This window comes from Hemiscyllium ocellatum, chromosome 13 (genome assembly GCF_020745735.1).
Source record: "Hemiscyllium ocellatum isolate sHemOce1 chromosome 13, sHemOce1.pat.X.cur, whole genome shotgun sequence".
In the NCBI taxonomy this organism is placed as follows: domain Eukaryota; kingdom Metazoa; phylum Chordata; class Chondrichthyes; order Orectolobiformes; family Hemiscylliidae; genus Hemiscyllium; species Hemiscyllium ocellatum.
This window is the reverse complement of record NC_083413.1, coordinates 74,418,043-74,562,221: the sequence shown is the minus strand read 5'-3', so window position 1 is coordinate 74,562,221 and position 144,179 is coordinate 74,418,043. Positions and strand designations below refer to the sequence as shown.

General features: G+C 43.1%; 3 protein-coding genes across 6 annotated transcripts; 1 reads left to right on the top strand and 2 right to left on the bottom strand.

Moving 5' to 3' along the window:
• Positions 1-23,957: 23,957 nt before the first annotated feature.
• LOC132821364 (probable G-protein coupled receptor 148) lies at positions 23,958-24,977 on the bottom strand. Its single transcript, XM_060833947.1, has one exon. It carries the CDS (start codon positions 24,975-24,977, stop codon positions 23,958-23,960), a length of 1,020 nt encoding a protein of 339 aa, XP_060689930.1.
• Positions 24,978-34,137: 9,160 nt separating this feature from the next.
• Positions 34,138-130,213, bottom strand: klhl6 (kelch-like family member 6). 4 transcript variants are annotated; one of them, XM_060834950.1, is made up of 7 exons: positions 130,130-130,213; positions 72,411-72,576; positions 63,859-64,308; positions 53,831-54,068; positions 49,278-49,480; positions 45,268-45,481; positions 34,138-35,911 (listed from the first exon to the last, which is right to left on the bottom strand). In XM_060834950.1, exons 1-7 carry the CDS (start codon positions 130,207-130,209, stop codon positions 35,610-35,612), a joined length of 1,653 nt encoding a protein of 550 aa, XP_060690933.1. In that variant the 5' UTR covers positions 130,210-130,213; the 3' UTR covers positions 34,138-35,609. The 4 variants fall into 4 exon arrangements, with proteins under 4 accessions (XP_060690933.1, XP_060690934.1, XP_060690931.1 ...); XM_060834951.1 differs by lacking the exon at positions 130,130-130,213 and adding an exon at positions 128,533-128,680; XM_060834948.1 differs by lacking the exon at positions 130,130-130,213 and adding an exon at positions 83,122-83,452.
• klhl24a (kelch-like family member 24a) lies at positions 113,466-143,903 on the top strand. The gene is made up of 7 exons (XM_060834952.1): positions 113,466-113,699; positions 118,302-119,240; positions 120,135-120,319; positions 124,622-124,740; positions 131,789-131,977; positions 133,973-134,161; positions 136,023-143,903. The coding sequence occupies exons 2-7, from the start codon at positions 118,321-118,323 to the stop codon at positions 136,218-136,220; spliced, it is 1,800 nt and encodes a 599-aa protein (XP_060690935.1). The 5' UTR covers positions 113,466-113,699; positions 118,302-118,320; the 3' UTR covers positions 136,221-143,903.
• The last annotated feature ends 276 nt before the right edge of the window (positions 143,904-144,179 follow it).

The window sequence follows — 144,179 nt, the reverse complement described above, 5'->3', positions numbered from 1 at the left end:
ATTGGGAATACGGGATGGCATTTTTGCAAGAGGTAGGGTGGGAAGAGGTGTAATCCAGGTAGCTGTGGGAGTCGGTGGGTTTGTAAAAAAATGTCCGTGTCAAGTCGGTCGTCATTAATGGAGATGGAGAGGTCCAGGAAGTGGAGGGAATGGAGATGGAAAGGTCCAGGAAAGGGAGGGATGATCCATCTGGTGAAACCTCCTGGCCTGACAAGAGCCAACAGCATCTCATAGACAATTATCCCATTTGTTTTCAGGCAACCATGGTCTTCATCCACTTACAAGTCTGTCTAAAAATTGGTGGATATTCAGAATCAATGTGTCAGCATGGAAATAAGTCAAGTAAGCTCAGAAATAGAATAACCATTAACAGAGAAGAAATGCAATACATAAACTTATGATTAAGAGCAGAAGTCAGCCATATAGCACATTGAGCTTGTTTCATCATTCAGTAAGGCCATGGTTGATTTGATTGAACCCCTGATAACCTTTCACTGTCTTGCATAACAAGAATCTATCTACCTCCAAATATTACAAACATTCGAGGCTTCCATCACCTTTTAAGTGAGAAAATTCCAAAGAATCATGACCCATTGTGAGAAAACAACTCTCTTTATCTCTGTGTTAAATGGGCAATCTCCTATTTTCAATGTTTTCAATTCTCCCATTAAAGGAAACGTCATTCTCCATTTCCCGCCCTCAAGACCTTAAACGTTTCAATGAAATCATTTCTACCTCTTAAGCTCGAGCATATATTAGCCTAGCCTGCCCATTATTTCCTCAGAGGACAACCTGCTCATTTCTGGTATTAGTGTGGTAAGCCTCTCTGAACTGCTCCCAAAACAGTAGCATCTTCCTTAAACAAGAAGACCAATGCAGTGCACTGTGCTCCAGATGCAGTCTCACCAGTATAACTTGCAGCATAACCTCCATTCTTCTCTTCACAATAAATAATATTATTTTATTAATATTCCTGATGACTTGCTATATTTCCATGCTATCTTTTTGTGATTCATGGACACCCAGATCCCTCTGAGCTACAGAAAAAGGCTCCTGTCATGGTGAGACATACTGTGGTGTCTGGCTTTCATCCTAGCTTCCTGAAGCACCATGAGACTGGATTGTGATGGAGTACCATTTACAACTCAGATACCGAAGCACTCCAACTCTAAATGTAGCAAGACTTGGACAATATCGAGGCTGAAAAGTGGCAAGTAACATTTGTGCCATGCAAATACCAGGCAATAACTATCTCAAAATAAAGACAATCTAGCCACAACCCTTCGACATTCAATGGTTTTGACGTCAATAAATCCGCCATCATCAACATCCAGGGGTTAGCATTAACTAGCAGAGACAAGGAAGAATGAATTGTCAATTTGTTACGATCCTGATCACAATAATTTATGTCATGATTTAGCTAGGGGCCAACATATTTCATATTTAAAGCAGACAAAGGGTGAGATCAAAGTACTTGCTGAGAGAATGAAGTGGCACAATTCCAGGTTTTAAACAAACAATAATAAACGTTACTATACAAAGTTAGAACAGTATTTCTACTATTTATATAACTTATATTCCAATATTGAGAATTAACTTGAAGCAAATTAGGGGAACCTAACAAAATCCGCTGAATAAGCAAACACACAGATTCCTCAGTAAACCCCTATGTAACTGGACATGTTCTGGTGGTTCATCTTACTTTCCCATAACTACACTGCTCTGGATGTTTGACACTACACTCCAACACTTACTCTTTTGCTCGAGTCCAGTATTCCTAAAACCAGCCAGCTTCACAAAGCTAGTACCATCCTTGTATTCTGTTCCCTGAGCTCCAACCTGACTGATTTACCCCAAGTAAATATTGTTTGAGGACTTTTGAGTGTCACTCTTGAGTAACTGAACTGTTAGTGGTGCACACCCTGATCCTAACACCTAGCTCCCTATTGACTCAGAACTTCCCTGTGAATTTGGACTGAGCCAAACTATTTAACTGCTCTGAGACTGCTTGCTGAGTCCCAACCACACAGAGACAGTGTATTCATTTATCTTCTCAGCTATCCAGTAAATTATTTCTTTTCTTCAGGGAGTTTGCTTCTGTCTTCTAACTCTAACTGTGGAATTTGAGCTACTGTTCATGGCCATTGAACTGTTTTCACTAACCGATGAGAAACAGAGCTACCTCATTGCTATGAAGGATTCAGTGTAAATAACATATCTTGGAACATTAGGTTCCCTGAGTGTTACATTGTTCATAGGTTTCTGGCATTCACAGTATGAATTGGATCCAAAGAGACAAAAATTCCCTCACTTCTGTTCCCTTGGATGAAAGAAAGTTTTACTATAGTGAAGGTTTCTTTACAGTGGCTTTGAAAATACAACAGTCCTTATTATCGTAATCTTTCAGCAAACTGCTTGCAGGTTGTACAGATAAGGCTTTCATTTATATATTTGCGTATAGCAAATTAACAAACTTCCAAAAACTTAACGCAAATAAAACCATATACAGGTGGTTCTGCTATTAAGCGATAGTTGTGTTCTTTGCAACCTCGCATTAAATAAAAATCGCACCATAAAAATAGCACTTACAGAGTTAGCAATGCAATCGCGTTATAGCCAAGATGTGTTTTAAAAGTTTGTGCTTTAGAAACAGCATCGCCTATTGATCAATCTCATTACAGCCAATTTACATCGATGAAACATGCATTATAGCAGAATGACTTATATGTGTAACAAGTCGGATGAGCAAGATTTCAACATCACAATATGAATATAACTCAATGCCTGCATTCTTTTTCTTACACCCTTTCCTGGAACACGGACAGAGCATCAACAATTAAATTGACTTTCTAGCTATGAGTTATTTTTAGTCGCCTATATCTAGAACGGTACAATGAAAAGTAATTTATCACTGCAACCTGGTGCAATTTTGAGTTGCAAGAAAAGAAAGAAGTTGCACAAACAGAGTTCATCTTCTGTACAAGAGGTCCTCAAGAATAGTTCTAAGACTTCTGCAAGGTCCCTGCGAGGATGTCCCAATCTTAAAGGAGTCCCCACCCTTCAGACATGCCACAGCCAGGAGTCCCCACTCTGGGCACCATCACTGCTGCAGCCAATGACCCACTGAGCACAGCCTCGGCTTCCCCACCATGTCAGAAGACAAAAGAAAAGAAAGATTAAAAAAAAGACAAGGAAGAGGATACGGCCAGCCTGGAGCAGACAGTTTGAGGAGCCTAAATACTGCTCCTGCAGGTCCGTTCCACCAACAACAAAAAGGGGTTAGTTTGATCAGCATGATGTAGAGCTAATGATGTTCACCCTGGCTGATAACCGCCCGATGACATACAGGTTTGCTCGCTGTCCAAAAGTAGATTGTTCCTATGAAGCCTTTCAAAAGCTGAAATGGCGTGAAGCAAAGAAACAATTGCTTTTTTCGTACAAGCAAAAATCCTCTACGGATTTCTTTCGGTTAGTGAAAACAAATACTAATGTAGGTCTTTTATAAAAGTGAACTGGCGTAAAGTGAACTTTCGAAAAGCAGGGGATACCTGTATATGTCATAAGCAGTTCAGCTGTGTGTCCCCAGCACTTCTCTGGAATGTGTTGCAACACCTTGTGTCAATTTCCTAACACCCTCATACTGGCTAATGTTGTTTTGGAGGATGGTGGTTTGATTTGTGAATGAGAACTCTCCAGCTGCTAAAGGAAAGATGTTGTGAAGCTTGAAAGGGTTCAGAAAAGATTTACAAGGATGTTGCCAGGGTTGGAGGGTTTGAGGGAAAAGGAGAGGCTGAATAGGCTGGGACTGTTTTCCCTGGAGTGTCGGAGGCTGAGGGGTGACTTTATAGAGGTTTATAATATCATGAAGGACACAGATAGGATAAATAGACAAAGCCTTTTCCCTGGGGTGGGGGAGTCCAGAACTAGAGGGCATAGATTTAAGTTGAGAAGGGAAAAATATAAAAGGGACCTAAGGGACAACTTTTTCACACAGAGGGTGGTACATGTATGGAATGAGCTGCCAGAGGAAGTGGTGGAGGCTGGTACAATTAAAACATTTAAATGACATCTGGATGGGTATATGAACCGGAATGGTTTAGACGGATGTTGGACAAATGTTGGCAAATGGGACTAGGTTTATTTAGGATATCTGGTCGACATGGACATTTTGGAACAAAGAGTCTGTTTCCATGATGTACGTCTCTATGACTTTATGACTATGACTCTGTCTCCTCATGTGACATCTCATTGTGTTCTTATTATCATCTTTCCTTTTTAATAACTGAAATATGTTCACTGATGTACAAGCTTCCTGGTCACAATGGGTTTTCAACATTTTTAAATGACAATCCCATTGACATTTACTTCTGTCAGCAGCAGTAATTATATAATTTATCTCCTGGAGACTCCTTTAGGTCCACTAAACCTAGCCTTCTGGGACTCCACAAACAGAGTGATAGAGATAACAATTTATCCTCAAACAGAACAGTTTGTGGTTTGGCTCAGCTACCTGTTTAGACAGTCATTATTAACAAACTGTAAAATGTTTCTACACTAAAGTGTAAGCTTTCAAAAGTCTTTCTTGAATGTTGGACACATAATCCAAAGAAATATTATTTTTTCTGGGCGTGATTCCTTCTTTATTGAGCTTTAATGGTTACAGCACTTAACGCCTATGGACTGGCTCGAAGGGACTAACTTATTAAATGTAGAACAGTACAGCATAGGTATAGGCCCTTCAGCCACCATGTCCGTGCTGATCGTGATGCCGTATCAAATGTTGTGATTGGAACCAGGTGGATTTTATTGACTTTGAGATCCTGACAGGGCTGTTAACCTAGGCTAATCAGGGAGCCCTGGCTGATAGATATAAACAGTGGCTTCAGAGTCTCCTCACTTCGGAGACTGACTCTAAGCTGGCTGGACACATGTAAATAAAGGGTGTGCACGTGTAAATAAAGGATGACTTGGTGACGGGATACCAGACTGTGCAATTATTTCACCAAACTAGTCCCATCTGCCTGCCCATGGACTGTGTCTGTCATTCCTTGCTTGTTCATGTGTCTATCTAAATGCCTCTTAAATGTTGCTACCTGATCTGTTCCTACCACCTCTTCTGACAGTACGATGCAAGTACTTACCACCCTCTATATAAAAAAAATTGCCATGCACATCTCCTTTAAACTTTCCCCTCTCACCTTGAAACTATGTCGCCTAGGTTTTAGCAAATCCAGCCTGGGAAAAGGACTCAGAATATCATTCCCATCCATGTCCCATTTACCTTTTCCATTCACAATAGGATTACCCCTCACTTTATTAAATACAAATGTGATTTAGACTATAGCATTTCATGATCAGCTATAAAGGAAGCAAGACCATTTTTCTCATCGTTTATGCTGTTCCAGCCTACAATCTATTGTTCAGGCCTCTATTCCACAGTTGTGCTTAAGAAATGTTTCCAAAATATGTCAGTCAAGATTTGGTGTTGCAGAACGTCAGAAATGAGCACTCGCAGGGCATTCCAATTCATGTGATTTCACAGGACACTGGTTTCCTAGTCTGCCCACAAACCTGTGATGGTAAAAATATCTGATGCTGGAAATGAGGGTAGGACTTCCACATCCAGTTTATTTTGAGACATTAAATTCCAACCTTTAGTCTTCATCTGAAGTGGGCAATAATTAATCAGGGTGCATGGTCATAATTCCATGTCTTTACTAAAATCTCACAATATCCTGATTGATATTATGTCATTAAGTATTAAATATTAAATCATATGATAGTTTGGTAAACAGAGACTAAGCTTTAGAGCACTTTTCCTATAGTACAGGTTGAGGATTATTGAGATACAAACTGAGATGTTACAGTGTTGGCAAAGGCAGAAAGCTGTAATTGTAAGTGTGAAATTATTATTAAAGTGGTATTGTTGCCAAACTAGTAGTTCAATGACCGAGGTAAATGCCAGTCCAGTCAGCATCACCCACATCCCATGAGTGCATTAAAAATATCCAACAGTAGATGAGCAGTGACTTTCCTAACAGTGTTTCAGAGAATGAAGTGGAACTGCACCAGCACCTTGTGGCCACATTCTGTGTTTAGCATGTAACTGGGCTCTGCTTAGAGAGAGAAGTCCAATCATAACTCATTACATCGAGCATAGAACATTACAGTGCAGTACCAGCCCTTCAGCCCTCGATGTTGCGCCGACCTGTGAAACCAATCTAACCAGCACTATTCCATTATCATTCATATGTTTATCCAATGACATTTAAATGCCCTTAAAGTTGACGAGTTTACTACTGTTGCAGGCAGGGCATTCCACACCCCTACTACTCTCTGAGTAAAGAAACTCCCTCTGACATCTGTCCGATATCTATCACCCCTCAATTTAAAGCTATGTCCCCTCGTGCTAGCCATCACCAATCAAAGAAAAAGGCTCTCACTATCCACCCTATTTAATCCTCTGATCATCTTGTCTGTCTCTATTATGTAACCTCTCAGCCTTCTTCTCTCTAATGAAAACAGCCTCAAGTTCCTCAGCTTTTCCTCATAAGACCTTCCCTCCATACCAGGCAACATCCTAGTAAATCTCCTCTGAATCCTTTCCAAAGCTTCCACATCCTTCCTATAATGCGGTGACCAGAACTGTACACCATACTCCAAGTGCAGTCGCACCAGAGTTTCGTACAGCTGCAGCATGACCTCATGGTTTCGAAACACAATCTCTCTATCAATAAAAGCTAACTCACCGTATGTCCTCTTAGCAACCCTATCAACCTGGGTAGCAACTTTCAAGGATCTATGCACATAGACTCTGAGATCTCTCTGTTCATCCACACCACCAGGAATCTTACCATTAGCCCAGTACTCTGCATTCCTGTTACTCCTTCCAAAGTGAATCACCTCAAACTTTTCTGCATTAAACTCCATTTGCCATCTTTTGGCCCCGCTCTGCAACTTATCCATGTCCCTTTGTAACCTGTAATATTCTTCCAAACCGTCCACACCTCCAACCTTGGTGTCATCCTCAAATTTATTAACACATCCTTCTATGCCCTCATCCAGATCATTTATGAAAATGGCAAGCAGCAGTGGCCCCAAACAGATTATATAATGTACTGGCTTTCCCTGTTAAAGATTTGCATAAAAATTATGACCGCTGATCACAACAAAAAACAAACTTGCAGGGCATGAAATGCAACGTTTTTAGTATAATAAATGACAAAACACCATTTAAGTATTTGAATTTAGTGCCTAATTTAGACTGAGGCTCTAATGTCTAATATATCTAACTTTTTATCAAATGCTGATGGAGTTTGGATATTTTTACAAATGTGGCTCTTCAATAAATGCCCTCTGGAGCTCAACACTATTTGTCACTTCCACAATGTTCAGAGTTAAAAACTGCACAACATCAGGTTATAGTCCAACAGGTTTAATTGGAAGCAGTAGCTTTCGGAGCGCCACTCCTTCATCAGGTGGTGTGGACAGGGCATTTTACATTAGGTGAGGTGGTTGGTCTATTTCTACCAGCAGAGTATCATTATCTGGTGGGTGGAACAATAGAACCTCATTTCAATCGGAGCCTGATACTTATGTCTCAACATGTTCTTCAATCTCTCTTGGAAGAGACTCAGCAAACACTTGATGAGATGAGGCTTGAAAAGAACTTGTAAACTGGTTTAATTTGCAGAGAATGAACATGCAAAATAACAATCATGGTCCGAATCACATGGTCCAACTCGTACAATTTTCTAGTGATTTTTCTTTTAACGAACTTCAGCTTTTGAAGAGAGCGGCAGCACTGAGGCAGCTGAAAGCCTGGAGAGGGACAGCCAGCTGTCAACGGACTGGTGTGGAGTGGGACGGTCAGTGGTCAGTGTGCTGGTGTGGAGTAGGATGGTCAGCAGGCTGGTGTGCAGTGGGATGGTCAGTGGTCAGTGGGCTGGTGTGGACTGGGATGGTCAGTGATCAGTGGAATGGTGTGCAGTGGGATGGTAGGTGGGCAGTGGGCTGGTGTGGAGTGGGATGGTCAGTGATCAGTGGGCTGGTGTGAAGTGGGATGGTCAGTGGGCTGGGTGTGAAGTGGGATGGTCAGCGGTCAATGGACTGGTATGCAGTGGGATGGTCAGCGGTCTGGTGTGCAGTGGGATAGTAAGCGGTCAGTGTGCTGGTGTGGAGTGGGATGATCAGTGGGCTGGTGTGGAGTGGGATGGTCAGCGGTCAGTGTGCTGGTGTGGAGTGGGATGGTCAGTGGTCACTGTGCTGGTCTGTAATGGGATGGTCAGCAGTCAGCGGGCTGGTGCAGAGAGGGATGGTCAGCGGTTATTGGGCTGGTGTGGAGTGGGATGGTCAGCAGTCAGCGGGCTGGTGTTGAGTAGGATGGTTAGCGGTCAGTGGACTGGGCGGAGTAGGATGGTCAGTGGTCAGTATGTTGGTGTGGAGGGGGATGGTCAGCGGTCAGTGTGCTCGTGTGGAGTTGGCTGGTCAGTGGGCTGGTGTGGAGTGGGATGGTCAGTGGGCTGGTGTAGAGTGGGATGGTCAGCAGTCAGTGTGCTAGTGTGGAGTGGGATGGTCAGCGGTCAGTGTGCTGGTGTGGAGTGGGATGGTCAGCAGGCTGGTGTGGAGTGGGATGGTCAGCAGTCAATGTGCTGGTGTTGAGTAGGATGGTTAGCGGTCAGTGGACTGGGCGGAGTAGGATGGTCAGTGGTCAGTATGTTGGTGTGGAGGGGGATGGTCAGCGGTCAGTGTGCTCGTGTGGAGTTGGCTGGTCAGTGTGCTGGTGTGAAGTGGGATGGTCAGTGGGCTGGTGTAGAGTGGGATGGTCAGCAGTCAGTGTGCTAGTGTGGAGTGGGATGGTCAGCGGTCAGTGTGCTGGTGTGGAGTGGGATGGTCAGCAGGCTGGTGTGGAGTGGGATGGTCAGCAGTCAATGTGCTGGTGTGAAGTGGGATGGTCATTGGGCTGGTGTGGAGAAGGATGGTCAGCGGTTACTGTGCTGGTGTGGAGTGGGATGGTCAGTGGTCACTGTGCTGGTCTGTAATGGGATGGTCAGCAGTCAGCGGGCTGGTGCAGAGAGGGATGGTCAGCGGTTATTGGGCTGGTGTGGAGTGGGATGGTCAGCAGTCAGCGGGCTGGTGTTGAGTAGGATGGTTAGCGGTCAGTGGACTGGGCGGAGTAGGATGGTCAGTGGTCAGTATGTTGGTGTGGAGGGGGATGGTCAGCGGTCAGTGTGCTCGTGTGGAGTTGGCTGGTCAGTGGGCTGGTGTGGAGTGGGATGCTCAGTTGTCAGTGTGCTGGTGTGAAGTGGGATGGTCAGTGGGCTGGTGTAGAGTGGGATGGTCAGCAGTCAGTGTGCTAGTGTGGAGTGGGATGGTCAGCGGTCAGTGTGCTGGTGTGGAGTGGGATGGTCAGCAGGCTGGTGTGGAGTGGGATGGTCAGCAGTCAATGTGCTGGTGTGAAGTGGGATGGTCATTGGGCTGGTGTGGAGAAGGATGGTCAGCGGTTACTGTGCTGGTGTGGAGTGGGATGGTCAGCAGTCAGTGGGCTGGTGCAGAGAGGGATGGTCAGCGGTCAATGGGCTGGTGTGGAGTGGGATGGTCAGCAGTCAGCGGGCTGGTGAAGAGTGGGATGGCTAGCGGTCAGTGGTCTGGGGCGGAGTGGGATGGCTAGCGGTCAGTATGCTGGTGTGGAGTGGGATGGTCAGCAGGCTGGTGTGGAGTGGGATGGTCAACGGTCAGTGGGCTGGTGTGGAGTGGGATGGTCAGCGGTCAGTGTGCTAGTGTTGAGTGGGATGGTCATCGGGCTGGTGTGGAGTGCGGTGGTCAGCGGTCACTGTGCTGGTGTGGAGTGGGATGGTCAGAAGTCAGCGGGCTGGTGTGGAGTGAGATGGACAGTGGTCAGTGAGCTGTTGTGGAGTGGGATGGTCAGCGGTCAGTGGGCTGGTGTGGAGCGGGATGGTCTGATGCGGCGTGGGATGGTCTGTGGGCAGTGGGTTGGTGTGGTGTGGGATGGTCAGTGGTCAGTGGGTTGGTGTGGAGTGGGATGGTCAGTGAGCTGATGTGGAGTCGGATGGTCAGAAGTCAGCGGGCTGGTGTGGAGTGAGATGGTCAGTGGTCAGTGAGCTGTTGTGGAGTGGGATGGTCAGTGGTCAGTGGGTTGGTGTGGAGTGGGATTATCAGTGAGCTGATGTGGAGTTGGATGGTCAGTGGTCAGAGGGCTGGTGTGGAGTGGGATGATCAGTGGGCAGCGGGCTTGTGTGCAGTGGGATGGTCAGTGGGCAACAGGCTGGTGTGGAGTGGGATGGTCAGTGGGCAGTGGGCTTGTGTGCAGTGGGATGGTCAGTGGGCAACAGGCTGGTGTGGAGTGGGATGGTCAGTGGTCAATGGGCTGGTGTGGAGTCGAATGGTCAATGGTCAGAGGTTTGGTGTGGTGTGGAATGGTCGGTGGGCTGGTGTGGAGTGGGATGGTCAGTGGTCAGAGGGCTGTTGTGGAGTGGGATGGTCAGTGGTCAGAGGGCTGGTATGCAGTGGGATGGTCAGTGGGCAACAGGCTGGTGTGGAGTGGGATAGTCAGTGGGCTGGTGTGGAGTTGGATGGGCAGTGGTCAGAGGGCTGGCGTGGAGTGGGATGGTCAGTGGTCAGAGGGCTGACGTGGAGTGGGATGGTCAGTGGTCAGAGGGCTGGTGTGGATTGGGATGGTCAGAGGGCTGGTGTGGAGTGGGATGGGCAGTGAACAGTGGGCTGGTGTGGAGTGGGATGGTCAGCGGTCAGAGGGCTGGTGTGGAGCGGGATAGTCAGTGGGCTGGTGTGGAGCGGGATGGTCACTGGGTAGCGGGCTGATGTGGAGTGGGATGGTCAGCGGTCAGTGAGCTGGTGTGGAGTGGGATGGTCAGCGGTCAGTGAGCTGGTGTGCAGTGGGATGGTCACTGGGTAGCGGGCTGATGGGGAGTGGGATGGTAAGCGGTCAGTGGGCTGATGTGGGGTGGGATGGTAAGCGGTCAGTGGGCTGATGTGGAGTTAGATGGTCAGTGGTTGGTAGGCCCAAGCTTAGCGAAGCTGCCAGCGGTTGCAGGGCGGGGATGTAACAGCCAGCAGGCTGTGGACCTACTTGGATGGCCAATGGACAAGTGACCCAATGTGGTCAGTCTATCTCAGCTCTCGAGCCCGGCAATGCTGGGAGAGTGAGAACACGTGTGGAAAGCCAACAGCATGAAGAGACTGCAGACTATGGTAGGACTGTAAGCTTTACCTTTTACCTTGATTTCTTTATCTTCCTAATTTACATTATGAAGAATTGTAATGGAGAACGTTTTAGCTTTTCTCTTTACTTCACTATTTTTGTACCTAATCTATAGTCGGTTCTGCTATGAAGCGTTTCTTCAACGCAAATTGGCTTTAACGCGATTGAAGAATTTATATTGCTATTTGTAGAATGTGAACCTCCCTACCTGTACTGGCTATAATGTGATTATGGCCCCATTAGTTTAAATGGGGTGACTATTGCGTGATTTTCTTATAGCGTGAGATTGCATGTGAAGGGAACTGTTGCATAATATCAGGACCAAGATTTGTACCTAAGATTTGTACCTAGGTACTTTGTATCTAAGATGATGCCTTGGGTGGTAACATATGTCACTGTACTTGTACTTGAGCACACATAACAGTAAACCTAATTCTAATTCTAATTCTACAATTTGTCTTTTGACTAACAGTGGAACAGTAATTAAAACCATGCTTCATGTGAGTAGATCACTTTGTTCAACTTAAATTAACTTTGAATTGTCCAGATCATGTATCCTGGACACAATTATCATATGGCCACTCAATTCTTCTCAGTTTTACCTTTCAAAATCCAGTCTAAATGGTCAAATACCTGCATTTTATCTCAGGCTGTTACTTTGCCAAAAGACAACAAACAGCTTTCCATTGCACCGGAAGTGAAGGGATTGCTAGTATTTACATTTACCAAAACACACTGATGGGTCTCCTATCTCCAGTTTATGATGCTACACAATTAAAGTCAACTCATTAGAATTCTAATAGCTTTTATCTCCGTATTTTTTAATGTGCATTGAAGAACATTTAATACAAAACATTTCCAATACCTTCTTGCCAAATCCATCTTGTGGAAAACTAGTCAAAAGATCCAAAAACCTAACATTGATATACCGTGTATTTAGTCAACACTTACCATATGCGCAGCGTCAATTATGTAATACTCCTTAACTGAGTACTTAAGATGCACTGGGCTTGTGTCTGCATGGCACAATATAGTCCAATTTTATTTGCATAATCACATAATGAGGCCGTTTAAAAGATATTCTGACTGAGTAATCAATACATAATGTACTCTATTGTACCATACATCTTTGACTCTCACTACCCAATATGTTTTGATCCAATGCTGTATAACAAGTTGATCAATAACAAACTTAACGTTGAAGAAAACAATGTTGTTGGTTGTCAAGTGGTAAATCTGTAATAGCTGTATCATTGATGTCTTTATATTAGTATAATGTCTGCCAGAAATGTCACAACCTGGAAAAGAATAACACAGAACTAAACCTTTCCTTTGAAGTTTGCAATCTATTTTAAACAAAACAAAATCTTGAGGTGGGTTTCAGATTTTAGACAGATGGTATCCCTGAGATTTCCCTCTCAGGTATTGTAGCATAATCCAAGTAAGTCACTTTTATTACCACCTCATGATCACTCCAATCTTTTCAATTTCTGTCTGGAATTACAAATGGAATCTTTTAGAAAGGCAAAATTCTAAACCTTTCAAAGGTTTCAAAGACTAAAAATAGACAAAGAAAACCTCTCCAATGAGGCAGGAATGGAAATACCACAGTGTTGTAATAAAGATACATGGAAGAGAAAGACATTCAGCCGACTGTAATTGTCTGATCTTAGAAAGAGTTATTTTATTTATCTCACTCTCCTAAACTTTCCACACAGGTGTGAAATGTTTCCTTTTAAAGAATCTATTCAATTCCTTTTTGAATCTGCTTCCAGAAATTCCAGATCATAACCAGATAGTTAATAAGAATATTTCTCATTATTTTGCCCCTGGTTATTTTGCCAATTACCATAAAACTGTATCTCCTGGTTATCAAGACCCTGTTCTCTCCACATCGCTGGAATCCCTTCATCCCTTGCACCATCTTCTCTTCAGCCACTTAGATTACCCCTCAGTTGTCTAACATCAAAGGGATACTAGCCACGTTTATGAAAACTTTCCTCAGAATATAACCTTTACATTCTGGTACCAGTTCATGCTGAATCCCCCTATGGGTAACAATACCATAACGGCCTTCCTCAGGGAATGCTCAAAACTGAACACAGCACTCCAAGTCTGGCCAACGCTCTGTGAAACTGAAGCATAGCTTCCTCCCTTTTGTGTTGTGGTTCCTTAAAGTAAAGATTCTGGCGATAAAATGAGAATGAAGGAGAATCATTTTAATATATGAATAATTGTGAAGGTGGTTTAACCCACAAATTCAGATGAAGTAGCGTGCACTCTCATCCTGCTGTCATGGAGGACATTCAGCCATCATCATGATTACAGAGCACAAAATTTCTTTAGCCTTCTCCGCCTCTCTAGGGATTTTGAATCTGACAGCCCAGTTACCAAGAGAATGGTGCTTAGTGAATAGTTAACTGGACAAGAATCCAGCTACAGTTAGCTCACACACTGTGTGATTTAAAGGCTGCAGCGCAAGGTCTCTTTGTGCAGACAAAATGTGCACTAAACACTAAATAATGCAGAGATACTTCTAATGAACAAATAAACAGCTCAAGTAATCTTAATTATCTTCTTATCAGCCTGTTTTCCAGCAAAATAATAAAGATTTCAGTTTCAACCCAGGTGTGCTGCAATGTATGTCTCTCCTTTTTCTATAGATCATCTAGTCAGCCATGAAATGTGATGGCCAGACTGCTAGGAAAGAAGGGAACTTGCTTTAAAGTGAGACAATGAAGGAAGATATTTGGAATAACAAAGACAAAATGACCCTAATGAGAGTACACCCGTCTAAAAGAGACATGAATAACAGAGTGACCCTGGGATAATGGAAAGAACAGAGAATCTGAGATAACGAAGCACACAGAGAGTGTTGGATAACAGAGAGAGAGAGAAAGAGAGAGAGAGAGAATGCACATGGGATAAGAGTGAAAGAACGGGTTTGAAATAATGGAGCAAAAAGGCTGTGGTAAAATAGGGTCTGTGATCATGACATGCAGAGTTTGAGATGATAGCAGAGATAGAATGAATCTGGGATGATAGAGAGTGTGAACTCAGGGTCAAAGAACTAGATGAACCATCACAGCAGGAAAATTGAAATTGGAGTGACAGCAAAACAGATAGCAGACTGATCTCAGAAAAGAAGAGGCAAAAAGCAGAATAATCCTGAAACAACAGAGAAATTAGCAGAGGTGAATCCAGAATAACAGGTAGCTGCACAAACCTGGAATAAAAACAACAAACTTGGGTTTATATTGTGTCTTTAATTAAAACAAAGGCCTCCAGGATGCTTCACAGAATTCAGGACTGAGACACTTACAGTGATATTAAAGAGTTGAACATACTTCAAGTTAGGCAGTAACTGTCAAGAGAAACTGAGTGAACATCTTCTTTTAACAATGACATTTCACCAGAACTAGTTAGGATGATATTAAGTCAGATAGCAAAACATTTGTTGAAAGAGATTGTTATTATTAGATTAGACTTACAGTGTGGAAACAGGCCCTTCGGCCCAACAAGTCCACACCGACCTGCCAAAGCGCAACCCACCCATATCCCTACATCCACCCCTTACCTAACACTACGGGCAATTTAGCTTGGCCAATTCACCTGACCCACACATCTTTGGACTGTGGGAGGAAACCGGAGCACCCGGAGGAAACCCACGCAGACACGGGGAGAACGTGCAAACTCCACACAGTCAGTCGCCTGAGTCGGGAATTGAACCCGGGTCTACAGGCGCTGTGAGGCAGCAGTGCTAACCACTGTGCCACCGTGCCGCCCACTTTAATGCAGTACTTTAACACCCACAAAGGGAGATGGAGATTCAAGGAAGAAATTTCAGAACTAAAGGAACTGATGGCATTGCTGCCACTGTGGAAGCAATTAAAAATCAAAGGGTCAGAAATATAGAAGCCCAGACAACTTCGAGGATTGTGAGACTGGAGGATATCATGGAGGATCATGATGGTAATGGAAAGATTTGAAAATGAGGATGAAAACTTTAAAACTGAGATATTGCTTAACTTGGGAGCCAGTATTGATGAGCGTGCACAGGAATGATTATTTGAGTTGTTGTTCATTGTTCGAGGTGAACGTCCTCTGGGATGTTTGGTTGGGGGGGTTCGGTCAGTACTTGGATGACTTCTGAGGTCAATTTGTGCCCACAAGGTAATGCTGCTAATAGTACACGCGATTGAGCTGGGGCTTTCCGCACCTTGTATTTTCTCTCTGCCTCTGATAGAATTTGCTTTTGTAAGAAGCTGCATCATTTTTATTTGGTTATGCAATGTGCAATAATGAACCTCTCCCAGCACTTGGGGTAAATATCAAAATTCCTACGTGAAGCCTTCAGAATGTTTTTGGTTTACTCATTCATGGGATGTGGGTTTGGCCTAGTGCGCCAGCATTTAGTTTCTGCCTTTAGTTGCCTTTGAGAAGGTGGTGTTGGGCTGTCCTCCTGAACTACTGCAGTGTCGGTGGACCCACAAAACCATAAGGAAGGGGGTTCCAGGATTCTGACTCAGTGACACTGCAAGAACAGAGATGCATTTCTGAGTCAGGATGGTGAGCAGTTTGGAATGAATGTGAAGGTGGTGGTGTTACTATGTGTCTGCTGCCTTTGTACTTCAAGATGAATGTGGTCATGGTTTTGGAAGGTGTTCTCATAGCACGTCCTGTGGCTGCCATGTAAATCTGAAACCCATGCTTAAGTTTTCCACAGTGGCTTTACTTTGGTAAGTAAGTGTTAGGTATTCTGGATACTGAATCCGTTGTGACTGTCTCAGTGGGGTGGAGGGAACAGTTGAAATGAATACCTCAGTTATTTTGTCCTGGCATCTGATCTTCAAAAAGCACCTCAAATGTAAGCGTAAGAGCTTCTCAGCTTCACATACACAGTCCAAGTCTCATGTGTGTATAGCACAGTGGGCAGGACTGTTGCACTACAGACTTACAGCTAAAATGACAGATTTAATCCTCCTTGTTCCACTGAGGTTCAAAGTCTGCCAAGAACTGTACTTATTTTGACCATTCTTGCAAGGTATTCCCTATGGTACAGACAGCTCGAGAGATAATGGTGCCCAGAGAAGTGAACGCAATGAACACCTGCCCAGCAACAGAACTCCAGAAGCTGATGGTTGCTCACCTTGGGTCTACAGGGTCAGTGGCCTGCAGTGTGAATTAAGACACAGTCATCAAAGGTTTGTGATGACCTTGCACTTACGTAAAGAAGAATGTAGCAACAGACCTGGACTCTATTGAGTTAGTCAAGTCCACAGCTGACTCCATTCTCACAGAGCAGCGAGGAGAGAGGGCGGAGAGAACCGAGGGCTGCTGGGAAGGGAGAGTGCGAGAAATGTTTTTAAAGGAGCAGCTGAAGGAGAGGCCACAGCGAGGGGCAGAGGGCAGCCGGGTATATATTTGGGCAACAGCTGAATCCCGAGACACTACACGTGTCTCCCACCCGGCCTCCTCCGCTAACCAAACAAAAGGACTTTTGTTGTTAAGATAAGGCATTTCAATTGATATTTCTTGTGTATCGTGTGATTGATTAGAAGTTTACTGTTAATTGGTTCTTTGAATAAGACCATAGAGAAGTACTTGAAATTATTTAACTTTTACATTTGTATGAATTAATTAAATAAGTAGAGATGGCTGGTCAGATGATGTGCAGTAGCTGTATGAGGTGGGAGCTGGCTGAACCCATTGTGAACGGCAGTGACCACATCTGCAGCAAGTGTTGGTTGCTGGAGGAACTCCGACTCAGAGTTGATGAGCTGGTATCTGAGATTCAAACACTGCGGCACATCCGGGAGTGGGAGAGTTACCTGGACATTTTGTTTCAGGAGGCAGTCACACCCAGTAGACTAAGTAATTCAAATTCAGTTATCTGGGACAACAGGGTGTATCTGTAAGTGAGGCAGATAGGGGGTTCTCAGTTCAGGAGTGGAGGAGCCTCAGCCCTTGACCTTGTCTAACAGGTATGAGATTCTTGCTCCCTGTATGGATGAGGAAAAGAGTTGTGGACAGGATGAGCTGAAAATGTGTTGCTGGAAAAGTGCAGCATGTCAGGCAGCATCCAAGGAACAGGAGATTCGATGTTTCGGGCATAAGCCCTTCTTCAGGAATTCTTGAAGAAGGGCTTATGCCCGAAACATCGAATCTCCTGTTCCTTGGATGCTGCCTGACCTGCTGCACTTTTCCAGCAACACATTTTCAGCTCTGATCTCCAGCATCTGCAGAACTCACTTTCTCCAGTGGACAGGATGAGCCAGCTGACCACGGCACCATGGTGCAAAAGGCCATTCAAAAGGGGGGAGCAAAAAGACAAGTAATTGTTATAGGGGAGTCCATAATTAGGGGGACAGATAGTATCCTTTGTGAGCCGGATCAGGAGTCCCGCATGGTGGGTTGCCTGTCCGATGCCAGAATGCAGGACATCTCCAATCGGCCTGAAAGGATACTGGAGTGGGAGGGCGAGGATCCAGTTGTTGTGGTCCACGTTGGCATTAACAACATAGGAAAGGCTAGGAAGGAGGACATGTATGGGAACTAGGAGAAAGTGAGGACTGCAGATGCTGGAGATCAGAGCTTAAAAATGGTGTTGCTGGAAAAGTGCAGCAGGTCAGGCAGCATCAAAGGAGCAGGAGATTCAACATGAAGAAGGGCTTATGTCCGAAATGTCGATTCTCCTGCTCCTTTGATGCTGCCTGACCTGCTGCGCTTTTCCAGCAACACATTTTTAAGCTTTGTATGGGAACTATCAAGCACTAGGAAAGAAATTGAAGAATAGATCCTTGGGGGTCATAAACTCTGGATTACTGCCCGAGCTACGTGTTAGTTGACAAAGAGATAAGAAAGTTAGGGAAGTAAACACGTGGCTCGGGCAGTAATCCAGAGTTTATGACCCCCAAGGATCTATTCTTCAATTTCTTTCCTAGTGCTTGATAGTTCCCATACAAAGCTTAAAAATGTGTTGCTGGAAAAGCGCAGCAGGTCAGGCAGCATCAAAGGAGCAGGAGAATCGACATTTCGGACATAAGCCCTTCTTCATGTTGAATATCTTGCTCCTTTGATGCTGCCTGACCTGCTGCGCTTTTCCAGCAACACATTTTTAAGCTCTGATCTCCAGCATCTGCAGTCCTCACTTTCTCCTAGTTCCCATACATGTCCTCCTTCCTAGCCTTTCCTATGTTGTTAATGCCAACGTGGACCACAACAACTGGATCCTCGCCCTCCCACTCCAGTATCCTTTCAGGCCGATTGGAGAGCCACGTGTTAGTTGACAAAGAGATAAGAAAGTTAGGGAAGTAAACACGTGGCTAAGAGATTGGTGTGGGAAAGAGGGATTCCATTTCATGGGACATTGGCATCAGTTTTGGAACCAGGGGTGATCTGTAACGATGGATGGATATTCCAGCGAAAAGGATAAATAGGGTGGTCACTAGGACTTTAAACTTGTGAGTCAGGGGGAAAGGGAAAGGGAAAGCGACAGGGAGTATGGAGTCAAGCAGAAAGGTTACCATGTGTGTATGGTTTAAGTTCAAGGCAGACTAGGAATGAAGCAAAAAGGAAGAATAACTTAGGACATATTACTAGAGATGTTGGGAATCAAGAGGATAAGAAAATTAGCATTAAGGCGCTTTACCTGAAAGCTGGTAGTATTTGTAACAAAAGTGATGAAATAATAGCACAAATCGACGTGAATGATTATGATGTGGTAGGCGTCACAGAGACGTGATTGTAGGGCGTTCAGGACTGGCAGTTAAATATCCAAGGATTTACAACTTATCAAAAAGACAGGGAGGTGGGCAGAGGGGGCTGGGTTGCCTTGTTAGTTAAGAATGAAATTAAATCTATGGCACTGAATGACATAGGGTCAGATGATGTGGAGTCTGTGTGGGTGGTGTTGAGGAACCACAAAGGCAAAAAATCATAATGGGAGTTATGTACAGTCCTCTTAACAGTGGTCAGGACTAGGGGCGCAAGATGTACCGGGAAATAGGTAGGACATGTCAGAAAGGCAAGATCACGGTGATCATGGGGGACTTCAATGCGCAGGTGGAGGGTGAATAATGTTGCTGGTGGATCCAAAGAAAGGGAATTCGTGGAATGCTTACAGTTTGGCTTTTTTGGAACAGCTTGAGATGGAGCCCACAAGGGAGCAGGCTATGCTGGACTTAGTGCTATGTAATGAGCCAGACATTATAAAAGGGAGGCACAGTGGCTCAGTGGTTACCACTGCTGCCTCACAGCGCCAGGGACCCTGGTTCAATTTCTGCCTTGGGCAACCGTCTGTGGGAGTTTGCACATTCTCCCCGTGTCTGCGTGGGTTTCCTGCTACAGTCCAAAGTTACCTGTGCAGGTCAGGTAAATCGGCCATGATAAATTGCCCATAGTGTTAGATGTATTAGTCAGGGGGTAAGTAGGGGAGTGGGTCTGGGTGGTTAGTCTTTGGAGGGTCAGTGTGGACTTGTTGGGCCAAAGGGCCTGTTTCCACACTGTAGTTAATCTAATCTTAAAGTAAGGGAACACTTAGGAGGCAGTCATCATAATATGGTAGTGTTCAATCTGCAGATTGAAAGAGAGAAGGCAAAATCAGATGTGATAGTGTTACAGTTAAATAAATTGCATGAGAGAGGAACTAACGAAAATCGACCGGAAGCAGAGCCTAGTGGGAAGACAGTGGATCAACAATGGCAGGAGTTTCTGGGTATAATTCAGGACACAGTACAGAGGTTCATCCCAAAGAAAATAAAGATTGTCTGGGGTGGGGCGGAATTAGACAGCCATGGCTGACAAAGGAAGTCAGGAAATATATCAAAGGAAAAGAGAGAATCTATAAAGTGGCCAAGAGCACTGGGAAATTAGAAGATTGGGAAGACTACAAAAACAAACAGAGGATAACAAATGGAGAAATAAGGAAGGAGAGGATCAAATATGAAGGTAAGCTATCCAGTAATATTACAAATGATAGTAAAAGTTTCTTTCAATACATAAGGAACAAATGAAAGGCAAAAGTAGACATTGGGCCGCTCCAAACTGATACAGGAAGGTTAGTGCTGAAAGATAAGGCAATAGCTGAAGAACTTAAGAAGTACTTTGCATCAGTCTTCACAGTGGAAGAAATGAGTAATATCCCAACAATTAAGGAGAGTCAGGGGGCAGAGTTGAGTATGGTAGCCATTACAAAAGAGAAAGTGCTAGAAAAGCTAAAAGGTCTAAAAATTGATAAATCTCCTGGCCCTGATGGGTTATATCCTAGAGTTCTGAGGAAATAGCAGAGGCATTGGTTGTGATCTTTCAAAAGTCACTGGAATCAGGATAATTGGAAAATCACTGTTGTAACCCTCTTGTTCAAGAAAGGATCAAGTCAAAAGATTGAAAATTATAAGCCAATTAGCCTAACCTCAGTTGTTGATAAAATTCTAGAATCCATTGTTAAGGATGAGATTTCTAAATTTTTGGAAGTGCAGGTTCGGGTTAGAACAACTCATTGGATTTAGTAAGGGAAGGTCGTGCCTGACAAACCTGTTATAATTCTTTGAAGAGATAATGAGTAGGTTAGACTAGGGAAACTCAGTGGATGTTATATCGAGATTTCCAAAAGACCTTTGATAAGGTGCCTCATGGGAGGCTGCTTAGTAAGGTGAGGGCTCATGGTGTTTGAGGTGAGATACTGGCATGGATTGAGTATTGGCTGTCTGACAGAAGGCAGAGAGTTGGGATAAAAGGTTCTTTTTCAAAATGGCAGCTGGTGACAACTGGTGTCCCGCAAGGTTCAGTGTTGTGGCCGCAGCTGTTCACTTTATATATTAATGATCTGGATGAAGGGACTGGGGGCATTCTGGTAAAGTTTGCCAATGATACAAAGTTAGGTGGACAGACAGGTAATACTGAGGAGGTTAGGTTGGCTGCAGAAAGATTTAGACAGTTGAGAAAAGTGGTCCAGGAAATGGCTGATGAAATTCAATGTGAACAAATGTGAGGTCTTGCAGTTTTGAAAAAAGGATACAGCCATGGACTATTTTCTAAACGGTGAGAAGATTCATAAAGCCAAAGTACAGAAGAATCTGGGAATGCTGGTCCAGGTTTCTTACAAGGTTAATTTGCAGGTTGTGTCCATGATTAAGAATGTAATGTCATTTATCTCAAGAGGGTTTGGAATATAAAAGCACCAATGTGCTTCTGAGATTTTATAAAGCTCTAGTTAGGCCCCATTTAGAATACATGTCCAAACTCAGGAAGGACATGCTGGCACTGGAGCATGTCCAGCAGAGATTCGCATGAATGATTCCTGGAATGGTAGGCCTAACATAAGATGAACGGCTGAGGACCCTGGGATTGTATTCGTTAGAGTTTAGAAGGTTGAGGGGAGATCTAATAGAAACTTACAAGATAATGCATGGCTTAGAAAGGGTGGACGCTGGGAAGTTATTTCTGCTAGGTGGGGAGACTAGGACCCATGGGCACAGCCTTAGAATTAGAGGGGGTCAATTTAGAACGGAAATGAGGAGACATTCCTTCAGCCAGAGAGGGGTGGGCCTGTGGAATTCATTGCTATGGAGCGCAGTGGAGGCCGGAACGTTAAATGTCTTCAAGGCAGAGATTGATAAATTCTTGATCTCACAAGGAATTAAGGGATACGGGGAGAGTATGGGTAAGTGGATTTGAAATGCCCATCAGCCATGATTAAATGGTGGAGTCGACTCGATGGGCCGAATGGCCTTGCTTCCACTCCATGTCTTATGGTCTTATGACACAATTTAAATGAGGCTTCAAGGCTAGACAGGGGAGGCTTGTATCCTCTGGAGTTCACAAGGGTCAGAGGTGACTTAATCGAAATGTAAAGGATCCTGAAGGGACTTGACCGAATGGATGTTGAAAGGATGTTTCCTTTTTTGGGTGAATTTAGAACTAGGAATTTCAGTTTAAAAATAAGGCATGGAAAGATCATGTGGGATGTAGAGTTGAGGTTAAAATCAGATCAGTTGTGATGTTATTGAATAAAGGAGCAGGATTGAAAGGCAGAGTGGTCTACACTTGTTCCTTTGTTCATACATTTGTGAGGTTGATGTCGGATAATGCTGTGGAGGTGAAAATAAGCAGTCTTGGCGACGGCGTGCAAATATGGTTGAAAGCTTGTCACGGGATAAAACATAGAATTGGAGTTGCAAACAATTTGGTTCAGAAGCAGAGTTGTCAGAGACATGGATAGAGTCGGTGGCTAATGAATGGAGGCTCATGTGTACGATTTGGTGGCGGCACTGTGGCTCAGTGGTTAGCACTGCTGCCTTACAGCACCAGGGACCTAGGTTCGATTCCCGCCTTGGGTGACTGTCTGTGTGGAGTTTGTACATTCTCCCTGTGTCTGCGTGGGTTTCCTCCCACAGTCACAAAGATGTGCAGGTCAGGTGAATTGGCCATGCTAAATTACTCATAGTGCATTAGTCAGAGGGAAATGGGTGTGAGTGGGTTACTCTTCGGTGGGTCGGTGTGGACTTGTTGGGCCAAGTGGTCTGTTCCCACACTGTAGGAAATCTAATCTAATCTGCCAGCTGGGAAATGAATATTTAGTACACAAACTTCCAAGGGAAGTGTGTGTATGAGACCTTTCAGTAGTACAGTGTAATAATGTATCAATTATTCTTATAATCTAGTAAATTCTACCTCCCATAGATCACTCTGTCTCACAGATACAATGTTAAAATGGCATGTGATTCAGCTCCCACTCTCCAACAGCATTCACATTTTATAATGTCAACAAATTCCTAATTTAATTGTCAATCAAACAAATCTAGCATTCAGATACTGTGACCTCACTGAGAAGTGACTATTATTAATTTCAGGGATGCACATTAAGTGGCCTGTTGGACATAAACCTGTACAACATGATCCAATTTTCTCACATTCACATAAAACTACTCACGTTCTAATTTGCCATGAGCATCATGACAGGTGGTTTGGAGGAAGCATGTCTACCTTTGTCTATAAACAAAATGAACCATATCTCCAGTAATTTATAAAACATATTTACATTTCAAGACCGTTCTCAACAACACTTCCAGTAAGGCATCGACTAATCTGTTCCGGACCTGGCCCCTGAGCAGAAGCACTTAAGGCAGAATGGTTTCTGAACATTTCAACCCAGTCTGAATGTTGTCCATATTGGACTTGGCAGTTGTCCCAGGTTTTAAAGGCATGTTCCAGTTTGAAGAGGAGGCAGGAACAACAATATCAATAGGCAAACAAACAAAGTTGTTGGTCTAAAATGCCACTTGAGTCAAAGTAGAATCTCAAGAACATTGAACACCATTATATGTTTAAAAACCTTTGCCATAGAAAGATAATTGATAATGGGGAATTGATCACCTGCTTTATGGGCTCACTTGCGTCATTGACTGTCGATCTGAGAAAGATGCTATTTCTTGGGCTCTAGCCAGACTTTCAGTCTCCAATTCAAGTAGCACATTGCACCTCATCATTGTGATGGTGGACCAGGCTATACACCACTGATACACATATGCAGCAATGTGCAACCCATTCACAGCCCCTTTCCTGGCATTAGTAAACTGTATGGGACACTTTGCCACCCTTGAGTCAGCAGGGGGCTAAAGGTGAGACTTCTACAAAGACAAGGACAGCAGGTGCAATGGGAACAGCATCCCTTCCAAGTCAGATAACATCGATTAATCCCTGGAGATACTTTGGGCTCCTATGTGTTTATCACATGTACGCGATGGGTTCTTATTGTAAGTAGCCTCTTGACTGCTTCTGCCAATTCCCTGTACCTCAAACCATAAAGGTAAGGGCACAGCAGTCGTGGGAGCATCATGAAAACGTAAATGTTGATGGAGTGGAGCCATATTCTATCACTGAGGCCGATGAGTTGTGAATCTCTGAACACAATCTCAAAGCTAAAAATCAAACAGGGGACGAAATACAGGAAGAGAACTATCCCATGTATTAGTAGAGTCATTCTCGCCCTGGATTTGACACTGTCCCAGATGCCTGAGCTCCTTGTTTTGACATACAGCATGACGTAGCAGTACAGTACCATTGGGAAAAAGAGCAAAATGATGCACAGAAGGAAAATGTTCACTTCTAATATCAGGTGGCGATCAAAAGAGCTCAATTCTGGGAGTGGCAGCATGAGGCACATCTTGTGACCATGAGTCAGAGCCGGTTGCTTTGCCAGGATTGCAGATAGCAAGATGAGTGGGTACATTGATGCTAGAATCCAAATCAGGATTATAAGCTTGATGGTTCGTGACGGGGATATGAGTGACAAGTAACGTAGTGGGAAGCTAACTGCCACGTAGGTATCAATCGCCATAACTGTGATGGTAATGACACTGCTCAATTCAGATACGATTCGTCCAATAACTGCAACATCACAGAGCAATGTGGGCATGCATTGCTGCACTGATACGCTTATGGATATAAGGCTGTTGAGAAGTAGGAAAATAAGGTCTGCCACCAGTATGTTGGCCAGAAGCACGTATCTTGTCTCCTGGCGAAACCGTTTTGTTAACAAAATAAGCACCACCAGCAGTGGGTTAGCCAACAATGTGCCCACGAGACACAGAGCCACAGAGATGAGAAACATGTTTAAACGCTGTTGAAGCACACTTATAACGGAGAAAGTGCAGACCTGGCTGGCATTGGTGGCATTGAAAAGCCTGCCCGGCAAGTTCACAGTGAAATTGGAAACACTGATCCCAAGGAAAGCCATTGTGATTCCAGTCTGATGGAGACAGCATTGGGAAATGCCAACTTCTCAACTTAATGCCATGATCTCCTGCAGACTTCTCTATTGCTGATTCTTAATGTATTTTCTCCCAGCTTTGGAGCTTGGGTTACAAATTGGAATTTCAGCCATTTGCCATGATGCCGTTAGATTGTTTGTTCCAGTGTGCACTATTTTCCTTTCTTCGGGGGTCAATATCCAGGTTTCATCCCATCCCAGATCGATAGGTGTATGGGCATCATCTGGCACTTGATTCTCACCTCTTGATTGCTGTAAATAAGCATTGGTTGAAATTTAACAGCAAAGTCGTAAGTCATAGAGATGTACCCTTTAGTCCAACTCATCCATGCCAACCAGATATTCTAAATTAATGTAGTCTATTTGCCAGCATTTGGCTCAAATCCCACTAACCCTTTCCTATTCATAGACCCTTTTAAATGTTGTATTTGTCCCAGCCTCCACCACTTCCACTGGCAGCTCATTCCACACATGCAATACGCTCTGCATGGAAAAGTTGCCCCTTAGATCCTTTTCAAACCTTTCCTCTCACATCTTAAACCTATGCCCTCCAGTTCTGGACTCCCTCACCCCGGGGAAAAGACCTGGTATATTGACCCTCATGCCCCTCATGATTTTATAAACCTCTACAAGGTCACTCCTCAGCCTCCAATTCTCCAGGAGAAACAGCCCCAAATCGGTACAAAATGCTCTCAAGTTTCAAATCTTGTGGAAATTTTAAAGAGAGAGACTCAAAGACAAAATGGTAATGAAAAATCAAAATTGCCTAAGTCATCTTGCCAACACATTTCAATTGATTTATGTTCACTTCTTATTTATAATTTCTGTTTAAAAAGTGCAGTGATGAATCTGTGCAGAGTACGTGACTTCAGTAGGTCTTTGAGAAAGCAAGGACTGCAGATGCTGGAGATCAGGGTTGAAAAGTGTGGTCAGGCAGGTCAGGCAGCATCCAAGCAGCAGGAGAATCGACATTTCAGGCATAAGCCCTTCATCAGGAACTTTCATCGTATAGATCCATGTTTATCAAGCGAGTTCGGGCAAACAGAGGTCAAAGTGTGCAGTGGGTGTGTCAGGACCTGATGGCCAAGGGGGGGTATGATGAAACATGTTGAGTATTAACTAGCAAATCCTTCCATCACAGGCCAGAGGTAGGTGATCAGAGTAGGAGTTTCCTGGTCGCACATGTAATAGAAAGAAATTGTACCCTCTATCCTCACTATCCATTGCTCCAGACAACAATATGCTTGTACAACTGCATGTTGCTACAGCAACTTAGACTGCCAGACAAATTATAACACATCAGTGAGAAAAGGCGAGTAAACAGAGTTACAGTGGCTCAGTAGTTAGCTCTACTGCCTCACAGCACCAGTGACCCGGGTTTGGTTTCTGCCTCAGGCGACGGTCTGTGTGGAGTTTGCACATTCTCCCCGTGTCTGCATGGATTTCCTCTGGGTGCTCCAGTTTCCTGCCACAGTCCAAAGATGTGCAGGTTAGCTGGATTGGCCATGTTAAATTGCCCATAGTGTCCAGGGATGTGCAAGCTAATTGGATTAGCCATGAAAGGTTACAGGGATGGGGGAGGTAGGCGAGATGCTCTTCAGAGGGGCAATGTGGACTCAGTGGGCTGAATGGGCTGCTTCCTCACTAGGGATTCTAAATACAGATCAACCAAGTGCTCAATGAATAATAAAACAAGCTCAAGGAGCTACATCAATGACAAAGATTTTTACCAAAGGTTAGCAGGTTGAGGGGTTATCATGGTCAGGCCAATCGAATGACTCACTGACTACTTCTGCCAGATATGACATGCATCAATCATTGGAAGCTCACTGTTTGATAAAGAGACAAGATGGACACCTGATGTGGGTAGCAGGAATTTAAACATCAGCTGTAACAATCTGGAGCAAGGTGACAGTTCACTGGCCTCAATGGCTTAGACAGGCCCCTCAATTTGCAGCAGCCGAACAGTCATTGCCAAGATGCGTTAATACTTACAGAGGGTGCTCAGGAATGTGCCAATAATGTACCTGGTCCTCAGGAGTCTGTCAGTATTTCCAGGGCATCCCAGAGATTGTCTCAGTATTTGCAATTAGTGGAAGATGCCAATATTTTAAATTAACAAAAGTAACTGTTTGTTTCTTTCTAGAGCATTTTTTTCCATACTTAGGGCATCAAAATCCCATTTGATAGTCAATGAAGATCTAAGGAAGTGTTAAGATTAGTGTAATGTATGAAAACAGCAGTCCTCAGGAGTAAATAGAAGAGTGAGTGGAACAAGCAGTCATTTATAACATGGCCAATGTTTTAAGAAACTTAAACAAGGATTGATTTAAAGGATAATATATTTAACGTTCAACAATTTTCAAGTGTAATACCGTATATGCTATACACGGCACTTCTATCTATAGATGTAGGAACAAAGTACTGCAGACGCTGGAATCTGAACTGAAAACAACAAATGCTGGAAGTCACAGTGGGTCAGATAGCATCCATGGAGAGAAAGCAAGTTAACATTTCAAGGCGATCTCTGATGAAGAGTCATCTACATTCAAAGTGTTAGTTTGCTCTCTCTCCATGGATGCTGTCTGACTCGCTGCAATCTCCAGCATTTGTTCTTGACTGTATAGATAGTTATGTTTTGAAATCACCACATTTTAGGGGTGGCAACATTTCTCTAACACTAGTTTGTTAGTTTTTCTTTAAACCTCTTCACCGTGCTGACATATGAAGTGTTTATCAATAAGCTATCGTGAATTGAAGAATTGTTTCTGGAAATGCACCATTTTCTAATTTCTCTGGATTTTGCTTTTCTTCATTTCTGGAATTCTAAAGTTTGATAGGATCCCTCTTATTTCAGTATATATAATAATTTTATGATGAATCCAAAACTGTGAAATTTCCTTCCAAAACCTCTCCACCTCTTAACCCTTTTGAGATGCTCCTTAAAATCCTCCTTTTTGACTACCTGTCCTCACATCTCTTTATTTCACTTGGTGCCCAATTTTGTTTGAACACCCTCCTGCAAAGCACCTTTGGGCATTTTATTGTGTTAATGGGCACTGTATAAATGCAACCTGTTGTTGTTGGGTCTTGTTTATTTGAATAGCTGCACAATGAGTTTAGCTGACCAGATAGACAATCTCTCTTACTTTATCCTGAGGGTTTTGACCGGGCTTAAGCGAGGAAGTGGGTGAAAGTTCAAAATGCGATTGAGTGTACACACAGGTGAATGAGAACTTTTCCAAAACTGGCTTAAGTTTTTCACCTGAATTGATAAAAACAGATTTTCTCTCAGGTAAATCTCCAACTGCAAAATATGTTTGTATGCAAGTGGAAAAGTATGTCAAACTTAAGAGGTGTTGAGAGGCATTGTCCCACTTGTGTAGCAGAAATCTAGGAGATTCTGAAAGTCATAACTTAGCAGTTGTTCATAGCAAGGGATAGTGACAGTAAAGAACTGACTCCCTCACTTCCCCCAGCACTCCCTCTCCTTCCCCATCACTTTCTGATTTCCAACTCTTAGTTAGCCTTTTCCACACAACCTTTCTGTTCTGATGAAGAGTCACCGGACTGGAAATGTTAACACTGCTTTCTTACCACAGATATTGCCAGACCACCACAATTTCTGGATTTTCATCTGCCACAGAAATTGTTGCGCTGACTGGTCCATAATTCGCACACATTCACATCTCATTCCATTTTAAGCAGTAAGGTTATTAAACAAAAAAAAAGCGAAGCCCATTAAAAATGGAATGTTTCCAGCCAGTGCAACCATGCGTTAACTGTACACAGAATAAATTAAGGTTTTCACTCACCTGACTGAACTGAGCTGGTGCTAAAGTGCTTTTAGAAATGGAGTCTTTGCTAAGTAAACCTCCCAGTAGCCAATCATCTCTTGGGTGGAAATGGGGCTACTTCAGTAAATATTGCTGCTATTGACACATTAGGAAATGAAGTGATAACACTATTGTCATCACACCTGAATAACCAGGCAAGGCTATCTCTGCCATAGTTACCAAGCAAATAAATATTACACCAGGTACCATTATGCTCATGTAAATTATTGCCACTGATAAGCACAGTTACAGGTGTGGAGGACAGCAAGGAGGAATGGGATGGGGGAATTACAGACTTTAAAGGAATTGTGCAGACCACCAGTACAGTACCAATACTGTAGGAGAAGACAACCATTGGCAGCCATCTTAAAAACTAGTCATCTGTGCAAAGGTTCCTATGAAGATTTGTCAAACATTGACCAACAGGCAGTGAATAACACTTGGCTCTTTCAGTGATATTACCATGGAAATGTGTATCCTGGGAAAAATAGATTTCAATACCTCTATTTCAACAATAACCTCGGTATTTGAATCTTTAACTTTGTGATAAATATCCCATAATCCAAATTTGAAATAGCTAATGTTGAAGGTGTGTTGATTAAGGTTAAGGATATACAAGTGGAAGGCATCGATTAAGTGCCATGAGCACATATGAAGAGCGACATGGTGGCACCGTGGTAGTGTCCCTACCTCTGAGCCAGGAGGTGCAGGTGTTTTGATGAAGGCCATCAATCTGAAAAGTTAACTCTGTTCCTTCCTTCATCAATGCTGGCTGACCTGCTGTTTATTTCCACCACTTGATGTTCTTATTTCAGATTTCCAGGCATCTGCAGTAAGGCAGATTGGTGGGTCAGGAGTGAGTTCTTACCAGTATCAGCTATGAATCAATCAGTCACTCTTGTCTCTAAATGAGCATGTTGTGTGTTCAAGTCTCACTCCAAAACTTGAGCAGAAAATGTATTCTGGTGAGAGTATTGCTCTGTTTTAGGTGCTGTTCTTACACGTGAGAAATTAAACTGAGATCCCCATCTGTCACCTCAGGAAAATATTAACAATACAATTCTACTGTTTGAAAGCAGAATAGAGGAGTTTTCCTGGTCTAATGTTTGTCCCTCAATGAGCATCACAAGAACAGATTATCCAGTCATCGTGGGATCCTGCTGTGCACAGACTCTCTGTTGGATTTCCTCTGAGTGACCGGTACTCCATTTATTGTAAATGACTTTGAGACATCACGTGGTTCTGGAAAGTTTTGGAAAAATGCAAACTTTCTTCTTTCTTTACATTGAGAATGTTCAATATGTAGAACATTCCACTGAGGCACAGAGGTCATGAGAGGTCATGGAGATGTGATGATATTCAAGTAAGATATAGAAGTAGGGAGGTCTTGCTAAAACCATACAAAACGCTATTTAGACCACAGCTAGAATACTGTGAGCAGTTTGGGACCTCTTATCTAAGAAAAGATGTGCTGACTCTGGAGGCAGTCTGAGAAGGTTCATTAAGGTTGATTTTGAATATGGAAAGACTATATTTTGAGGAGAGGTGGAGTAGATTGGGTTTGTCCTCATTGGAGTTTAAAAGAATGAGAGGCAACCTCTGGGGCTTGCCAGGATAGATGTGGAGAGGTTGTACATCCCTATGGGAGCATGTAGGACCAGAGGTCATAACCTTAGAATGAGAAGTCATCCATTTAAGCCAAGAGATGATGAGGAAATTCTTCTCTCAGAGGGTGGTGAATCTGTGGAATTCTTTACAGCAGAATACCGCTGAGACTGGGCCATTAAGTATATTCAAGCCTGGGACAGACGTCCCTAATTGCTAAGGGAAATCAAGAGTTGGGGGGAATGGCAAGTAAAGTTGTGAATTAGCAGATCAGCCATGCTCTCAGGGAATGGTGGAGTGGACTTGATGGGTCAAATGGCCTATTTCTGCCTAGTGGCCTTATTGTCTCAATAACACGCTTATCCTCCATTTTCTGTTTGCCAAGTACAGGACAAGATTCACATTTATGTTAAAAATCACACAACACCAGGTTATGGTCCAACAGGTTTAATTGGAAGCACACTAGCTTTCGGAGCGACGCTCCTTCATCAGGTGATAGTGGAGGGCTCAATCCTAATACACAGAATTTCTAGCAACAATTTATAGTGTGATGTAACTGAAATTATACATTGAAAAATTGATTGTCTGTTAAGCCTTTCATCTGTTAGAATACCGTGATAGTTTCACTTCTTTCATGTGTAAATCACAAAATCTTTTTTTAAAAAATGCTGCATTCTCGGGTTAGCTGTTAACAATGGTGATAGCTAGCCAATATGTTGAAGGTGTGGGCCCCCTGTGTTCTCTGTTTATGCCATGATGTTTAGATTGATTCTAATCTAAAAAGTGAAAAAACGGAGTTCTACATGAATGCATGCAGTTTTTGAGCAAAGTACAACGTAATCCTGCAAGTACAAATTCATCCCACAAAATATATGTGTGCATGTGGGTCTTTGTCTGTGTGTGTGTATGTGTGTTTGTCTGGGTTGGGGGTTGTGAGTGTGAGAAAGTGTATATGTGTGTATGTAGTGAGTGCAGAGCATCTTAAGTCTGTGAGGGTGGTATTACGCATGGGTTCACCTCCCACCTTGAATGGCAGGTAGTCATGTGACTCAGCCAACGTTGTCTATCTTATACGTTACAGGCAAGGATGCCCGGAGGCATGGTACATTAGGGAAACCGAGCAAAGGCTACGACAATTGATGAATGGGCACCACATGACAATCAACAGACAGGAGGGTTCCCTCCCAGTTGGGGAACACTTCAGTGATCCAGGACATTCAGCCTCAGACTTTCAGGTGACCATCCTCCAAGGTGGACTTCGGGACAGGCAGCAGAGAAACGTGGCCAAGCAGAGGCTGATAGCTAAGTTCGGTACCCATAGGGAGGGCCTCAACCGGGTTCATGTCACATTACAGGTGACCACTATTGCACTATACACACACAGATACTCCTACACACACACACACACACTCCTATACACACATACACATGGACACACATATACACAGACGCACACACAGACACCCACACACATCCTTACAGACACACACACTCCCACACTCACACATGCACCTCCTCACAGAATTAAGACACTCTGCACTCACTACACACAGACACATACACTTTCTCACACTCACAACCCCCAACCCAAACAAACATACATATACACACACACACAAAGACCCACATGCACACATATATTTTGTGGGATGAATTTGTACTTGCAGGGTTACATTGTACTTTGCTCAAAAACTGCATGCATTTATGTAAAACTCCATTTTCTCGCTTTTTACATTAGAATCAATCTAAACATCATGGCATAGACAGAGAACACAGGAGGCCCACACCTTCAACATATTGTATAGCTATCACCATTGTTAACAGCTAACCCGAGAATGCAACTTTTTTAAAAAAACGCTTTTGTGATTTACACATGAAAGAAGTGAAACTATTATGGTATTCTAACAGATGAAAGGCTTATCAGACAATCAATTTTTCAATGTGTAATTTCAGTTACATCACACTGTAAATTTTTTGCTATAAATTCTGTGTGTTAGGATTGAGCCCTCCACTATCACCTGATGAAGCAGTGTCACTCCAAAAGTTAGTGTGCTTCCAATTAAACCTGTTGGACTATAACCTGGTGTTGTGTGATTTTTAACTTTCTACACCCCAGTCCAACACCAGCATCTCCAAATCATCACATTTATGTTCATAGTGTCAGACAGCACAGAAGCAAACCTACCAGCCCATGCCAACCATGTTCCCAAACTCAACTAGTCCCACCTGTCTGTGCTTGGCCCATATCCCTCCAAACCCTTCTGATCCACAAACGTATCCAAATATCTTTTAAATGGTTGTGAGGGTATCTGCATCTGTTACTTCCTCTGGCAGTTCATTCCACACACCCTCTGTTGCCTTTCATGTCCTTTTTAAATCTTTCTCCTCTTGCCTTAAAAATATGCCCCTTAAGTTTGAACTCCCCCACCCTTGGCAAAAGACCTTATTTATGCTCCTCATGATTTTATAAACCTCTTTAATGTCATCCCTGAGCCTCCCATGCTCCAGCGAAAGAAGTTCCAGTCTGTCCAATCTCTCTTTATATCTCAAACCCGAGATATTGTTGGGAGGGGGTCCACCAGTCCCACTCTCCACTCAGCAGGAGAGTGTTAATTGTAGACGTTAATACCCAAAAGTAAGCCTGTCAGCTGGCCTTCTATTCCCAACACGCTGTTTGTATGTAGATGGTACCTAATGTGTTTCACGATGTTTTTGTTGAGGGATATCATGTGAAGAGAACTGGAAAATGCCATTTCACAGAAACAGACCCTTCGGTCCAACCAGTCCATGCTGACCATAATCCCAAACTAAACTAGTCCAACCTAATTGTGCTTGGCCCATATCCATCCAAACATTTCCTTTTCATGGACTTATCTAAATGTATTTTAACTAGAGCCGCACCTGCCACTCTCGAACCACTCTCCGTGTAGAAAAATTGTCCCCCATGTCTTTTTAATATCTTCCTCCTCTCACCTTAAAAATATATCGCCTAGTCTTGAAATCCCCCACCCTCAGGAAAAGACACCTGCCATTCACCTCATCCCATACCCCTGATGATTTTATAAACCTCTATAAGGCCACCACTCAACTTCCTATGCTCCAGTGAAAAAAGTCCCAGCCTATCCAGTCCTTCCTTATAACTAAAACCCTCCATTCCCAGCAACATCCTGGTAAATCTCTTCTGAACTTGTGAGGAAGAGTTTTGACAGGCTGGACATGCATCAGTTGGAGTCCAGATCTGATTGAAATATATATGATCCTGAGGGAACTTGACAGAGTGGATGCTGGAAGGATGTTTCCTCTTGTAGCACCAGGGAACACAGTTTTAAAATAAGGGCCTACCATTTGAGATGGTAATGACGAAAGATAATTCCTGTCAGGTTTTGGCAGCCTTTGGAACTGTTTTTCCGAGAAGGAAGCAGAGTTATCGAAATATCTAAAGGAGGGATAGTAGATTCTTAGTGAACCAGGGAAGGAGAGGGTATCAGCAGTATGAAGCTCAGTGGAGGTGAGACCATAGTCAGAGCACCCATGATCTTATCAAATGGTGAAGCAAGCTTGAGGGCCTGAATGGCCTACTCTTGTTCTTAACTCTTTGGTTCATGTGTTTGTGCATATGTCATCAGATGAAGACACAGCCGTCTCCTCAAAGGTAGGCAAGTTGTTTTCTTTATAAATACCTTTAAAAACTTTGAGCACTTTTTAAAACTTTTACAAACTTTGAAATACTTTTAAACACCATGAATACTTTGCAAAACCTTTTAAAAATTTTCACAAACGTTGATCTCTCCCGGAACTTTCCAGATGAACCCCTAATTCTTCTCTGGTAACTGCTCGTTTACCAGCCCAGTTAGATTGCCTTTGCAACTTCATTAAAATATAATGTTTTATATCTCTTGAGATGCTTGCACGCTTTAATTTTAATTCTATTCCATGCCCACGGTTTTTAAAATCTAAACTTCAGCCCAGCTGAAGTGGTTCTCTGAGGAAGCTTATCATGTCTCCCTCCTTCCTTCTCCCAGCCTCTCATCCTTTTTCCCCATGGTTGGGCTGCAATGGACCGATGAAGAGGACCAACAGCATGGGGGTCACTTTGGGCATCAAGTGCCACGAATCGGGACAAGCGGGCACAAGCAGTGGAAATGGCTGTTGCTGTTAGACCAGGGCTGAGGCTGAGCAAGAATCTAAAGAAAAGATACGACTTCAACCTATGCACCCAGACTCAACCCCACAAAGCATAACCTGTGCGATAATCTCCAGCTGGGGTCTACAAGAACAGAGCCTGCGGTGCACAAGTAAGTCAGAACTCAAATTCACTTGGAACCACATTGGTAATGTGTTATTTAAAAGGATCTGAAGTCCAATTAATCAAAAATTTAAAAACAAAAGTTTGGCAAATGGAGCCAGAGGGAACATGTCACTGAGATATCTAACATGTTACAGGGTGTTATAGTAGCTAACACATGGCTAATCCGTTCATCATCAAGTTTTACACCTGCTTATTTAAATAGCGTTAAATCCAGTGTTATTTGTGGGCAATCAGCCTAAAATCATGCCGTATAGGTCCCTGACACATTCCAAAATAACTCAGCAGGGCCATCACCAGATGCTCTAGAGGAGCTGCTGAGTCTGTACTTTCCCTTTTCCACTCTTAATAGCTTCACTCTACTTAGCGTCACATTATATTTGATCCGTACCTTTTAGTCTAATTATTTCCTCAGCTTGGTTCCTTAATACCTTGCCTACCAGCTTAGTCTATCCAACCTATCCCCATACTTTATCTCTTTTAGTCAGTGTTGACCTTCTCAATATCTCTCTGCTCCTCACATATTGACTCTACATCCCTGTTTCCAAAGTGTTTCCATTACATCATATTGTTTATCCAATGTGCATTTTCTAGATCTAGTGTGTAGCTGCTTTCCAAACCAAAAATCTGCAAAGAATCTTTTCAAATTCCCAAATATTTTGACAAGACAGTGTTTGTCCCACAGAGTTCCATTGCAAAAATGGTGGTCATTTCCCCAGTAACATCCAAAGAGAATGGACCATCAGGACAGGAAATTGGTTCTTAGAATGCATCCAAATGGTGGGGTAGAAATTCAGGACAGTGTGGATTTTTGGAAATCCTTGAGTCAAAAATTGAGTAGGTTTCCTGCTGTCATACGGAGACGGCTCCAGGAACGATGCGGCGAATGTGTGTGTAGGACTTCCGAACAGTGACACTGCCATGGTGTGAGACCCCACGGGGCAAGACACACTCCTCCGTCAGCTTCTGCTTCTCTGTGTCCCAGCACAGCACAGTGGCAATCACCTCATTCTTCTCGTCACGCCCTCCGGTAATGAAGAGCTTGTTGTTGCACGCCGCGATCCCACAGCTGGCACGTTCATGGCCAAACTGGGTGACCAGGCTCCACAGGTCATCCACAGGGTCGTAGCAGTAGAGAGCCTTCATTGCGCCACCTTGAGAAAGAAAGAGAGAGAGAGAGCAATTAAGAGCAGCATATTACAGATGACCAAGGCTGAGCTTCTGAAAACTGAGGAAGGAGACTTGCTCCACAGATACTCCAGCTCAGTATTCAATAATGACAGTGCAACGAAAACTGAAGGGAGATCAAAGGTGCCCCCTTATGTACCACTTATCCCATCCATGATTACACCAATAACTCAGCTCATTCTCCAACTACAACCCCTCATCTTCTGACCACACCTCACCTTCGCCTACCCAGTTCACCATATCCCTCACCCTCAACTACCCAGTTCACCATATCCCTCACCCTCACCTACCCAGTTCACCATGTTCCCTCACCCTCACCTACCCACTTCACTGTATCTCTCACCTTCACCTACCCAATTCACCATAACCCTGATCCCCTTTTCTCACCAGAACCATGTTAAACCCTGTCTTGACTCTATCCACACTGTCCATTTCAACGTCCTTCCAGGGTGACTTATTTATTAACATGATTGCCCTTTTTTGCTCTCTTCTGTCCTTTTGAAATTAGAAGTTACACTCCTGCCATTCAAAGTCGCCTTGTGAAAACAGTTCATACTGTCAGCTGTTTTGGTGCCCGTTTCGGGTTTACTAACCGATCCATCTGACAGTCACAAAGGAGTGAAACTGAGCCCATGACATCGTTAAGAAGAAGATTCTTCAGGGACCGGAGATTGTCCAGAGGATGGCGCTGTTGTTCACACTAAACTGAGGTCCCATAACAAAGGCCAACTTTTCCAGCACTTATGGCTAAAACTGCCATTTTCACAACTGCCGAGTTTGGAAACATGGAAAAGGTGACAAACAGCTTCAGAAAAATCTGATACAACCCAAAAGGTCTGGCAGAAGGAAATGCAGGCAACTTATTAAGACCAACACAGGCTGAATTTTACCAGTTCCCTGGCAACAAAGAGTGAGACAAGACACCTTATACAATGGGGCCAGAAGGTACTGGAGCAAGTGAGGAGCCCAATGTCTCCTCCTCCCTTACTCCAACCCCTCCACTGCGGTATGATATTCTGAAGTAAAGGGCCAGAGGTGGGTGGACCAAATCCCCCAGTACCATTTTACCATGGACAGGATGGGCTCTTATCAGATGGGAACACCACTAAGTAAGACTGGCAACACTCCAAGGTGGTATCCAGAGGATGGGGTGGGCAATGCTGAACTTCCTTAAAGACTACTCCATTGCTAATGGAGGGAAGACCGAGTTCCCCCACCCTCACCTTCTCCGAGTGACGGTGGCTATCTCTGGGGCTCCTTTCGATTTTGATGGAATTTTAGACCACCTTAATGGATTATCCCTAAACTATCTAAATGTAGGAGAGTACAAGTCAGGTTCATGAAGCCTGCCTTCACAATATCATCCTAGGATCTGGTATCTTCTAGTGGGTTCCCATTAAGTACTTTCCAAGGCTAAGATATTTATCTCAAGATGAGACATCCAGAGCTGGACCCAGTACTTCAGATGAAGTCAGATCATGGCTCCATGCAACAGAAGCATCATTTCACGCCATAAACATGGAAAGTTAACACACTGGGCCAGCAGTTAATCAGGAAAGCTAATGGAATGTTGGCCCTTATTTCAAGGGGGTTGGTGTATAAGAGTAGGGAAATCTTTCTGCAACTGTACAAGATGCTGGTGAGACCACATCTGGATTCCTGAGAAACGTTTTGTTCTCCTTATTTAAGAAAAGATATTATTTCATTGCAGGCAGTTCACAGAAGGTTCGCTAGGATGATCCCTAACATGGAAGGATTGGCTTATGAAAAAAACATGAAATGGATTTAGACTCTAATCATTGGAGTTTAGAAGAATAAGAGGTGGTCTCATTGAACTATATCAGATGTTTGTAAGGGGTTTGACAGGGCAAACGCTGAGAAGATGTTTCCCCTCATGGGACAGTTTAGGACATGAGAGCTAAGTGTCAGAACAAAAGGACACCAAATCTAAGACTGAGATGATCAGAAATTTCTTCTCCCAGAGGGTTGAGAGTCTTCAGAACCTACTTGCCACAGAGAGCTGTGCGGGCAGAGTGCAGATTGAAGACTGAGATAGATAGATTCTTGATCATTAAAGGAACCAAAGGCTATGAGGAAAGGGTGTCAAAGTGGATGTGAGGACTGGCAGATCAGCTATGACCCTACTGAATGGCAGAGCAGGCTCGAGGGGTCAATTGGCCTACCCCTGTTCCTATTTGTTCTGGTTCTACGAGTCTTTGCATTCCAGCTCCCTTGAGACAATCAGAACCGTAGAAAAGGTATGGCACAGAATGGGACCATTCAGTCCATTGTGTCTGGGTTTGTTCCAGTGGGTTGTACTTTAACACGCACATTATTTTCCTCCTTCACAATGTATCTTACCTCTCGGAAAATATTCCTGATAACATTTGTTTTTAATGGAGCCAGAATGTCATGCTTTCTCACATTGAACACCATCCGCCCAGTTCTGTCCACATCTCGAACCTGCTTCTTTCACTTTGCACCTTTTGCTTCCAATTCCCTCTGTGGCCTGGACCTACTCATAGGCAAATTGGCAGATAGCAGACCCCAGACCCATGGGCAGCTGCTCTCATCTGTCACTCAGTCCCATTTTGCTACAGCAATCTGAAAAATGTATACTATAGAGCTTGGAAACCTTAAACATGTTTAACCTTGCTTGCAATAGTCAATTAAAATATATTTCACCATATGGGTGTTCTGTTTGAGATAGTGAATTAAATTATAAGGAATTCTGTTCACTGGAGAAGTAACATATTGACAATTATATTCCACACTTTGCTTAGGACAGAGGCTCTAGTATTTTATCACAGAATACAATATCAAAGTTTCAGAGAAATGCTTACTTGACTGTTTATCAACTGCCCTTGTAGTTTTTACCAGGTTAGAGATTTAATCTCTAATCTGCATGCCTCAAGCTATCTCTATTTTCATGATCACAGTCAGTCAAATGTGATAAGAATGATGCTCCCCTTAACAAATTTGAAATTCCTTATATCAGTTCCACATCTGATACATGCAGATACAAATATCAGCAGAGGAACAGTCTGAAACCATTGTGCTGAGTAATGGCTTAAAGCCTCTAGTATTTTGACATGGATTTGTATGGGTTGTGATTTTACTTGTTATTTTAGTTAACAAGTACTTATCTACAACCCCAAGAGGTAGGACCCTTATTTGCTGAATTTGTCTGTCATTTAGTCCGTAAGGGGCACACCTTATGAAGTACAGCATTGTTTGTGTCTCTCTCCACAAGAGCAGGAATGGTTTGCACTGCGGTGCCAGGGGTGGGTCTTAAGAGGCGTGGGACCTGTGTTGTCTGCAACCTCTTTCACAAGAATCAGTCTCACCATGGGTGACCTTTGTCAAATGGGGTTCATCACAAGGAACTTGTTAGCAGCACCCTGCATTTTCCACTGTTTGATCCAAAGGGTGTGGTTATCATCACATTGCCCAGCTACGAGTCTCTATTAGCAGGAGGTAGAGAGGCCGTCCTGGGGTCTTTTCTACCACAAGCTTCAGGGTGGAAGTATGAAGGCAGTGGGGTCCCCGTAGCCAAAGTCTGTCCTGAATCAATGTCAAACCCACAACAGGGTGGAGGCCACTAATTTCTGCCCAAGATTGGAAAAATTTCCCGAGTTTGAGAATGAGTTTGCCATCAACAACTTGCATTGAAATTCACTGTCACAGAAGATTAACAAGACAGAAAGTTGGCACCGAGCAGGGAACAAAGACCCAAAGTAATGCATAGTCACAGTGATAGAGAAATATGTTTTAAGTAGCATCTTAAGGGAGAAGGAATAGACAGAGAGGTTTGGGGATACATCAGCAGAAAGCCAAGTTTAAAACCAAGAACATTGGAAGCACATCTGCTAATGGTAAGTTAAGGATGCGAGGATTAAAAAGGCTAGAGTTGGAGGACTACAGAGATCATAACGTTTGAAAACCACTTGAGATAGGACAATCCTGAGTCAGATGATTGTGCATTTTAGGAATTCTGAACCACAGAGTACTGTAAGTGCTCAGCTGTTCGATTTGGCGATGGATAGCGTTTGGGGAATGAAGGGGCATGGTTATGGGGTGACCCAGCAAAGTTAATGCAGAAATTCAGCCGTAATCTCCCTAAATAGTGAAGCAGGTTCAAAGGTCCATGTGGTTTGCTCCTGTGGCCAAATCTTCTAGTCTTACCTCCGAGGAGGAGGTCACAGGGAAAGGGTGAGATCGTGGACCAATTTTGAACCTGAGAATGAGATTTTTAAGTTCAAGATGTTGCCAGACAGGAAGTTTGCAAGTATAAGTGGTGATGGGTGAATGGACCTTGCAGTGTTAGGATACAGGCAGTAGAGATAGGGATGAAATCAAGCAAATGGAGGGGTGATGATTGGGGAGTGGGGGGAGGCCAGAGAGAAGAACATTGCTTGAACAACGCAGAGATAGGTTGGAATTATCAATCACTGGCTGATAAAATAAGCCTATGGTTGGCAAATGTGGCTTTCGAGTGTAATGGATGAACTGCTGGTGAGAGGTGATGGGAATTTCTGCATTACTAAAGGGCACTGAGGCAGAGAGGAGAAGTGAAAGTGATTGAGCAAACAATAATACGCAGAAGAAATGTGATGAGACAATAATAATGTCACCGCAAGACAGATGTCTAAAAGTATTAGTCAACTCCGGCTTTAAGGCAAGATGTTCTGCAATGAAAACTGTAGAAATTAGGAAGTGACAGATCAAAATGGCCAGAAAACAATGAGGAAGCAGAGCAATGTGACACATTTATCTTGCAATAAATGTCAAAGAGGCCTAAGTACAACTTGAAACTTTCAAACTTTTCCTATGTTTGTTATTTATTCATTCATTCACAGGATGTGGGTGTTGCTGTTTGGGCCAGTAATTGTTTCCCACTCCTAACTGACCTGTAGGAGGTGCTGCTAGGCCACACTCTTGAATTTCTATAATTTCTTTGCTGTTGGTGGTCCCACAATGCCCTTGGGGAAGGAATTCCATGATTTTGACTCAGTGACACTGAAGGAATGCCAAATATTTCCAAGTCAGGATGGTGAGTGGCTTGGAGGAGAACTTATAGGAGTGGTGTTCCCAATATTTGCTGCTCTTGTCCCTCTAGATGGTAACAGAACTTGGAACAGTACAGCACACGAATGGGCCCTTCAGCCCATGATGTTGTGCTGAACATGACACCAAATGAAACTAATCCCTTCTGCCTGCCCTTGGTCCATATCGCTGCATTCCTTGCATATTCATGTGTTTATCTAAAAGTCCCTTAAACACCCCTATTGTATCTGCCTCCACTACTTCCCTTGGCAGCACATTCCAGGCACTTAACACTCTCTGAGTAAAACACTTGCCCTCACATCTCCACTGTCTCCCTCTCATCTTAAATACCTACCCTCTAGTATTAGATATTTCAATTCTGGGCAAACAATTCTGACCATCAACCCTATCTATGCATTTCATAATTTTTTAGACTTCTATCAAGTCTCCCCTCAGCCTTTGCTGCTCCAGAAGAAACAACCTGAGTTTTTCTAGCCTCTCCTTATGGTTCACAGCCTCTAATCCAGGCAGCATCCTGGTAAACCTCTTCTGCACTCTCTCTAAAGCCTCCACATCCTTCCTGTAATGTGGCAAGCAGAATTGAATGCAACACTTTTAAGTGTGGCCTAACCAAAGTCTTATAACACTGCAACATGACATCCTGACTCTTGCATTTAGTTCCCCAACCAATAAAGGCAAGCATACCATACACTTTCTTTACCACCCTATCTACTTGAGTGGTCACTTTCAGGGATCTATGGGCTTGAACCCCATGATCCCTCTGCATATCAATGCTGTTCGAGGTCCTGCCATTAACTGTATACTTTTCCTTAACATTTGATTTCCCAAAGTGCGAAACCTCACATTTATCCAGATTGAACTCCATCTGCCATTTCTCAGCCGATATCTGCAACTGATCTATATCCCTTTGTATCCTTTGACAATGCTATCCACAATTCCACCAATTTTTATATCCTCTGCAAACTTACTAAGCCACCCATTGACATTTTCATCCAAGTCATTTATATGTATCACAAACTGCAGAGGTCCTAGTATGGATCTTGTGTTTGGAAGGTGCTGCCTTAGGAGCCTTGATGAATTTCTGCAGTGCATCTTTTAGATTGTACACTTTGCTGCTACTGAGCATTGATAATGCAAAGAATGAATGTTAAAAGTGGTAAAAGGGATGCCATTCATGCAAGCTTCTTTTTCCCGAATGGTGTTTAGTTTCTTGAGTATGATTGGAGCTGCAATCATGCAGGAGTATTCCAACACACCCCTGACTTGCATTTCACAAATGGTGGACAGATGTTAGGGAGTGAGAAGGGGCAGAATTTCCAGACTCTTGCAGCTCCAGTATTTACATGGCTGATCATGGCAAATCCAAAATATTGATAGTGGGGAAATTCAGTGATGGTGATGCCATTTAATGTCAAGGGGAAATGGTTAGATTTCCTCTTGTTGAAGATGGTCAGTCCTAGCACGTGCTTGCAGTGAATGTTACTTGCCAACTATCAGACCAAGGTTGATGACATCCAGACCTTGCTGCACATGGACAACATTGATAGCTTCAATATCTGAGGAGTTAGGAATCATGCTGAATATTGTGCAATGAACAACACTTCTGACCTTATGGAAGGTAGATTATTGATGATGATGTTTGGGCCTAGTATACTCCCCTGAGAAACACCTGCAGAGATGTCCTGGAGCTGATATCTTTGACATCCAACAACCTCAATTAGTGATGCTGATCCCTGCATGCCTGTCTGCCCCATTCATCGAACCCAGGGTTGATCCCAGGTTGATGGTAATGGTAGAGTGGGGGATATGCCACCTTGTGGCTGAACTATATTCTGTTACTGCCAATGACCCACAGCACCTCATGGATGCCCAGTTCTGAGTTGCCAGATTTGTTCAAAGTCAATTGCGTTGAGCACAGGGGTGGTGCCACACAACACGATCCTCAATGTGAAGATGGGACTTCATTTCCACAAAGACTGTGCATTGTTCATTCCCACAATTATTGTCATGGACAGATGAATCTTCAACAGGTGAGTCAGTGAGGTCAAGGTCATGCTGGTTTTTCCTTCTTGTTGATTCTCTCACCACTTGCCACAGACCCAGTCCAGCAGTTATGTACTTGAGGGACCCAGTCAATTTTTTAAGTACAGGAGCTACTGAGTCACTGTGGGGGAGTCCAGATCTAGAGGACATAGGTTTCGAGTGAGCGGGGAAACGATATAAAAGAGACCTAAGGGGCAACTTTTTCACACAGAGGGTGATACATGTATGGAATGAGCTACCAGAGCTAGTGGTGGAGGTTAGTACAATTACAACATTTAAAAAGCATCTGGCTGGGCATATGAATAGGAAGAGTTTAAAGGATGTGCCAGGTGCTGGCAAATGGGACTAAATTGGGTTAGGATATCTGGTCGGCATGGACGAGTTGAACTGAAGGGTCTGTTTCTGTGCTGTACGTCTCTATGACTCTATGACTCTAAATGGCTCACTCAGAACACATTCTGTAATCTTTCCACCACAAATGCTTCTCCCAATTGATATTCAACATGGGGAACAGATTCATCAGCCTACAGGGGCTGTGGGGGTGGGAGTGCGGGAGGTGGAACTGTAGTTGGTAATCAGGAGGTGGATTCCTTCCTATGTTTGACCTGATCTATGAAACATCATAGGATCTAAAATCAATTCTGAATACATCCCTGGGCATTTTATAGCTTTGTTTCAACTTCAGCAAGTCTGTCCTATTGGTGAGACAGGATATATCCAAGAATGGCAATGTTACTGTCTGGGATACATAGTCATAGAGTTGTACTGCAAGGAACCAGATCCTTCGGTCCAACTTGTCTGCTCTGAATAGATATATTAAATTGATCTAGTCCCATTTGCTAGCATTTGGCCCATACCCCTCAAAACTCTCCCTATTCAATATACCCATTCAGATACTTTTTCCATGCTGTAATTGTCCCAGCTTCCACCACTTCTTGTGGCAACTCATTCCATACACGCACTACCTTTTGCATGAAAATGTTATCCCTTAGGTCCCCTTTAAATCTCTCCCCCCTCACCTTAGACTATGCCCTCTAGTTTTGGAATCTCCTACCCTGGGAAAAGGACAGTGGCTATTCACCCTATCCATGCCCCTCATGATTTTATAAACCTCAATAAGGTCATCCCTCAGACTCCAACATTCCAAGGAAAACAGCCCCGGCCTGTTCAGCCTCTCCCTGTAGTTCAAACCTTCCAACCCCGGCAATATTCTTGTAAATCTCAAATGTAGTCATGCTCACAGAATCATATCTTACAGGCAATGTCAAGCTGATTATTGTTTGACTGTTTAATACAAGAGCTGCCCCCAAATTTGGCCCCTAGATGTTAATTCTGAGGGTGTTAAATGGTCAACAGGGCATTTAAGAAGGAAATCTGCTGTCCTTACCTGGCCTGGTCCACATGAGACCATCAAGTGTGATGGACTATAACCACCTTCTGAAATGGACCGCTCAGTGAAGAAGAATGACAAAAACAGGACTTGCCAGCAATGCCCATATCCCATGTAGGGATAATAAAAAACATACTGAGCATAATGTATCTGCAACATCGAACATAGAAAAGTACAGTACAGAACAGGACCTTCGGCCCACCATGTTGTGCCGAGGATTAATCCTAATCTAAAATAAAATAACCCATGCACCTCTTAATTAACTGCTGTCCATGTGCATGTCCAGCAGTCGCTTAAATATCCCTAAAGACTCTGCTTTCACCACCACCACTGGCAAAGCATTCCATGCATTCACAACTCTCTGCGTAAAGAACTTATCTCTGACATCTCCTCTGTACCTTCCTCCTAACACCTTAAAATTAGCACCCCTCGAGGCAGTCAATCCTACCCTGGGGAAAAGTCTCTGGCTATCAACTCTATCCATGCCTCACATTACCTTGTAGACCTCAATCAGGTCACCTCTCTTCCTCCTTCTCTCCAGAGAGAAAAGTCTGTCTGAAACATTTTCTTCCAGAAAGTGTCCTTTTGAATTTTAAGCTTGATAGATTTTTAATACCTAAAGGTGTCAATGCTTATGGGTCAAAGGTGGGAAAATGAAGTTCAAGTGAAGGTCAGCCATGATCTAAGTGAATGGCCAAATGCACTTTTCATCTTCTGAAACATTCTCCTTAAACATAAAGTTGCACCCAATCTCTTTATCCAGGTCCGAACACCCGCACTCACCACCCACCATCCCACAGTAAAGCAGCACAGTCCACATACCTACAACATAAATGTGATCATTGAATGTAACAGCATTGATGCATTTGGCTTCAACAGGCATCGGTGACTTGAGGCTCCATTTATTTACTGTCGGGTCATAGCATTGGGTTCTGTCAGTGGCCAACTTCCCATTAGGTCCTCCTCCAATCACATAGAGTTTCTTCTTATAGGTGGTGGCTGCAAATGAGCTCACATTTACAAGGAGTGGAACTACCTGCAGGAGAGGAAATCATTTGAGTCTTGCATAACCAATGCCCAGAATGGAATGACCCCTTTGGGAGTGAGTGTTGTAATTGCTCAAGAAAACTTAGAGATTAAAAAATATGCAATCTTTCTCTCATTCCTTCAGCTTCTTTCCATCACGCTTCTTCAGAGCCAAGTCTTTCCCTGCCAAACCTCGAGACCACTCTACCCCCTCTCTCCACTACCAGGTCTGAGCGAAGTGGAGAAACTCCACATGATAGAAAAAAAAGTTTAATGCTCTGGCACTGCAGAAGCTAGGGGCCACAAGAGAATTCTGTCCATTTGGGGCTCATGCCTTAAGTTACAGACTCAACCAAAGCCCCAGCTAAGCTGTTCCAGTACAACTGCAACACTTGACTCTAATGAACAATGGATGTAGGTTTGCTCACTGAGCTGGAAGGTTAATTTTCAGACGTTTCGTCACCATACTAGTTAATATCTTCAGTGAGCCTCCGAATGAAGCACTGATGGTGTAGCCCACTTTCTATTTACATGTTTTCCAGAAAATGGCATCACTAACCCTAGGAAACTCAAACATATAATTAGAAAGTGAGCTATACCATCAGTGCTTCATTCGGAGACTCACTGAAGATGTTAACTATCATGGTAGCGAAACATCTGAAAATGAACCTTCCAGTTCAGCGAGCAAACCTACATTCAGAACCTCAATCTGAGCTACAAATCTTCTCAAAACTCTAATGAACAATGATGAAAGCTACGTGAGTATGTTCTGTTCACAAAAAAAACAGGAAAGATCCAATTCTACAAATGCTTCATCAATTTCCTTACAAACTTTGTTTCCACGGATACTGCCTAACCTGTTATGTATTTCTATCATTCTCTGTTTTTATGACAGTACATTGTTTGGTACCAACATCTCCTGATTCTCTGATCTACCTGTTCAGCTACAGGCTCCACAGCGTGAAGTCTAGGCCTGGAAACAGACCCAAACTAAATCCTGAGAACTCCCCACCTACGTTCGGGATCCAAGAACTCCCCACCTACGTTCGGGACAACCTCATAGTCCCACAACCCCGCACCGCCCGTTTCTACCTCCTGCCCAAAATCCACAAACCTGAATGCCCCGGCCGACCCACTGTCTCAGCCTGCTCCTGCCCCACTGAACTCATCTCCGCGTACCTCGACACGGTTCTGTCCCCTTTAGTCCAAGAACTCCCCACCTACATTCGGGACACCACCCACGCCCTCCACCTCCTCCAGGATTTTCGCTTCCCCAGTCCCCAACGCCTTATTTTCACGATCCAGTCCCTGTACACCTCCATCCCCCATCACGAAGGACTCAAAGCCGTCCGCTTCTTCCTTTCCCGCCGCACCAACCAGTACCCTTCCACTGACACCCTCCTTCGACTGACTGAACTGGTCCTCACCATGAATAACTTCTCTTTTCAATCCTCCCACTTCCTCCAAACTAAAGGAGTTGCCATGGGCACCCGCATGGGCCCCAGCTATGCCTGTCTCTTCGTAGGATATGTGGAACAGTCCATCTTCCGCAACTACACTGGCACCACCCCCCACCTTTTCCTCCGCTACATCGATGACTGTATCGGCGCTGCCTCGTGCTCCCACGAGGAGGTTGAACAGTTCATCAACTTTACCAACACCTTCCATCCCGACCTCAAATTCACCTGGACTGTCTCAGACTCCTCCCTCCCCTTCCTAGACCTTTCCATTTCTATCTCAGGCGACCGACTCAACACAGACATCTACTATAAACCGACTGACTCCCACAGCTATCTGGACTACACCTCCTCCCACCCTGCCCCCTGTAAGAACTCCATCCCATATTCCCAATTCCTTCGTCTCCGCCGCATCTGCTCCCAGGAGGACCAGTTCCAACACCGCACAGCCCAGATGGCCTCCTTCTTCAAGGACCGCAGATTCCTCCCAAACGTGATCGACGATGCCCTCCACCGCATCTCCTCCACTTCCCGCTCCTCCGCCCTTGAGCCCCGCTCCTCCAACCACCACCAAGACAGAACCCCACTGGTTCTCACCCACCACCCCACGAACCTCCGTATACAATGTATCATCCGCCGTCATTTCCGCCACCTCCAAACGGACCCTACCACCAGGGATATATTTCCCTCCCCTCCCCTATCAGCGTTCCGCAAAGACCACTCCCTTCGTGACTCCCTCGTCAGGTCCACACCCCCCACCAACCCAACCTCCACTCCCGACACCTTCCCCTGCAACCGCAGGAAATGTAAAACTTGCGCCCACACCTCCTCCCTCACTTCCCTCCAAGGCCCCAAGGGATCCTTCCATATCCGCCACAAGTTCACCTGTACCTCCACACACATCATCTATTGCATCCGCTGCACCCGATGTGGCCTCCTCTATATTGGGGAGACAGGCCGCTTACTTGCGGAACGCTTCAGAGAACACCTCAGGGACGCCCGGACCAACCAACCCAACCACCTCGTGGCTCAACACTTTAACTCTCCCTCCCACTCCACCGAAGACATGCAGGTCCTTGGACTCCTCCACCGGCAAAGCATAACAACACGACGGCTGGAGGAGGAGCGCCTTATCTTCCGCCTGGGAACCCTCCAACTGCAAGGGATGAACTCAGATTTCTCCAGTTTCCTCATTTCCCCTCCCCCCACCTTGTCTCAGTCGGTTCTCTCAACTCAGCACCGCCCTCCTAACCTGCAATCTCCTTCCTGACCTCTCCGCCCCCACCCCACTCCGGCCTATCACCCTCACCTTGACCTCCTTCCATCTATCACATCTCCATTGCCCCTCCCCCAAGTCCCTCCTCCCTACCTTTTATCTTAGCCTGCTGGGCACACTCTCCTCATTCCTGATGAAGGGCTTATGCCCGAAACGTCGAATTTCCTGTTCCTTGGATGCTGCCTAACCTGCTGTGCTTTAATCAGCAACACATTTTCAACTGTGATCTCCAGCATCTGCAGACCTCATTCTTTACCCAAACTAAATCCTGACCCACATCTTGAGAAGGGGTTACAAAAGAGGAAACACTATTCTCATGTAACTCCAGTTTGTTGTCTTTCAGTGCTAGCAAATTGCTTTGGGACATCTTAAGATCACACGTAAAATACAATTATTATTCCCTGAAACTGCAAACTAGTCACAATGTGTACTTTTGAACAACTTATTGATTTTTATTTTCAAAAAACTGTTCTATTTTGTTTCAGGACAGTTGTGTTCACTCGGTCATTTCTGGGTCAAACAAATTGTAGGATCAAGTCTCTTCCCAGGATGTGTACACCTAATCTAGGCTGACACTTTGGTGCTGCATAGTCAGAGGTACTGTCTTTTGAATGAAATGTTAGACTAGGGCTTTAACTAACCTCTAAGGTGGACATAAAATATCTTGACCTACACAATTTGACTGTTGTGGCTTAAATTACTTTACAACAATGACTAAGTGGTACACCAATGGTTGTGAAGCACTCTGGCACATTTTGAGGAAGCCTTGAATCTAATGATCCAAATGCGACCAAAGTAACACAGCAGAAAAATTGTCATACCAGGTATAATGGGTGAAATAAACAGAAAGTGCACAGTCCACATTATACTCCACACTAATGTTAATATTGACAATACAGCAGAGATGAAAACAAAATACTATAGATGCGGGAGAAATGAAATAATAACAGAAATTGAGAGAGAAACTGAGCAGGTCTGGCATCATGTGAGATCAGAGAGAAATACAGTTAACTTTTTGAGTCCCGTATGACTCCTCGTCAGAATATAACACAGTTGTGGGGTTTGATAGATACCTCTGACCAGCAGTTGTGAAAGGGGTCGTATGCTTCCACACTGTTGAGGCGTGAAATGCCATCAAAACCTCCCATTGCATACACTTTGCCACTCAGAACTGCCATCTTGTGCCGCCACCTTCCAGTGTTTAAATATTCAACCTGAATCCATTTATTTAAGGAGGCGTTGTACTTCCACACTTCATGCTGTGTCTCTTTACCACCTGCAAAGTGCCACAGAAAGAGAAATTTTCAAACACTTAACTCTTGTCCTTTCTCCTTTCCCAAGATAATTTCATTTTTCTATTTTATTTGTAAGATCTGTAATACTACTTTTTTTTTCTTTATTTTTCCAACTTTTTTCCCCCTAAAATTTGGACTTAAGAATCTGTACCTGGGTACCTTGTACCTAAGATGGCACCATTATTGGCGACTTGTAAACTCTTCCCCATTTGAGTACACGTGACAGTAAAGCTAATTCTAATTTTATTTCTGATTTCTCCTGAAAGGAATCTCTGGCTGTCACAGGTCTTGAACTTGGGGCCTTGTCATTGAAAAACACATTGTATCCTCCAAAGAAAGTGAATTTCCTGGCCTGACAATCACATGCTGAGAAATATCAGGCTCCTTCAACAGTCTACCACAGTGCTCCCCAATCACTTCCCACTGCAACCTTATTATGAGGTTTGAAATTGTTGCAATCCCTCCCTGAGAGAGTGGGGACCTGTTAGAGACAGAGAGAGATAGAGAGAGAGAGAGAGAGAGGTTGTTATAACTCAGTCAAGAGCTGCATAGTGGCTATTGCTGCCTCAGAGTTCAGGACCCCAACGGTTCAAGTCTCTACCTCACTTTGGGTTAATCCAGTCCACCACCATGGTGCATCTTGAAATACCCACAATGCTGAAGACAAAAACCTAACTAATGTAGCTCAAGACAGTTGGACAACGTTTAGGATGTGGGTAATATCAGCTAAGACTTTACTGTTCAGTTGGAAAATATGCATGTTGCAGGTTGGGTCTGCGCAGATGCCTCTCCCTGTCCCCACAGGTCCTTTCCATCCACCCAACAATCAAGGAGCTAAAACTGACACAAACCCCACGACAACGAATCACAGAATCCCTGCAGTGGGCAAGCAGGCCATTCAGCCCATCAAGTCCACACTGATCCTCCGAAGAGCTTCCCACACAGACCCACCCCTGCATTTCACATGGACATCTGTAGAAAGGATGGGCAATTTAACATGGCCAATCCACCGAACCTGCACATCTTGGGGCTGTGAGAAGAAACCGGAGCAAACCCACGCAGATACAAGGGGAATGTGCAAACTCCACACAGACAGTCACCTCAGGATGGAATTGGAACCTGGGTCCCTGGAGCTGTGTGAGGCAGCAGTGTTAACCACTGAGCCACCATGGCTGAGGTGCTGGATACAGCGGCCATCAGACTGGACCCTGGTGAGTAGATAGGAGCTGCAGAGGAGTAGAGAAATTTGGGAATCCAAACACACAGGAGTGCTGCGGGATAGGTGCAAAAAGAAATCAAACAGACAAATCAGATATTGGCCTTCACCTTGGAGTGACTGGGATAGGGCAGAAAGTGATGGATGCTTCAGTCTATTGGACCCCATCTGGAATATTACGTTACATTCTGGGCACTGAGCGCCAGTTCAGCTATAGTGTATTTGAAAGGTATACAATGCAGACTCAGCAGAATGATGCTGAGACTTTGAGAGCTACATATAATGAGATATCAGGATAAAATCTATCATCTTGTGAAATAGCATGCAGCAGATGAAATTTAAAGCAGAGAAATATGTTGTGATGTGGTCCGGTAGGAAGAGTGAAGGCCAACATGAACTAACTTGTTCTAAACGTCATGCAGAATCAGGGAGACTTTGGACTGTATACGCTTAAATCTTCAAAATGGCAGGCAAAGTTGAGAAAGCCAATTAAAGAAAAGCATACTGAAACAATGATATACATACAGCACAGATGTTCTCCGGAATGTTTATAAATCACTGACTGACTCGGCCTCAGTTGGAGTGTTGCGGCCAGTACTGGATACTCTATTTCAGGAGGATGTCAAGACAGTGAAGAGGCATGAGATTGACTGGAATGGGGCCAGGGATGGAGACAGAGGAGAGACTGGGGCTATTCTCTTTTGAGCAGTGAGTGTTAGGGAGAAATTTAAATAAGGTGTTGGAAATCATCAAGCGTTTTGATAAGGTAAATAAGGAGGAACTTGCAATGACTGAAAAAGCACCAATCGGAAAATACAGAATCAAGGAGACTGGCAAATAACCAAAGGCAACAGAGGGAGAATTCTCTTCACGTAGCACCTCTCTTAGTACCCGAGCTGAAGTGTCAGCCTAAACTGATGTGTGCAAGTCTCACACATGGGACTTAAACTTTCTGATTCGGAGACAACAGTCTATGGCTGACCAGAGGGAATTTAATTTTAAAAATGTAAAGGAGAGAAGGGCTTTGGGGAAAAGTGAGGAGCTCAAGAGATAGCTATCAAAGAGTTGACACAGGCAAACTAAGCTGAATAGCTTCTTTCTGTGTTCTGTCATGCCGTGATTCAATAACGGATTGCACGGATACATAACCTCTTCAGTTTAGGAGGTTGTGAGTTGATCTGATTGAGGTGATTAAAATGATGAAAAGATTTGGTTAGAGTAGATGCAGAGAAGCTGTGGGCTGTATTTTGACGCATCCCAAATCCAGCTAATTTCGCAGAGTTAATATAACCCTCAATTTCTTCCAGTGAGAGAACGTAACCTTCAAATGAGAGCTTGGACATTCGGGAATGTAGTCAGGCAATACCACTTCACGCGAAAGGTAGTGGAAATCTGGAGCCATCTCTCCAAAAGGTTTAAATATCCAAACAATGTCAAGAATCAGAGCAATAGATTTTTATTAGGCAAGGGTGTCAAATAAGGTAGAGGTACAAATCAACCAAGATCAGATTAGCAACTGGTTGAGGCTTGGTGTCATACTTGATCTTGAGGTGAGCTTCTGGCCACTTGTACAAAATCCATCTCCAACATGCCTCTGCTCACCTATTGCTGACTCCATCACCAGGCCTATGTTGACTTTAAATCTGACCATTATAAAATATAGCTGAGTTTGAACACACTTCCTCCCTGCATAATTTGAATGTCATCTGAAATTTTCTGTGCCAAACGCTGTTCACCCATCACCCCTGTGTTCACCAGTCTACATTGGCTTCCTTTTAATCAATGCCTAACACTTAAAGTTCTTTTCCCTGTGTTCAAAACATGGCCTGACTTTTGCCTCGTCTCTACATTGTTCTCCAGTCTACTACCCTCCAACTACTGTGCACTCCTCTAACTCTTGCCTTCCTCACCATCCTGATTTTTTAAGTCCCATCACCATTGGAGAAGTTCCCTCTGGTGCATGGAATTACCTCCCGAAAGCTTTACACCACTTTTCCTCATTTTTCTACTTCGAGATTAAATCTGCCGCTTTGACCAAACCTCTGGTCATCTGCCACGATATGACTCAGTGTCATATCTCTTTTCTCTTTGAGAACCCGTCTGCGAAGAGCTTTGCAACTTTTAGAGGGCATTACGTAAATACAAGTTGTTGTTGTTGAGTAGTAGAGCCAGATCAAGGAGCGGAATGGTCTACTTCTGTTCCTGTGCATTCCAAATTATAAGGGGAAAAGAAACTAGGGGATAAAGATAACTTTGGAAATACATGGGGCCTAACAGCACGATAAAGGAGACTGTTAACAGCAAAATTCAGCTTCGGTTCATTAATATGTAAAACAGTGTCCTAAGCCACAATTTCCTTCTGTATTACCATTTTCTATGTTGCTCTCAATGTTTTCCATCTCTGGCCAATTTGTTTGGAACAGCCACTGGGTTCATTTTAAGAAGGCAGTTAAACTATTCACAGGGTTGCTGGAAACAGGAATCAAATACATGTTGCCTTTTTAATTTCTGAATCATTTTGTTTGTTGAGATGAGGGTTAATACTGGCTGATACAGAGTGCATCTCCCACTGCATTGTCCCACCAAAGACTGGTAATGGAGCAGAGAGAATGGCACTTGACTAGCAATCCATCAATTCTGGACCTATGTTCCAGGAAGATAGGTTTGAATCCTACCAAGGCACATGATGGCCTTTGAATTCAATTTTAAGAATCTGAATTTTTTTTAAAAAGTCTAAACAATTGCTTTTTCTGGTTTGTCCTTGAAAGAAGGAAACTGCCATCACTACATCTGACCTACACATGTCTCTGGACCCACAGCAATGTAGCTGACTTTTAACTGCCCTTTAGGCATTACGGATGGGCAAGTAATGCCCATATCTCTGTGAGCGATTTTTAAAAATACAAACCAAGGGAAAGTGCAGCTTAGGTACAGAGAAAAGCTCCTTCTATACATCCCATCTAATCTGCACTGAGATTGGTCACAGGTTTGGGAAGGTTGGAAACGTGAAGTGATCCTTCCCCCACGGCTCACCTTGGTGAGGACAAAATATGCAAATGCAAAGGGCCAACCCAGCAGGGGGTGATGAGCAGACGGTTTGAAGCTCATGGCTCACCTGAGATGTAGACTTCATTCCGAAATGTGATACAGGCAAACTCCACCCACTTCTTGTTGTCACTCTCTATCTCCAGCTCTGTAATGGGCAGCTTGGCTACCTCCAGGCGGCTTCGTCGGAGTGGGTCTAAACAGGTCACCTCCGACACAAACTTCTCATCCTTGGTGCAGCCACCGATTATCATGAAGACCTCTGACTGGAATTCCTGCATTCTGGGTTTCGTCCTCTCTGAGATAATCTGCAAACCATTGAGAGGAAAGGCTGAGTGTAAAAGCAGGGATATGCTTTCCTTTGTTCAGACCCAGTTACCATGAAACAGGGTCACTCTTCACTCTCCAAATCAGAGAGTGTGTAATGTATTGTGTGCGGTTTTGGTCTCCAAGTCCGAGGAAGGACATTCTCGCGATCGAGGGAGACCAGCAAAGGTTCACCAGACTGATTCCTGGGATGGCAAGGCTGACATATCAGGAAGACTGAATCTGGGCTTGTACTCGCTGGAATTTAGAAGAATGAGGAGGGGATCTCATAGAAATATATAAATCCTGATGGGACTGGGCAGTCTCGATGCAGGAAGAATGTTCCTGATATTGGGAAAGTCTGAGACTAAGTGGTAAACCATTCAGGCCTGAAATGAAGAAGAATTTCTTCTCTCAGAGAGTTTGAATTCTCTCCCACAGGAAGTTGTTAGGGATAGTTTATTAGATATATTCAAGAGGGAGCTGGACATTGTCGTTGTATCTAAAGGGACCAAGGGATATGGGGAAGAGGGTGGGAATGGGATACTGAGACTGCATGATAAACCATGATCATATTGAATGATGGTACAGGGTTGAAGGGCCAAATGGCTACTCCTGCATCTATTTTCTATGTTTCTATTTTACAAAGGTTTCACCTTTAATCCCTGAGCTGGTCACCTGAATAGCCTCAAGTATTGGCATCAGAATTGGTCTTGTGTCAAAGTCTGTTTCTGCCTCTGACCCAGAAGGCATGAGTTCATGTTCCACTCCAGAAGCTTGAACAATCTAAGCTAAAGACAATCATTTTGAGGGAGTGCTGCACTGTTGACAGTGGCATCCACAGTCAAGTACGAGACTCTACAGCAAGTCTATACCAGAGAGAGAGAGAGAGGGAGATGTGCTGCCTCACAGAATGATATGTTTTATGATGCAAATAAAAGGAACTTTGCAGAAACCTACCAGAGTCAGATCATATCATTACTCTCAGGTAAAAGTAACCTTCCTCATACAGTCCCAAGTCTGTACTACAGTTATCCCTAGAGACATCCAAATAGTGGAACCAAAGCACATATCTTTAGCCTCGCTACTGCTGACTATTCCAATGTTCCCCTCACCAACCTCACATCTAAAACTCTCTGTAAACTTCAGATCCTCCAAAACCTTTGACCATTTCCAAATGCTTTTGAAATCCTCTTGCCCATCACTCGCTGTGCTGGCTGAATTGATTGGCTCCTGCTGTATAGCGATTCTCATACTTAAATTCTCAAATTACAGGTTTTTTGTAATCCCAGCCAATTCTGAAGAAGAGTCAGACTGAAATCGAAAGATTAACTCTGTCTCTCTCTCTCTCTCTCTCCCCCTACAGGTGCTGACAGACCTGCAGATTTTCTGTTTGTTTTCTAATCCCTAAATGGCCTGGTGCTTCCCTATCTCTGTAACTGCTCAAGTCGTATCCTAGGACTCTATAGAACTCCAACAATCCTAAATTTTCCTTCTTTAATCATGTTTTGTCAAAATTCCTTCCTTTGAAGTATCTTAGGTATTTTGTGATGTTAAGGATGCTGTATACATGCAAGTTGTTGCTGTAGTATCACACTGTACCTAACAGAAAACACATCCAAGGTCTCGAAAAAGAAAAGCAATTCTCTGGTGCAATATCAATGACAGTGCAGCCTGCAGCTAGGAAAGGACAATGCTGCATTATGAAACATTTCCATCAAAAAGAGGAAATGTGTCCATCCATATCAATTATCAGTGATTACAGATGGGGCCAGAGATGGAGCTGGGTGGAAAACATCTTCAACAATTCGTATTGGTCAATAATTTAAATGATTGTGAAGTCCCATTGCACAAGATGCTTTCAGCATAATCTCCCTGTTTCTATATCTTCGCCTTCTTTTGACTGACACTCCCTCTCTCTGTCTGTCTCACAATCTTTCCATTAATTGTTGCAAGAATTCCTATCCTGGGTTTCTCTGTGGTTCTCTGTACCTTTCTGTGATTGGCTGTGCACAGGGGTTGTTTCAGGGCCACGTTTTTCGGTCTTCCTGTTGTTAAATTAAGATAAAACAAACAAAGACGCTGTGGATTCTGGAAATCGTAAACAAAAACGGAAATGGCTGCAAAAGCTCAGCAGGTCTGGCAGTGTCTGTGTGGAGAAAGCAGAGCCAACGCTACAGATCCAGCGACCCTTCTTTCAAATTTGAGAACCAGTTCTGAAGAAGGGTCACGGGACCAAAATGTTAACTCTCCTTTCTCTGTTCATGTTAAAATATCCTGTTTTTTTTAGGGCTTGCTGATTTTGAGGCTTTGAGGCGTAACACGAGGCCGTTTCAGGTCCCCACTATATTTAAGGATATGCTGGTTTTGAAGCTTTACTTCTTTTGAGACTTCTGATTGTCAGCATCACAGACTAAAACCCCTATTCCAATATAGTTTGTATCAGTTGAACAGCGTGACCTGCTGATATGGTAGTCATGCTAATGAAAATCTCATGCAGCCTTTGCTAGTAGGCCCTCAAAGTGCTGCTTTGAAATATTGTTGGTTGAACTTACTGTTTATAGGCTTTGCTGGTTTTGACGGTTTTTTTCAGGTTTGCCCATTTTGAGACATTGCTGGGTTTATTTTTTACCAAAAGTCCAGTTTTGAATAACCCCAAATTTGTGTAATTTAAAATATGTAGCTACGTATCCTAAATAACCTGTGCAACCAGATATTTGTTTACTCACTGACATCAGGAATACAAAATGGAGTCTGGTCAATACATACTGCGGCCAAACACCAAGCAGGGATTCCCTATATGAGGGAGGTCTGATGAGGAGTGAAGGCCAGCGTCCACAGGAGCACTGAACAATTGGTTTAAGAGCATCTGTGCACTCACTGGCTGAAATTAATTTAAACACAAGAATCCAACTCTGTCCCGCTGTTCCATTATTGTCCCTCAGCTGCTGGTTTTGAGCTCACATTTCATGCAGGCCATGATCCTGCCCACAATAGTTGACTCCTGCACTGCATCAGGAGTGATGTGGGTCTCCAGGGTTGCCCCTGTGTTGTTGGAAGCTCCTCTGCTTTATTGTAATCCCTCTTACAACTCCAAACAGGTTTTTAGATTTGGCCACAGATTTGGTCCAGCTAAAGGGATTGTAAAAGCTCTGAGTCTCATCACTACCTGCACCATTTTCCAAACAGGGCAGAAACAAGAATTCAGCTTCTGTTTGGTGAAATCATTGCTGTGGCATGGGAGAAGCGGTATAGTGATGTTGCAGCAAAAATAAATGTCTGATTGGATTATGGTTATCGAACTGATCTCCTTTAATGACACTTACTAACACCAAAGATTTTGCACACCCAAAAATATGAATGAAGCTGGAAACTCACATAATAAATAATTTGCTGTTGCACTAAAAAATGACCCAGTATGTTCTTTTGTCTCATTTCCACTTATTTTTAGATTAGATTCCCTACAGCATGGAATCAGGCCCTTCAGCCCAACAAGTCCACACCAACCCTCCAAAGAGTAACCTGCCCAGTCGCATTTCCCGCTGATTAATGCATCTAATTCTATGGGCAATTTACCTGGCCTGCACGTCTTTGGACTGTGGGAGGAAACCCATGCAGACACGGGGAGAATGTACAAATGCCACACGGACAGTCGCCTGAGGCTGGAATCGAACCTGGGACCCTGGTGCTGTGAGGCAGCATTACTAACCACAGAGCCACCGTGCTGCCCCTGTACATTGTCTATTTCCCTACGAATTCCTTTCTCCTTCTATAGACAGGGTGGATAGCATGAAGCCTTTCCTAGAGTGAGGGACTCAATTACTAGGGGTCATAAGTTCAAGGTGAGAGGGGAAAAGTTTAAGGGAAATATGCATGGAAAATTCTTTATGCAGAGGGTGGTGAGTGCCTGGAATGCGTTGCCAATGGAGGTGGTAGAGGTGGGCATGATAGCATCATTTAAGATGTATTGAGACAGATACATGAATGGGCAGGGAGCAGAGGGATACAGATCCTTGGAAAATAGGCAACAGGTTTAGATCGAGGATCTGTATCAGCACAGGTTTGGAGGGCCGAAAAGTCTGTTCCTGTGCTGTAATTTTCTTGGTTCTCTGTTCTATCACTCTGTGTCATACATATAAGGAGACAAACTGACATGTATTATCTTTAGTTTTAGGAGCTAATTTTGGTTCAACCAATATCAATTTCCAGGCATGAGGTTCTGCTTTCAGTTTGTGTCAGTGTTTTGGCTTTTGACAATTAATCTTTATTTTCAGGTGTCCCTAACACTGGGTTAATTTAAAAACGCAAAGCAAGGTCCAAAGTATTGCTCAGGACCCTTATGCAATATTCATCTAAATGTAGGTGGACTGTTCAAGCCTCATTCCTGATGAAGGGCTTTTGCCTGAAATGTCAATTCTCCTGCTCCTTGGATGCTGCCTGACCTGCTGTGCTTTTCCAGCACCGCACTCTTGACTCTGATCTCCAGCATCTGCAGCCCTCAGTTTCTCCTGGTTGTTCACCATGTGTGTTCAAACTAGCTTTCGCAGATCCACATGATCCTAACCTGCGATCCTTAATTTACTGATATACTTACTTGAATGTGTGTACAGAACATAATTTAGTTAGGATAGCTTGACATATACAGAAAGTATTGTTAGGATTGCTTGACATAAGCCAAAGATTTTCTGGATGAAATTGAGAGTTGCCACTGTTATAAATAGATAAATTAATTCAAAGATATTGGAAAATGTGAAATCATGAGCTCATCATGGTCAAGAAAAATATCCCAGAGAGATTTTAAGACAAAAACTAAACCTATCCCATAAAAATATGGTAAGGATAAGAAAGATAGATACAGCAATTGAGTAAAAATCAAACATGACTCAGTTCAGCTGCACTTGTGATTTCTCATACATGTCGAGTCAGATAATTTTTCTAATAGTAAAGGACCTCATAGCAGCAAATATGCAAATGTATTTTAGGCTCGTGTGGTACAGTGGTAGTGTCTGAACCATAAACCAGGAGGCCTGAGTTCAAGTCCTACATGCTCCTGACGTGTACAATAATTGCTCTGAATAGATTGATTAAAATAACAACAAATATATCATTTGGTGTCTTGTTGCACTAATGTAGTGCCCCTAGTTCTCAATCAGGAGGCCTGGGTTCAAGTCTCACCTGCTCCAGAGATGTGTCATTACATGTCTAATAGGTTAATTAAAAATATCCCTAAAGGTGTCATTTACTTGGAATCTCAGTGCACTGTCAGGGATGGTATAGTGGCAAGGCTCAGTCAAATGCACATGAGCTCAAAGCCCATCATTGCAACCAGCAGAATTTAAGTTCAATTCATCATGTTAGAATGTAAAGTCAGTCTCAATAATAATGGCCATGCAATTGTCACTGATTTTATAAAAATCCATCCATGCACTCAGGAAGGAAATCGTCATTCTGTATCTAGTCTGACCTACCTGTGACTCCAGACTCTCTGAAATGGCCTAACAAGCCACACAATCCAAGGGATAATTAGAAATGGGTGGTAAATGCTCACTTTGCTAGAGGCACTCACCCATATGCCATGAAAGAATATAAACGAACAATACTTCTTTGCTAATATATCACTGGTTTGAGTTTCTTAGTATTTTGATAACTATAATTTATGCAACTACTTCCTCTAAAAGTTGCAGGAGCCCTTAGTCCCATGGTGCAATTATTAAAATTAAGCTCAATGGCCAATTCTGGAAGATCATTGGACTGACCTCTTAGGCTGCAACAGTACCTCCTATTTCAGGTTTATAGTCAGCATTAATTACCCTACTTCCTTAATATCAAAGAAAGAACTGCGGACACTAGAAATCCGAAACAAAAATTGAAATTATGAGAAAAATGCAACAGGCCTGTTGAGAGAATGCAGAGTTAATGACCCTTCGTCAGAACCCTCCCTTTCTTACTTTCTGTTTTTTTTTCTCTGGCTCATGTATTCTCTCACAATGTTTTTGCTTTCTTTCTGTTTCTTGCTTTGTGCCTTTCTCTTACCCTTCCTCTCCAGATTTCCCATTCTCATTCATTCCTCATTCACCTACATCTTTTGTAGTTTCCCCAACTCAGTACATTTTCATTCTCATTCCATCAAGCTGACCAGGCTCTTGAGATCGCAACCTAGCTTAGATTGGACACCTGATGAAGAAGCAGCACTCTGAAAGCTTGTACTTGCAAATAGACCTATTGGGCTATAACCTGGTGTTGTGTGACTTTTAACTTTGCCCACCCCAGTCCAACACTGGCTCCTCCACATCATGACAATCATTCCTGACAGACCATAAGGCAACATGATATTAGTTTAGCGCTGATTTTTAGATTACTTACAGTGTGGAAATAGGCCCTTCGGGCCAACAAGTCCACACCGACCCGCCAAAGAGCAACCCACCCAGACCCATTCCCCTACATTTACCCATTCAACTAACACTACAGGCAATTTAGCATGGCCAATTCACCTGACCTGCACATTTTTGGATTGTGGGAGGAAACCGGAGCACCCGGAGGAAACCCACGCAGCCACGGGGAAAATGTGCAAACTCCATATAGTCAGTCGCCTGAGGCGGGAATTGAACCCTGTGAGGCAGCAGTGCTAACCACTTGCCACCGTGCCACCCACTTTTGTTTTAACAAATTTCCTCCCAGCTTTCCTGAAGGTCCCTCCTGGATAACAACAGCCTTCAGCGATTTGTGAGCAAATGAACATTGTGTCTATGATGACAATGCATTCAAAATAAGAACGTTATAAATTCTCAACAAATAAAACAATTAATGGGTTCAGATATTAAAAACTAGTCGCTGGGAGTAAGATATGTTTGAAAATCTAATAGATTTCCAGAAAGTTTAGACCAAGAGTCCTTTCAAATATCAAAGCTGGGAATCTCACCAATGAAAGCAAAAACTTTGGCTAAAATCTGATATTGATTCAAAGAACAAAGAAAAATATAGCACAGGAACAGGCCCTTCAGCCCCACCAAGCCTGTGTTGATTCCTAGTCCTTATTTCGACCCACTACTTATTGTCCATACGCGGTTTTTATCCCTATGTTTGTCTCCTGTTTATGTATCTATTAAGATATGCCTCAGCGCTGCTAACATGCCTGTTTCCACCAATGGCAGTGCATTCCAGGCATCCACCACTCTCTGTGAGAAAGGTTTTCCCTGCACTTCTCCCCTAAACTTCACCCCTCTCACCTTGAACCTGTGCCCTCTTGTAGCTGACCTTTCCACCCTGAAAAAAGCCTCTGACTATCTTTGCCTTTCATTATGCTCTAGACCTCTATCAACCTCTGTATTTCCAGTGAAAACAATCTGAGTTTATTCAATTCTCCTCATAACTAAAACCCTCTCGATCAGGCAACGTTCTGGTAAACCTCTGCATCCTCTCCAAAGCATCCACGTCCTTCTGGTAGCGTGGTGACCAGAACTCAGTGAGAAGTCAGATTGCAATCTAAAGAATCTACATTTCCAGCAGAAAGCTTTACCTTTTGGAAACTGGTCTTGGTAATTTGAGCTTGCACTCACTGTTACTTTTCAGTCTATGCTTCCTGATCACTCTGTACGATGGTGGCAGAATGCTAAAGTCACTCTCCTCACAAAGCTGAGAATCAGGGGTTCAAACGCACTGCAGCTGGTGGTTAAAGTAACATTCACTTCATGCATCTGGAATGAATTAATTCATGTTAATATCAATATGCAGGTGGACTGGGAAAATTGAATTGGGGCAGCATATCCCAAAAAAAGGAATTTTTGAGATATATATGACATGATTTTTTGGAGCAGCTTGTAGGACAGCCCATGAGGGAACAGGCAGTTCTGGATTTGGGGATGTGTGATGAGGCAAATTAGGGAGTTTAAGGTGAAGGAATCCCTATGGAGCAGTAACCATAATATGCTAGAATTCACCCCATAGTTTGAGAGGGAGAAGCTGGAATCAGATGTAACAGTGTTACAGTTGAGTAAGGGTAATTACAAAGACGTGAGGGAGGAGCTGGCCAGAGTTGATTGGAAGGGGAGTCTAGCAGGGAAGGTGATGGAGCAGCAATGGCAGAAGTTTCTGGAGTAATTTGGGAGGCACAGCAGAAATTCATCTCAAGGAAGAAGAAATATACTAAAGGGAGGATGAGGCAACCGTGGCTGACAAGGGAAGTCAAGGATTGCATAAAAGCAAAAGAGAAAGCATGCAATCTAGTGGGAAGTCAGATAATTGGGAAGCCTTTAAAAACCAGCAGAGGATAACTAAAAAAGCAATAAAGGGGGAGAAGATGAAATATGAGGGTAAGCTAGCTAGTAATATAAAAGAGGATTGCTTTTAGTATCTAAGAGGTTAGACAGAGGCAAACGTGGACATTGGACCATTGGATAATTAGGTTGGAGAAGTAGTAATGAGGAGTAAAGAAATGTTGGACGAACTGAATAGGTACTTTGCATCAGTTTTCATGGTGGAAGACACTAGTAGAACTTCAAGAAAGTCAGGGGCAGAGCTGATTACTGTGGATCTCACTAAGGAGAGGGTGCTGGGGAAGCTGAAAGGCCTGAAGGTGGATAATCCTTTAGAAGTGAGATGAGGAGGAATTTATTCAGAGGGTGGTGAATCTGTGGCACTCATTACTCCAGAATGGTGTGGAGGCCAAGTCATTGACCGTATTTAATACAGAGATAGATGGTTATTAGTGAGTAAGGGGATCAAGAGTTAATAGTCTCATGGCCATAGGAACTCGGTTTATAGAAACTTCCCTGCAGATTGAAGGGCTGATGTAGCTGGAAAATTTGCTTTATTCTCTTTGGGGATGACGGGTGTTCAAGAGGAAATATGATTCAGGCATTTAAAGCAATAGAGGGAGCTAACAGGCTCTGAGGGGCTGACTGAATTTAGAATTGGGCCAGCTAAAATGGACCATTCTCCAAATGTTTCACCAGGCTACTCAACTGTGGAAGTCATCACTTTCAGGCCCACTCCTGAACTGTCCTGTGCCAATGGGCACTGCCAGAACAAACCACCTGATCATGATCAGGAAGAACCATACATACTTTGTCAAGATATATGGAAGTCAGCCATTATCCTGCATCATTTATTCAGATGGAGTCAGTTTAGTCACACTCAGCATCCCATTTGGTGGTGATTTTACAATTGGACCATGGAGGGAGCTCATTTTAAGCCACCTCAGCTAACTGAATCCAGTTATTAGGCCAGCCTTAAGCCTAGGGTTCTTGTGGTAAAGTGATAGTGTCCCAACCTTTTTCTCAAAAGACCTATCAAGTTCTATCTGCTCCAGAGGTGTGATGTAACATCTCTGAACAGGTTGATACTTAAACCTCTGTGGTTGTGGGTTCAAGTCCCACTTCAGAATATTCAACACACAGTCCAGGCTGATGCTGCAGTGCAGTCCTGAAGGAGTGCTATCTTTTGGATAAAGATTAAGCCAGGGGTCTGTGACGTTCAGGCAAATGTACAGATCCTAGGGCACTGTCTGGACGAAGAAATTCTCCCTACTGTTCTGTTTAATACTTATCCCTTGATCAATCACACTAAGACAGATGATCTGGTCAAGTTTCTTACTGCTGTGCACAGTTGTGTTACATGATTCTTTAGTTGACTACACGTCAGTAACTGGAAAATGCTTTGGGACTTTCTGAGGTTGTGAAAATTGCTGGATAAATGCGAGTTCTTTATGTTTCCTTTCCACAGCCAACATCACAGACTAATGCAATGTGAAAGTAAAGCATAGGAATGATGAAACAATCGGGGGAAAAGGCTAACCTCATTGCCTGACAGGTGGTACATCCTAGCTTCTTGCAACAGATAGAAGACATCAGGGTTTTGACGAATAAGTTCATCGCCCTCCACTTGCTCCACAAAGTACCAGGGGTCCAGCAGGGGGAGACGTACATGCCTGAGGACTTGGGGGAGCTGATGACACCTCTCAGACTCCCGATAGCGCACCCAGCGCATCACTGTCTCAAACACTTGCTCCTCATCCGTCACGTACAGCTCGTCGCTCCTCAAGATATCCGAGAGAATCTCCGCTGGCAGTTCCAAGAACTCCTCGTGAGTCAGTACCTGAGGGAAGTTCTGAATGATGTAGCTCTGAACGCGTCTCCGCAGGCTGTCCAGGGAGTGAGTGTCGGCGAGCCGGAGGATTCCCACGCAGTTGTCCGGGTGCACTGCATCCATCAGGAAGCTGGCACAGGCATCCACCATCCGCAGGAACTATTGGACAAGGAAACAGTCACATGGTCAGTGGTGACAAAACTTCTCCCTTCCTATACCACCCTCACCCTGTGGACCTAGCTTTTCTTATCCTTAAACCTCCTGCCTCTCCTCTCCATACTCTGGGTGTTCCACTAACATAAAATCATAGAATCCCTGTAGTGTGGAAACATGCCCTCTGGCTCAGCAAGTCTATGCCAACCCTCCGAAGAGTATCCTACCCAGATCCATTCCCCGACCCTATTACTCCACATTTACCCCTGATCAATGCACCTAACCTCCACATCCCTGGACACTATGGGGCAATTTAGCATGGCCAATTCACTTAACCTGCACATCTTTGGATGCAGACACAGGCAGAATGTGCAAACTCCACACAGGCAAGCACCCGAGGCTGGAATTGAACCTGGGTCCCTGGTGCTGTGAGGCAGCAGTGCTAACCACTGAGCCACTGTGCCACCCTCCTCCCTCCTTCACTTTGTCTTCAAGTTATGAACTCAGACTGTGAGGTGAGTCCCATCACAAATCAAACCTAATTCTCATGGCTATACAATATACAAGAGAGTGGAAATCCTTATTGATGTTACTCCCAACCCCTGGTCTCTGAGGCCAACTAACTAACATGGCCTCTCCCATTTCACCTCATCTCACAATGGCGAAACAAATCTTATTTGTTCAATAAAGTAGCAACTTCCAGCTTTACACACCAGTGGGGTATGCATTGAAAAGAAACAAGAACTTGTACTTTTTACTAGCTCAGTATATTCAATAGGCACTAGATAAAGACTCAGATGCTTCCTTAAGGATTTAGGAAACCACCCATTTAAAGCCTCTATCTGGAAAGCAAACATCAACATTCCAGTCTTGAATGGAAGGACTGTTACAGTGTCAGAGGTGCCATCTCTGAGCGAAGACATTAAAGTGAGGGTCAGTCTGCCTCCTCACACTATTTGATCAAATACTCCCCCAGTGCAGGTACATCATGGGTATGTGCAAAATATAACTTCCTCTGTAGCAAATGTTTACTGCATCCAACCTGGGAATACATGACAGGCAGAAGGAAAGGAGTCTGCTTTGCACCTACCTGGTGCTGAACCTGCTCTGAAGTGCATCAGGTCTTGGTTAGAGCACAAACATCAATGCAGATCAACTCTGTTAGAGGACTCTCCTCCAGCTGATACGTTTAATTTCCAAGTGATCACAAAAGACCCATTGCACTATTTTGAAGAACAGCAAGGGAGTTAGCCCCAGCATCCTGGCCAATATTTATCCCTCAAGCAACATCACATAAATTGGTTTACTGGTCATTAGCTCTATGCTGACTGTGGAGTTTGATGTGTCCACCTTGGCTGCTGCATTTCCGACATTACAAGGTTTTCGAAGTATTTCATTAGATGTAAAGTCCTTTGGAATGTCCTGCGGTCATGAAACAAATTATCTAAATGCAAGCCTAACTACCTTGACTCTGTAGTATTCTACACTATACCTGTCCTGACAGTTTGATGGAATTATGGTAGTTCTTCTATGTTCCATGCACCCTGTTTAAAGCTCACCGGAATAGAAAGAGTTGTAGTCCTCGCCATTAACTTTTGCTGCTTCAAAATGTGGCGCAAACAAAACTTTAAACAAGAAACAAGCTGCAAGAGAAGGGAGGCATTGTGTAAAGTACTTGTTTCTAATCCAAAAGGCTAACTGCTTGGTTTAATGATGAGAAGAACTGGAGGAGATGTGACAAGTATGTTTTGTAGAACGTTGAGGGAGGAGTGGTCACAATATAATATGGGCTTGGAGTGGAGGATCTATCTTGGCCTACTACTGAGATTACCCAGCATCACGGATGCCAGTCTTCAACTAAATCAAATCACACTATGTGTTGTCATGAAATGGCTGAAGGCAATGGATACTGCAAAAGCTATGACCCTGACAACATTCCAGCAACAGTACTGAAAATCTGTGCTCCAGAACCAGCCGTGACCCTAGCCAAACCTCTCAGTACAAGGACATCATTGGCATCTACCGCCAATGTTCACAAAAAGCAGGACTGCATCAGTCTCATCTTAACCGTTAGCAAATTGGTGGAAGGGGTAGTTGACAATGTTATCACATAACACTAAGTCATTCTTAACCCAGTTTGGGTTCTGACGGGGCCATTTAACTCTTGACCTCATTACAGCTTTGGTCCAAACATGGACAAAGACTAGCTCATATAGTGGTGTCAGGATGAATGAGCTTGAAGGCAAGGCATTTCACCAAGTGTGGCATCAAGAAGTCCAGCCAAACTCAAGTCAATAGGATTCAGGGGAAAGCTTCTTGCTGGTTGGAATCATACCAAGAACAAAGGAAAATGATTGTGGTTATTGCTGGTCAATCATCTCAGTCTAAAGGATATCACTGACAGAGTTCCTCGAGGTAGTGCCATAGGCCCAACCATCTCCATCAAAATCCTTCCTGCTATCATAAGGTCAGAAGTGGGAAACATTTATTGATGGTTTCACAATGCTCAGCATCATTCACAGCTGTCCAGATACTGACCGATGCAAAAAAAACAACCAATTTCAAAACACAAACCATTCAAATTCCAGAGCAACTTAAGATGGTATGTCACTGACAACAAATTACTATAAACTTAGCACAAAGGATCCATTGGTATAGTTTCTCTATTATACCTCAGCATCAAACAGAGTGCTTTAATTGGTCTTAAGGATCTTGTATCCTAACTTCTATCAATAATTGCAGCTCATCTCTTCAGTATTCTCAATGTTGCAGCAACTATGTTTACACTCTACTTTAAGATCAGCATTTAAACTTGAAAATTGATCTGTGCCCATAACCACCTTGTGCTACTAAGTGACAAGTAACATTCCCACCCCACAAGTGCCAGGCAATGACCTCTCACCATTAGATAGAGTCTAACCATCTCCGTATGACATCCACGGCATTACCAGTGATCAGAAACTGAACTGGACTAGCTCTATAAATACTGTGGCTACAAAAGCAAATCTAACTAGGAATTTTGCAGAGGACACCTGACGTTTTCCAAATCTGTCCACCATCTGAAAGGCACAAGTCAAGAGTGAGATAGAATACTAAACCTGGGCGAATGCAGTTCCAACAACAGTAATAAAACTCAGCACCATCCCGATAAAAAAGCAGCACACTTAATTAACACCCACTGTCTTCTAGACTCACTCTTTTCAATGCCAACTCACAATGGCAGAAGTGTTTACAAGATGCTGTGTAGTAATTAACTATGGCTGCTTTGACAGCAGCTTCCAAACCCTGTCCCACTGAGAAAATCAAAGGCTGCAGATACATGAATGGAACGCCATCACCTGCAAGCTTCCTTCCAAACCACTCAGCAGACTGATTTGGAATTGTGTCAGCCTACTTTCACTGTCACTGAACCGATATGCTGGAACTCTCTCCTTAACAGCGCTGGCGGTGTATTTACAGACTAAGGACTGCAACAGTCAAGAAGGTGGCTACCCACCACCCACTCAAAGGCAGTTAAGGATGAGCAGAAAAATGGTAATATCGTCTGCAATTCTCGCATCCCATGAAAGAATAAATGAAAATAATAATATTGGATGTGGCCAACTATGAAGGAATGCGAATAAAACTTTGGTGAAAATGATTAACAAAGAGGCAGAGCAAAGATGTGTCAGTTTTAAAGGAGCAAAAGCAACATTTAGACCAAATATTTTTCACAAAGTAATAAGAAAACACTAGTCATGGATACATACATTAATAAAGGGGTGAGGATAAAAATGAACCTGAAGATTTGGACATATGCAAAGTAAAAAAAAAACAACACAGGGAGGATGACAACAGGAAATGTGATAATCTCAGGAAAGAGCTTAAAAAGACAAAGAGGAAATAGGAAATGGAAATATCCCAACTAATTTTTTTTAAAGGGCATAACACATCCTAAAGTAACCACAGTAGAGGAAAGGTAGTGTCGAGCTACTGGAGACAATATGGGTTGTTAAATAAATACCATGCCCCAGTTTTCACTAAATAATTTGACAAAAAGGAAATTATGGGAGCAGCAGGAAATGGGCTATTAGAAAAGTTAAGGTCGAAAGAAAGGAGTTTTTTACACAAATATAATGAGCACAAGATGCTGACAATGACTGCATCTGCAAATAATCAAAGAGGAGATAGCAGAGGTAGTAACATAAATGTCCTGTATCAATATTCAATAGGACAAGTAATAGAGCCTAAAGACAAAATTGCAAATATAATTTCTGTCTTCAAAGGTAATTTAGAGAACTTTGGCCAGTTAGCTTCATGCCCATAGTGGGAAAGATATCCTGTCACTAAAAATGAACTATACTGTATGCAATAATACCCGGTGTAGATTTCAGAAAGCTCAGATTCAATCGATCTTATTGCATTGTCTGAAGAAATAGCACAAAGTGTAGACAGGGCAATGTAGTGCACGTGGTGGGCATGGGCTTACACGATGCCTTTGATATTAACAGCTGTATGATCATTGTTCTGGGCTAGCCAGTCAAGGATAATTTAGCAGACTTGGAGAAAGTGAAGAGTGATGTCCTGCAGAAATCTATGCTGACATCATTATTGTTCACCATATCCAACAAAGATGTTTCATTCATTCATTCACAGGATAATGGCATCGCTGACTGGGCAGCACTTGTTGCCCATGTCTAATTGCCCAGACAGCAACTAAGAGTCAACCACATTGCTACAGGTCTGGAGTCACATGTAGGCCGGATGGGGTAAGGATGGCAGTTTTCTTCCTTAAAGGACTTTGGTAAAGCAGAAGGGTTTTCGAACAATTGATTGTCAAATTTTAGACTCTTAATTTGGGCTCAAAAACTTGAGAATTGGTGCAAAATTTGAAGTTGACACCAAATTCACTAATAAAGTGGAGGAATGTACAAGAAAAGAAGACTTAAACTGGTTTGCAGACTGGATAAATGAAGGGGATGAATAAACAGGTAGGCACTGATAAACTATAGGGAACCTTAGTTAGAGTACATTTGTTTGCTGTTCTAATCTCCATCCTAGAAAAAGATTATTAGAAGTGGAGAATGTGCATGAAAGATTCCCAATGATGCTACCACATTTAAGAGGTTGCAACAATCAGAGAGTTTTGAGCAGGGAGCTCACTTTTCCTGGAGGTGATATAAAAGAGCAGACATTTCTCAAATTATTAAGAGTTGGAGAAGATGGATTTTGAGAACTGGCTCCACCATGACTATGACTATGTCTGCATTGAAGAGGCATGCTTTTATGGAAGCCACTAACAAATGAACCAAAGACTAGAGGCAGCATTTCTTTATGCAGAGAAATGTGGGAAAGTGCAGGCCACTGTCACATGAAAGAGTTCAGACAGATGACATTGATGCATTTGAGGGGATGCATACAGGAGGGAGAAGGGAATGAAGGAACATGGAGACAGAGATAGAAAATAGTAACTTGGGCGTGGGACTCTCCTCTGGAGAATAAATATGGGCACAGGCTAATTAGACTAAATGTGTTGATACTGTGCTGCTGAACTGATGTGGGTTTCAGAGTAAGAGAACTACAACAGAGACAGCAAAATGCACTGGTGTGTAAACCACACCATCCTGCTGTTTACAGACAAATCTGGACACGTGTTTCTGTGTTTTGAAACCATAAGGGAATAGCTTTCTCAGACAACTGATAAATAACAAACAAGCTGTGCTCTTCAGAGCTGCAGCACCAGCTGCCCAGCTCATACGGTAAAGATAGCATCAGTTTCAGGGTAATTTGAGAGGCCTGAACCCACGTTGTATTTTCAAATCAAATTAGAGTGACTGCAAATTAGATTAGATTAGACTTACAGTGTGGAAACAGGCCCTTCGGCCCAACAAGTCCACACCGACCCGCCGAAGCGCAACCCACCCATACCCCTACATTTATCCCTTACCTAACACTACGGGCAATTTAGCATGGCCAATTCACCTGACCCGCACATCTTTGTGACTGTGGGAGGAAACCGGAGCACCCGGAGGAAACCCACGCAGACACGGGGAGAACGTGCAAACTCCACACAGTCAGTCGCCTGAGTCGGGAATTGAACCCGGGTCTACAGGCGCTGTGAGGCAGCAGTGCTAACCACTGTGCCACCGTGCCGCCCACAAATGTGGAGAGGGAGAAGCTGAGATGTTTATCGTCAATATCTGTAATATGTTTTATTGCTCCCTATACAGACAGAAAGTGTATAGTTTGTGGTGAGATGCAAATGCTTCAGTTGGTGTCTTAGATTCCGCATGCTGGAATCAATCATGTGTACACAACAGATATTTTGGTTTAAAATTGGAGTCAATCACTGCCAATGGGAGATGTTGGGTGGGGGGCATGTTGGGGGATCTGCCAGCCTGTGCCACCTCACTCCTGATGGGCACTCATCTTTGACTTCAAACTTGGTGATGGCAATCAACTATTGTACTTGATAATCAGCCATCAGTTCGTTCTTTGAGGCAAATGAGCTGGTTTACATCTTCAGTCTCTCTGACGAGTAGAGATGGCTCCAGTTCTTTAAAAGACTCTTCAATGATCCCTCCAGCTTCCCTTAAGGTGTTGTTGAGAGTTGAACCTTCGATGATGCCTTTAGCTGGCTTTACTCCATGGGTATAATTTGCTTTTTATGCATTGAGAACTTTAGCAGGTTCCCCCTGACGGGTCATGTGTAACCAGTTTTCTGCTCTCAGGCTTATTTCATAGTTATTCATAATTATTCATAACGCCAGATGTGACATCAAACTGGTGCCAAAAGAGAAAAACAGCAGATATCTGACTTGAATGAACTGTGAATTAAGTGAATGAAGATTGGCAAATACATATTAGAAAGCTTACAGAAGACTGTTAGAAAGGGATCACAACTGCTGGTTTGTCTTCAGTAAGACTGGGGGAGCAGGTGAACAGGCCATGAAGAGATCCCTAGAGGCAGGTACATATCTGGCAATAAGTACAGGAGTAGTCGAGCCATGTTTTATTACTGCTAATGTGGAGGCGGTGCTATGGGAGCTGCATTGCAAGGAATATGATCCTCCATAACATCCCACGATAATATCTTCTTCAGTCAGCATTGCAGGAAACCTGCAATGAAATGCACACTGGGCTTAGGTTGCATGGTGGCTGTAACAATGATCACAGTGAATGATGCAACTCAGTCATGCTCTCAGCTACCTCAGTTGACTGAATTCTGTGGGCTTTGCCATAGGACGATGTCCCAGCATCTCCAGAGGTAGGCAGCAACACCTTGTCAGCTGTGATTGTGGCTACAGGTAAATTTGGAATGGGATTCCTTCTAAACATATCATGGGAGGTAAAGCGCAACCTGTTGTGATAGGAGTGTACCTCTGGAAAACAATGTAGGTCAGATATTCACACATCTTCATGATAGCTCCCACATTCTATTGTTACATGTTACTTTGTGAAGGGGAAGTTTCCGTAGTATGTGTGTGCTAGCTCTGGCTGCAGATGTGGGTGTCCGACAGACAGCGTGAAATCTCTCTTAAGCAGCCTAACCTGGTGCAGATTACCGCCCCCCCCCCCCCCCCCCCCCTTCTGAGCAGAATTATCCCCCAAACTTCAATATGGACCATCTAATGCATAGTTTTGATGAAAACCAAACTGTGGAATGTGTGCAATTCAATAGCATCAGTTCCAGTAGACACTTGAGGTAACAAACCACAAATAATAATTTCGAATAACTGTCACGAAGACTCATTGAAAGCATCAGTGACAGTTAGAAGAATGAAACAATAGGGGAAATTCAGTTAACAATGAAGGGCTAAGGAAAGTTAAGCTATCCAGTCCCGAGCAACCCTTTGGTTTCATGGGAACAACTTGACATGGTACATCTTCACCTCCGGCACCCTTTATCAACATCAGTTTTTCCATCCGTTTTAATATAGAAGTGAAAGCCCGGTCTGCTGATGATGGGAACTTCCAACACCTCCCATTACCCAACTCCTCCATGTCTCCAAGGGCTCAAATAGAAATCCCCTCCAATGTAACACCATATAACATCATGTTGCCCCAGAGTACAGTGACAAAACATGGAAACAACTGCCCCCACAGTGGAAGGTTCGTTAGCTGCTAACCTGAAAGAGACTGGCAGCTTCCAAGGTCGCCTGGACATTCTGTCTGGTGATAGAGACTTTGCTGGTGTAAGTGTACTCCAGTAACATCTGCATGGTATCCGCATCGACCCCCTTAATCACGATCTTTTCTTCATGCTTTTCTTTAAGATCATTGCAAAACATCGCCCTGGGAGAGAAAAGAAACCTTTCATGAGACAATGAATCATTCATTTCCTTTGACCTTTGCCTGGTCTGTCTTCCCTCTTGTTGAAAGCAGATCATTTGGAGAAGGTGAGACAGGTTCGAATATAGATTTCTTCCCGGGTATTGTTAAATTCCACCCTGTGATCAAACAGCATATCCCACAGCACACAAGCAGCTCTTCAGGTCATCCTACCTGACTCACAGTTTGATCAATCTGCTCAATGAGTCCCACATCCAATCCTCCTTTCTTGTAGAGCTGTACATTTCTCATTTTCAATATATATCCAATCCTCCTTTGAAAGTTATAATTGAATCTATTTCTAAATCATCACCATGGCTGTGTTAAAAAAAACTTCCTTTCTTCTGATTTTTTAAGCTAATTATCTTAAAACTGTGACCTTTGCTTATCAGCCCTCCAGACAGTGGAAGCAATTCTTCTGCCCTTATCTCATGATTTTGAACACTTTTATCACATCTCCTCCTGACCTTCTCCAACTGCTGTACGGCAAATCCCAGCTTCACCAGTTTTTTATCCCCATGACTGGAATTTCTCATCCCTGATATGCTCGTCCTCTGCACTCTCTTCAAAATGTTCAAATAACAAACAAGATGGAAGAACCCAAGGGGACACAATTTGCTCTTAGAAATGAAGATCAGTTGCCACATCTTCCCTTCACACACCATCCAAAATGAATGCAATGTAAAATATGTTTTGCAGAAGACTGTGGATTTGATCGCCTTTTGGGAATTGAGTGCAAAAATCAATACTGTCCCTCCCCATCTCAGAGCTCTGGTGGAAGAGTGCCAGAGGAACAATTTGGGTGTTTGGCTAAACAACTGGATCCCCACAGAAAAGCTGCCTTGCTAGAGTACCAGTAAGCAGACCCGAGCCCACTAAAAGCATTCTGGGAGAAGTGAAGTATTTTACAGATGACCTTATAACTGCCGTTTGAGGTGATACCTTCAGTCTGGGAAGTCATTTGTATTTTTAGCACATGGACATTTATCTGAGTTTGTAATTTACTGGCATATTTTCCACGGACTGGAATATATATGAAGGATCGGTGGCAACCCAAGCCTTCTGAAGTCCTTAGTTGCCCTAAGTCTGTGGCACTTTATTTCAGCTGATGCCATCAGCAAATATTAGACCCTTTGCCTGCTCCCCATGATGGAATCCCAGAGGACATGGCCTCTTGAGGTGAGCACCTGCCAACTACAATTCTTCCCAAGCCTTAGTCCTTCCGATTTGATGTAGTTGTGAGCAACAGACTCTGTTGTAGAAATAAGTCCAAGTGAAAGCATGTACAGTTAATGGACTGCATTTTAAAATATAACAGGTCTTCCTGTCCTTTCCCTTCTTCTCATTTCATTCTAATGTGTCCGCAGCGAACATAGCAAATCAGTGAAGTTCTAGATTGAACAGAGAATGGGATATTTATGCTGGATTATTGTGAGTTTGGTGAGTATAAGGTAAATTGTTGGTATGGTAATATCAGAGTGGGAAATCAATTCAATCTCCCTCAAATTATTGCATTTGAATTTCAACTGCTGGTAGTCTCTGGTTGAAGAAATCCAATTGTTTCAATGTACTGGCTGCCTTGCCGTAGTCATGTGATCTCCTCCTCTGCAGCAAGTCTGTGCTACCATTTCACACATCACTTGAAACGTGGAGTCAGGAATGGTGCCACTAAAAATGTGTGGATTTTAAGTGCTGGAAGACAGCGATATACCATAAAACAGAAACAGCCATGAATGCCGACCTACAAATGTGTTTTCAGCCTGAAAGAAAAGATGAATGCGCTGGAAAAGAAGGCAGCAAGGCTAGTACAATTGCAACATTGAACAGGCATTTGGATGGGTATATGAATAGGAAGGGTTTGGAGGGATATGGGCCGGGTGCTGGCAGGTGGGATTAGATTGGGTTGTGATATCTGGTCGGCATGGACAGGTTGGACCAAAGAGTCTGTTTCCATGCTGTACATCTCTATGATTCTATGACTATGAAAGTGACAACCCCTACAGACTGGATGATCAGCATAGCAGCAGCGATAAAACCTGAAAAACTGAGACTGTGTGTTATTCCAATGGATCTCAATAAAGCTTTGAGGGATCACACCACTCCCAAGCCATCCACTGAAGGAATTCTGACACAACTTTATTTCTCTCAATGTAAGATATGGTAGTGGCAAATGAAGCTGCAATTCTTCAACTACATTCTGGACCCATTCCGGAGATACGGATGATTAATGTGTTGTTGGTGTTTCCATGAGAGCATCACTGCAGACAGCATGAGGTAGTCAATGATCTTCCTGGAGTGGAAGATATTGTGAGTGATTTGTTGATCTATGAAGGAGGGGCCATAATGAAACAAACTATCATAGACCATGGCCAGAATCCAATATGATGTCTTAATAGAGCTCCCCAGCTAACCCTAAATCTGAACAAGAAAAAGATACGATTGAAAATGACAAACATCAAGTACATAAATCACGTATTGACAGCAAAATGACTTTGCCTGGATCCCGACTCAGTAATAGCTGTAGCACAGATGCAGTGACCAACAAATGTGAATGCAGCGTAATGATTTGTTGGAAGATTGAACTGTTTTGCAAAGTTATTAGAGTGTGAGCCTCTCTGCAAGCTCTCTGCTAAGGATGTGCAGTGATATTGAGGCACAGAACAAAGATGGCGGTGGTGACTGGGTAGGAAGTGTTTGGGGTCCTGTGACAGCAGTTTGAATGATGGCTTCAGCGTCGGTGACTTGGTGGGTCTAGTCTGTCCCTCCTTGCCATGGCGACGATGTAGCAACTTTGGTGTTGGCAATGTGCTGGGTCTGACCCAGAAATTCCAGCTTTGACTGCTTCGGCAGTGTAGCCACTTCAGAACCCAGGAACCGTGGAGGAAACAAAAGATGAACTTTATCTTAACTTTGTCTCAATTATTTCTTTTATAATTTCTCTAATTAAAATGGAAAGCAACTTATAGACATCTCACTATATTTTCATAAATGCAAGTGACAAATTACTATCCTGTGGTATACTAAGAAGCAGAATTTACTAGCATCAGACAATTACTGACAACAATGCCAATGCTGAGAAACATCAATGTTTATGATGAAATCACCTTGGCATAATTACCTACGTCAGGCTTCTACTTATTGACTACAGCTCCACCTTTAACATTATAATGCCAATCCAAACTAATCTCCAAACTCCGAGACTTAGCTTTCTTCTCTGCCCTCTGCAACTGGATCCTCAGCTTCCTGACCCATTGACCACAATCAGTCAGGATAGACAACAGCACCTCCTTCATGATAATCCTCTGTACTGGTGCCCCTCAAGACTGTGTACTCAGCTCCTTACTGTCCTCCCTGTACACCCACGACTATGTGGCCAAATTTCATCTGAACACCATCTACAAGTTTGATGATGACATCACTGTTATAGGCCGGATATCAAACAATGACGAGACAGTATACAGGAAGGTGATAGAGTGCCTGGTCACCCGGTCTAAAGATAACAATCTCTCCCTCAATGTCAGCAAAACTAAAGAGCTGATCATCGACTTTAGGGAGCAAGGAGGAGGTCACGCCCTTATCTACATTAATGAAGCTGAGGTGGAGAGAGTCGAGAGCGTCAGGTTCCTGGGAGTGACAATGACCAAGAATCTGTTCTGGACTACCCACGTTGATGCGACAGTCAAGAATGCACAACGATGCCTCTTCTTCTTCAGGAGGCTAAGGAAATTTAGCATGTCCGTGAGGACTGTCACCAATTTTCATAGATGCACCACAGAAAGCATTCTATCTGAATACGTCATGGTTTGGTATGGCAACATCTCCACCCAGGATTGCAAGAAACTATAGAAAGTTGTCTATACAGACCCAGTCTATCATGCAAGTCAATCTTCAATCCATTGACTCCATCTACACTTCTTGATGCCTGGGAAAGCCAGCCAACATCATCAAAGACCCCTCCTACCCCAGTTATAATCTCTTTCAAACTTTTCTGTCAGGCAGAACATACAAAAGCTTAAACACACATGCCAACAGGTTCAAGAACTGCTTCTTCCCCAGGAAGGAACATCAACGTAGGACTGAACAAGTGCCAGAGAAATTGCAAATGGCAAGATGCATGTGTGCCATTAGAAGACATCCACTATTGAACGATTGTGTATGCAATACATGTGGAGCGACTGACAGACGTGGAACTGACTAGAGTTAGCACACAGTTCTGTTAATGAATGATAATATTCTTTGCCTGTTGCGCAACTTGGGCAATTACCAACTGCAATAGGACTTTTTCCGTTTTGTCTATAAATGGTGGTTGATGGGGAAATGCAATTTCACTTAGTGCATTGGCTGGTTTTTAGTGCCTTAAATTGCTCCACAGGTCATTTTGTAACAGATCTCGTCTGCACATTTATTTCATGAAACACATTCTTGGGTGAAATATATTGCAATATATATTCCAACATCTGATATTGACAAAATGCTAGAAACCACAAATGTACATTCCAACATATGGGGCAACACAGTGATTCAGCAGTCAGCACTGATGCCTCACAACATCAGGGACTCAGGTTTGATTCCATCCTCAGGTGACTGTCCGTGTGGAGTTTGCATATACACCGTGTGTCTGCATGGGCTTCCTCCAGGTGCTCCAGTTTCCTCCCACAGTCCAAAGATGTGCAGGTTATTAGACATGCTAAACTGCCCATAACATTCAAGGTTGTGCAGGTCAAGTAGATTAGCCATGGGAAATGCAGGGTTACGGAGACAGGGTGGAGTGTGCCTTTTTAGAGAGTTGGTATAGAATTGATGGACTAAGTGGCCTGCTTCAACACTGTAGGGATTCTATGAAAACTCTAACTCCTTCTAAACTAGCCATCAGGAAAACCTGACATGGAAAATCAGAGTGAGCCCTTAATGGGTACATCTTGCTGTCTCCTCTGACTGACCTTTATCTTTCCCAGGAGCGAAACTGTGGAGCAGAGTGTGATCAATGTGCCACATACACCCTTCCACTGCAAATCCTGGCATCAAATTTTCAGTGACCCATTGCATCACCATAATGTGTTGGCAGTGTGCTCTGCAAGCCCAGACTTACAACATTGCACCCCTACATTGGGTACGGTCAGCAGTCCATGTAGTGGATCAGGCCACCTCCCTGGGCTACTGCCTTACACCTGGTGCCTAACAGTCTGCTCACAACATCCATGGCCCTAGCTCGCCCTGCTCTAACTTGCATTTGTGATTTGGTGCAGACACACAAACAGACAGATGGCCAGGCTAGTGCTCCAGTGCTCAGTCAAGGGTGTCTGCATCATGAAATATATCAGTGTGCCACGTCTGTCTAGCACCTATACCACATGGCAGCAGCGCTGGCAACAAATATCAACCATCTGCAGCAATCAGGGATGGGACATGTCTGAAAGTTTGAGAGGAGTTGACCTGAACAAACTCCAGTAAAGTCTGTTAGTGTTTGGGGTGTCTGACCCACATGCTTAGTATCACACTGACGATGGAATTTATATTATACATTGCGTATACATGTGAAAAGCAGAACATCTTTTTGACTTGTGGATCATATCAAACAACATAACCTTTTGGCTGTTCACAATAAGTAAGGTACTGACTGTACACAATGAGCCTGTGCTTGGAACACTCCTAGCAGAGTGTCCAACATTAGATGCGATTCTGCAATTGGACAGCATGTGTTGGATAATCATCAGTGTGTGATAGCTGGTTTAGGATTGTCAGCTGGGCTTGCAACATGACACTTTTGCATGTACTTAAATTGTATATAACAATTCACAGAGCCCTGTGCTTTGCAACCAGATGGAACATGTACACTGCTTATTTCAACTCAACAGAGTAGTTGATAGATGTTTCCTGGTTCAATTTGCAGGAACTTGACCAATTTGAGTCAACCTGCCTAGTTTAAAATTTAAACCAAGTTTGGCAATTAACAGTCAGTCATAATTACCTGGTGCATTCTTCATGGCAATACCTCTACCAATCAGAACTCTTCTCTCAAACAGAATAAATATTGAGTTCCTGACATTGACATTTTTGTGAATTGTTCTGATGAGTGCAAGATATGAAACATTGTCAAAGCGTGCCTTTTATATCTAGTTGGGTTTTTTGAGAACGCAAAAATTATGATTGATAATGGTGAACCAATAGATGTAGTATATTTGGATTTCTAAAAGACAATCAGTGAATGCCCAAAACATTGACTGCACAGGCTAACAGTTTCTGCTGTAAATGATGATATTTTGGCATATAAAATGATTGGCAAAGACATGGGAAACAGAATGTCGGTATAAATGGGTGATTTTCACACTGATAAATGTAATGCTGCAGGGATCAGTGCTGTAGTCTCAGTTACTTACAATCTAGATGAGTGTTATGTGTGAAATTTGCTCAGATAGAACAGCAAGCTGTGAGGAGGGTACAAACAGTCTACAAAGGGCTGTAGATAGGTTAAATGAATGGGGGAAAAAAATATCAGCAGATGGAGTATAATGTGAGACAATGTGAGATTGTCCACTTTAGCAGGAAGAATAGAGAAACAGAATATTGTTTAAATGGAGACATATTTTAGAATGCCACAATACAAAGGGTTCTGGGTGTCCTAGCACATGACCCACAAAATGTCAGTGTGTACGTATAGTAAAAAATTAGGAAGTCAAATGCCCTTTATTTTAAGTGGGATGGAGTGTAAAAATAGGAAAGTGTTGTGACACCTGTACAAGACATTGTTAAGACTATACCTAAAATAAAGTATACAGTTCTGGTCTTCTTCCATAACGAGACCAGACTTGCATTAGAAGCATTTTAGAGCAAGTTCACTAGGCTGATTCCTTGGCTGAAAGAGTTGTCTCATGAGAAAGTATTAAGTAGGTTGGGCCTATGCTCATTGGATTTTAGAAGTATGAGAGGTGGTCTTACTGAAAATAAGATTGAGACGGTGTTGATAGGTTCTTGCTGTCATGATGACATCCAGACCAAAGAAGCAGCTTACAAATAATCATTTGAGAAGAAATTTCTTCTTCAGAGGATCACGAATCTTTAAATTTCTCTTCCACAGAGAGCAGTGGAGATTATAATTGGAAATGTTGGAGGCTGAGTTAGAGAAAATTCTGATTGACAACTGGGAAATCAAGGTTTACAGGGGACGCTGAGACATGTGGAGTTAAGACCACTGCCAAATCAGCCTGATCTTATTGAAAGGCTGAGTAGGTTGGTGGGCTAAATGACTGACTCTCACTCTAATTCTTATGATCTCAGTTGTGACCTACAATTCTGAAGTGGCATTCTTACCTGTGAGTCTGAAGTCTGTGAGCTGAAACACTGCAAACAGTGCATATTCTGGGCTGTCACATCAATGTATTACTGTTTGGCTGCTGGCTTTTGATTGAGATGTTATATTTCTTGGGTAGACATAAAAGATCCCATGATGCTATTGGAAAAAGACCAGGGCAGCTCTTCCTAGAATCCTGATTCATATTAACTAACATTATGATAATAGTTAACCAGATCATTATCACGTTGCTATTTGTGGGACCCTGATGCCGCATTTTCAACATTTTCAGACGGCATTGACTGTATAACACATGAGGGCATTTTGGGATTGTCACAAAAACTTTATAAAGGCAACATCTCTCTTTCTTTCAGTGGTGACTCCTAGCATTACAACATTTCCTTTAGGTTTCCTTACAAAGCACTCTATTTTCCACTTGCAGGATGATTCTGCAACCCTGTCTAATGAAGTCAAAAATCACACCACATTGGGTTATGGTCCCACAGGTTTATTTGAAACCACAAGCTTGTGGTTTTCAATAAACCTGTTAGACTATAACCGGGTTTTGTGTGATCTTTTACTTTACCCACCCCAATCCAACACCGGCACCTCCACATCTTGTCTATTAAAGTGTTGGGCCTGGTCCTGTACTGAGAATGGTTTTGAGGAATGAGGTTAAGCTCTTTCTTGAATGGTTTCCCACGAACAGGAATAGGCTACAGGAGATGCTAACAAATTTGAGTTCTGGGTCACGGCACTGCAGTGTGAATTTAGATTCGCCATGACTTGTATTTTCTTTTATTGAATACAAAAGTACTTTGGTATGGGCTGCACCACTAATAGGTTTTACATCTTTCAGCATCTTTTAGTAATTTTAGGAGGCTCCAGTGATTTATTTTGCTTGTTCCAGTGGAGCTGGGACAGGATTGTGTTATTGATCTCATCATAGTGTACCATGCAGCAGTAACTATTCTCCAGATAATGAATACCTGGAGATCTGTAACCCACACAATAACCCACAGGGAATTACTCACGAGTCAACATTCACCCCAAAATAAGCTGCTGAGAGTGCCATGTAAAGAATCAGTGGCACCATTTGACTCTGAGTCAAATGATAAGGGGTTCAAGACCCAGTCTAGGTTTGTGGACATAAGCTGTGTGCAGTACAAAGGGAAACAACATTAATGGAAGTGCTACCTTTCACATGAACTGGTTCAACTTGAAGAAGATCGAAGGTGTCCTCCAGGTGCCCTGACTAATATTCATGCCTTAACCAAAACCAGCAGTGACTTCTGTGTGAAATTGGTTACATCAATTCAGTTGCTAATTTTTAACACTTTCCCAGACTTCAAATTTAGGAGAAATTTATAATTTGTGCGTGGAATAAATATGGCTATTTATTTTTTGTATGACCTTGCAAAGCCAAAGTTTGTCTGTCAAAAGTGAATAAATGAGTCATTATCACATTCTGCCTCTGTTTGTTTGACGACAAAGTTCTTTGCAAGTTAACAAAAGCCTAAATGAATACAGCATCTGTGACCACTATGTTTCTATATGGCAGGGGACCTAGACATTCCATCAACAAAGAGTCCAGCGCATTCTCCCAATTTAATGGGAGGACCATCAAAGGAATGCTAGTGTCTCTTTCTTGAAGCCAGTTCCACAAGCATACAGAGGAAACCTCTGAAAGATGAACTGAACACTGTGTCCACCCGGATGGCTGAAACTTTCTCACTTGCCAGGAGTCTTCTTAACTTTTGAATAGTCGGAGTTCTGGAGAGGGAAAAGAACACCCTCCAAAGCCTGTTTGAAAATTTCCTTGAAGCACAGTAGCACTAGCATCAATGACATGTAGAAACTTGCTTCCATGTGTTCCAAATGGTGACTATCTGTCTCTCAAATTGAATCACATTTTGTATCCAAACACCTCAATGATGAGGCAAAGTGGTGGCAGAGAAGGAAAGGAAAGACAGTAAATCCTGCACTCTAGATCCCGCTGTCACATCTGACCAATGTACCCAAAGATCTGCAGGTTGACAATTGACCTGTGAATCATATTAGGACCCAGGCCAGAAACCCACAATCATACATTGACATCTCCCTCGATTAGAGGAACAGGTGGCAATGATCTTTCTGTGCGCAAATTAGCTACTTGGTTTGCATACACGCCAACACACTTCGCAAAGGTACACCATTTGGCATTTTACTGCTTTTGAAAGTTCTGATGATGTAAATATTTATTAGGCAGATTATTTCTTTATAAATTTAAAGCAAAAACAGAACACAATGCATGCAGTGAAAAGGTATGAGTCGGCCTGTCAGCTAGATGCCTGTACCCAAACACACATCTTCTTAGGTGCTCACTCCCCACAGTCTTTTACATCTTTACATGGGCCTGTAATTTTTCCCACATTTTGAGTTGCCAACTTTATTTGCACATATTCCTGGATCTTTTGTCACACAATCTTCACCTTCCAATGGCTCTCTATCACCATACAGCCTTTCTTTCCTTTTTAAATGTCTCTGTATTTAATAAATGCAAGTAAATGAATGAATTGATGAAAATAAATGAGGCGATTTTTATTGTTGCTTGTTGCAGAGTCTGGACATTAACGAATTTTGCTTATCCTCACATTTCCCTGATGTTCTCTCCTAATAATCACACACAACAAGAGGAGACCACAGTGAAACACCAGGAACAATCTAGTAGCTGAAGCCATCCTTATTTGTCAGCCATGGCAATTAAACAGCGAATAGAAAGAAGGGTACAGAGTTTCACTGGGTAAACGAAAGTTGGTCACGCAACATTGAACATCTGGAACATCATTAATGCACATTCTTTACCTCTTTATTTTAGTCTACAGCCTCCAGCTCAAAGAAGAGATTGTTATGGAATGTCTGTGGCGACACTTACCTCGAATATCAACAACTTACATTTATGTAGTGCCTCCAATACAGTAAGTAAAAATTTGGACTCTCCACAGGAGAATTATCAGACACAGATTTAACACAAATTAGATATTAGGGACAGTGAGTAGAAGTTTGGTCAAACAAGGAGCTCTTAAGGAGCTTTCTAAATGTCAGTGGTGGACAGGCAAAGGCACTTAGAGATGGAAGTCAGGACTTCGGGCCTAGATAACTGAAATCTGATGCCAGGCCGAAGGAAATATCAAACAGTCTCGGCAAGTAAACAAAGAAATGATGCTGTACTTTCGGCCTACCTGAAGTAACTGCTGGCAGCTGCCAGGACAACCCGGTGGCAGGAAAATTCTCTTTTATCCACACACAGGACGACATCAGTGAGGGAGCTATCCAGCCGGAGGTCATCCAGGCCGCCCTGCAGGATGGTGGAGAAGCCAGCATCGTCGAACGTCACCGTCCCATCGGATGACCCTTCCGTCAGCCCCTCAACGGTCCAGCTATGTTTCCCAGCCTGGCAGCTCGAGCCCTTGTCAGTGCTGTTCTCCACCACATCGGCCATTTCGCATGCTACTGTCTGATTGCTCCACTCCTCGCAGACTGAAGCAGCTTTTCTGAGATTTCAGAGTTGGTTGTAATGTTGCCCTTTGACGGATTTCCTGCTCATGACTCGCTTCTTATCAGAGACCAACACACATGTAGAACAGGAAGAGCTGCACTTTCTCATTTTGTTTCATCTTCGCTACCCTCCCCACCCCACATCCCCACCCCCCCCCACCCCTCTGGTGTCACTGATGCGCAGTTAACTTAGCACACTGAATGATCATAATTAAATGCTTTGCAACTCTTTCAAGTTTCCTTTCCGCTTTGCAGGGAATTGAATGTTACTTTACTGGATGCAGCTCTAGTAATGTAAGAAAGTCAATAGCAATTGGGTGTTAGAGTCAAAACAGGGGCTTGGATGACATAAAATAACCATGGAATTGCTTAATGAGAGTATCTAATCTGAATCCTCAATGTGACAGTCAGTTCCTATCCTAGGATGCCTTCCCCAGAGCAAATTATTTTCCAAATTGGACAGTCCACAACCAGATAGCAATGATTTTCCATCATGCAATTCCTTTAATTTTCTGCCATCTCTCCCAGAGGACAATGGTGCTTGTTGATGTTTGATGTTATGGGCATGGAAAGTTCACACATTGTGTTCCAAGGTGCAAACATGCCTCGCTCTGTGAGTTCACAAATTCTCACAGTTAATGCAAAGCTGTATCACTTCAGGATGAGGGGATCTAGTGCAGCAAATGTGACCAATAGAACAAGTAATGGATCCCATTGAAATACAGTCATTAGGTTGATGGGGGATCAGCATTAATCACTCTCATTATATGTAACTTCAGCGTAACATGGCAGTCTCTTGAGGCCATCAGTGCAACCTGAATATCGCCACTAGAATAAAGTGAGGCAAGTCTACCAATAAATGATACTTTTTGGGTTATTGGATATTAGGTCAAATGGAGCAATTTTCCACTTTTTAGCACTTGAACTTTATCAAACTGTCCCAAGCCAGGAATCACATGTATGGGGGTTGAGGAAAGCTTCTTCCACGCTGTGCCAGCAAACATTTCCAGAGTGTTAATTACAATGTAAACCTCTTATATAGTCTCATCAAACACTACCTGGACAATTACAGCCAAGGTTGACATAAAATTAAACTCCTTCTCTGCCTTATCATGTGTTGCCAAGCTAAGTATAAAATTAAAGACAGAGTAAAGCTGACTCTGTAAAATTGAAAAGTTCTCAGGTCATGCGCATCACTGTTGGGTACAAAATATAAACTGTTCTATCAAACTCTCCCAGGTGAAAACAGCATAGGTTGAATACAGAGTAAATCTTCCTCTACAGTGTTCTAACAAGAAGTAGAAAGTGATGAACAACATCAGTGAGGTGCATTACACCAATAATTCGATCTCAAACCAACCTCAATGTCACCTCCTACTAAAGAGTTTATCCTCATGACTTTTCCAAGGGAGATTGTCAACTGCAAGACCATTTCGAATTTGTACCAAAATGTAATTCATGGGCCGATGATGTCCATTTGAAACTGTTCAAATATAGGGCAGATTAAAATTATTAAGCATTTACAAACATCTATCATATCGGCCTGGTCTACATTTCCAACGTGGAGTGAAGGGAGAGATCTAATGAACTGTAGCAATAAATTTGCATTGGTTGTTTCAGTCCTGTTCATTCATTAGAGCATTTCCATGACGCCACATACCTTTTTGAGGGCAATGATTGCCAGGGAAACAGCTGTGAGTGTTTGAATGTTCTGTGTATTTAATTTTACCTGCGAAAGCAGAGAAAGCAGTCTGGTTTATTTAAAGCAAGTTGAGATATGAAAATAAGGAAGTAGTGCAACAGTTACAGAGTCTTGTTCAGATTCCTTCCGGAGTATTGTGTTCAGTCTTGGAGCACTGCATCTCAGGAAGAATATATTGGCTTGATTGAATATACACAAACACTCCTAGAATGATACCAGGTCTTAAATGATTAACTTATTAGGACAGTGCTCATACAAAAGGCACACTCTCTCAAATCCCTCAGCCTCAAATAGGGAGGCCATGTCAGATTTTGGAACTTGCTGACTTTCAGGGGAAAAAATTGGAATGTGTTAATTCAGATCAGGATCCATTCAATACGAAACCAACAGAATTGCAAATTAACCACCATGTTGCTGCTGATATTAATTCAGTTCACACAGCAGTGGGTGTAATGGCTCTTTCACACCTCTCCCCACTTCCCTACATCGGTCAACTTATTTAAATTAAGAACACATTAGTCAAAAAAGTGTTTAGTTTATATGTGAGTGACCCTGTATAAATGCACACAATTATGATTTGGAGATGTTAGTGTAGGACTGGGCTGTACAAAGTTAAGAGTCACATAACACCAGGTTATAGTCCAACAAGTTTAATTGGAAGCACTAGCTTTCGGAGCACTGTTCCTTCATCACCACCTGATGAAGGAGCGGCGCTCTGAAAACTAGTGTGCTTCCAATTAAACCTGTTGGACTATAACCTGGTGTTGTGTGATTTTTAACTTTGCACACAATCAGTTCAATTTATCACAATTTTTAGAGTCACTTAATATTCTGGCTGTTATTCAGGTCATTGGATCTGTTGTTACTTTGCATCAGAGGAAATTCACTTTAAGCTCTGCCATCCATTGTCCTGTTTGCTGAAGTCGGCCTTTTGTTCTGCAGAAAGATGTGCTTCACTGACTATCATAGATATCCATTTCACATTGAGGTTTATACCCTTCCGCTCAGCTATACCTTTTCCAATGCGACATCTTAAAATTCAACCTTTGCTCAACTTTCATCTATCAAAATTGAAATAAGAGTCTAAAATTTCAGGATATAATGGACAATTTTTGTCCTCTGTGGAGATGAGGTGGCAGGGGTTGAATTTTATAAGCTCAATCATCGTCAAAAACATTTTCACAAAGTTTTACTTTTTCTTTAAACATACAACACATATTAAACATACTTTTAAAACACATTAAACAAACTTTAAACATATCATCATTGTCACATTCATGTATTTTGATAATTTGGAACACTATGGAATGGTACATTTTCCATCCATTACTTTGGAATATTGTGTTACAAAAAAAAATCATTAACTTTAACTAAGTGTCCTATCCCCTCTCTCACATCCCTGGGAGAACTGACTCAAGCTAGAACAAAATTCAATGTCTTTTCAACCTATTTTGTTCAAATTATTTTGTTACATGTGCAACCCTAGACTTTGGATGCCATCTGAAAGAAAAAAAATGTGCATTTGTATAGCACCTTTTTGCTATCTTAGGTTACTGCCCAAAAGTATTCACATCAACTGACTTACTTCTGAAGTGTTGCAATGTAATAACCGCAGTGGCTTGTTTATGCATCATGCTCCCACAAACCACAATTAAATAAATTGTCATTCATTTAGAGTCATAGTCATAGAGACGTGCAGCACAGTCCAACCTGTTCATGCATCCAGATATCCCAACCCAATCTAGTCCCAGCTGCCAGCACCCAGTCCATATCCCTCCAAACCATTCCTATTCATATACCCATCCAAATGCCTTTTAAATGTTGCAATTGTACCAGCCTCCACCACTTCCGCTGGTAGCTCATTCCATATACATACACCCCTCTGCATGAAAACGTTGCCCCTTAGGTTTCTTTTATACATTTCCACTCTCACCCTAAACCTATGCCCTCTAATTCTGGACTCTCCCACCCCAGGGAAAAGACTTTTTTTCATCCTATCCATGCCCCTCACAATTTTATATAACTCTATGAGGTCACCCCTCAGCCTCCGACGCTCCAGGGAAAACAGCTCCAGCCTGTTCAGCTTCTCTGTATAGCTCAAATCCTCCAACCCTGGCAATATCCTTGTAAATCTTTTCTGAACCCTATCAAGTTTCACAACATCTTTCTGATAGGAAGGAGACCAGAACTGCACGCAAAATTCCAACAGTGACCTAACCAATGTCCTGTACAGCCGCAACATGACCTCTCAACTCAATACTCTGACCAATAAAGGAAAGCATACCAAATGCCTTCTTCACTATCCTATCCACCTGCGACTTGACTTTCAAGGAGTTATGAACCTACACTCCAAGGTCTCTTTGTTCAGCAACATTCCCTAGGACCTTACCATTAAGTGTATAAGTTCTGCTAAGATTTGTTTTCCCAAAATTTAGCACCTCGCATTTACCCGAATTAAACTCCATCTGCCACTTCTCAGCCCATTGGTCCATCTGATTAAGATCGTGTTGTAATCTTTGCTAACCTCCAATTTTGGTGTCATCTGCAAACGTACTAATTAAACCTCTTATGCTCACATCCAAATATGTATATATATGACGAAAAGAAGTGGACCAGCACCAATCCTTGTGGCACTCCAATGGTCACAGGTCTCCAGTCTGAAAAACAACCCTTTACTACCACCCTCTGTCTTCTACCTTTCAGCCAGTTCTGTATCCAAATGGCTGGTTCTCCCTGCATTCCATGAAATCTAACCTTGCTAACCAGTCTCCCATGGGGAACCTTGTCGAACGCCTTACTGAAGTCCATACAGATCACATCTACCACTTTGCCCTCATCAATCCCCTTTGTTACTTCTTCAAAAAGCTCAATCAAGTTTGTGAGACATGATTTCCCACACACAAAGCCATATTGACTATCCCTAATCAGTCCTTACCTTTCAAAATACATGTACATCCTGTCCCTCAGGATTCCCTCCAACAACTTGCCCACCACCGATGTCAGGCTCACTGGTCTATAGTTCCCTGGCTTATCCTAACCACCTTTCTGAAACAGTGGCACCACGTTAGCCAACCTCCAGTCTTCCAGCATCACACCTGTGATGATTGATGATATAAATATTTCAGTAAGAGGCCCAGCAATCACATCCCTAGCTTCCCACGGAATTCTAGGGTACACCTGATCAGGTCCTGGGGATTTATCCACCTTTATACGTTTCAAGACATCCAGTACTTCCTCCTCTGTAATATGGACATTTTCCAAGATGTCACCATCTATTTCCTTACATTCTATACCTCCCATGTCCTTTTCCACACTAAATACTGATGCAAAATACTCGTTTAGTATCTCCTCCATCTCCTGCGGCTCCACACAAAGACCGCCGTGCTGATCTTTGAGGGGCCCTAATCGCTCCCTAGTTACCCTTTTGTCCTTAATGTATTTGTAAAAACCCTTTAGATTCTCCTTAACTCTATTTGTCAAAGCTATCTCATGTCTCCTTTTTGCCCTCCTGATTTTCCTTTTAAGTATACTCCTACTGCCTTTCTATTCTAAGGATTCATTTGATCTATCCTGTAAATACCTGACATATGCTTCCTTCTTTTTCTTAACTAAAATCCTCAATTTCTTTAGTCATCCAGCAATCCCTATACCTACCAACCTTCCCTTTCACCCTAACCGGAATATACTGTCTCTGGACTCTCGTTATCTCATTTCTGAAGGCTTCCCATTTTCCAGCCATCCCTTTACCTGCAAACATTTGCCCCCAATTAGCTTTGGAAAGTTCTTATCTAATGCCATCAATCTTGGCCTTTCTCCAATTTAGAACTTCAATGTTTAGATCTGATCTATCCTTTTCCATCACTATTTTAACACTGATAGAATTATGGTCACTGGCCACAAAGTGCTCCCCCACTGACACCTCAGTCACCTGCCCTGCCTTATTTCCCAAGAGTAGGTCAAGTTTTGCATCTTCTCCAGTAGGTACATCCACGTACTGAATCAGAAAATTTTCTTGTACACACTTAACAAATTCCTCCCCATCTAAATCCTTAACACTATGGCAGTGTTAAAATCCCCTACCATAACCACCCTATTATTCTTACAGATAACTGAGATCTCCTTACAAAGTTGTTTCTCAACTTCCCTCTGACTATTAGGGGGTTTATAATCCAATCCCAACAAGGTGATCATCCCATTCCTATTTCTCAGTTTCACCCAAATACCTTTCCTGTATGTATTTCTGGGTATAACCTCCTTCTGTACAGCTGCGATCCTATCCCTTATCAAAAACGCCACTCCCCCTCCTCTCTTGCCTCCCTTTGTATCCTTTCTGTAGCATTTGTATCCTGGAACATTAAGCTGCCAGTCCTGTCCATCCCTGAGCCATGTTTCTGTAATTGCTATGATATCCCAGTCCCATGTTCCTAACCATGCCCTGTGTTCATCTGCCTTCCCTGTAAGGCCTCCTGCATTGAAACAAATGCAGTTTAATTTATCAGTCCTAATTGTTCTCTGCTTTGTCGCTGCCTGCCCTGACTGTTTGACTCGCTTCTGTTCTCAACTGTACCAGTCTCAGACTGATCGCTTTCCTCACTATCTCCCTAGGTCCCATGGCCAATTTCAATGATCCAAAAATGTGAATCTTTCTCCCATACACCAGCTCCTCAGCCATGCATTCATCTGCTCTATCGTCCTATTTCTGCCCTCACTAGCTCATAGAACCGGGAGTAATCCAGATATTACTACTCTCAAGGACTCCTTTTTAAATTCCTGCCTAACTCTCTGTAATCTCCCTTCAGAATCTCAAACTTTTCCCTTCCTAAGTCGTTGGTTGCAATGTGTATAATGACATCCCGCTGGTCCCACTCCCCCTTGAGAACATTCTGCACCCTCTATGGGACATCCTTGATCCTGGCACCAGGGAAGCAACACACCATTCTGCTTTTTCGCTGCTGGCCACAGAAATGTCAGTCTGTACCTCAGACTAGAGAATCACCTAGCACAATCAATCTCTTGCTCTATTCTTTTTTATGTGCTCATTTTTGGTGGGACTGGTCTTTGCCAGTAACACACGATGGTCTCTTAGCAAATCAGCAACATGTTTTATACCATGACCAGTTGAAACCAGCAGAAAAGTTTCAAAGTGCAATATTAGCTCTTGTTTGGGATCCCCTTTTGTGTTAATAGCTTAAAACATTTCAACCCCCATAATATCTTCAATTCATGCTTAACAGAGCAAGGACTGTGCAGTGGACAACAGAGAACATCACTCAATGAGCTGCCAACCATCCTGATCACTGTTATACTTGAAGATGGTACCACCACCAATAAATTTGATATTGGAAATATTTCTAATGCTGTGGAACAGGAAGCACAGAGCACAATACTGAGCAGTCCTGATTAAATAATGGTGATGTATGGGTTGTTGAGGTTTCAGCTGTATTTTTAATTTCCAGAAGTACAACTACACTTTACTGGTGGTGTATTTTTCAAATTTATTAACCATCACCAGTAAAACACCATGATTCCAATTAAATACTTTCTCTCCAAAGCCTGTAAAGGAGGGCAATAATTGTATCAATTATACATTCAGGTGGAGGGTATTGTTTGGATGTTTACTTGAATATATACAGCTAATATGTGGAGTCAGGAGCTATGTACCTACAGGTATCTCTTTCACTCTGTGAATAAATCATTTCCACAATAAGCTTTGTTTGTGTTTCTTTTTCAGCTGACTATCAGGAGTACAGCATAGGGGAACAAAGGGGTACATGAGCGGGAAAATTTAACAGCAAGTGGTAATGACCCGGAACTCACTGCCCACAAGGGCGTTGGAAGCACAACCAATGATTTCAAGCAGAAATTTGGGGAAAGAAGGACCTGAGGGAAATAAACATGCAGAGCTATGGAATGGAGCAGGGGAATAGAACTGATTAGTTTTCTTCATAGAGGTCTAGTAGCTATTCAGTTGGCCAAATGATCTCCATCTGCGTGTTACAACAATAGAGAGTGACAGAATGTAAAGCGTGTGTTGAACAATTATGTGGCTCCCGGGAGTATAGAATTAAAGCAGCTAGATTCAGTCAAAATTTATTTGCATTCCAGGAAGAAATTGGCGTCAAGAATAGTAATATGCACGATGTCTGAAACATCACATAGTCATTTTGAAATGAGGACCTGTGCATAGAGAAAAATTTGGAAATAATTGTGAGGTAATCAAGGATAGCTGATGTTGGAGTTGGTTTTGTAAAGCCAGGAGATAGAGACAGTGTTGGGGTTTAAGAGAAATAGGTCCTCAATCATGGAAAAATAGTGGTTGACAGCTCTGCTCTGCCTCACCCCCCCCCCCCCAATAATGGGACAATATGGGAGCTAATTGGTAGTAAACCAGCACTGACGAATGGAGGGCAGGAGATAGAGGAGGTTGTAGAGGTATATAAATGATATTCAAGAGGGAATTACAAATCGGGATGAACAATATGAAATCAATGAACTGGGGTGACTAGTGAGCTGGGCTTAGCTTGTGACAGAATGGAGCTGTGAACTCCAAAAGATTGTGTAAAGATTAAGTTGTAATAGTCGCACCAGATTATAGTGCTATTTTGTCATTAGAAAAAGTGTGATGCCTAGTGATGGTTTAACCTGAGGGTCACCATGTCTCAGGTGAGGAGAGACATTGAGAAGGCCAGATCTTCATTGTAACCTCAGCCAGTGTGGGAACTGTACCCATATTGTTGGCAACACACTGCATTGCAAACCAGACATCCAGCTAACTGAGCTAACCAAACCCCTAATGATTGTAAAAGATGGAGATAGAAGACTTCTTGTTGGTAGCCGATGACCTCAATAGCATGAACAGATGTTTCAATGATGACCGTTAAACAAAGACAGACAAGAGTTAAATAAAGGAGATCAAAATGGCTGAGGTTTGTAATGGGCCTGAATGGGGGCCTGAATATGTTGATTTTTGGCTAAGTTCAAATTGTGGCGAATATTTTTAATGGAATTCGCACCATGAGGCCTTGCAGGTTGTCTCACAGTTTCTGACCAAGTTCACTGTATTAGCTATCTGGTTCTCCCCTATTCAGCTCCTCTGTCTATTCAGGCACCAGGTTACCATGTGGCATTCCCAGAACAACCCAGTACTCAGCAGATATCTCAAGAGGGTTGGAATATAAAAGCACCGTTGTGCTACTGAGACTTTATAAAGCTCTGGTTAGGCCCCATTTGGAGTACTGTGTCCAGTTTTGGTCCCCACACCACAGGAAGGACATACTGGCACTGGAGCGTGTCCAGTGGAGATTCACACGGATGATCCCTGGAATGGTAGGTCTAACATACAAGGAACGGCTGAGGATCCTGGGATTGTATTCATTGGAGTTTAGAAGATTAAGGGGAGATTTAATAGAAACTTACAAGATAATACATGGCTTGGAAAGGGTGGAAGTTAGGAAAATGTTTCCGTTAGGCGAGGAGACTAGGACCCATGGACACAGCCTTAGAATTAGAGGGGGTCAATTCAGAACAGAAATGCGGAGACATTTCTTCAGCCAGAGAGTGGTGGGCCTGTGGAATTCATTGCTGCAGTGTGCAGTGGAGGCCGGGACGCTAAATGTCTTCAAGGCAGAGATTGATAAATTCTTGATGTCACAAGGAATTAAGGGCTACGGGGAGAATGCTGGTAAGTGGAGTTGAAATGCCCATCAGCCATGATTGAATGGCGGAGTGGACTCAATGGGCCGAATGGCCTTACTTCACTCCTATGTCTTATGGTCTTATAATTCATTGCCATTCCACGTGAACGCGCCATCTTTAATAGCCACGGTGCACTCTAACAAGCCCTGTCAGTTTGCAGCTGCCCTGCACTGTTCCTGACATTTACCCAAGACATGGCAGTTAGGGAGCAATCAGTGTACTGTTTCTGTGGGTAGAGAACTGGAGACACAGCTGGATGGGTTCGCGGAATCTCCCCCTCCACTCCCACCCCACCCACCAGCCGTGGAGGCCACGACACTGGGATATAGCAGCTTTGTCTGAGGCGCCACCTGGATTATAGCAATCTCAGCCATCTGGAAGGTGCCACACTCTTCTCTCCAATATCTCACACACTCTGTCTCTGCTCCTGTCCCCAACCCCCCACCAAGACTTGTACTCAACCACTCTGACTATTGCCTGAACATCTTTCCTCGCTCACTGTCACCCAGCCCAACCCTAGGCACCAGGAGCTCTGCATGCCCTCTGTACTGCCTTGTCACTTGTTCCAGATACCTCTCCACCTGCACTGAACGCAAGAGCTATTCCACTCATTTTCGTCTCACTTAATATCTCCCTGTCTCTCACTTAAAGGATGAAACAATAGGGTAGTGGCCTGCCCAACATTCAGTTCCTCATCTCTTACGAGGAGAGCAGTCTGACCAACCCCAAGAAGCTGACTGACCATGTCCAAGTTCTTAACACTAACATCAGCCTATACTAACATCAGCCCTCGTGTATATCCTGAAGAAGGGTCACTGGATCTGAAACATTGACTCTGCTTTCTTTCCACAGGTGCTGCCAGACCTGCTGAGTTTCTCCAGTAATTTTTCTTTTCATTTCAGATTTCCAGCATCCATGGTTCTTTATTATATTGTAAATGACAGACTTGATAAGATTTATTGTTAGCTTCCACCAAAGCTCTTTGGGTGAGAAAAAGGAAAATCAGGTAATGTCTACGGATCACGATACGGCAATTGTGCTGAAGACTGGTGTATCAGAAATAACCACATTCCTGGCCAAGCTATTCCAGTACAACTCCAACACTGGCAATTACCTGACAATTGGAAATTTGCTCAGGTATGACTATCTGTAAAAAGTAGGACAAATCCAACCCAGTCAATTGATTTTCCCCAAAAGCAGTGATGAGGACTATCAAGTGCAAATCATCTTCCTCCAAACAAATTGCTCTTAGAAAGAAACAGGAGGATGCAATGTCTTTGAAGTTTCATGGGATAGTTAATTCTGATTGTTTCTAAAAATTCATGGAATTCATAGGTGGAAGGATTTCACTCATGTTCGTCTCTGTGCGTCAAACTGCATCAATGGTTTTTGAAGCACTCCCTCTATTGCTGTCCAATATATGGATGACTGATAGAAGTGACTCACTTGTAGACAATGGGGTTGGCATATTGCACTGGCCTAAAGTATTGTTTCCAGTCAAGGCTCCTCCTGACTCGAAACCAGCTCAACGGTGCTGAATTAAAATCCTACCCATAACTGCCACACCTACAAAGGACTTAAGTGAAAAGTTCCCAATGACTGTAGGAGGATCAGATGTCAGATTAGCAATCCTTTTCAGGATTATTTTGGGAAATCTGATAAAAATTACTCAGAGAAAATGTTCTCTTCAGGGAAGGAAGTGAAGGAGATGCGCATGTAATAATGAAGAAGGATAGTCAAAGTATTTTTCGTCTTGTCCAAATTGTTATTTGAATTGTGGGAGAAATGGATATGAGTATTGCGTTGGCCGGTATGAATGGGATACAACTGACATTTAGCTTGGTTTAGTGAAAAGGACAATACTTAAAGATGTGTTAAGAAGGTGGACAAGTGAAAACAAAACTTCTGCCCGTAACGTCAATTCTCCTGCTCCTTGGATGCTGCCTGACCTGCTGTGCTTTTCTAGCATCACACTTTTTGACTCAGACTTTCCAGCACCTGCAGTCCTCAAGTTCTTCAAGTGAAAGCAATAAACCTGTTAGGCCTCATGAGCTTTGTTTATTTCTAACAATTTGCCAATTGTTTGGGGTGGTAAGAACATGATCACAAGCTTGCTGTTGCATTTGACCTGAATATGAGCTTTCAACCACAGATCCACAGAGTAGACTGATGGGACAAGAACTGACCGGGTTGGATTTGTCCTACTTGTTGTGGATAGTCATACCTGAGCAAATTTCCAATTGTCAGGTAATTGCCAGTGTTGGAGTTGTACTGGAATAGCTTGGCCAGGAATGTGGTTATTTCTGATACACCAGTCTTCAGCACAATTGCCATATCGTGATCCGTAGACATTACCTGATTTTCCTTTTTCTCACCTAAAGAGCTTTGGTGGAAGCTAACAATAAAAGCTGGATCTTATCTAGTCTGTCACTTACAAAGACACCATCCTTCCTAATAGATTTCTAGCACTTTTCTTCAATAATTCCCACTTTGGGCGGCATGGTTGCACAATGATTAGCACTGCTGCCTCACAGCGCCAGAGACCTGGGTTCAATTCCCGCCTCGGGCAACTGTCTGTGTGGAGTTCGCACATTCTCCCCGTGTCTGCGTAGGTTTCTTCCGGGTGCTCCAGTTTCCTGCCATAGTCTAAAGATGTGCAGGTTAGGTGAATTGGCCATGCTAAGTTGCCTGTAGTGTCAGGTGAAGGGGTAAATGTAGGAGAATGGGTCTGGGTGGGAAGCTCTTCAGAGGGTCGGTGTGGACTTTTTGGGCCGAAGGGCCTGTTTCCACATTGTAGATAATCTAATCTAATTTAATCTTAATCCTGACCAGCGTGCTTACTGTTAATTATATTCTTACAGTTTCACAATCATCAGTATAAACACCCTGAAACATAATTTAATCTCACATACTGCATGCACCTGCACAACTTTATGTTGTGGGTAATGATAGATAAATCCATTTTTGTCTTCTCAACTCATTTAGTTCTATTTAGCTGGTTACAGAGAGTGCTTTCATCATTCTCAAAGTCATTTATGTACATGTTATGGTTTAAAAACCGAACCAGAGGACACAGCTTAAAAATATGGGGTAGACCATTTAGGACAGAGATGAGGAGAAACTTCTTCACCCAGAGAGTGGTGGCTGTGTGGAATGCTCTTCCCCAGAGGGCAGTGGAGGCCCAGTCTCAGGATTCATTTAAGAAAGAGTTGGATAGACCTCTCAAGGATAGTGGAGTCAAAGGTAATGGAGATAAGGCAGGAACTGGATACTGATTAAGGATGACCAGCCATGATCATATTGAATGGTGGTGCAGGCTCGAAGGGCAGAATGGCCTACTCCTGCACCTATTGTCTATTATCTAAAAAGCTAATTCAATTAATTTGACCTAATGCTGGCTAGAGTGACACAATTCATACCAAGTGACCAAATAACACCCAAGAGCTAAACATCAATAGTGTACAACAATGTTCTACTTTCACTGCGGCTGTGAGCATTCACAATATTTGTAAATTCCTTTTCCTGGAACACTACCTTGACTCAGGTTCCTATCAGGCAACACTTAGCAGTTTGAGAGTCATTGGGTTGAATTTTAATCCGGAGCAATGCATAAGCTTGGCAAAGGGTGAGGGAAATTAAACCTTTGTAATTGACAAAACACGTGGAAACCAGTCTGAACGCATATTTTCTGCATTTTGCTCTTGTGCAATAAGCTATTTGTCTGTGACTACCTTGGGACAAGCAGATTGTCAATTACCACATATTAATTCCTCAGTTAGAGCAAATTTTCATCACACTTTTGAGCTTAAAATAGTCTTCCCCTCTATCCTTATGCCCGAAACGTCGAATTTCCTGTTCCTTGGATGCTGCCTGACCTGCGCTTTTCCAGCAACACATTTTCAGCTTTACCTACTCCTTGTCTAACTCGTGTTCTCGCTCTCTCCCTCTGGGCTTCATCTCCACCTATTGTTTAGTCCTTTCCCTTCCCCCACCCCTTCTTCAGCATACATACCTTCCCTAGTTATAATTGTTTCTGAAGAAGGGTCACTAGATCCAAAACGTTAACTCTGATTTCTCTCTACAGATGCTGCCAGGTCTGCTGAGCTTTTCCAGCAATTTATGTGTTTGGCACCATACCAGAGTAGCGTATGATTCAGCCCATTGTCTTTCAAAGCAAGGGCAGTTCATTCAGAATGCCACCTGATACAACAAGAACTCATCTCAACATTTTTTGGCACCTCTGGATCGTAGAAGGTCCATTCACATTTTCTCTGACTTCAAACCAGGGTCATCATTCCTTCTGAGGCAGAAACACGCTTGCCTTCTGGAACCCTGCACTAAAACCTTGAATGTGTTCTGAGAAGCTGCAAAATTTCTCATGTACCTCCAATCCTGCATTATCTAGAAAAGGATTTCCTTAGCTCAACAAAAAAAACTTACCCTTCTTTAAAAGTGAGTAGTAGCCTTTTAAAGATAGTTGCCTCTCTCATTTCCTATTCACATAGCCATGATGCCATTTGCCAAGTGACCTGTACCCAGTTTCTCCAGTATTCTCTGTGTTTGTCATCTTGTATCCATTTCCCTTCAGCTGAAAGCATATTAAAGTTCACAAGGTCGGATAGAGAACAATGAATTCTTGAACTGTGTTGCAAACCTGATTTTAATCACATAATTTGCATTAATTATATGTGAAATAACAGACACTTGGGAATAAGTTACAAGATGAGATCTAACTCATGGTTAGGTGATTTACATACTTGGTGCCTGAGGGAGATTTATCAGCCTGAATCTTACTGAGTATTCGTAGAAGCCAAAATCTAACACAAGAGTCTGTTGAGTTTTTAATGTAGTAAGTGATACCCGGGAGTGCTTTACAGGCTGGTACATGATCAGGGGCTGTGGAGAATTGATAACCAGAAAAATTAAAACTTATGATGCCATGTTTAACTCCGATTGCCTGCAGGTTACAGGGGGAGAACAAGCTAAAGTTGGGAAGAAAGTGATTGCAGTTTTAACCTGTTAACTTCGGACCCCAAGCCAGTAAGCTCTTCTTTAATTTAAACCATTTATGAATAAAATATACACCATGAAGGCCCATGTTCTCTAACATACACTGTTATTATTTCAGAGTATGGTGGGGTGGGGGATGGTGGTAGGATACGGACTGGACTTTAATGAAGCAGCTGTATAAGATGGCAGTTACCTCGGAATGTGTTACAGGCTTCAATCTGAAATAAAAACTACAATAGAGTGGCATGGTAGCTCAGTAGTTGCCTCACTGTTGCCTCACAGTGCCAGGGATCCCAGCTTTGGTGTACTGTCTGTGTAGAGCTTGCACAATTTCCCCATGTGTGCATGGGGTTTGGCTGGGTGTTGTGGTTTCGTCCCACAGTCCAATGTGCAGGTGAGGTGGATTGGCCATGCTAAAATGCCCGTTGTGTCCAGGGATGTGCATGTTAGGAGGATTAGCCATGGGAGGTATGGGGTTACAGGGATAGGATAGGGTAAGTGGCTCAGTATGGGCGGGGTGGTCTTTGAAAAGTTGGTGCAGATCTGATGGGCCAAATAGACTCTTCTTGCACTGTAGGGATTCTGTAATTGATTTCAAATCATTACAGGGATATGGGGGTAGTGCAGGAAATTGATGTTGGGATTGACGATAAGCCATGAACTTGTTGAGTGGTGAAACAGGCTCAAAGGGCCAAATGGTCTACACCTGTTTCTATTGCCCACATTCCCACAGCAAGCATTCCATTTCAACTTTGTTGTGTTATGTCTTACAATAAGTATGTCAGTATACCTTAACCAGACGCAATATTATAGCACGTGAAACACACACCATGGCAGCAGCAGTGGCCATCTGACTTTGTTATCTCAGTGGAAAGCTAATTGAAGACCAATAGTAAAACAGCTTTGACAACAGAGAATTTGGAGAAAGGTAGAGCTCCTCAGCCTCCAGCAGCATCAGACACCTGTGAAGATCCATAGATTAGATTCCCTGCAGTATGGAAACAGGCCCTTCGGCCCAACAAGTCCACACCGATCCTTCGAAGAGTAACCCGCCCAGACCCATTCCCTGACCCAGTATTTACCCCTGATTAATGTACCTACCACTGTGGGCAATTGAGCACAGCCAATTCATCTAACCTGCGCATCTTTGGATTATGGGAAAAAACCCACGAGATACGGGGACAATGTGTAAACTCCAAGCAGACATTCACCTGAGGCGGAAATCGAACCCAGGACCGTGGCGCTGTGAGGCTGCAGTGCTAACCACTGAGCCACGATGCCACCAATTATATTAATTCTAATCATCAAGAAAACAGGGAGAAAGTATTTTTGATTAGAATGTAAGTTATTTCAAGACAAAATAAATTTGTAGGATTGCCTCCATTAAGAAAAGTAAATCAAAGGATACACCACTAGAGCACAAGTCTACGCAATGCAATAGAATGGTCAGAGACCAGTATGCGCAGTTCCTGACAGTTGGTACATAAGTAACACATTTCACAACAATAGCTGTGAAGTATGCGTTCAGAAAAAAGGAATTATTTTAAATTACATGGACATGAAGTCGCAGTCACAAAGCTTAAGGTGGTATAGTTCAATGTTTTTAAGGTGCAATCATGGATAGCAGAAACCTCATTACGAACTGGGCTTCCAATAACACCCTGAATGAATTATACTGTTTAAACAACATATTCAGTTTACAGTTCAAACCATAGATCATCCTGAGAAAAGAGCTTTACAAATCTTGCTTGCCATTGGCAAGGAGGGGTTTCGCAGAATTAACAAATGCAGTTTTTCCATGGACGATCAGAAACACCCAGAAGAGATCTGGGAGGTTCTCAATGACCAGTTCAGGGGTTAGATTTTTTCTATCCATTCATGAGACATGTGTGTCGCTGCCTGGGCCTGCACCTATTTCATGACCCTAGTTGCTGTTGAGAAGGTAATGGTGCCTTTGCTACAGACCACATGCTATAGTAGTTCCACAAGGCCCTTATGGAGGGAGTTCCAAACTTTTGACCCAGCATTGCGGAAATATTCCCAAATCAGGATGTGAGTGACTTAGTGGGGAAATTGTTGCTCTTGTCTTTCTAAATGGAAATCATAGTGGATTTGGAAAGTGCTGTCTAAGGATCTTTGGTGAATTTCTACACTGCATCTTGCTGCTACTGAGGGAGAGGGAGTGGATGCTTACAGAAGTGGCACCAGTCAAGTAGGCTGCTTTGTCCTGAATGGCATCAAGCTTCTTGACTCTCGTTGGAGCTGTACCTATCCAGGCAAGTAGGGAGTATTTCATTGTACTCCTGCAGTGTGCCTTATGGATGGTGAACTCATGAGTTCCATCTAGAACTCATTTCCTTAAAGACAATAATCCTTAGAGTCTATTGGCCATTTTGTCTTTCCAAAGAGGAACTGTTAAAGATTAGTCATCACCTCTACACCAGCTACAGCCTTTAGGAAGGATCTTTTAGCAGTTCACCAAGTGGATGCACCACAAAGAGGCCTAGGCTCTTATCTTTTGAAATACACAAAACGTATTGCCCAAGCCAACTTATCCAATATAGAGTGCAAAACACCACCTCATGTATCTGTGGATGGCACAGTGGCACAGTGGCTAGCACTGCTGCCTCACAGCGCCAGAGACCCGGGTTCAATTCCCGCCTCAGGCGACTGACTGTGTGGAGTTTGCACATTCTCCCCGTGTCTGCATGGGTTTCCTCCGGGTGCTCCGGTTTCCTCCCACAGTCCAAAGATGTGCGGGTCAGGTGAATTGGCCAGGCTAAATTGCCCGTAGTGTTAGGTAAGAGGTAAATGTAGGTCAAGGTATGGGTGGGTTGCGCTTCTGCGGGTCGGTGTGGACTTGTTGGGCTGAAGGGCCTGTTTCCACAATGTAAGTAATCTAATTTGGCATCACACAACTTCACAATCATTTGTTAAGACATTCACCATTGAATCCATTAGATACGATACATTGCAGACTGCTAACCCCCACCCTTGCATCATCTATTTGTCACAAGTAAATAGGTGACTTTGAAATGAGCTAGAGGCCAGGTATCAGTATTATTATGGCTAAGTAGATTTTCCCTATTCCCCAACATAAGAATGCTCAGGAGGTAAATGCAAGTAACCTTGCCCAGCAACCAATTATCTAATCATTCCTGTTGATCTACATTTTGTTGTTTGAGATATTGAAGCTGAAAACATTCTTAATCATGATCTGTTACACATTGCCTCACACTGGCCCTTACCAATCAACAACTGCTGAAGGTGGGCTACTGCAAAGAGTCGCAAAATGGCCTGACAGTATCAAAGAAGTACCACAGATTCGCTCATTTTTGGAGATGAATGTGTGCACCTCAAGTCTTTTTCAAGGGGAAACAAGTTGTAACTCCATTACACGAAGATGTCATGTCCATGCTCCACCAGGGATACAAGGGTATTCAAACTGCCAGAAGGCTAGCATGTGAGTCTATGGACTAGCCAGGAATAAATTAGGATTTTCAACAACTTGTGAATGCATACGAGAAATGTCAAATGTGTTAATCCAGCAACAGAGGGAGTCTCTACATTCACACAATGTTCCCTCCACTCTTCGGATAAAAGATGCAACAGCCCTTTTCGCAGTGTAAGGATAAGATGACAATCATCTCATAAATTCCTTCACTGAAGTTTCCATTGTTTGGTGACTTAGCAACATAATGAATACAATTGTTATTGGCACGGTGAGTGCTATTTTCAATTTATTCAGTATTCCAGATGAGACAACGTCGGACAATGGACCAAATACACTGACACACCATTTCAAGATGTGCACCAAGTAGGGAATTACTGCATTACATCGTCATCATACTGTTTATGCTCAAATAGCCTAAAAGAATGTTCTATATAAAAAAAAACTCAATGGTACTCTGGTTAGCAAGGTTAGATCCCATGGAATACAGGGAGAACTAGCAATTTGCTCAAAGGTAGAAGACAGAGGGTGGTGGTGGAAGGTTGCTTTCAGACTTGATACCTGTGACCAGAAGTGCGCCACATGGATCGATGCTGGGCCCACTGCTTTTTGTCATTTATATAAATGATGTGGATGTGAACATTGGAGGTATAGTTAGTAGGTTGCAGATGACACCAAAATTGGAGGTGTAGTGGACAGCAAAGAAGGTTACCTCAGATTACAACGGGATCTTGATCAGATAGGCGAATGAATCGAGAAGTCACAGATGGAGGCTAATTTAGGTAAATGTGAGGTGCTGCATTTTGGAAAGACAAATCAGGGCAGGACTTATACACTTACACACTGGGGACTGTGGCTGAACAAGAAGTCCATGGAATGCAGGTTCATAGTTCCTTGAAAGTGGAGTCACAGATAGATTGGAAGTGAAGAAGGTATTTAGTACGCTTTCCTTTATTGATTAGAGCATTGAGTGTAGAAGTTGTGAGGTCATGTTCCGGCTGTACAGGACATTGGTCAGGCCACTTTTGGGATATTGTATGCAATACCGGTCTCCTCCTATAGGAAGGATGTTGTGAAACTTGAAAGGGTTCAGAAAAGATTTACAAGGATGATCCAGGGATGGAAGGCTTGAGCTTTCGGGGGAAGCTGAATAGGCTGGGGTTGTTTTCCCTGGAGCTTCGGAGGTTGAGAGGTGACCTCGTGAGGGGCATGGATAGAGTAAATAGACAAGATTTTTTTCTCTGGATTGGAAGAGTCCAGAACTAGAGGACATAGGTTTAGGGTGATTTAAAGGGGACTTAAGAGACAACTTTTTCACGCAAATGGTGGTGCATGTATGGAATGAGCTGCCAGAGGAAGTGGTGGAGGCTGGTACAATTACAACATTTAAAAGGCATCTGGATGTGTAAATGAATGAGAAAGGTTTAGAGGGATATGGGTCAAGTGCTGGCGAATGGGACTAGATTAGGTTAGGATATCTGGCGGTATGGATGTGTTGGACTGAAGGGTCTGTTTCCGTGCTGTACAGCTCTATGACTGTATGACTCTGTAACAGACCAAGCTTTGTGCTTTGCATCGCTGCCTTTTCACCCAACACCAGTGGAGAATAAGTTAATATTTCCAGCAAATGTATGCTCAGGAGGTAAATGCAAATAACCTTGTCCAGCAATCAATTATCTGATTATCCCAAAACACAGGACTGAATTGGAATTGAAAGTTTGACTAATCATGAAACCATCAGTGATGTAAAAACATCTGGTTCACAAATATTCTTGGGCGGCATGGTGGCACAGTGGTTAGCACTGCTGCCTCACAGCGCCAGGGACCTGGGTTCAGTTCCCGCCTCAGGCGACTGACTGTGTGGAGTTTGCACGTTCTCCCCGTGTCTGCGTGGGTTTCCTCCGGGTGCTCCGGTTTCCTCCCACAGTCCGAAGATGTGCGGATCAGGTGAATTGGCCATGCTAAATTGCCCGTAGTGTTAGGTAAGGGGTAAATGTAGGGGTATGGGTGGGTTGCGCTTCGGCGGGTCGGTGTGGACTTGTTGGGCCGAAGGGCCTGTTTCCACACTGTAAGTAATCTAATCTAATCTAATCCAAAGAACATACTTTTCCAAAGTGAATGAAAGAGATACACAAACAATATGCAGTTAGAAACTGTACAAAATTGCACATGGGACAGAGTGTGTGAAATGGAAATCCAAACACAAATTGCTGGATGCTGGCAAAGTTTCTAAATTATGTAACTATCCCAGATCATATGAAATCATTACTGATCATAGTGTTATATTGCAAGTGAACAGAAACAAACCCAGACCTGTATACGTCACATCAATCATACGAAAAGAGTGGGGAAGAATATTTCAATCTTGATTTTGCAATGAGGTTAAGTGACAGCAACAAGACAACCACGTTATTAAACAAATGCAATAGAGAGCAATGTGCACCTCACTAGACAGGGATATGGTCACCAGATCAGGACAAGTTGTCAAAACTTCAAAACTTTATATTAAAGCTTGAAATTTTCATCTTGTACTCTGATTTACCCATTTATATAGTTATCACATTGACAAGATATGTCAATGTACAACCCTGTTTGGAATAAATTATTACCATTGGGAAGAATAGTGGATGCTTTGTTATGTATCATAGTCAGTATATCCCCATATACCTTTCAGAGACATCCCCATGATATTATGGCAACATTGTGGCATGCAACCTGAGATTACAAAAATCTTATATTCCATCTTACCTCAGGTCATTTGAGGCATGCCACTTCAGTGGAAGCGTTGTTCATCTTTTGTAAACTGGTAACTTAATATTAGCTCAGAATTGAAGATGCTGGAAGAATGTTATATTTACATATCATACTTGGTTGTAATACATGTCGGTTGAACTCTTCAATAACGGAATATCTGCGCTTAATTTCTGAATCGTCAGATAAAACACCTTGTTGGAAGCAAAAATTTAACCAAACTTTAGCCACCAAAACGTCCAAAAAACAAAATCAGACAATATTCAATCCATCACTCTAAGCATCTGTTCAGAGATATTTTGCCAGTTCTAGTGCTGTACACAGTGCCACCCAGTGGCTGCAACCAGTTTAGTGCAGGATTGCTGCCTTTCAGTGAGGGCCAATGTGCAGGCCACTGTGCAGGCCTAGCTTTGAATTAACAGCAGCAGCAGTCTGCTGAATGACTGAAAGGCACCAGCAAGACTGCTGGCAGAGTGCCCAATGTGAACACGGTTAATTTGAGTGAGGAGAACAGGTTCATGCTCCACGGTGGCCTCTGAGATGGCAGCTCAATATTCCTCATAACCAGCTGGAGCACAGACTGCTGGGCTGTTGTGCGAGTCTGCAAGTTTCTTTGCAGCAATGGCATCCAGCACCATCATGAGATTTCAATGTGCTGGGTTCCCACCACAGCACTGAGATGTGGAGTGGCTTCTCTTTATGCTGCAGTGGAAGCTGAGACCACATCAACTGTTTAGGTCTGCAAGTGGCTCCAAGCTCAGTATGAGGTCCTGTGTTGAATGGGAGCCACAATCCTCCATAGTCCTTTCCAATGACAAGAATGAGTGTGGCAGGCCATTGCATCAGGCCTTTTTTTTTAAATCGGTCCCTGCCCCACCTCAGCTGAGTCTTCTATAATAGAACTTATGTATGACCTTATCCTTTCCTGCTTGGCCTGAGTGCAGCCCTGCTTATGCCTGCTAATCCACCACATGCAATATCCTCCAAATTGTACGCACTATCATTATATGAGCTGGTACCTCAAGCATCAATCAAACCACTGGCATTTCATGGGTACCACAAAGCATGAGCACGCAAGGGCAGGGCTAGATGAAAGAATGGAGGAAACCGAGAGATATGTAGTTTCACAACCTGTAAATTGTAAATGATAACAGATTGTAGGATGAGGATGAAATGGGCTTTGAGAAGGTGCATTTGGGAAGATTATAACATTATCCGTGAATCACTTAATTAGCCCCATCCTCAGTGATGGCTCCAATAATTTCCAACATTGTCTCCTCTGAGGGTGGGCAGCGGACAAAGTGGCTGTCTGCACATGCAGCCATGATGGGTCTGATTGGTTGGGAGGTTATAGGTCATTTTGTCCTGTAAAAGGGATGGGGGTTTCATCAGTGAGTGAGATTTATGGTTCTTCAGTTCCAAAGAAGTGTTACCTGATCCGAAAAATGAACTGTACCTTTACTCTACAGGTTTAGATGAGAATATAGAAGGCATGATTAGTAAGTTTGCAGATGACACCAAAATTGGTGGTATAGTGGGAAGTGAAGAAGGTTATCTAACATTACAAAGAGATCTAGATCTATTGGGCCAATGAACTGAAGAGTGGCAGATGGAGTTTAATTTGGATAATGCGAGGACTTATACAATTAAAAATAGGGCCTTGGATAGTGTTGGAGAACACAAAGACCTAGGGATTCAGGTACATAATTCTTTGCATCACATATAGACAGATTGGTTAAGAAGGCATCTAACACATGTTTTCATTGCTCAGACCTTTAAGTACAGGAGCTGGGACGTTATATTGAGGCTGTACAGGATATTGATGAGACCTCTTCTGGAATACTGTGTCCAGTTCTGGTCGCCCTGTTCTAGGAAGGATATTATTAAACTGGAGAGGGTTCAGAAAAGATTTACCAAGATGTTACCAGGAATGGAGGGCTTGAGAGATAAAAAGAGGCTGGGACATTTTGTACTTGAACATAGGAGATTGAGGTGTGATCTTACAGAAGTTTATAAAATCATGAGAGGTATAGATCAGGTGAATAGAAGTGTCTTTTCCTTAGGGTGGAGGATTACAAGACTCGGGGGACATATTTTTAAGGCGAGAGGAGAAAGATTTTAAAAAGACATGAAGGGAGTCTTTTTACACAGAAAGCGGTTCATATCTGGACTGAACTTCCAGAGGAAGTGGTGGCTGTGGGTACAGTTACAATGTTTAAAAAACATTTGGATAAGTACACGAATAGGAAATGTTTGGATGGATTTGGGCTAAGTGCCAGCAGGTGGGACTGGTTTAGTTTGAGATTATAGTCAGTGTGGACTGGTTGGACCAAACGGTCTGTTTCCATGCTGTACAACTCTAGATGCTGCCAGAACCTGCCAGATTTCACCAGCCATTTTAGTTTTTGTTTTGGATTTCTAGCATCTGCAGATCTTTTAATTTGTAACTGCTGGAGTTGGTTAAATGACTGTGCATGCAAACTGTGAACGTGAGCTTTTCAGCAGTGCTCTGTGTGTAAGGATGAGGTGGAGCAATACGAATGTGAGGTCTAATTCATAGGAGGCACAGAATGTCAGAAGTGGATGAAGATCATTGACTCATAGAGTCATAGAGATGTACAGCATGGAAACAGATCCTTTGGTCCAACCCGTCCAGCTATCCCAACCTAATCTAGTCCCACCTGCCAGCACCCAGCCCATATCCCTCCAACCCTTCCCATCCAAATGCCTCTTAAATGTTGCAATTGTACCAGCCTCCACCATTTCCTCTGGCAGCTCATTCCATACATGTGCCACCTTCTGTGTGAAAATGTTTATATCTTTCCCGTCTCACCCTAAACCTATGCTGTCTAGTTCTGGACTCCCCCACCCCAGGGAAAAGACTTTGCCTAGTTACCATATCCATGCCCCTCATAATTTTGTAAACCTCTATAAGGTTACCTCGCAGCCTCTAACGCTCCAGGGAAAACAGCCCCAGCCTGTTCAGCCTCTCCCTATAGCTCAAATCCTCCAACCCTAGCAACATCCTTGTAAATCTTTTCTGAACCCTTTCAAGTTTCACAATATCCTTCCAATAGGAAGACCAGGATTGCACGCAATATTCCAACAGTGGCCTAACCAATGTCCTGTACAGCCGCAACATGACCTACCAACTCCTGTACTCAATACTCTGACCAATAAAGGAAAGCATACCAGACACCTTCTTCACTATCCTATCTACCTGCGACTCCACTTTCAAGGAGCTATGAACCTGCACTTCAAAGTCTCCTTGTTCAGCAACACTCCCTAGGACCTTACCATTAAGTGTATAAGTCCTGCTAAAATTTGTTTTCCCAAAATGCAGTACCTCGCATTTATCTGAATTAAATTCCATCTGCCACTTCTCAGCCCATTGGGCCATCTGATCAAGATCCCGTTGCAATCTGAGGTAATCTGAGATGGTGAGGTGAAATGAACAGCAACTGACTGGGGTGGAGGGAGAATGCAGTTTGGCATGTCAGATTGCATTTGCTGACCTTAATCATAGAATCCCTAGAGAGCGGAAGCAGACCACTTGGCCCATTAAATCAACACTAACTGTTCAAAGAGCAGCCCGCCCACACCCATCCGCCTCCCCTCTCCCTGCACACCCCTTGGCTAACCCACCTAACATGCACATCCTTGGACACTATACCATGGCCAATCCACCTAACTTGCAAATCTTTGGACTGTGGGAAGAAACTGGAGCACCTGGAAGAATCCCAAGCAGGCACATGGAGAATGTGCAAACTCCACAGAGTCACAAGAGGGTGGTATTGAACCCAAATCCCTGGCACTCTGAGGCAGCAGTGCTAGCCACTTATGTACTGCCCACATAATTACTTATGCGTGGCCAATGAACTTCTCCAGACACTGCATCTAATTCTTTAGGGCTACATTGGTGGAATCAACCACTATGGCTGATCCTTCTACCTCTCTGGATGGCTTGCTGAACCCTGAGGAAAGAGAACCTCTCTCCTTCTGTCTGCCTTTTGCACTACGGCCTCCAGCTTGCAATATTTTCTTTCTTATAGAGGTTTACACATACATATCATCAATGTGAGCTACAAATCTTCTCAAAAGTCGCGAGGTTTGTACAAAATCATGAGGAGCATGGATAGGGTAAATAGACAAGGTCCTTTCCCCAGGGTGGGCAAGTCCAGAACTAGAGAGCATAGGTTTAGAGTGAGAAGGGAAAAATTTAAAAGGGACCTAGGGGACAACTTTTTCACACAGAGGAAGGTGTGTGGATGGAGTGAGCTGCCAGAGGAAGTGGTACAGGCTGGTACAATTACAACATTCAAAAGTCATCTGCATGGGTACATGATTAGGAAGGGTTTAAAGGGATATGGGCCAGGTGCTGGCAAATGGGACTCGAGTAGGTTCGGATAGCTGGTCGATATGGACGAGTTGGACCTAAGGGTCTGTTTCCATGCTGCACATCTCTGTGACTCTATGATTCTAATCACTTGCTGTTTCAGGATCGAGTTGAATTCATTCCTACAGTAATCTTCTTACCTGTTGTGGGCCTTTGTTAAAATAGAATTGTGAGCATAATGATTTATTATTGCTTCCCCCTGCAGTGATCACATCTCATACTTTTGACTTTTAGCCAAACAGGCTCCAAGGCTATTGTGCAACATCCCTGTCTGTTGTTGTTGAATTTTTCCGGTGTTGTGATTGGAAATGACTGGTAGATGACCGACGTGACAGCTTGTGTTGGGTGAGGGAGTAGGTTTGACTGAAAATCAAATAACTTGCAAACAATCATTACGTCGGTTCGTACATAATAGATATGTGGAAGAGCAAGCAATAGAACCAACTGATGTCAGTGAAACTCTGTCATAGAGGGAGACCAGCAACTGGAGAAGAGGAGAACATTGACGAGAGAGAGAGAGAGAGAGATAAATTTGCACTTTACCAATCAAAGATGCAGCATCAAAGCTAACACAGGCCAGGGTATGAAGCCACTAAATATAAATTTGTGTTACAAAAGTACAATGTAGGCATTCACCTGATGACGAAATACGAAAGATTCTGTGCTGCCTGCAATGTAAGTTGGTTTCTCTGAAATAATTTATATGTTTTGCCTCAGACAAGCATTGAGTTAAGATCTCCACCAGTTCCAACAAGAGGGCCTGGAATACTGGCTGTTGACAGATATTTTCCTCTTATTGTTTTCTGTATGCTGATGACTTCCACATAAACTATCCCTCCAGCACACAGTGTAGTTTGCTACCAACCCTTAATTGATGCCAGAACCTTCTCCCTAAGATTATACTCAAAATTAGAAATTAAAAGACTGGGGCATTAAAAAGTTATAAAGTCTAATAATGACATCACAAGCTCCAATTCAAATCTATCACTCAAGCAGAGTCAGGTACAGAATACAGCATTTTCTATACTGTCGCAAATACAATGGAGTCAGGTACATTATGGGTTAAAAATGCACTGTGAAATATTAAAATTTAACCCACTGTCCCAGCCAGTTCTGAAGTGTGAAAGGGTAATAGCAACATTTGAAAAAAAAAGTTCTCAAGTAACTCAGCAGTGCTGGTGCCGTCTCTGGTAACAGAAGCAAAATGTGGAATCTTCCAGCCTCTGAGTGACATAGACTATAGTAAGAAATTTGGGAAGATTAGGTGAGTTGCCCAGTGAGGCCCTTCTTAACATTACATTTTCCAACTAAGGTGAAATTCATGCTTGTGAGCAATGAGAGGCTATTAGTATGGATTATTGCTCATCATCATCCAGTTAGTAACCATTAGTATGCAATCTTCGATCCTCCCACACACTGGACTCCCAGAATTCCTGAGATGAAAGTCGGAGCAAGCAGCTTGTGACTCAAGCTCACCGCCTGCTCCTGAGGACTTCCATACTGGACACTAGTCACCACCACCCTCTGGTACATCTCTGATCTATTTATGATACCAATCTGCACTCTAATGCAGGAGTTTGGAGTACATTGGCATTTTTCATTGCAACACTGCTGCAAGGACACTTTGCATGTGGGGACAGGAGACTATTTCACAGACTGGACAAGGGACTTAGGTCTGTTCACTCACACATCTTTCTGCATCTTTGCCTTGCCCTCATTTGCACTGCCCTTTTGCGCTTTGACCTCTCAGACTTACTAACAGGCTCACACTGCCTCTAACCTGAATTACCTTTTAGCGCAGAAACAAAGCCAATGCCATGAACTGGGCAGCTTTGGACTGCCAAAGGTTGACCAAGTGCACAATGGCCTTTTAAATATGGAGTCTGGTAATGGTGAATATCTTCATTCACAACAGCTGGCAGAATTGGGCCAGCAACGGACAAGAGGGGAACCACATTGGCATGGCACATTGTTAATGAAGTGAATTTTGAGAAATACTATGGGAAAACCCACCAGGGTCTCTTGGCTAATAAATCCTTCATGAAATGCATTTAAAATGACTTAGCTAATTTCTCATAAAACTCAGCCCAATGTTAACATTTCCAGTCAGATATAACACTTCGGTTGAACCAGAAACAGTTAATATTTTAAGTCCAATATGACTCTTCTTGAGATCTGCTTATTTTGGATTCAAAATAGTAACTATGTATTCTCTTTCCACAGAAGTACCAGACCTTCTGAGTTTCTCTAGCACTTTCTGTTGTAATTCAGAACCCCAACATCTGCAGTATTTGGCCTTCACATCTGATTCATTACACCACTCAGTTGGTATGCCCACAAGCTGAATGAGTTGGCAAATACATGGCAGTTGCAGTATTACATGAATAAGTGTAAAGAATGGCAATGTATTTTTAAAATCGTGATGGATTGGAAAATGTTGATGGACAAGGGCACCTTGGTATCCAATTGCCCCACGAAAGCTATGGTGAAATTGAACAAACTGATGGTACAAAGATAGAATCGATCTACAGAAAATGAAGATGTTCTTTCCAAAGCATTTTAACACAATGCATTACGCAGCATGACCTTTTGATGAGTCAATGCAATGTTTATATAACTGTGATGAAAACTATTACACAGCATCCAACTTTTTCCAAGATTGGACTGAAAGTGAAAACATGAGTTTTCATTGCATTAAAAAAAACTAAATGCATAGTATTTATTAAGTTTGTGCAGTCTCTAAAACAATGACAAAGAACATTGGATATATAATTGCTTATCGTCCAAATGCTACAAAATCATTTAGCGCTCATACATCTATTAATGGTTTGGTTAGGCAGAGCTTGATAAATGTCCAAAGTAAACTTGGTTAATTTATACATAAAACATCTTAGTACATTCTGTGGCAAATTCTTCTCTTGTGTCTATCCTTATGTCAGAAAGGGTTACTACTTCCATTGTAAACCTGTTTCAGGTTCAAATACTGACCAGTCCCTGCTAGAGACAATAGCTTTATCAAGACCACTTTGTCAGCTGCACTTTACATCACTTTTACAGAGGCTCTGCAGTGTAGTGATCCTGCATACACCTTCAAAAGTATAGGTTCTTCTATTCTAGTGTATATCTGACCAAAACTCAGAATTATTTTCCGTGCACCTATCCTGCATTGTTTTAGGTCGTATACCCCAGCCTCCCATTAACTCTTGCATGATTTTTCCACATACTTACAACATTCAAAGTAAAACTCATTAAATTCAGAGTTTCTTGTCTCATCCCACTTTGATGGAAGAGTGGGCAGTCTTTCTTTCCCATACTGCCTGTCTTCCACCACAGGACAATTAAGCTGAAAAATACTACATTCTGCACTCCTTTTCAAGATGTTAATTTGCAATTGTAGTCCCATTTTCAACTTCTGTGTTGCTTTCAAGAGGACCTCATGAACAGTAGAACTAGTTGATTGCAGCAATCCCCTGTAGAAATCCAATGGGAGTGGCCTTTTGCACATTTCATCACAGTTATATAAACATTGCATTGACTCATCAAAAGGTCATGCTGCGTAATGCATTGTGTTAAAATGCTTTGGAAAGAACATCTTCATTTTCTGTAGATCGATTCTATCTTTGTACCATCAGTTTGTTCAATTTCATACATTCAGAGGTAACCACTGGGAAATACAGGGCCAGGTCTTGCCAAACAGTTACTGAACAGGCAGCTACCGAATGCCACAATGTTGCTGCTCTGAGCTCCAGGGGCCAGCATACTCTAAAATGTCATATAACAGAAATAGGCCATTTAGCCCATCCATCTCCAGCTCAATCAACACTTCTATCCCTCCATTCTCTCCCCCTCTTATTTGTTTGTCCATAAATGCATCAATGCAGTTCATTTCAACCACTAACAAATGGTCACAAAGTTCATTTTCTTGCCACTGTTTGGGGAAATGAAGTTTTGTGCAAACTCCCTACTGGATTTGTTGTTATTGTGTACCCAATAAGAGGAAACATTCTCTCTGCATCCACTCTGGGCAAAGCTTTCATTATTTTAAGGATCTCTGGGTCACCTAACGGCAGTTATTTTTCAAAGTGACCCAACCTGTGAATCCTTTCCTGATTTGCATACCCACACATTTCCAGTGTCTGGCTTGTCTGAATCCTCTTCAGTGCGTCCATACCATTTTCATCAATTAGCCAGGGTCACATGCTGCCTGTGTATGTTCTCACCAGGGCTCAATTTATGCTTGGGATAAATTCCCGAACTTTCAAATCTATTCCTCTACAGATAAAGTATTGTGCTTGGTTTGCTTTTTGTATGGTCTTGTTAACTTATGGCACAGCCTTTGTCAGAGATCCCTCTGCTCCTCTATCCATTTCAACCTGCACATTCTAAGGGGTCTCTCTGTTCTTCCCAGCAAAATGTACTATCTCGCATTTATCTGTGTTGAACTTCATTTGCCAACTGTTTGCACAATGCACAAGTTTCCTGGTGTCACAGAGCTCCTCTGTAATAATAATTCTCCCCTAATTTGGTGTCATCCACAAATTTAGACACAGTGCTTATAATTTCTAAATCCAAATCGTTAAGGCAAATTGTAAGCAACAGGCCCTTGTGGAACACCAGTTTCCAGTCTTCATTTCCCTGGCTACTTTTAACTTCGAACGCTACGGCCGCATTCTTTTCGTTTTGGAAATCTGAAAGAATGGTTGTTTTTCCTTGTTTTTTTTGTTTTGCAATTGGCGACAGCTTACTTTGCAGAAGCGATTCCATTTCCTCGTGTTTGAGTCCAGACAATACTGACAACTGCCTAACAGCTCATTGTGTCTGTGGAGAGGGAGAGCGAGGGAAACAGGTTTACCTGCCAGCCCACAGGCTCCCTGGGAATTGTAGTCTTTTTTGTCCAGCTCCAGCCGGACACGGAAAAGTCGGGGGCGGTACTCATTGTGGAAAACTACAACTCCCAGCCTGAGCTTGCTGATGCAATCTGAAGGTGCTGATGTTGGTGCCCTTTGTTCAGAGTGAGAGTGAGAGGAGGGAATGGGAGAGGGGTATTGATTTATAAGTGGCTGTGACATTGGAAACGGCAGTAAATTGTGCCAACACCAAACAGAGAGCAAGTGGGGAAAACAAAACCATACAGAGTGGAACCATCTGTGAGCAAAGAGGATTTACATTTCCGTTAAATCAATAGCTAAGCACCAGGAAATTCAAGAGGAAATTTATCAGACTCTGCTGGGGACAGAACATCGTTTCTTTAAACTCGGTAAGGAAAGAATATTATTTACAGATTTACGCCTGATATCTACAAGTGAGTGAACTGTTACAATACATGTTGCAAAACGGGTGTTTTGAGTCATAAAAGGGAGAGGATAGTTGGTGATTGCAGAGATAAAGATGGATTTTTTTTCTCTCTCTCTTTCTCTGTAATGCATAAAAACTCGATTCTCACAAAAAAAAGAGGAACAGACGTGAATTGTTTAACAGTTTGCCGGATCTTCGAAGTTGGAATGTTAATCCTGTTTGGATTGATTCCCGGTGAGAAAGAGAGAGAATAACCTCTGGTTCTTAAAACCTGGAAGATGCCTGTCCTGGTAACTGCTTGGACGTGTCACTGGAAGTGAGGGTTGAGAGCGGAGCATATTGTTTATCTGTCTACATTCTGGCAGGAAAGACATAGGACAGACAGTAAAGATGGTGCTAACGCCGAATGTTTATTGTCGCTTCCATGTGATCGGGTGCGTTTGTTTACATTGTGTGGAAGAACACTTTAAATAGAATAACACAAACGCCGGGGTGGATTAAACCATGCGGGAGGGGCTAGCACCCAGGAGCACAGTTCTTCACTCAATAATCCGTCTCATTTTTTTTATTTTGAAAGTATCAGTAGGTTTATGAACGCGATCGTTTTTAAAAACAATAACAAAGCGAATGCAGCCGGTGGCGTTCCGGCTGTGATCAAGAGAGGGCGCGTCGTCTCTGCTGCAACTTACATTGCCGCTTGTTTACCAGCTGACTCTGAGTTTCCAGGCGGATGTGATGGTTTTTTTTTGTGTTTGCATATCTTTTGCTGACGAGAGTTCTCCCAAACAGCTGATGCCTTGTTGCAGCCTGGTATCAGCTGAGCCTTGAGTTCATATGTCCCAGGAACACTACAGATCCTTGGCGAATCTCTCGCAGCCTCTCAAAACCGGCTTAGGTTTTGTTGTGAGGATCATTTTGTTGCGAGGGCTGTCAGTGTTGAAGGACATAAAAAAAGGAAATGCGTTCCTATTTTTGCCCCTCACCGAGAACCAAACACTGAGTTGCAATGGGGTGACAGTAACCCTGAAAGTCAGGGAGGTGTACTGTCCAGGTTTCCCCATCGTTCTCCTCGCTGACTTAATTCTCAGTGTCGGCGAGATTGACAAATCTTGGGGGTGTGCTAAATGCACAGTGAATGTAAATATGGTGCTCAACATTTTAGGAAGCCGTGCCTGACATGAACACAAACATAACTCTACACAGAACTATGTACATAAAAACCCAAACATAAGCGAAACACCAACAAAATCCCACACATACACCAGCCTTGGAATGACATATCCATGAAATGTTGGACTAATCTTGTCATAAACTTGTTCCTATGTATAATCCATAAAGGAGCCTGTGCAATTATAGTTAAATGCAGTTCTGTTTATGTCATGGTCATGATAGTTCTATGTATGTAGTCATGTTTGTGTGGACTGTGTGTAGCCTGTAAATATGTTTGTGCATGTGTTGTGTGTGTGATCTTATTGATGTTACACTTATGTGTGGGTTTTTAATGTACATAGGTCTGTGTAGAATTGTGTTTGCGTGTCATTCCGTATGTGGTTCTGTATGCAGATATTTTTGTTAGGTCGTAGAATGTGGCCATAGCTGACCAGACCCCCAGCATTTATTGCCCATCCCTAGTTGCCCTGGAGAAGTAGGTGTTGAGCTGCCATCTTGAACTGCTACAGTCCATATGGTGTAGCAACACTCACAACCACATTAGGGAGGGAGTTCTGATATTTTGAGCCCACAACCTTAGGAATGGTGATATGTTTCCAAATCAGAATAGTGAGTAGTTTGGAGGGGGTGGGGGCACTTGCAAGTGGTGGTGTTCCAATGTATCTGCTGGTCTTGCTCTTATCAATGGTGGTATTTGTGTATTTGGAAGGTTTTGTTGAAGAAACCTTGATGAATTTTTGCAGTGCATCTTGTAGATAGTAAACATTGCTGCCACTGCATGCCAGTGGAGAAGGATGTGAATATTAAAAGGGTGCATGTGATGCCAGTCAAGTGGGCTGCTTTGTCCTGGATGGTGTCAAGCTTCTTGAATGTTGTTGGAGCTGCATTTATTCAGGCAAATGGGGAGTATTCCATGCCACTCCTGACTTGTGCCTTATAGATGGTGTACAGGCTTAGATGTAGTTATGTTTGTATAATTGTCTGTAGTTCAGCATGTAGTTAAGTTTACATGTAGTTTAGTGAGTTATCTGAGTGTATATTTTTGTGTATGTATCTGTGTGTGTTTGTGTGGCTTGTGCCTTGTGTAGTTTTGTATACAGTTGTGTGTGTAGTTTTGTGTGTAGTTATGTTTGTGTATAGTTTTGTGTGAATCGTTCTGTGTGTAGTTATATTTGTGCATATATCATCTGATCTGTTCCTGGTTTGATTGATGTTGTGGTTATAATATCAAGTAACTGCATGTCACTAGAAACAAATTAGGGCAACTAAATTACATACTTTTGTACATATCACCATAATTTTAACTGAAACAACAAAAGACTGCCAAACTATACACCGCACCATTGTAGATCCTGGGCTATAAGTCACACCCTAGTAATTAATTTAAGTAAGTGTAAACAAGTATTCTACTGGTTCTTCATTTATTATGGTACATTGTTTGGAAGTTTATTTCCTGTTTCGAAACATCCTTGTTATTTTCCTTTTTCTGGGGACTGATTGCAACAGAATAAACCCCACCTCCAGTACAAATGCATACATTCCTTTTAAATAAAGTAATACTTGTAGGTAACATCCCATAATAGAGTGGAGTAATCCATTAAATAATCATACAGTTTCACAATATAAAAAAGCATAAATGAAGACTGTTTCAATCAATGAAAACAGCTTGGCTGATATTGTTGAACAGCTAAGAGCATCCTGGGTAGAACCAAATCGATAATTGAATTATGGCATGGATTCAATGCGCATAATACAAAGTACACATCAGAAATAGGTGAAGCCACACAGGAATGGCTGCTTGAACCACTGATGCCCCCTCCACGTCCATTTAAAAGGTGATAGCAAGCCCAACGAAGGCGACCGATTGACTTTTAAATTAGTTCTGTGTGTCTGTCTCTTGTCTGCTGCTTGTGCAAAGCCTCTACTTGAAGGCAAACCTATTCCAGTGAAACTAATGACTTCTGTTTTGGAAACTGTAATGGGTCCCCCATGCTGCTACAATGCAGGGTCAGGACTCCCAAGTGTTCCTGCTACTGGAATGAGAGCCTGACCATAAAAACTAAATCAGGATGTTGGACAATGCTGCCCCATAAGGAGAAAGTGAGGATTGCAGATGCTGGAGATCAAAGTTGAAGAGTGTGGTGCTGGAAAAACACAGCCGGTCAGGCAGCATCAAAGGAGCAGGAGAGTCGATTCTCCTGTTCCTTGGGTGCTGCTTGACTGGCTGTGCTTTTCCAGCACAACACTCTTCAACCATAAATCTGTGAGTCATTGTTTGCAGAATATATTAACAGTGAATGGGAACCCAGTTGTGGTTCCCTGGATGTGATGGTCAGATACAGATTCAAGAAGGCAAGCAGCAGCAGCAATCTGCTCAGTTCACTTGTACAGCTGCTATCAAAGGTATAAGGAGGAAAATACACTCATCACAGCGAGGAATGTGCTGTGGTGTTCCAGTGGAGAATCAGTCCAGCACTGTACCCAATGGGCAATCGATATCACTCATACTGAACCTCAATGGAAATCAATCCTTCCCACACTGTGCCCAGCGGGAAATGAGTCCCTTCCACACAGTACCTAATCAAGAATCAATCCTTCCCACAGTGCACTCAATCAGGAATCAGTTCCTCCCAAACTATACCCAATAGGGAATCAGTCCATCCTGCACCTTAACCAATCGGAAATCAGGCCATTTCCACAATCCAATAGAGAGTACTCTCTTGGATTGTACCCAATAGCAGATCAGTCTCTCCCAAATTAATATTCAAGACATGCTTCGGAATTTGCCACTCCTGTAGCCAAGCTGTTCCAGTGCAGTTGCAACATTGGCAGCTACGTGACAATGTGGAAAATTGCCCAGGTGTGTCCAAAACACAGAACAAATGCATCCACCTAATTACCCCATCAGCCTACTCTCAATCATTGTAATGGGATGGAAGGTTTCATCAACAGAACTATCAAACAGCAATAACTTGGTCAGTGATGCCCAGTTTGGGTTCTGCAGGGCTATTACAGCTTTGGTTCAAACCTGGAACAAAAGAGCTGAATTGCAGAGGTGAGGTGAGGTGAGATTGATAGCCGTTGCCATCAAGGTGTAAGGTATTGCACCTGAAAAATTACTATCCTTCTTGTCATTTTAATAATCTTCCTGTCTTGGAATAATTGTTGTTCTTTGTGTAGTGTAAGGTAAACATATGTATTATACTACTCAATTAGTCTTAATAACATTGTCCTTTATACTGGTCTTACTCCCTCTATATTCCTGATCATATTACCCGTGACCCAGGACACAAGAAGTGGAGGAATAATATCCTTATTGTGTAAATATTAACATTAGAGTTTTAATTGAATTTGCCTCTCCTACTCAGACTAATACAGTATTGTCTCATTGCAGTGAGTGGTCAGACGTAGCCATGGTGCTGATTCTGGGACGACGCATTAACAGGGATGATAACCATTTCCGTGACTCACCTCTCAGCAAACGCAAAGTCTTTGAAGTGGACCAAAAGCCCGTGGTGAATCAAGACATTTTTGATTTCTCTTCAGGCCCATCTCATGCTGAGAGCATCCTCGAATTGCTGAATGAGTTCAGAGCCAGTCGTCTCTTCACTGACGTGGTCATCTGTGTGGAGGGCCGTGAGTTTCCTTGCCACCGCGCCATCCTGTCTTCCTGCAGCAGCTACTTCAGGGCCATGTTCTGCAATGACCACCGTGAGAGCCGGGAGATGTTGGTGGAGATCAACGGCATCTTTGCTGATGCCATGGACCAGTTTCTGCAGTATGTCTATACGGGAAAGGTGAGGATCACCACGGACAATGTGCAATACCTGTTTGAGACCTCCAGCCTCTTCCAGATCAACGCCATCCGTGATGCCTGCGCCAAGTTCCTGGAGGAGCAGCTTGACCCCTGCAATTGCCTGGGGATCCAGAAGTTTGCAGACACACACTCCTTGAAGGTGCTGCACTCCAAGTGCAGATGCTTTGGCCTGCAGACGTTCTCCGAGGTTGCCCTGCATGAGGAGTTCCTGGGACTGGAGAAGGATGAGCTCATCGACTATGTCTCCAGTGATGATCTGGTCGTCAGCAAGGAGGAAACGGTGTACGAGTCCGTGATACGTTGGGTATATCATGACATTGACCGCAGGAGGCCCATGTTGAAAGAGCTGCTGACTCATGTCAGGCTTCCCCTACTGCACCCCAATTACTTTGTACAGACGGTGGAGGGGAACCAGCTAATCCAGAGCTCTCCTGAGTGTTACCAACTGCTGCATGAGGCTCGGAGGTACCACGTCCTTGGCAATGAGATGATGTCACCACGGACAAGGCCTCGTAGGTGAGTGGGGGAAGCAAAAGCCTTCTTTGAAAAGTCACTCTGTCCTGCATTTTACTAAACTGATCAGAGACCTAACCATGACAGAAGTATTTGGATTGCCACTTGTTAGGTGAGGGATGACACCTGAACGTACTGGTGGCAGTGGATGGCAGGTGGCAGCACAGAGACCTATGTAGTTAGACCATGTCAGTCCTGGTTATGAATAATAATGTCCACGCTAATCAGGCAACCCTTATTGGCTGGTTGCAATATGGCAAAAGCCTCTTAGGCCTTGGCTCAGAATTGGGCCAGGATTGTTTACAGGATCTCCTAATGGGAATGCCCACATCTTGAACCCTGACTCTTTCAGTCCACATAAGTCACATAAGTTTGACAGGACAGGACTGTCTCTCAAGGCGATAGTTAAAAATCACACAACATCAGATTATAGTCCAACAGGTTTATTTGGAAGCACGAGGTTTCCGACAACTGTTCCTTCATCAAGTAGCTACCTGTTGGACTATAACCTGGTGTTGCGTGATTTTCAAATTTATCCACCTCAGTCCAACACTGGCTCCTCCATATCATTTCAATGAAATGAGGAGCAAGTTTGGTCAATTTAATATCCCTGAAGGTTGATGAGCGTTCTGGTATGGAACAACTTCGACTTGTAGTTGAGATTATAACAAGGTTCGAGATCATGTTCCTCAGTTCTATCTGTTGCCATAGTAACTTTGCCAAAGGACATGACGCCTGGCTCACTATTGGTTCCAAGATGCATCAAAAACCCTTAGATACAGGACAGCAGATGCATAGCCACATTTGACGAGTCAGTGTTTTGTAGTATTTTGCTATCCAATGCCAATACCCACAATGCCTTTCTGTTTTCACCTCCTCTTACCCCACCAACCCCAGGTCCACAGGTTACTCCGAAGTAATTGTGGTGGTGGGAGGCTGTGAGCGAGTGGGAGGCTTCAATCTCCCTTACACCGAATGCTATGACCCAATGACCGGAGAGTGGAAGTCGCTTGCCAAACTCCCAGAATTCACCAAATCTGAGTATGCTGTTTGTGCCCTGAGGAATGATATCCTTGTGTCAGGTAAGAGAACCCATGGACACCGAGATTAAGTGGGTCAGACACTGTCCTTTCACACTCTGGGACTGCCTGGAGGAGTGGGTCAGACACTGTCCTTTCACACACTGGGACCGGCTGGGACAGTGTGTCAGACACTGTCCTTTCACACTCTGGGACTGACTGGGACAGTGGGTCAGGCACTGTCCTTTCACACTCTGGGACTGACTGGGACAGTGGGTCAGACACTGTCCTTTCACACTCTGGGACTGACTGGGACAGTGGGTCAGACACTGGCCTTTCACACTCTGGGACTGACTGGGACAATGGGTCAGACACTGACCTTTCACACTCTGGGACTGGCTTGGTCAGTAGTAAATAGTGTTTTGAGGTTTGATCTTATGAGATGTACCACAACGGAACTTGTGGAGCACATTTTGAATTTAAATCTGTTATCATTAAATAGCTGTTGTCTCCAGCCTCTGTCACCAAAGGTCTTGCGTATCTGATTTTGAATGAATCCATTAACCTGGCAATAATGCCACAAACTGCTATTTCCAAACTTTCAAACCACCTCCAAAAAAAAAGTTCAAATGAAAGATGTGCCAAGTTTGCTGGCAAGATCTATTGATCTCAGCCTGGAAGTTGCAATTTCACAGCACCCAAGGCCCTTTGGTTAGGAAGTTCCAGATTCTGACTACCTTCTAAGTGAGAAAATGCTTCTTTATTTCTCTAAATGACCCAGCTCAAATTTCAAACTTAATGTATTCAGCGATGATAACATGCATTACTTCTCTTGAAAAAAGTCACCTAATATTGCAGTGCATCTTATCATCCAAGGGTTATTCCCAAAACATTTCCTTTTAAATCCCATTGCCTCTTATGATCTGGGAAATTTGGTATTTCTTCCTGTTGCAATCAGACTAAATAGCTTCTCTGTATCTAGCCTTTATAATCAAAAGCAAACTTGGATCACTGCCAGGTGGCAGTTATGAGATCACATTTGATCAATGATCTTGGAGTTCAAATTTTGGAGGAAGTCTTTTGGTGGTTGTCAACAATTAGAAAATCTCAGTCTGTTTTGCATAATAGTTTTTGAGAACTTTGAAGTTACAAACTGTTGAATTTGCCTTGGGGGCCTCTTCTGAGATTGACAAAGGACATAAGCAGTTCACCCTACTGATCACTTCCCAGTCATTGTTTTTATTTTTGTCCAGTTTAACTGACCTTTTCCTCCTTCCTGTTTTCAGACCAACAGCAAATTGCATTCATGTAGTGCTTTTCACGTGGTTAAAACAACTCAAGGTGCATCACAACTGTGTTATTTCAAAATTAATCTGCTGCTGAAGGACACAAGGAAATATTAGACTAGGTGACCACAGTGGTCACTAGGTTTTGAGCAGAGTTTTGAAGGTGGGAAAAAAAGATAGAGAGTCTGAGAGTTGTGGGGAAGGAATTCCACAGCTTAAGCCAGTGGGAGCTGAAGGCAAAGGCAGACATGGTAGATGATGGCTTCAAAAAAAAGATTTACAGTATATATTAGGGAGACTAGAAGGTTTTAGTTATAATGAGAGGCTGGAAGTTTTTTTTAACTTAAAGCGTAAGAAGTTGACCTTGAAGACGTTCATAAAATCATGAGGGGCAGAGATAAGGGGAATAGTCAAGATTGTTTGTTTCCCCAGGGTAGGGAAGTCAAAAACTAGAGGGTATAGGATTAAGGTGAGAGGGGGTAGATTTAAAAGAGATCTGAGGGACAATCTTTTCACACAGAAGGTGGTGCGTGTATGGAGCAAGCTGCCAGAGGAAGCGATAGGGGTGAGTTTATTCAAACATTTAAAAGACATTTTCACAGGTACCTGGATAGGAAAGGTTTACAGGGATGTGGGCCAAACACAGGGAAATGGAATTAGTCCAGTTAAAGAAACCTGGTCAACATGGGTGAGTTGGGCTGAAGGGTCTGTTTCTGTGTTGCATGACTCTGTATCTGGATCTGAACGTCAGAGAGCGTTGGGACTGTAGGCAATGGCCAGGCAATGAGGGGTTTGAAAATAAGGATTAAAAGTTTTTTGGGAGGAGTGGCATGGAGAGGATCCCAACTGGATCTGCCTCCATCTTCTGTAAAACTGTAAGACTCAAATGGCCTATTTCTACTCCTAAGTGAAATATGACACAACACCAAGTTATAGTCCAACAGGTTTATTTGGAAGCACTAGCTTTTGGAGCACTGATCCTTCATCAGGTAGCTGTGGAAGCAGGATCATTACCAGAACCAGTCTGACCCAAGATTGGGATACAGACAGACTGTAACCTCACACCTTTAATGCATCGTCTGAGCTGAGATGTCACTTTTTAAATAAAACCTTAAGTTATCTTGAGAAAGTGACTTAAAAGAAGCTCTGGGATTTGCATATTAATGAACCGAAACGGTTCTGAAAGATGAAAGACTTAACAGCAATCTAGGTTTGTTAATATTATTATCATTTCAGTGGCATGACACTGTGATCTTTTGCTATAAAGTCTGTGTCATATGATCCTGCCTAACTAGCTACCTGATGAAGGAACAGTGCTCCAAAAGCTAGTACTTCCAGATAAACCTATTGGACTATAATCTGGTGTTGTGTGATTTTTAACTTTGTCCACCCCAGTTCAACACCAGCACCTCCACATCATACTCCTAAGTGCACATTCTTCTGTTCTGATTTTCAAATCAAGGCTTTATTTAATCAGGAGCCAATGTAGGTCTTTCACTACAACAGCAATGGCGAACAAGGGTTCAGGCAACAGAAATTTGAATGCTCATATACAAATGGAGGATGGATGGTCAGTCAGCACATTGAAATAGTCATGCCCCAAGGCAACAAAAGTATGGATGAGGGCATATCCATGAGGGCTATCACTGATGAACTGAGGGCTGGGTGGAATCGTTTGAAGCTGTGAAGATAGAATAAAATGGATATGTAATTTGAAGCTCATCTTGGGGTCAAATTAGACACTGAGTTTGCAAACAGTCTAGTTCAACCTAAGACAGTTGCCAGGGAGAGGGATGAGATCAGCGGCTAGGAAACAAAGGTTGTGGCAATGGCTTTGGACTTTACGATATTTGTTGGTGGAAATCTGATGATCCAGCACTGGATGTCAAAAGATGCAACACAACAAGACAGACAATGGATGGGTTCAGAGAGGTGTTAGTGAGATACGGCGGATGGCTACCATTATATGTGTGTGTAGAGCCTGAAGTGTTTTTGGATGCTGTCACCAACGGGGAGCTGTGATAGGGTGAGGGCTAGCATATTTAGCGTAATAAATAAGAGGCGGATAGGAGACATCGTAAGGAAACACCAAAGGTCATGATGCAAAGGAAACTATTGCAGATGATCTTCTGACTACAGCTAAATAGATGAAAGTGGAACTGGGTAGCAGCATTCCCACTCAGTTAGATGAGAAGAGGAGTGGCATTTGAGGAGGATGGTATGGCCAACACTGCAGACAAGTGAGGAGGGATGGGGTGGGATTGATTACCATGGTTGCAGTCACATTGGATGTCCCTTGTCAATTTATTGAGAGCAACTTCTCTGCTATGGCAAGGCAGAAGAGCTGCACAGTGGGCATACCCCTGCCTAATGTCCAGTCCCTAAGAATTAGGCCTAATTGCCTTTATCTGAGGGCACGATCCACCTCTCAAGCTGAGAAGCTGCCAGCAGCATTGGGCTCAGACCCACTCATAGTCTTTGGGTGGCCTCTTAAAAGGCTCAATTGGCAGAGGCATAGGAAGGTAAACCCTGGGTTTTCCTGCTCGGAACCTCATTCTGGTGGAAGTGGGAAGGTGACGTGGGTTTGTTTATACCATCACTCCAGCTACTTAATGGCTCTTGCTGCCTCCAGTGATGGATTGCACTAGATTCTGCTCCACATTCAAGTCAAACCAAGGCCTGGGACAAACAGTCTGAAGATTTTTCCGTGGATTGCAGAAGGGTTCTAAAACTTTTTTCTTGGTTTGCTGGCGTTTGGTGGTGGCCTTTCTCAAGAAGTCTGTACATCTTACTGGCAATACAGCTCAAAATGCAATCCACTTTAAATCTCGACTTGCAACTGGACAAAATTCTTGAATTGTTTCTTAGCAGCTTCTTCACCTTTTCCATGGGTAATGAACAGCAATCCAGATTTCAACTGAATGTACATGTTAAAAATCGGGCAAAGGCCTGTCATTAATTTCAGGTCTGTGGTCTTAGACATAGAATACAGACTCAAAAACAAATTAAAAGTAGTACACGTTCCATGACCAGATGAACCTCAAGCCTGGTGTTTAACTTCTCTCTTTGTTTTGAACAGGTGGCAGAATCAACAGCCGGGATGTGTGGATGTACAACTCCCAGCTGAACATCTGGATGCGAGTGGCCTGTTTAAACAAAGGCAGATGGCGCCACAAGATGGCTGTCCTTCTTGGCAAGGTAACAGGAAACGTAAAATTAACCTGAAGTTCAGACTTTGACAAAGCTAAATACCAAATTAAAAAGGACAAAAGCTTTTCAAACCTGCTGAGTATCTTTATGAAAAGCAATTTAAGAGTTAATTCAAAAGATGTGGTGATTCAAAGAAATTAATGTTGTGGTGAACGATTGAACTTGCTTCTTTTAAAAACAACTCTGAAGTAGTTCCTTTGATGACCTAGCAAAGAGTGCACTGACTAGTGCAGAATACAGCAACTGATTCCACTGTTGGATTTCAGTTTGTGCCTTGTCCCCTCACTATTGTTGTAATCTCCAACAGTGTAACGATCTTCGTTTCCTCCAAGCTTGTTATTTCTCCAGCTTTGGCCTCTTATAGAGCCCCTCTCCTCCAAATATGGGATGGCCATCAGTCGGAGAAAGTGAGGACTGCAGATGCTGGAGATTAGAGTCAAAATGTGTGGTGCTGGAAAAGCACAGCCAGTCAGGCAGCAGCCGAGGAGCAGGAGAGTCTACGTTTCAAGCATAAACTCTTCATTAGGAATGTGGGGTTGGGGCGGGTGGGGGGGGGGGGGGGGGAGGAGTTGGGGGAAGGGATCTGAGAGATAAATGGGGGAGTGGGGCTCAGGGGAAGGTAGCTGGGAATGCGATAGGTAGGTGATGGTTGGGGTGATGGTGATAGCTTAGAGCAAAGCATGGAGCGGAGGGGTGGAAGGAAGATGTACAGGTAGGACAGTTCAAGAGGGCAGTGCAGAGTGGAGGGTAGGATCTGGGATAAGGTTAGGGGAGGGAAATGAGGAAATTGGTGACATCAACATTGATCGCATTTGGTTGGGGGAGTCCCAAGGCAGAAGATGAGGTGTTCTTCCTCTAGGTGTCGGGTGGTTAGGATTTAGCAGTGGACAAGGCTCAAGATCTGCATGTCCTTGGTGAAGTGGGAGGGAGAGTTCAAGTGGTTGGCCACAGGGTGGTGGGGTTATTTGGTGAGTGTGTTCCAGAGATGTCCCTGAAATGTTCTGCAAGTAGATGTCCTGTCTCCCCAATGTAGAGGAGACCACATTGAGAGTCCTCCCCTTCTGCATTCCCTCGCCAAATGCTTCCACTTCCCTTTCATTCCATAAAGCTCACGTTTTGGCCGTGTTTGTGCATCACTCCAAATTCCAGCCCAAGATGATGACGCAGCCCTCCCAGATCGTGTCAACACCTTCTAGACTCGCTTTGAGAAGAATTCGGCGGAGAGGTAACATCTATTCTGCCAAATCCTGATAAACCTATCCCAACAGTCTCTGCATCAGAGGTCAGATCAGTTTTCCTTCATGTGAATCCAAGGAAAGTGATGGGACCAGACGGAGTACCAGGCCGTGCACTCACAGTATGTGTAGATCAACTGGCAAAGGTGTTCTCAGACATCTTCAACCTCTCCTGCAGCAGGCCACTGTGCCTACCTGTTTCAAGAGGGCCAACATCATCCCTGTGCCTAAGAAGGCTCATGCAGCATGTCTCAATGACCACCGCCCAGTGGCCCTAACTTCGGCGGTCGTGAAATGTTTTGAAAGGCTGGTCATGGCATTAATCAACTCCAGCCTCCCCACTATTCTTGACCCAATCCAATTTGCCTATGGTACCAACAGATCCATGTTGGATGCCATATCACTTGCCCTTTGCTCCTCCCCAGAACACCTTGACACCAAGAACAGCTACGTAAGAATCCTACTCATTGACTACAGCCTTCAACACTATTATCCCCTTGAGACTGATTACTAAACTTAGTGATCTTGGACTAAGCCCTACTCTCTGCAACTGGATCCACAGATCACAATCTGTGAAGAATGGGGACAATATGTCATCTTCACTAATACTCAACACTAGAGCCCCCCCAAAGGTGTGTACTCAACCCCCTACTGTATTCACTGTACACCCATGACCACGTTGCCAAATATCAGACTAATGCCATTTACAAGTCAGCTGATGACACCATCATAGTCGGTCAAATCTCAGTTGGCAATGAAACAGAATACAGACAGATGGTGGAAGACCTGGAAAAACAGTGCACTGAGAACAACCTAGCTCTCAATGCCAGCAAAAGCAAAGAACTTCCCAACACATTAACAGCACAGAGGTGGAACGAGTGGAAAGTGTCAAGCCCCTGGAAGTGGTCATCCACAACAAGCTTTCTTGGACTCATTATGTGGACGCACTGGTTGCAAAGGCCCAACAATGTCTCTTCTTCCTCGGGAAGCTGAGAAAATTTGCCACTTTTATAGGTGCGCCATCGAAAGCTTTCTATCTGGATGTATCACTACCTGGTATGACAACTGTACCATTCAAGATCGGAGACGGCTATAGAAGGTGGTGAACTCGGCCCGGACAATCACAAAGGCCAACCTCCCATCTGTAGAATCCATCTTCCAGTCCCGCTCAGTAGGAAAGGCTTCCAGCATTCTCAAAAATCCATTCCACCCTGGCAATGTTTTTCTACAACCTCTATCACTGGGGAGAAGGTACAGAAGCCTGAATACACGCATCAGCCGGTTTCGAAAGAATTTCTACCCTCCTGTTGTTAGAATACTGAGTGACTCACAAACTCTTAACATTCACCTGTACCTTTGTTTTTGTTTTTGCCGCTGTTTACGTATTATTTACTTATCTGTGCTACTTAACTTTGTGATCTGCCTGTATTGCTCGCAAGACAAAACTTTTCACTGTGCCTCGGTACACATAACAATAAATTAAAAGGTATGGAAAGGCAGTGGCATGCTGGTGATGTCACTGAGTCAATAATTTTAGAATATCTGGTTAAAGTCCCACGGACAGAAGTTTGAATCCTACCAGGGCAGGTGGTGAAATTTGAGTTCAATAAAAAGCTGGAATAAAAGCTAGCCACTGTCCATTGTACTTAAAAAAAAATCTAGTTCACTAATCCCCATTAGACAAGAAAATCTTGCCTGGTCTGACCTACATGATCCACAGCAATGTGCTTAACTCTTAAATGTTCTGTAGCTAATTAGAGGTTTCAGCCAGTGACACCCACATTTGTGAATAAGTTTAAACAAGAATTTGGAAGACTGGATACGGGGCCATTCTAGAACTGTTTGATACCTTTGTGACTGTGGCAGTAAATTTGAAAGGTGTATGATGTGCTAGTTGATAATCTATCCGCAGAAAATGAATTGGATTGAATCTATTGTCACGTATACCGAGGCACAGTGAAAAGCTTTGTCTTGTGAGCAATATAGGCAGATCATATAGTTAAGTAGCATCGATAGTAAATAATAGGTAAACAGAGGCAAAAACAAAAGTACAGGTGAATGCTAAGAGTTTGTGGGTCCATTCAGTATTCTAACAACAGTAGGGTAGAAACTGTTGCAAAAATGGCTGGTGCGTATATTTAGGCTTCTGTACCTTCTCCCTGATGTCGAGGTTGTAGAAAAACATTGCCAGGGTGGATGGATCTTTAAGAATGCTGGAGGCCTTTCCTTGACTGCGGGCCTGGTAGATGGATTCTACAGACGGCCTTTGTGATTGTCTGGGCCGAGTTCACCACTCTCTGTAATCATCTCCGATCTTGAAAAGCACAGTTACCATACCAGGTAGTGATACATCCAGACAGTATGCTCTCGATAGTGCACCTATAAAAGCTGGCAAGGAGAACATGTCAGGGAATGATTCCCATGGCATTCCCTATCTAGGTATTGATTAGGAATCACAGAATGAACCAACTACAGGCAACTCTTTGGAATCCTCACTAGTGTCATGGGGGCTGTTAACTGAGAAACGAGTGTGGAATTTCTGTACCTTCCTTCTCGACTGCAGGACACTCCAAAGCCTCTAAGAGACGGAGATTCTTTTCAGGTTTCATTCGTGTTGTAAGAAATGTGACAAGCACAGAACAGCGAGTTGACAGTTTCCATGTTGTATGACTCTCTGACCAGGTCATCTTGTTTTCATGATGTTGCTTGATGGTTAAATATTGGCCAGGGCACTGAGAATGACTCCATGTTCTTCAGTGAAACAGTGCTGTGGGATCCTTCTATGTAAATCTGACATGGCAGACCAGAGCTCGGTTATAATCCAGTAACTTATGGCCTGGCACCAGAAAAATAATAAACATTGCTGTTTGGATAAAGGGCAGTATGAAGGTCGTGATTAGGAATTGCAATTGAAGAAGTTTGGAATTTAAATCTCACCACGCAGATTAAGTATAAATCCAGTAAGGAGAAAGTGAGGACTGCAGATGCTGGAGATCAGAGTCAAGAGCGTAGTGCTAAAAAAGCACAGCAGGTCAGGCAGCATCCGAGGAGCATGGATGTTTTGGGCATAAGCCCTTCATTAGGAATTCCTGATTAAGGGCTTATGCCTGAAACATTGATTCTCCTGCTCCTTGGATGCTGCCTGACCTGCTGCGCTTTTCCAACACCATACTCTTGGCTATAAGTCCAGTATTCCATGGTCTGGCAGCAGGAAAGCTGCTATTTTAAAATTAAAACTGAACTGGTTCACGAATGTCTTCCAATGAAGTGATCTTTCCTCCATTACCTTGTATGGTCTGTATGGAACTTCACTCCTGCGCTGTCTGGTTGACTCTCAAGGTGGCCAGTCTGGACACTCGATTGTAACACAGTTGCTTCAAGGAGGGTCGGCATCACCATTGCCTAGGCGTGTCACCTGCTGTTCACCGACCACTTCAATAGGGGCAGCTTGTGCTGCTGGTAAAACCAATCTCCTGCCTTCAGCCCCAGCTCCTGTTGATTTGATTTGCTTTGTTATTGTCACATGTACCAAAATACAGAGGAAAGTATCATTTTTCTTGTTAACCTGGTGAATCATACCTTACATAAGTACATCAGGGTACATCCTGCTCTCCCGAGACAGTGGGAACTGTAGACAGAGTCTATGGAAGGAATGCTTGCTTTCGTGATGGACTGGGCTGCATTCTCAACGCTCTCTAATTTGTGATTCTTGTTGGGACAATAATATCGATGGGGAGCAAGCAGACATCAAATGGTTAAAACTTGCTGTTGTGAAGCCGGCTGCTGAAGCCAGCCATAAAACAAGCAGCCCTTCCTTCTCTACTGCTCCTCCCTGTTCGGTTAATCTGCTTCCCTGTGTTGGGCCAGTTCAAAAGGCAGCAGCAAAGGTTCAGGTTGACGTGAGCAGGCCAGTGCAGGTACAGTAAGTGAAGAGTGGGAAGTAATTAAAGTCTGACAGGTAAACCTCAACGCCTAGCAACATGTACACCAAAGCCTCCTTGATAGGATACTGCATTACCCAATCACCTGGACTACTCTGGGTCCTTTTGGTGAGATGAGTTGTGTAAGCCTGAAATTCTAACTGGTTCAAACTGGTTTCCATGGCTTAAATAATTGTATGTATTCCAAGAAAGCATGCCTACCTTGTTCTGCATTGTCTGTTTGTCTGCAGATTATCCCCGCACTGTGTTGACAATACATTGTTTTTAGTGACATCTCTCATACATTCTGTTGATCCTGTCTTTGTACTGCAGCCTCGGGTATTTCCTACTTGCTGACGTAGAGGGAGTGTTTAATGGATAAGGAAGTGTAGGAGACATTTCACCTTGTATTGGACCGCTGCTATATTTGAAATGTAACAGAAAATGCTGGAGAAACTCGGCAAGTCCAACAGCATTCAGGGAGAGAGAAAGGGTCAACATTTCGTGTCCTCTTTTTCAGGACTGCTGTACCTGATCTGGGAAGGGAATGTTTGATGGTTCGAGTATAAGGGTCGTTCACATTCTTTACCTTGAAGTTTAGAAAAAAAAATTAAACCAAGTGTTTTGTTCCTGTTGATTTTTTTTTCTTTTGAAAGCTTTCCATAAATGGTAGCTTAAAAATGTGGCCCAAAGGATCGATTCAGCTTGTCAGTTTGAGATATCTGTTGAGATACTGCTTTCTGTCCTATCCCCCATATCTCCTTTGGGATAAAAATAAACAGAAATCACTGAGATTGAGCCATAATTAGTGTAGCTATATTTTCTTTTTAATTTAAATGATAGGACATTTGACACTTCAATGATGTAGTCATTTGATGATGCAGCACATGTGGCTTCTATGTGTGTTGCTGTGGTAACCCACCCGCAGCCCTCGATACTTAGACAGTGCAAGGCACCTCACCTGTGCTGTGGTTTAATTTGGAGGAAAGAGGATACGCTGACATCTGTTCCCATCATCAGATTGCTTTGTGCCTGCTCCCAGAGGGTTAGCATACCAGTCAGCAGATTAAACTGTAACAAGATGTCAACTGCGTCTGTCAACTGTGCCATGACAGTCCAGGAGCAAAAGTGCAAAGAACACAATTGAAAACTCTTTCATGTTGACAGGACGTGACAGCCTTCCTTAGCAGAATCAACATAGAAGCCCCTGATCAGTAGTGAAACAAGTCACACTCTCTCCCCAACACTAAGTGAATACAATCCCAACATTAAGGTAACACAAGCCCCTCCCCAACACTCAGGGAACATAAACCCCTTCCCAACACTGAGGTAACACCAGCCCCCTTCCCAACATTGAGGTAATACAAGCCCCTCCCCAACAGTAAGATAACACAAGCCCCTCCCCAATACTAAGGTAACACAAGCCCCTCCCCAACACTAAGGAAACATAAGCCACTCTGCAACAGTAAGTCAACACAAGCCCACTCCCCATTACTAAGGGAACATAAGCCCCCTCCCTGACTGCACCTGTCCATGAGCCCCACCCCCATAGAAGCAGCTACAAATCTCTTTCCCACTTGCACTCGAACATTATCAGCAATACAGAACCACAAGCTCCTTCTGTCAGTTTGACAATAGTTAGTGCCTGGCTATTGTGTTAAAAAAATCTCCTCACTATTTGACTGCAGCCAGCAGCAGGTGTAGTTTGTTTGCTAAGAGCTGTAGGGTTATAATCTAAAATTCCTGATAATTACATGAAATAGGAGTTGGGGTAAAGAACCAACACCTGTGCGCGATTTTTATTTTAGGGACCCTGGTGAAAGTTCCTTTGAAATGTTTTCTGTTTCCTTGAGTATGTTTCTGTACTGTGCCCTACTCCAGGTGTATGCAGTGGGAGGTTACGATGGTCAGAATCGGTTGAGCAGCGTGGAGTGTTACGACTCTTTCTCAAACCGCTGGGTCGAGGTTGCGTCCCTCAAAGAGGCAGTCAGCTCACCGGCTGTCGTCAGCTGTGTCAGTAAGCTGTTTGTGATTGGAGGAGGGCCTGATGACAATACGTGCTCTGATAAGGTATCTGGCAAATGGGGCGGGAATCACTGTTTATAGAGTTATGCAGATGCCAATAAGGCATTCAGTGTTCAATGTATCACCATTTATGTAATAGTTTGTTTTAATTTGCACATTCAAGTCTAGACTCATACATACCCTCATTCACGAATCACAAACTTACAACCGTGCATTACCCATGGCTAACGCACCTAAGCTACACATCCCTGAACACTACAGGCAATTTAACACGGCCAATCAACATGATCTGCATATCTTTGGACTGTGGGAGGAAACCAGAGCACTCGGAGGAAACCCACGCAGACATGAGGAGAATGTGCAAACTTCACACAGATAGTCACCCAAAGTTGGAATTGGACCCAGGTCCCTGGCACTGTAAGGCAGCAGTGCTAACCACTGAGCCACTGTGCTGCCTAGCTGACATAACAATCATACAAATGTAAATACTTACACACACATGCAAAGATGCACAGTTCACATGCTCATTCATTTATGCTTCCCTACACACTCATGTTCATGCACACACAGGAGAGATAGTGATCAGACAGTGTCGGTTTGGCTGAGTTCTCCCCTCTCATTTGCCAAAGACGAAGCAAATCATAATACGATCAGCTGAGAGACTGGAGATCATCTCTTTGTTTTTCCTGTTATTTGAAATGTTTGGATTGGTACCGTTTTCTCTTGCACTCTCCCTTCAGCAGCCTGTCTTAGTCACTGGAGTTGCCTTTCCAGGTTGGTGCTATTGTTTCCGAGCCTGAGACGCTCACTGTACTGACCAGTAAATCACATCTATGCTTTGCATCTATGAATGGAGAGAAAACCATCAGCTCTGGTAATTACCAGCAGTTACAGAGCTACAAATGAATGCTGTGATATACTATGACCAGGTAGCATACTGGTAATTCAAAGGTGTAGTTTGATCTAATGACACAAGTTCAAATCCAACAAATAGTAGATTGGATTAGATTACTTACAGTGTGGAAACAGGCCCTTTGGCCCAACAAGTCCACACCGACCCACCAAAGCGCAACCCACCCATACCCCTACCTTTACCCCTTCACCGAACACTACAGGCAATTTAGCATGACCAATTCACCTAACCTGCACATCTTTGGACTGTGGGAGGAAACCGGAGCACCCGGAGGAAACCCACGCAGACATGAGGAGAATGTGCAAACTCCACACAATCAGTCGCCTGAAGCGGGAATTGAACCTGGGTCTCTGGCGCTGTGAGGCAGCAGTGCTAACGACTATGCCACCGTGCTGCCCATAGGGTAGCTGGGGTGTAAGTTCTGTTAATTAAATAAATCTGGAATAAAAGCTGTATTATGAATTGACCAAATTGACATAAAGATCCTGCGGTCTCATGACCATCCTTGAGAGAAGGAAACCTGCTGTCCTAGCCACACTGGCCTCCATGTAACTCCAGACCCACATTAATAGGTTCACATTTTGCCTGTCCCCAACAAGCAACCTAACCACATTCAAGTAGGTAGCTCACGACCGCCTTCTTCAGGACTTTTAGGAATGGGCAACAATTAATTCAAAAAAATGTGAGAAATGAACATTGTGGTCCTGAGTTATAAGGATCAAGAGCAGCCCTGGTTTCATCTGCATAGGCTATTGTTAGTCAGTCTTAGAATGGCTGGCTACAGTGTGGTCACAATGGGTTGTCCTTAATGCCCTTAGACTAGCACTAGACAATCAGCCAGGCTTCCTATCCAGATCACTATTCTATGCAAAAGGCACCTATTTCAATTTGAAGCATTGTACTCATATGTTTATTACATTGCACGTTTGTTTTCATGTACACTTGGCCTGTACACACTTTGTTACTACACCTGTAAATGGTGTCATAACTGCTACTGTACTTTATGTAAATATTCATTTTTGTTCCATGCACATGTTTATTTGCTTTTGTTGCAGTCGATCGACATGTATTTCGATGCTTGCTATTGTGAGTATGTGGGTATTGACTCCCCCGTTGCTCCCTGACAGGTTCAATGTTATGACCCAGCCACTAATGTTTGGTTGTTGCGAGCACCCATTCCTGTTGCTAAACGATGCATCACCGCAGTGTCCCTGACCAACCTTATATACGTGGCCGGGGGTCTGACCAAGTCCATCTTCTGCTATGATCCAGTGGAGGATTATTGGATGCATGTGGTGAACACCTTCAGCAGACAGGTAACTATGTGAACTTCTCAGTAACTCCATTGTGAAAGTATCCATCACCATTAACCTCACTGTCTCACAATCTCACTGTCCAAAAAATGATCAGGAATTGAAATGTACAGCTGTTCCATACAGGGTGGAGTGGGTATCAGTTCTGTCCATCGAACTAATGCCAACCTGGTAATTATAGATCAACAGAATTGGGGGATTGATGGATGTAATTTCCTACATTAGTTTTCCTGGTGAGTGCTGGGAGAATAAAATTCAGGCACTCCTGTCTGTGATTTTTCAACTATTTCTTTTAATACTAAGAATATCAGGGATGGACATTGCAAAGTTTCCCAGTATCTGCTTCCTGAGCATGCTGAATCAGAAAATCCCACCCCAAATTCCAGAATTAGGGAGCAGAAATCCAACCACAGTTCCTTTGATCATTGACCTGGGAGTCTGTGATAGAGAATGCAAATAAGCAAGATCCAGGCAAGGTCTCAAGAAATCAGTCTGTCACAATTGACTACCTATTCATTATATTTGTGAACAGGTCAGTGAATAAGACTGGATAAGAGTGGGAAAGGGAGTGACAGGAATAGGCACGCGAAGGTGAACAAAGATACATAAAGTCATTTAGGGTGTAGGTTTGTTCGCTGAGCTGTAGGTTTGATATCCAGACGTTTCATTACCTGGCGAGGTAACATCATCAGTGGCGACCTCCAAGTGAAGCAAAGCTGTTGTCTCCTGCTTTCTATTTATATCTTTCTCCTGGATGGGGTTCCTGGGGTTTGTGGTGATGTCATTTCCTGTTTGTTTTCTGAGGGGTTGATAGATGGCATCTAGATCTTTATGTTTGTTTATGGCATTGTGGTTGGAGTGGCAGGCCTCTAGGAATTCATTGGCATGTCTTTGCTTAGCCTGTCCCATGATAGATGTGTCCAGGACAGAAAGCAGGAGACAACAGTTTTGCTTCACTTGGAGATCGCCACTGATAATGTTACCTAGCCAGGTAATGAAATGTCTGGATATCAAACCTACACCCTAAACCTCAACCTGAGCTACAAACCTTCACAAACCTTGCACATAAAGTCATGGTCAAACCAGAGGGTCAGATTAAGAGACAGGGAATGAGAAGGACTTTGATGAATGATTTCAGTAGCAGCTTATTGAATCAATCCAAAGAGCTGCAGTGAATCAATCAATCAATCGTCAATCAATCAAAAGCCTCTGCCTTCCTGTTCTAATTTTTTCTTCCCATTCACTTTTCTTAGAATGTATTTGTTTTACTGAGCTCACTGAGTGACAAAGCCTTTGAGGTTAAATTTCTCTCAGTTTCGGCTGATGTTAATTCAGTTTCTCACACTATGACTCAGTGATCCCACATGCCAGCAGCAGGGTCAGGAACAGAAATCCCAGGCCCGGGTCCTGCTCCTGGCCCTGCCCCTGACCCTGACCCAAGCACATGGGCTATCTCGAGCACTAGGCCCCAGTTATTGGGCTCTGATGTATCCCACAAATCCAGGCCCTGTCCAGCCGCTTGTGGCACTGACTATATACCTACTGATGCTATTCCAGCTTCCTCAAAACCTCACTCAATAACCCCTACCTGCAGCATAGTGGGGTACTGAATATGTTTACCAATTACATGTGGCACAAATTCTCCAGTGGCCAATGGATGGTTAATCATTGCAATCATCGCTTCAAACTTGAATCTTAAAGAAAGATAAAATGATAAGAAATTCTAAAATCGGACTGTGAAGTGTCAATATTGCCCTGTTGGTGCATTCACCGCTGCCTGGGTAACAGATAGAGAAAATACCAAAGGGTCCAAGTCTGTTACACGATTGTTTATGATGCAAGTTCCTCTTTCTGTGCCATGCAGGAGAGTTGCGGGATGTCTGTGTGTAACGGCAAGGTCTACATCCTCGGTGGCAGAAAGGAAACGGGAGAGGCCACTGACACTATTACATGCTACGACCCAGCAACAGGAATCATCACAGCAATGGCTGCCATGCCGAGGCCCATTTCCTATCACGGCTGTGTGACAATCCACAGATACAATGAGAAGTACAGACCTTGAGCCAGGAATCTCCAGCACCCACCCAATACTGAGTGGCAAACAGGCACAACCACAATATAACATCCTGTGGAGGGATCAGAGGCAGCCTCTGCAGGTTCTATATTAGATGACTTTACTGTAGCATACTCTTCAAAACATTGAGCCTTTTTTTTTAAAGAAACTTTTTATTACAACATTAGAGTTATAGATCAACAATCAATGTCTTGCATAATACGAAAGTCCCAGTGATAAGAATACCAAAGCTGTGGCATTGTAGGCAATATTATGCCATTTGCACATGTTTGTGCATCCCTCAGATAACCGTGGACAGTTAATGGTGCATTTAGGGTAATACTTTCGGGTTTGAGACCATAATCCAGAAGGAAATAGCTGTTCACCTTCTGGTGTAATTAGAGAGTCACAAAGTGAGAAATGCAAGTGGAAAACTTTTGCTGAGTCAGCTGGAGGTGTCTTGGAATCATGGAGACTGAGGCGCTGTCTAAGATGAGGATTGAAACCTTCATATTCGAGCATCTACGTCACTTTGACATCATTCAGTGGCTGCTTTGTGGCCACTCCCAGCGAAGTGCATAGATGTTTTTGTATACTGTGATCCCAGTTATTGTCCTAATTTTTCACCTTTTGGTACCTATTAAAGCTTATGAGGAACAAACACTTTGACTCCTGCAACGTGACTCAGTAGAGGTCAGGGATAAGATGTCTTGGTACTGGTTGCCTTGGGTTGGAGATAGAAAGTCAGAGTTTGTCAGCTGTGATCTCATGTGTGAGGCCAGAAAGAAGACTTTCCAGATCGTATCTCTTTAATCCCCCCAACTCACTGCAAAAACCTTTGTCAAAAGGACTTTTTTTTTTATTTCTGACATGCCTCTCTGGCTGCAGAGATGCTGTAATACATCAAATGCATAAAGGATTGCTACAGCCTAATTCTGGAAAAGCATCAGCCTTTTTGACAAGAGTGGCAGTAAGTGTTTTTTTTCATTCACTTATGGAAGAGGGCATGCCTCCTGTTACTTGTAACAGCTCATATTGGTCCCCAGCTCGTGTGTCCTCTGGATTTTGTATTCTTAATATTGGTGGAAATTTGGTTTGTGCAAGCAATTTTGATAAATGCATTGCTAGTCAAATACATGCCTGTACTTTCCAGCCAGAGATCACTAGAACAGATTTCAACTGATCAGGTTGAACAGGTCACAGTGTTGTTAGTGTTGGTACTTACAAAGAAATGTTCCATAGACAGTAACTTAGCTACATGACTTTGAACTAAGACTTCAAAGTTATGCCTCTGGCAATTGGATTGTCAGACCTGGTTGGAGTTCTGGTTTAGATCATAGATCCAATAATTGAAGTAAGTGTATGTGGGTAATTTTCCAGACAATGTTGAGCCAAGTTGGTTATATACTGTGTATATATATCCCACAGTGAGTGGGTTATAGCCCAGTAATATGCAGTGGCAGTTTATTTATACCATGTATATTTACCCATGCTAGATAGAATGTGAATTATTCCCAATTCCCAGTTATGTATATTGCATCAAACAGTGCATATTGATAGGATGAGAAATAAAAGCTTAAGTAATTATAAAGGAAGTGATCGAGGTATAGTGCTGACTGTTAACCCTTGAACATCAGATTGCGCATTTAGAGGCTATGTCATTGCATGGGTGAGAGTCACACCCGCTATTTGAAAATGAAAGTTGTTAATGTCCCTAAGAGAAGAACATTCCATTGTAGCTTTTCCAAAGTGAGTCCTTTTGCCATTCCCTTACATTACTATAACAGTTTCTCCTAAAAGTGGGTTGGAGTAGGGTGAGGAGGTAGGGGTGAGTGTACATAAGTCCCACTCTATCCACCCCGGGGGTATTTTTCATGTATTTGCTGGAAGGCAATAGATTGGTGTGTAACCACCAGGCCTGATCCAGGCTTTGGCTCACATGGACACACATTTGGGGGAGGTCTTGACTTTTGTGTGCTTTTGAAAAACAATGGAAAACAAGGTTGCTGGTTAAACATCACTCAGTTCGCACTAGTGTACAAAGTCTTTCCCCAGGACTTTAAACTATTTAAGTCATGATATCTGGGTAATTTTGCAATAATGTGAGATTTGAGGGGGTTAAAGGATTGAATTCTTTGTGGCATTTATTGATACAGTGTAAGGTATGTCAATCTGAACTAACTCAGTTGGGGTAGCTAATAGCATAATACTACTGTCAGTGGATAAGCTATCCAGAAACCAAGGATAAGGCTTTGGGAACAAACTTCAGATTCTACCACAGCAGCTGGTGGGATTTAAATTCAACTAATTCGTGATTCTTAAGTTAAAAGGTGTTGTCATTAAATGATCATTGGTTATTACAAAAACCCATCTGGTTCACTGTTGTCCTTCAGAAAAAGAACTTTGCTATTGGTTCACCAAACTTCTCAGCCGGGCCTGCAGGGGCCAACCGGATCTCCCAGTCACCGTCCATTTTAATTCCCCTTCTCACGTCCTTTCCAACGTGACCATCCTTGGCCTCCTCCATTGCCACAATGAACCAAACTGCAAATTGGAGGATCACCACCTCGTCTTCCACCTGAGCAGCCTTCAGCATGGAGGAATCAATATTGAGCTCTCCAAATTCAAATAACCTCCTTTCTCATCCCCGATTCCCTTCCAGCCCATACCCCTCCCTTCCACTCCTCCCTGTCACGACCTGGATTCATTTTCTACCTGTCTTCACCTACAGCCACTTCACCACTCTGCCCCCACCACCCCCTTTATCTGCAGCTCCCCCATACCCACCCCTAGTCCTGAAGAAGGGTTACACCCAAAACATTGACTTCTCCACCTCCTGATGCTGCCTGGTTTGCTGTGTTCTTCCAGCCTCCTGTCTGCCATCTTTTCCTGGCCTGGCCTGGCCTGCATGTGGTTCCAGAGGCAGAACAATGTGGTTGACCTTTAACAATCCTCTGTAGTTGCAAATAAACCATAAGGCTGTTTAAAGGCAATTAAGGATGGACAACAGATCCTGGCCTTATCTGCCCACCACCTAAATCCATGAAAGAATAAATAAATTTCACTTGTTCCAAATCACTCAATTATTTTCTTCAATTTCCAGACCATAAGTTGGAGATATTTTGGGGGAAAGAAATTACTACTGCAATAAAGTTAACTGAAAGTCTGAGGCATTGTGAATTTTAAAACAATTGCAGCATTGGACCTCAGAAATGTAAAACCAAGATGTTACAGGTTGAGAAGTGTATCGAGGGGGTTGATGAGTTTGAAAGGTGGATGAAAATTGGTTGAGTCGAGTGATCAGGGTGGGTGGTCAGTGCACCTGGACTCTGGGCTTATGAACCCTCTTTTCAGGAGGAGGAAATCTTTATTTTCCAAGCTATTTCCTTTGTTAAACTGGATAACTTTAGTGCTGGGAAGCGAGGATGTGCCAGAACATTCCGAATCAGGGACAGGTTGACAGATCTCAGACGATCTGGTGAACCTGTGTTCCCAAAAGGCTAGAATGGGACTAGAATGATGTCTCATCAATCAATTTGATTAACTTGGATCATGATAGCATGTTTATGATTAAGATGTCCTGGAGCCAATCTAAAAAGCACAAAGCTTTCCCTATGGCAGAAACCTAACCGAGTTAACATCTGTGTTTATCTGAGTGGATTATCTTAACCTTGCCACTGGTAGGATGCATATGTTTCAGCCTTCCCTCCATGATATAGCATCCCCTGTTCTGTCAAAGAAACGCCCAGAGTGTACTTCATTGAGTATACTGTTGACTTCAATTTTTCTTAGTTATTTGATGCATTTATAAGAAATGGCTTTTTTTTTAACACAATAAGTTACAAGATTATTTTGCTGTAAATAACATACTTCGCTATTTATTCTTATGTCCCTATGTTTCACTGTAACCGTGAGCATCATTTGCTGAGGCAACACAGGTTAGAGAGCTGGCACTGTCCTAAGATCTTCACTGAGGATGTTCTGAGAGCTGGTTACTATGTAAGCTTCACACTGGTATGAAGGACTGAAGCCAGCGTATGAATGAACAGGTTGCGAAAGCCATAGGTGATGTCATTCTTGGGAAATAGCAACCAGTTTCCTCCGTTGTCTTTCCTTTCACTGAAGGAAAGCTGCTATGGGAGGAAGCCGTTCTTGAAAAGAGATAAAACATCCATCTAGTTAATGGGATGGATCCTTATCCAAACAAGGAAGCATTGAAGGGATTGGTCCCTCAGCCCAGATCAGTAGCCAATAAACCAATGAGGCATTAGACAGGGTCTGGATAATCAGCTGTAATAGGGGAAATGTCAGGACAAAGAGGATTGGTTAAAAGGTCAAGATTATAGACTGAGAGCAATAGACATTGGAGGCAGAAGAGGTTATGCTGTGAAATCATTCACATGCCAGACGTCCGTGTTGTTTCTGAGCTCAACCAAGTCCAAGAAGCACCTCATCTTCAGTCCCATAGATTTAATGAGGGACTGTCACCACTGCAAGGAATGCAGGAAATGACCATGCTTCCAATAACGCATTTATTCTCTTGCTTATCAGTGAGAGAAAGCTTTTTGTAATTCCCAGAACTAGACAGGTACTGAGGTGAATAAGGAAGATGGGCAGAAAAGAAAAGTCAGGCAATGGGTGACATTAATACCACTTGGTCATCGCTCTAGCCTTTGTGATGAACACACCCAGCTGCTTTCAATCATGTTTCTGTTCCTGGCATACCTTGAGTTTCAGATTTATGACTGCAATTTGAAGTACTACAGCAAGTGCCTCCCAGTATTTCTCAAACCATCAGAAGTCAAGGAGAGAGCAAGAACTCTACTGTGGTCAAACTCTCCATGGAGCAGCATGACAGAAAAGTATTACTGAGATCTTGCTACAACTTCTTCACCAGTTGGTAAAATATGGCACATCGAAATTTTACTCATGGACCCTGAGACAGTCAAAGTCTGACTAATAACTGCATTCACCCAGGACTACTGGAACACTGAACTGAAAACAGAGCTCCTGGGCTGAACAAGGAAACCTTATGAGAGCAGCCACACTCATTGCCAATTCAGGACTGCATGAGAATAATGAGTATTTATACATTTTCTGTTGTTGTAAACTATGCTTTTATTAACAAATCTATTTATTCTTTAAGTATGTCCTTCAAATTCATTTGGCAGAATGAATGTTGCAAACTTTGAGGTTTTGCTGTGTATCAGACACACAGGAGGAGAGGACGTGGCAAGGGATCTCTTTTGATGCCCATTCTCAGCGATGTGAACAATACATCACCATGTGTAAATCAACCACGCAGGTAGCCACCAGACCTGTCAGTAGGTATTATTTAAAAACACAGGGGTAAAAAGTGTATGGTGTAGCCAACTATGTTAAAAGTTGTGACCCTGATCAAAGAGATTTAGAAACAATCCCAAATCCTTGTCAAATGGTTTCATGACAAAATCCAATCTGTAACTTACTGCCAAATATCCAAATTTTGACAAATTACTCAAACTTTTTTTGTGAGATTTCAACCTACAAAATGACCCACCATTGTAACAGTATTTTCTCTGTGTAGTGTGCTTGAGCTACACAATGAGGACTTTGACCTGGTTCCTGGTTTTGATCTGTACATTGAGGTGCAGTGAGTGAATAATTTTCCGTCTGGTTGAGACATTTTTAATGCTATAAAGTAGCTGGCATGCTTTTTGTTTGTAATTATATAGGTGTAAAGTGGTTGTGTTGTTTTTGTAAAATTTGGGTTGTCCTGGAGACAAAAGCATACCTTCCTTTTGATTTCTGCTTTAAGTTTTACAGTGCGAGCTGCATATAAACAAACTGTACTTGAATCCAGGGTGATATATCATTTTAAAAACTTGAGCACAACTATGAAATGTGTAGACAACACAGTTCATCAAAATGGCACTGTATGAAATGTCAGCAGTGACCCTGGATGACTGAGAGTTATGGTGAGTTGAGTTATCTGACTGTGTGGTTTCCTCTGTTCTTTTGTTGTATGAGCTTCAGAATTCCCGAAACACCTCAGCTCTTGAATTCTCCCTCTTCTTTATCTATTTAAACCAAACTCTATGTCCAAGGAATTGGACTATACATTCTCATACTGTTTGCCCCTTTTGCTCAATGTCAACTTTTTGTTTGATTACACTCCCAGGAAGTGCTTTTTAAATGCATATTATTGTTGTATTTGGACTTCAGGGATGCCTAACAGTGGGTTTCAGATACAGTCATCAAGACCCCCAAAACAAGGGACAGGCCACAAGAGAAAGTGCACACTATGGAATTTCTTATGTGTAAAGCAGTGATGATGCATGATGTCAGCACATTTGATCTTCACTTTAATATATTACTTTAAAACGATGACCACAGTTCAAAATTATGGGTAGATGTGATGGAGTAAATCAGAGAAATTGTTTTCACTGGCAGAAATGTTGAGAAACAGAGGACGGATTGGCAAAAGAATTAGGGTTGAAAAGCCTGGTGCTGAAAAAGCATAGCAGGTCGGACAGCATCTGAGGAGCAGGCAAGTTGATGTTTCAGGCATAAGCCCTTCATCAGGAATGATAGAATGTTTATGCCCGAAACATCGACTCCCCTGCTGCTCGGATTCTGCCCAATCTGCTGTGCTTTTCCAGCACCACATTTTTCGACTCTTGACTCATCAGTATCTGCAGTCTTCAATTTCTCTCAAAAAATTAGGGTGTATGGGGAGGGGGCACTGCCTTGCTGAAAAAGGTGATGGAAGCAGATTCAGTAACACCATTCCAGAGGAATAGGCATAAAAAGGGGAACAATTGAAACGGTGTGGGAAAAAGAGGTAAGGGAACCAGAACAAAGAAATGCCTGATTTTAATTTGTTTTGTACTGAGCAAAACAAATAGCTTCCTATTAGATTAGATTCCCTACAGTGTGGAAACTGGCCCTTCGGCCCAACAAGTCCACACCAATCTTCTGAAGAGTAACCCACCCAGACCCATTTCCCTCTGACTAATGCACCTAACTCTGTGGGCAATTTAGAATGGCCAATTCACCTGATCTGCACATCTTTGGACTGTTGGAGGAAACCGGAGCATCCGGAGGAAACCCACGCAGACATAGGGAGAATGTGCAAACTCCACACAGCCAGTTGCTCGAGGCCAGAATCGAACTTGGGTCCCTGGTGCTGTGAGGCAGCAGTGCTAATCACTGAGCCACACCATTAGGAGAACAATGGTATCTGTGTCAACCCTGACCAATCTGGCTGGGCTATTCCTGTAATATGAGTGACCCAAGTGGGGAGAATGTGAAAGCAAATTGTAAAGGGCACCAGTTAGAGGAAAAATTCAAATAATTGACATTAGAATGTCCAAATCTGTATGACGCTTGAGTAACATCCATCTCAGGTTCTCTCTTGCCCTAAAATGATTACCACAAGTTGAATTTTTCAACCTACATAAATATGTTTTTTTCCCCTTTCTTGAGTTGGCCGTTGTGTGAGTGTCCTTTTCTGAACCTGGAAGGGGGAGTGCTGATTGAAGGACTGACTCAAATGTTTCACACGTTCACCAATCAACAGGTCTTGTTGTCAAATGTTTAGACAGCAGTACAACTTTGATTGCGTGTAATCATTGTTAAATGTAAATGATTTTAACTGTGTGTATGTGTTATAAGTTAGTGACTTTTAATAAAGATTCTATTCTCATCAAACTATTTGTTCTATATTTGTGTGAATGTGAATGGACTGGATCGCTGGAACAGAACTGAGAAGCTGAGGACACTGGGGTCTATGTTCTCTAGAACGAAGGGTGATCTCATTGACTGGTTCAGATAGAGAAGGAAGGATTATTCCCCAGATGAGAGTGATCTAGAATCAGGAGACACAGTCTCAGAATGAGGGGTAGACCATTTAGGACTAAGATGAGGAGGAATTTCTTCCATCAGAAGGTATCTCTTTGAAATTCTCTACCCCAGAAAGTTTTGAAG

Coding starts and splice junctions, on each gene's coding strand:
- klhl24a (XM_060834952.1), top strand. CDS start 118,321: ATGGTGCTGATTCTGGGACGACGCATTAACAGGGATGATAACCATTTC. Junction 120,320..124,621: donor GAATGATATCCTTGTGTCAG/GTAAGAGAACCC, acceptor TGTTTTGAACAG/GTGGCAGAATCAACAGCCGG. Junction 124,741..131,788: donor TGGCTGTCCTTCTTGGCAAG/GTAACAGGAAAC, acceptor GCCCTACTCCAG/GTGTATGCAGTGGGAGGTTA.
- klhl6 (XM_060834948.1), bottom strand. CDS start 83,381: ATGGCCGATGTGGTGGAGAACAGCACTGACAAGGGCTCGAGCTGCCAG. Junction 64,309..72,410: donor AAGCTGCCAGTCTCTTTCAG/GTTAGCAGCTAA, acceptor CTTGTCCAATAG/TTCCTGCGGATGGTGGATGC. Junction 35,912..45,267: donor TGATCACATTTATGTTGTAG/GTATGTGGACTG, acceptor TTCTTTCTCAAG/GTGGCGCAATGAAGGCTCTC.
- LOC132821364 (XM_060833947.1), bottom strand. CDS start 24,977: ATGGCTTTCCTTGGGATCAGTGTTTCCAATTTCACTGTGAACTTGCCG.